This window comes from Canis lupus, chromosome 14 (genome assembly GCF_011100685.1).
Source record: "Canis lupus familiaris isolate Mischka breed German Shepherd chromosome 14, alternate assembly UU_Cfam_GSD_1.0, whole genome shotgun sequence".
Taxonomy (NCBI): Eukaryota; Metazoa; Chordata; class Mammalia; order Carnivora; family Canidae; genus Canis; species Canis lupus.
The window spans coordinates 40,767,560-40,911,738 of NC_049235.1; the positions used below are offsets into that span (position 1 = coordinate 40,767,560).

Here is a 144,179-nt window from a genome sequence, read left to right on the forward strand (position 1 = left end):
TCTCTCTCACCCTATCAGTTAGTGGATCTATCTCTTATGTTCAAATCTGAAATTTCTTGCTTTGTCCATCATTAACATTCTGGTCCCAGCCCCCACTGGGGGCTCATTTTGTTCTGTTCATCACCATAGCGCCAGCACTTATAATAGTGCCTGGGATTTTTTTTTAATCTTTTTTTTTTTTTTTCAAGACTTTATCTATTTATTCATGAGAGACACAGAGGGAGAGAGAGAGGCAGAGACACAGGCAGAGGGAGAAGCAGGCTCCGTGCAGGGAGTCCATGTGGGACTCAATCCCAGGTCTCCAGTATCAGGCCCCAGGCTGAAGGCGGTGTTAAACTGCTGAGCCACCAGGGCTGCCCTGGGATTTTTTTTTTTTTTTTTTTTTTTTTATCACCAGGAATATGATGGAAATAGTAGTACTTCTGCCAAATTTGGTGTCTAGGTCTATCATCAGGAATATTCCTAAATGCTGTGGTAGGGAAAGTGGCAAATGCACTCAACACTGGGGGATAATCCATTTAATGCAGGCTGAATTCCCATGCACCCACAATTTAGAAAATATTCAAATGAATACCCATTAAGGATTCAAACAGAGCCCAGCAGGATGCTGGCTTGCCACTGCCCAAAGGAGACTCCAGACTCTGTTCTTTTGACCTCCCCTCCCTTCCTTCCTTTTCTTCCACCTTTCCCCATCAGTCTGTAACACTAGCTTGTCAGACCACTTAGTTGTTCACCAAATGACTGGGAAGACACAAAAACTCCAAGAAAGTATTATCAGCATAGAAATTTATTTGAATTCAAAATAATACGGTTATATTTAGAATAACATAATAATTATCTAAAGCAAATATCATCATTGGCTCTGAAACAGTTCTAAAGATGTCATTCTTTTGAAGTCAAAAAATATGTAGTAAGAATGTATAAGGAAGCAAAAATATAAAAAACAAGTTTGCTGAGTATTGGGAGTTGTAACAAGGACACACTAAGATAATGTAACAGAGTCCAAATTATAATACATGCAGCAAAGAGTTCTCTGGCTTTATCAACTTCCTGGAAAATCAGTAACCTCAGTACTGCAAGAATACCACCACTTGGTTAACCAGACTAACTTCCTGAGGGACACAGGTAGTAATTCATTATACTTCCCCTTTTTCTACCTCTTTCCCTGACACCAATTTCTTTTCTTTCAGATAGGTTTCATCCTGCTGAAAAAATACTTGGCTTTATCTGTAAAGTGGAGTAAATAATATCCTGATTGAAGTATGCTACGATTTAGTTGAAGGTGCTCAGGGATCAAACTTCTGAAAAAGGTTAATCAGCTAGTTAGCAGAGACCATCAGTGGCTTACAGGAAAAAAAAAAATTCAGATAACACGTTTGCTAAATAGATGAAAAGAATAAGCAGTTAAAAATGGGTGAAAAATCCTAGGGTTTACTGGGACCTAGACAATCAAAAGCAGACAGGTGACCTTTGATTAAACCCATTTACTTGTGGAGTGAGCTATACAGAGGCTCCAGAAAGTTTAGTTTCCAACAGTGTCCACGGCCAAAGGGCAAACTCAGAAGGTCTCTTCCTCTCGTAGAAACTGGAAGACTGACGAGAAGTCTTTCTTTGAGTAACCCTTTGCACACATCATCCTGTAGATCTGATGGGCTTGACTACCCAGAAGGATTGGGCTCTTCGTGCTGGTGGCAGAGTCTTGTGCTAACCCCAGATCCTAAATTGGTCAAGGGCAGGAGGGAACATAATGAGATCAATAGTTAAGGCTCACTTTGGAACTGTGGCTCCTAATACTTTGGTTTCAAAGAAGGAGAAATGGAGTCTGAAAAAACAAGATACTTAGGAACACTGTGGTAAGTTATATATATTTTTATATATAAAATATATATTTTTTATATATAAGTTATATATATTTTCATATAGCTGCAAAACTGCTCCAGACAGAAACCTTAATTTCCGAGTGCCCTCTCCACTCTTCAACCCAGACCTGTTTTGTTTTGTTTTGACTTTGGACAGGGGTTACTATACAGATGAGATCATACAGGGAAATGCTTTTTCCAATCTGCAAAAGTCTGTAAGCCTAAGACAAACCCCATCATGGAATTACTGATTATCCATTCAATCTTTTATTCAACAAATATTTAACAACTGCTGTATGCTGGGCACTGTTCCAAGTGCTGGTGATACCGGCATGATGAGACTAAGTCACTGTTCTCACGAAGCTTGGGGAAGATGGACAACAGAACAAATACTCAAACTTCAGACAATGACTAGCACTATGAAGAAAGATAAAGCAGGGGTTGGTAAGTGGTGGACAAGGGTCGGGTAGAAGGAAGCGAGTTCTGCTAGACGAAATGTTTAGGGAAGACCACTCTGAGGTGAAGACACTTGACCTAACAATCTGAATGTTAGGGAGTAGTGAGTTCTTTGGAGAGTAGAGGAAGGAGAGTTTCAGGTAGATGGGACAGCAAGATAAAGGCCGTGTGGGGGGACATGGCTTGAATATTCAAGAAATAGCAAGCAGGCCAATGCAGCTGAATGAGAGTGAACCAAGGGGGCTGGAGAGGGAAATGAGTCTAAGATGGATATAGGTAAAACACAGCAGATACATTAGGTAAGGAGTTTGGGATTTTAAATGCAACGAGACATCTACCTTCATGACAACCCTTTAATATCTTACCAAGCTAATGCTTCATTCTGAGAGTTTCAGAAAACTTATGGCTATTTAAAAATAGATAAAAGTTAACATTATAAATCTTTTATAGTTAAGCTGTAGCTAATGAATATCCACTACCATAAAAATGGAATCTTGTCCAAACCTGAAATATCTGGGGTTGATGGAAGACAATGAAAGCTTGGATAATTGAAATATTCCCCACATTTCCTTTTATTTGTGATTTTATAAGAGCTGCAAACTAGTGGCAAAACCAACTAGATCTTCCTCTTACCCTTAAATCATCACTCCCCCAACCAATGGAAAAGTCAGCCAACAACAAAAAGGGAAAGCAACATGCCAGACGAGAAATATTTCTACTCTCTGAGGAATATTGTTGATAATGGAGCAGTTATTGATACCATCCACTAAAGGAAAAAATTACTCAAAGAAAAAATAAGTCTCTTGAATATGTATGATGGTATAGGTGCAAACATTATTTTGTGCTTATTTGTATAATTTTCACATGTAGACAACAGAGTTGAAAAAACTGCTTAACCTTAAATTCTTTTACAGATTCCTAGAAATAAAAAAAGGGAGTTTAGTTGTTACCCACACGGTTAACAAATATGCAGCTGCACTACTGCTTATACCCAGACAGACCTTTCTTGTTGACATCATTCTGCAGCGTATCTGCAAGATGCGCTTATTTTCAAATGATAGGGAAGAAACACGTACATAGACTGCATTCAACTTTTAACTTAGTTAACTAGAACAGAAGAACTCACAGTTAAACATAACATACTGAAGAGAACACAATCCTATCGGGAAGAAAAGTCTAGAGGTTTTTCAAATGCTCAAGTATATATCCCAGATAAAATCTAACAAAACCAAATACAGGAACAGTAAAATAGCTTTGGTGCCTGCTACCTTAAAGGATGGCCATTCGAAAAAGAGAAAAGTGATTAGTCAGTCTCTAAAAGTCTGGGAGAACATATAATGTTTGTCCTTCTCCGACTGATTTACTTCACTCAGCATAATACCCTCCAGTTCCATCCACGTTGAAGCAAATGGTGGGTATTTGAGGCATGTCTATCTTGAAATGTTAGAAAAAGAAGGCATCCTTTGAAGCTTATAATATATAATTTAAAATAAACAGATTTTCCACTTCACTAATCAAATATTTATGAATTCATGAGCTAAGTGGGTAGTTCAGGAAAAAATATAACAATTGCAGTAAGTTTTCAACAAGTTAATGGAAGACCAAGTTGTTATGTTTTACAAGGAAATGGGTATATTGGGGGAATACCAAGAGTCATTGTGATTTTTCCATATGTTGTCCTGTAGTGGTCTGTCACAGACAGACATCTAGCTTGGAGAGTTCAGCAGAATGATCTAGTTTTCATACTGACTGTTCTGATTATACATACATAACATGCTAGAATTTTACGATGTTAAGACCTAGAAATAAATGTACAAGCCTCTACTTCAATGACACACTAACATCATATCCCCTAGCACAATAAAACTCAATGGCAGTTGAGCAAAATGTCTCTTAAAAAGCAAAGCCTTGATCTTCCCGACCAGATATGGCTGCTTTAATCAATGTAGCATCGATGGGGATTTCTTTAACCTCCGTCAATTTCTCTATGCCAATCTAATTAGCTATGGTTTCTGTTAACAGCAATCTAAAGTAACAAAAGATTTTTTTTTAAGTTCCTAAGTACTCTCATTCCAAACGAAATTAATAAGTCTTCCTCTTTATAAGGGAAATCACAACTGCATTTCATAGAGGAAATGGGGGTAAAGGAGAATAGAAATATCCATATGTTTTACTCCTGCCTTGCCTCGTGCTGTTAGTAGAAAACGCTACCATTTATTATCAAGAAAGTTATTTTAAAGGAAGCACTTTAACGGTGGTGGATTCTTGGTGGGCAGGGACACTTAAGCAAATGGCAAAAGTGCAGGTGTGCCACAGAGTGGAGGACAGCTAGGGCAGAGTCCCCAGACAAAGACAGTACTGCAGAAGACCAGGAGGCCAGACAAATTCATCTGACCCTTTTGATTAGAAGCCTCCTATTTTTATTTCACTCTACTTGTTGGCTGTTTGCTCTGTTGGAACCATTAGCAGTATTACAGAAACGGAATAACCCAATGGCTCACAACCCACTTCATATGGATACAGAATAGAAACTGAGCATACACTTCATATGGATACAGAATAGAAACTGAGCATAAATGTGATTTTTTCCATTCTTCCATGTGCCCTAATAAATCACCTGCAGTTTCGATGAAAACAATACACTTAAGGAACTACTTCCTGTTTCTAACAACAGGCTACACAACACAATTACAAAAGTCTGTATGGAGGATATGCAAACAGAAATACAGGATACAGATTGGCATAAAAGTATTTTCTTAAATGAAACATGAGGAGAAATCAAACTGCAAAATAACAAACATAGTTTCAAACACTGCCCTAGCCAATAAATAAAGTGTGCTGATGACACGCCAGGAAATGCAACAGAAGCTGGGACAGAGGAGGCAAGGAAACACGGTGCAAGCAGAGGAACAGTCAGCCTGGAGGTTTGCAAGTGAGAGACAACAGGCAAAAATGAGTTCAGTATGGCTGAAGCCAAGACAGGAGCTGGGAGGGCAGAAACAAGATCGTAGGACAAGCAAAGGCTAAATGGAGGGCTTTGTAGGACAACTTGCAGAGATGGACTTTAATCAACAAGGGATTGGAAACCATGAAAGAGACTTAGAAGGAGAAAAGGCCCACTCGGGTTTTTACATCTCAGGGAGCCTGCTCTTTCCCAAGATGTAGAAAATGAACCGGAGAGGAATATGAAAGGCAAGGAGACCAGTAAGGGGCTGATGTGGCATACCTAAAGGAGGCTTAGCCAAGGTACTCGCAGTGGCAGAGGAGGCGACTGCATGAATTCAAGGCACATTTAGAAATAGAATGGACAGAATGTGATGGAGAATGAAGAAAAGTAAACTAAATATGGTGTCCAGGCATGTGCTTTATTACTTTTGTAAAGGGGCGGGGGTGGGGGGTGGTGTCAATTATGGGAGCAGGGTGGGGTGGGAAATAGCTTTATGCAGAAATCTGAAAGTCTATTCCTTTAAAATGTATTTTCTAAAGTGGAGATCACAAATAGGAGGAGGCCAACAATTTGCTTTTCAGATGACTTTACACATTCCTAATACACACATTTCTAAAGCAGGAAGATGTATTTAGAAATCTAGTATCCTGAAAAAGATCCTCTCTTCTATTGTGATGGGTGTATCTAACGTCAATGTATTGTCAGAAAATTCTTACTGTGTCCATTCTAAGGATTTGGTGAATCAATGAAAATTTCTGATGAATCACAAAATTTTGCCATCTCCTATTACAAACAAACCCGAGCACAAAATAAAACTCCCAGCTATTCTTCTCATCTAAAAGGGCAGGAATCTAAATGAACAAGATAAGGATTTTTATCCAAGCTAAGTTTTAACTCATTTCGAGTGAGTAAGTGAATCATTATTTTAGTAATCTTGCCTTCTAGGATAGACCTATGCTTTGTTAGAACGGGGGGGGGTGGTTGGACCATTAAACATTTTTTTCCCTCTCTCGGGTAGTGTCAGCATTTACTATACCTTAGCCATGAGCGTTGCTCCAAATCCACCCTGATAGTTATTAGCTGATGGAACTCCATCCATCACCCCAGGTACGGGATTGTAAGTGTCACTGGACCAACACCGTCCTGAGCTCATATTTAGGATTTTCGCCAACAGTTTTGGGTCAAGCCCTAACCTGTCAAAGGTCAAAGAAGGAAGTGTCAAATGTCAAAATGTACAAGTCATGCGTGACTTACTTACATATGAGGATGCTCCATCTTCTTTCTCCATTTATTATGTGTCTTCAAAAATCAAAGCAGATTGATGAGAGCAAAGAACCCAATCTTAAATTACATCGCATTAAAAGCTAATGATTAAACATTTTGGAACCAGCAAGTTCCATGCTGAGAGAAAACCTTCTGTACTATCCTACTTTTAACAAATACCACACAATTGCCAAAGTGTTGATTTATCTCACACATGGGTTTTCTAGTCTTTCGGATATTATTGCATTTATGTGTCACATAAGAACCTTAAACCAATATGATAATCTAAATTCTACATTCTTTGTTCACAAATGATATATTTCAGAAAGAAACACTGACACATGAACTATGCATCATGGGCGTCCATGTGCCTGCATTTATATGTATGTTTATTCGTTTAGCTTTTATGAGAATGAATGCAAGAGATGAGCCATGAGCAGTAAAATGAGCTTAAGAGAAGTTATCATTATAAAAGAAGACATTTCTTGCTGCAAACTTTTCCTTATTTATTAAATCTTCATTAGATGATCTTGCTTATGAAGCAAGTCTGCACAGAGCTGTGACATATGCTATCTATTCAGAGACATGCATTATAGTTCTGGGTCAACTGCTGATAAGGTTACTGATCCTGATAAAACAAAGCTTGCCCAAGCGGAAACATCATTTGTTCTATCACTGAGCTGATGGCATCAACGGCTGTTCAATATGGACTCCGAAAAAAAGGAGAATCAAAATGCTGTGATACTTTGATTCTGAGTATCTTAATGCAGTTTGGGAAGCACCGTTTTGCTAAGTATCACTGTATCAAGTTTCAAATAAAACTTTCTACCCAGCAATTTATTGGTTTCTTTCATACAAAGAGCCATTATCAAACAATTGTCATAAAAGCTTTCTGCTTTCTCTTAGAACCAATCTCTTTCAGAATTAAAAAAAAAAAAAAGATGGAAAAGAGACACATGTAAATGTGTAACAAATTGTGCATTTTGGCATGCCTAAGTTCTTGTTTACCTCCTGTGTTTGAAACCTAGGTCTGTTTATTTCCCAATGTGAGTATCATGACCAGTACAACATTTTTCCAATGCTAGAACAAGGGGCAGGTAGGGCCGACAGCCAGGATATGTTTGGACTTAGCACATAATACAACTGTTTTATAATCAGGCTTCGAGAAGTAGCTGTGGTTCAAAGGATATATATGGCGTGCCATATATGTGAATTCGTATGGTAGAGACCATGTTATAACGGGGTTTTCTTAAGGATTATAACAGAAGATTCACTCTAAATCAGCTGTCACACATTCCATTCAATGGTGGACTGCCAGAAAGAACCCAACAGTTCATTCATTCCTTTATAAAAATCCAAGTTTATTACAGGTATAGTTTGCTATTGATGCTTTCCCTTTTTAAATAAAATGAAGCTATCAGTATGCTGTTATAGTAGATGACTTGGGAAAAGATAAAGCCAATGTGCATAGGGAATAATATGAAAAGTAAAATCACAAATAAATTAACAAGTAGTCTGCTGTAACTGCATATATATTCTCTAAGCACAACTGTTCAAGAATGTCTATGTCTAATGTGTTCCATGAGTAGGGAATATTTTTAAGACCCCAAAACATGGCTCTTCCCTTTTTTTTTTTTAAAGATTATGTTTATTTATTCATGATAGACGTAGAGAGAGAGAGGCAGAGACACCGGCAGAGGGAGAAGCAGGCTCCATGCCGGGAGCCTGACGTGGGACTCGATCCTGGGACTCCAGGATAGCACCCTAGGCCAAAGGCAGGTGCTAAACTGCAAGCTACCAGGGATCCCAAGCCACCCAGGGATCCCGGCTCTTCCCTTTCATTTGAAATATAATTAAGGTGTTTCTGAATTTAGGTTTTCTTTTAAAATGGCCCATCACATTTAAAACAGCAGAGATACTCCTCTCTTCATAATCTACCTGGTTATACTCAACAGTACTCACAATAGTCTTTACTGCTAAAGCAATTCATACTCTGTCTCTAGTACTCACCAAAATGGTGAGCAAAGCTCATTATCCTTTGTAAAACCCTACATTTCATTTCTCTTGAGTGTTCGAGGAAAAATACTGGCACTGATTTATGGAACCCTGTTTGGTGAACATATTACTATTTAGAAGCATCCCGAGGGGCACGCAAAAAAGCCAGGTGGCAGTTGTTACATGCTCACTTTCAAATCTGATGCTTCCCCACTGTGCTGACTCCCCTTTAGGAGATGGCTACTCCCTCTCCGCTTTTTCTCCCCTGACTCCCCACCCTACAGCAAAGTGTATCATTAAAAAGAGCAAGTTAGAAGTGTTTTGCATTTCATCTTTCTGAGGATTCTTTCACTGGCACATATATAACTGACAGTTAAAATTAGACATAATATTAAAATCAGTTACTGAAGTCTTCTGTCTTCCACTGTGCCTAAGGCTTGTAATGGTCTGAAACCAGCTAGAATACACAGTAATTGTCATTCAGAGAGTCTATCCTAGAACGTCATGCTTCACTGGAGAAGACTGAGTTTCCATTTGAAATCAACAAATTAATCCAAGACAGGTATCTGAAAGGGCAAGTTTAATAGGAAGCAGCTACTGGGCTCTCAACCATGATAAAATGTTATTGCTGTTTCCCTGTAAATTGGCTGGGAACATATGATACTTTCTGCATAAGAGCCCCATTGCTGTTCAGGAGATATACAGCTCAAGCCATCAAAAGGATGACAGTCTGTCAGTCCCCATAATAACTTGCCACTGGATGTGGTTCGAGAGTGTGCGCGTGCATGCATGTGGCTTTACAATTGCTGGAATGTTCTCTGATATAAACAGAGAATGAATTCATTGCTCTGACCGCATATATAATGCAACTCAAATAAACATCACTGTGTCAAATCTACTCACCTTTAAATCACAATAATTTTAAATGAACTTTTGAGAGAAGTAAAAATGATGCATATACTGTAAAAAAAAATTAAAAGAGAATCCAAATGTTTGCCTTCACTGTAACCAAGGCTTTTAAGGACCAAAAAGGTCTGTTCACCTTATATTCTCTAGAAGATTCTATATTGTCTAGTTTTATGTAAGAACAAAGCAAATTATGTCACTAAACTGAAATGTTTATATCACAGAAACAGATCTGGAAATGAAACACTTAAGACTATGTCAGTTTTAATCAATCATTCACTTATTCATCAATGTTTACACAGATCTGCCATGTGCAGGTGCTGTGCTTGGAGCCAAGGAGACATATGTAAGGAAGCTAAGAAGAGGCTGTGTCTGGCCTCCAGGAATGGGCCAGTTAAGACACATACACACAGGTAAGTTTTACCTGAGTCAGGAGAAGTGCCTCCCTCCCCCTTTCCCCTTACAAATCTTCACTGAGTACCTACTCCATGCTAGGTATGTTCTTAAGATACATCAATGAGGAGATAAAGCCAACCGCTTTCATGGAGCTTGCATTCTAGGCGGGGGAGACAGGCAATAAACAAACACATAAATAGACATGCCAGCTGGTGAGAAGTGTTATGAAGAAACTATTTAAAAGTACAGCTCAGGAGCACCTTGGTGGCTCAGTCAGTTAAGCGTCTGCCTTTGGCTCAGGTAATGATCCCAGGATCCTGGGATAGGGTCCTAGGATGGAGCCCCACATCAGGCTCCCTGCTCAGTGGGGAGCCTGCTTCTCCCTCTCCCTCGGCCTGATGCTCCGCCTGTTTGTGCTCTGTTAAATAAATAAATACAATCTTAAAAAAAAAAAAAAAAAAAGGAGAACTCAATTCAAATACTAACCACAGGCACCGTCAATCACATCAATAACTACCATGTTGAGCACCTACAATGTGCCAGAACTGGTTTAAAAGATTCACATGTTTTAGCTCATTTAATTTTAGCAACAGTCCTGTAAATAGATATTATTCTTTTTGTCATTTTATAGATGAGAAAAGCTTAAGTCTGTGGCAGAGCTAGGATATAGGCATTGACAGACACCCAAAATCCCACCTCCTGAATCTCATTGGGTCATGTGGGTAGTGAACTTAACAGTCAATAATCCAATATGATGGTGTCTTATCAGTTTACTAAAAAAATTTGATCAAACTTTTATTATAAACCGTTTGCCACTTGTTAATTATTGTATATGTATTAAGGTATACAGCTAAGAGGCTTCAGGTCATCACAAAATGAAAATATAACACTGTCCTAAGGGCAGTAGCCAAGAAACTAAAATTATGCTTATGGGAAAGTTCTCATCTTGAACAGCCTTCCAGAACTTCAACAGTTTTAAGTTTCTTTTAAGGTGGAAGACATGGTTGTTGCTACAAGGGCCTGGGACCAGGCTGGTAATGCAAGTGACAGGTTATACCACCAATATTGAGAAAAAAAAAAAAGGGAAAAAAGTCAATTCCTGGCAGAGCAAAAATAAAAACAACACAACAAAACTTCCATGATCAACATTGTTCCTTTGTGATGTACAGGAATAAAACTTCTCTAACCTAAGCAGGGTACCTTCGGTGCCATAAAACTATGTTCTAAGTCCTAATTAGAACCCAATTAGAAGGTAAAAGATATAATAAAAAAGAATCTCAAAATATGTTGTATACCCATATTTTTTATGCTTTACTTTTCTTACAGCATTTTAAAATTTCACTAACACCCATAAAAATTTACTGTAAAAGATCGTAGGGTCACTAAGGGTTTTAAACTGTAAGGTTTTATTCTATTTTTTTTTAATATGGGAAACAGTTTTCTAGAAAAAATACTGACTTATGAGGATGAAATTAATCAGAAATGATCACTTCATAGGACTAGGTGACTCAATTTGTAAATGTTGACACTAATGCTCTAAAAAAATTTCACTTCAGAGTGAACAGAATATAAATGTGGCTGAGCCACTTTGATGCCGTACTACTTTGTGGGAATTTACTACTTGGGAATTTATGCTTGCTGATGCCAATTTTCTCTTTCACCTTGCAAAGCTCAATAAATCGTGGCCACTCTCTATACTCTATTAGAGAACAATCCTGTCATTTTAAACCATGTCTGTAAACCATGGAGAAAAGACAATAGCAAAAGCAATCATTTTTAGGACTTTCAAACCACTGAGAATCTTTGTAAGATAAACTGATAAAATCCTAATGTTATGAAAATAAGCAATTCATTAGTATAATCCAAGGCACCAGAAACTTATAAGTTAATATAACAGTTAAGTAAAACTAGGGAGTTCCTAATTTGTGTCCATTCTTTATATATAATACATGTGAATATTAGATAGATATAGTAATATACATATATATGTATTGGTAACCAATGTATGTACAGTTTCAGAAAAATTAAACATTTAAAGTTTCATCTTTCTAAGCCCTGTTTTTATCATATTGGATCAAAACCAATAATAAAGGAAACCTATCTGTTGCTTTTGCTTTTAACATCTCTATTTGAAATTTTATCTTAGTCTCGGGGTCCAAGTCCCTGCTCCGCAGTGTCGGGTATACTTGGACCCAAGCTCGAGCTTGTAAATAAACCCTCGTGTGTTTGCAAAAAAAAAAAAAAAAGAAATTTGATCACTTTTCATCTTCTCTTTGATAATAAACTCACTGTAGTTGCCAATGTATATATTTCATTTTATATACAATTTATTTGATTCAAATGACTTTCATGCTATTCTTGATTAGCTGGTGTTTGGAGTTAGACTTCTATAAGCACTAACCATACAAAAAGTTCATTTTAGGATAGCAAGTGATTATCTAATAAGAGTTTTGATAAGGAAATTATCTGAGCAAGGCCAGAGAATGCATCACTATTCCTAAAGAAGACCCTGACCCAGTGATGCTCGAGTAAGAAGCAAGAATAAAAAACAAACTGACAAAGATAAAGAAGGAAATTTCAGTAGAGCATAGCCCAGGTTATCTACACTTTGGCTTTTTTATTAGATAATTCATTTATATCCAAAAGAATGAAACTAAAATTCTAAGGATGCATATGCATAGTAATACTCCAATCCTATTGTCAACACCAATTAATTTTGGTTCCAGAAATTTACATCTTCCTCTTCCATGAAATTAGTCTGGAGGATGGACATGAAAACGAGTTACTAGTAACAAGTTTTTCATTTGAGTAAGTGACCCATAGCCTAAAACTGGCTACAATACAGACATACCACTCTGAACAACTTCCTGTATCCTACCAGTTTTATTAAGGCTTTGTACAGATATGCCTTACCATCTTACAGACATTCAATTTTAAAATGTAAATGGTACAGGATATTGATAAACCAATTAGCACTGATGCAAAGCAAATTCCTCTTTTATCTCAATTACAACATGACAACTTAATAGGTCAAGATAGTTTAACATCTGAGACAAGGGCAATTCAATAAACAACAGCATCTTGATATGGTAATTAAGAGGAAATGTGAATCCATTACTGTGTTTTAAAAAATATCTCAAGCACTTTGGCTCTTTTTTATTGCTTTTATCAAAAGCTGTGATATGAAACACTACTCTGACTTGTGAAATATCTGGTAAGCAGTTTGGGGAAGTGTGAAGAAAACACCTGAGTAAAGCATCTTGCTAATTAAGCATTTTCTAAAGTAAGAAATGTATATTTATTATTATGATATACAAAACATTCAAAAAATTAATTAGGTGATTAATCATATGTAACATTCCTAACCCAAAAGATTAAAGGCTAAAATTAAGACATTAACCTTAAGCATTCTAAAGGATGATGATCATCATAGGAGAAACAAAATTCCTGCATCATTTTAAGCAAAGTATGAATGCCATTTTATTTTAATGGAAAGATATATCCTTAATGTAAAGTAACAAAAACGTAAGCAAGTTAAAATAAAAGAATTACGCGCGTGAGTTGCAGCTTTATGAATGCCATTCAGTTTATCCCAAGACTAAACAACCAAGAGCCCTTTTAGTGTAGATTTTGGAGACTATATTTAAAGTAGATACATAAAACCGGTCATGTGGTAGCATAATACCTGAATTCACCATACATTAAAACAGTGTTTTATACAAATTTGTCCTACACTGCTGAAGTACGTTTAAATTTTTATAGTAAAAGTGTTTCTTGCATTTCAATACAAGAAAAGCAATGGTGCTCCCATAAAAAAGGGATAATGTAACTTCGAATATATAGCACAAATACATTTTATGGCTATGGCAAAGACTACCATGCTCTCTGGAGTCCTATTGGTCATCAAATAAGCAAAATCTATTACAGTTCAATAATGAAGTACTTTCAAAATGTTCCTGGATAACTCATTTATCTCTCATGAACATTTTTTTTGACATCAGAAAATCAAATAGGAAAGCTCATAAAAATTGTTAGTACATGAAAAATATATATTCAACAAACCTGATTCCAAGATTCATAGCTTCAGCAGTTCCAATCATACTAATGGCTAACAGCATGTTGTTGCAGATCTTTGCAGCCTGAAAATAAATGGAGTACATATTAAATATCTTTATTTTCAAGTTGTAGCTCACAGGAAGTTGTTTTTTACTCAACCCCACAAGTTTTTTTTTTTTCCTAAAAGTAAGAGCATTTAGCTGTTGATTCTCTCAAATGGGGAAAGGAACATGGTGCCACATGCCTCCTTCCGAGCCTACCAGGCTATCTGGGAGCAGACTCCTCCACTGGGTAAGAATCTCATAGTGGTGACTAAGCTCTTCCTGTGGGCTCAGTCTAGAAGAAATACTGGTCTATGTGGTATGACTGCCTTTTTTTTTTTTTTTTCCAGTTTCATTCAAATAGAGTTGACATACAGCACTGTATACATTTAGGTTGTACAGCATAATGATTTGACTTACACATAGCATGCAATGGTTACCATAAGTTAACATCCACCATCTCATACAGATATAAAAACTACATGTACATATATATTTTTTTCCTTGTGATGAAACCTCTTAGGATTTACTCTCTTGATACGTTCCATATATATCATGCGGCAGTGTTAGCTCTAGTCATCATGTTGTACTAAATCCCCTAGCACAACTGCTCTTTATGGAATGAGGCTTACATCCTAATTTGGGCAATGGAGTAATACACTGAAGATAAAGGCAACAAACAAACAAAATTTGGAAAATTGTATGGCTATAAGATCACTGAGGGCAGGAGCAGAGAGGAAATAGAATCTGAAACCCATTTCTTAGAAGGCCTGGCAGGAATTTAAATAAGCAAGAGAGAGAAAGGAAGAGAAGAAAGAAAAAGGTAAATATATAAGAGGGATTAAATATATCAGAACATGGGATGTTCCCGAGAACAGTAAGAAAACTGACTCATGTACATATGTTTTAAGGAATGGTGAGAAATTTGATAGTTAAGACTGAGAGCTATGAAAGCTAGCTAGAGTGGAGAGTTAAAATTTGACATGAAAATAGGCATCTACTCAGTTTCAGAATGGGGATGTCTATGATGATATAAACATCTTAATGGAGTTGGCTTTGGTTACAGTTTTTGGTAGAGTGGTAAAGTTGGCATCCAGGGCTTCTGAGCAGTGCACAAAATATGAGATAATGAGAGATTGGACCAGGTTATGTGAGGAATGGAGAAAACTGTCAACAATGAGAGACACTGAAGCAAAAATCAATAGAACCTGGAGACTGGACAAGAGAATGGAGACAATAGGTGTATCTGAGATAATTCCAAAGTCTTGAATAAGATAAAGAGGGTGGCAGCAACCAGGACTGAGGATTGAGAGGGGATTGAGAGGGGAGATCTAGTGAGAGTACGTGTGTTGGTGGGAACGGGACAACTAGTTTGATTTCACAGTTCACTGCTGTCATTCACCTCTATCTGATTAGAGAATTGATATATTTCTAAATGAAAATTATTTGCTTTTCAAGAAAAAGATTACAGTATATAGGTCACTTCTTCCTGACTATATTACAAACAGTTATAGCTAGTAATTAGATAGAGGATAACAGCCACCCAGACACCATGAGCACTTCACATGGAAGCAATTTTAAGAATGGTTTCAATGGGGGGATCCCTGGGTGGCGCAGCGGTTTGGCGCCTGCCTTTGGCCCAGGGCGCGATCCTGGAGACCCGGGATCGAATCCCACGTCGGGCTCCCGGTGCATGGAGCCTGCTTCTCCTTCTGCCTGTGTCTCTGCCTCTCTCTCTCTCTGTGACTATCATAAATAAATAAAAATTAAAAAAAAAAAAAAAAAAAGAATGGTTTCAATGGGGACTAGGATGATATATTAGAATCTGAATGATGGAACTTTTAATATCTTTTAAAGTAAGTTAATTGGCTGATGTCTGCTTAATTACAATAGGAATAATAGAAGACTAATTTATTCCAAATTAATTTAAGAAAATCTGAGCAAACAAAGGAGCACCTGGGTGGCTCAGTCGGTTAAGCATCTGACTCTTGATTTTAGTTCAAGTCATGGTCTCAAGGTTGTGGGACTGGGCCCTGTGATGGGCCCTGTGTTGGGCTCTACACTGGGCATGGGGCCTGCTTGGGCTTCTTTTTCTCCATCTCCCTCTGCCTCTGTCTGCTGCCCCTGGGTTCTCTCTTTCTCTCTCAAGAAAACAAAACAAAACAAACTCCAAGCAAACAAAGAATCCATAGATAGAACAGAGTAGGGAGAAATAAGAAATAAGAATGTGGTCAGGAAAGAGAAATGAACATTAGCCAATTTTATATCATCAAGTCAGGTCATTAATGTGAAAATGTTACCTGCCCGGTCCCAACAGCTCCACAATACACCACATTGGAGCCCATGCACCCCAGCAACTCCTGGGCAGCAGCAAATTCATCTTCGACTCCTCCCACCATAAATGTGAGGTTCCCAGACCGAGCAGCTCCCACACCTGAATGGTTTTGGGTAAAGGGATAGAACAAAAGGATACATTTCTTCAAGTGTTTAAGTAGATAGTAAAATTAGAGAAAATCCCCCAAACAAATGAAAAACATCTTGCCTCCAAACTATATTTATGTTAGGAATGTATAAGATACTCTACATCTCTTCTGGAATGTGTGTGTGTGTGTGTGTGTGTGTGTGTGTGCTTGTGTGTATTTCTTTAAGTAAGTTTTATGCTCAACATGGGGATTGATCTCATGACCCCAAGATCAAGAGTCACATGCTTACAGACTGAGCCACCCAGGTGCCCCTCTCCTAGAATATTTTAAAAATCAAGTATTGTGGAACTTAATCATAAACCAAAAAACATACAGATTCAAATTCTTATTCTCAATTCTTTTCAAATATCTGACACAATCATGGCATGAGAGGTACAGGAATCTGAAATGTGTATTTTATGATTCATGTGCATCCATTATTCTAAGAAACCTATTCAGTAATAGAAAGTATATGCAAAGGTAACTTGTGGCCCTGACCAGTATGAGAACAGCCAAGGAGAGGGATCTGCTGCCTGAGTTTGGATTTGTGGGTCTGTGGCCCTTTTGCTTGCTCTCCACATACTATCTGCAGATGAGATCTACAAAGAGGAAGACCTGGCTCTCTTTCCCACAGACAAGTATATGCAAATGGTATTTCAGATGGTAAGAGTCTTTTCTAAGGTAAAGAAAATAGTTGCTTAAGTAGACTGATTATTCTGATGTACACTTTCCAATATTATTTTATTTTTATTTTCCCTCCTGCTATATACTTTTTGGGCAATTCATTCTTAGTGATGTATGAGCAGGAAGAAGAAATGAGCTTTGGTTTGGCTACTCGTTCATAGCTCTTAACAAAGGTCTGATGCATATTCATTGACTGAAATGGTTATCACACAAAATATGTCCTAGACTTGTCCTAAAAAAGGAAGGGAAGCTTCATTCATCTAAAACCAAGAGCATTATTGCTGCTCTTAATATTAGAGAAATTTTAATTCATAATTTTCAAGTTAGGTTTTGTTGATCAAAACTAGGAAAGTATGTGGAAGAGCTATATTAGGACAATTTTGCCCTTATACTTTATAGTACAGCTAGGAATAAAGAAATCGTAATTGTCTATACTATGTATCAAACCTGGCCATTAGAACAGACAACTGCAAGTAATGGCCTACTTTTTAATTTAATTTATTCAATGAAATACACGTAGTTTATACATATAAAAAGCACAGGTAAAGAGATCTCTATTTCACTGAAATAGTGAATATTTTGCTATTGCCAAATCAAGTAGCCTTTTCCATTTTACAGTTCATGCTATTTTAAACTAATTATTAAAAGCAAAAGAGATCAGCATTATGTTAGCCAAATAATTGTGGAAGAGGGAGTGCCCATGTGTTATGAAAGCCTCAGATGCTCACACATAAGGTTAAATTACATTATTTCACAATGTTTTCAGATACACTTTGGAAATGATCATATACAAAAACCCAATTATAATAAATGCTTTTAATTAGCTGGTCTGAAAACAAAAAACAAAAAGAAAATTAACTGGTCTGTGTCCTTTGAACGGTCTGATAATGTTGAACTTTAAGTGACTGTCACTTTGTTAGTTTCTAATTTACTTCACCAAGATGGTAGACCATTATTGTTTTACAATTATTTTGCTCAATTTCTATAACCATTTTTATTCAAACCACATAACCATCTTTATTCCTAATCCTGTTGATCTGACCTAGGAAAATTAAGTAGACGATTTAAGTCAAAGCTTACAAACAAATCCAGCACTATCCATCATAGGTCAATAGCTTTGTATCTAGATTACAGATTGCTAAATAGCTTTAGAGAGTCATTTATTAAAGGAAAATTAATGCTGACAATGGTTCTCAGCTGGTTAATCTTTTGACAGGTGTACTTTCTCACTTGTTCAAACACATTATTTCAAAAAGAAGAAATAAGTTACTTAAGCAAGAGAAGATCACAAAAGAAAGAATAAGTCATCTTTTAATTCAGAGGTCTGTGGTATTTCCACTCTCCTCTCAATGTGGTGGCTTTTTTCATAACCCACACTCCAGTGTAAAGGTCTGGCTACATTGGGTAATTCTAAAGATTTGGCATTCCTTGGGACCAAATCCTGTCTTTCCATATATATTCCTCTAAGTATGTGACACTATGAAGCTTAGTCTCATTCCAAAAGCAAAATTAAGACCTGAGTAATCCTAAAATAAATGTAACCATTTTGAGCTTAGGAAATAATATCCAAGAAGGAGGAACTCTAAAGTTGTATAAGACATTCCATGGATTTCAGCAGACACTACAGAGACTTTGATGTCTATCAATAATAAACAATAAATTTATTATATTGCCACGTCTTTTTTTAAAGGTTTTTTTAAGATTTATTTATTTATTTATTTATTTATTTATTTATTTATTTATTCAGAGAGAGAGAGAGAGAGAGGCAGAGACACAGGCAGAGGGAGAAGCAGGCTCCATGCAGGGAGCCTGACGTGGGACTCAATCCTGGGACCCCAGGATCACACCCCGGGCTGCAGGCGGTGCTAAACCGCTGCACCACCGGGGATGCCCTGCCATGTCTTTTTAATTCAAGTCCACTTCCCAAAACAGGAAAACAGACTGCACACTCGTGCAGTTGCTAGAATATTGGGAGAAGTATTTATTTTAACCTTACATCTTAGTAATTGTACATATATAAAATCAAAATATATCCTGTACTTCATTCTATTACAGCATTTACAACACCTTATTAAAATATTTGATTTTCTTATCCTGGTTGCTCCATTATACTATAAGCTCCTACAACATTAGCACTGAGGTCTTGTTTATATCAGCATTCCCATTATCTAATGCAGTGTATGATATATTCAATAGATGGTCATTTGATAAATAAATTCATAAACATGGTAGAAAGTAAAAAATCTGGAGATGGAATATCTGGTTTGGGGGATGTGCCATTTGCTGGCTGTGTGGTTCTCTGTATAAAACAGGAAAAGCATTAAAAACTTCTTAATAGAATGGCTGTGAATATATGAACTTATATATGCTGTAAAATATGACATGCTCTTTAAATGTCAGGTCTACTACTTTACACCTTGAGTTTGTAAAGTAGGAGTCTTATTTTTACCTACATAATGCCTCATGTCCTTTCTTTTTCTAAAGATTTTATTTATTTATTCATGATAGACACAGAGAGAGAGGCAGAGACACAAGCAGAGGGAGAAGCAGGCTCCATGCAGGGAGAGCCCGATGTGGCACTCAATCCCGGGTCTCCAGGATCATGCCCTGGGCTGAAGGCAGGAGCTAAACCGCCAAGCCACCCAGGGATCCCCCTCATGTCCTTTCTTATCTGGTTATCTAAGCCATTGTCTTCTCTAGGCTTTTTACCCTCTCTGGCTGAACATTAGGTGGTTTGAGCGGAACCTATAAACAGTAGAAAGAAGCAGGCTCAAGTGAGGAAGTACTAAAGTGGTACATGGACAGTGGTGTTAAATTACAGTGAAAACCTCTTGTAAAACCTTTCAGTGGCAGCAAAGTATATGGGAAAGTGACAAGAATGCTGCATTTATTTTAGTCATTCAACAAAATTAACTGGGAACCTACTGAATCAGGCCCTGTGATAAGTCCTGGAGTTTAGGATGAATAACATATGACCCCACTCCTACGCTGTTACACACTTGTGATCCAGCCACTTCTCTCCTTACCCACCGATTCCACCACCCTAGACTGAGCCATCACTGACTCTCATCTGCACTACAGCAACACCCTCCTATTTGCTCTCCCTCTGGCTCTTCCTTCCATAGACTGTCCCTCATATGGCAGCCAGAGGGACCCTTTTAAAACAGAAATCTAGGGCACCTAGGTGGCTCAGTCAGTTAAGCATCTGCCTTTGGCTCAGGTCATGATCTCAGGATCCTAGGATCCAGTCTCGCATTAGGCTCCCTGCTCAGTGGTGAGTCTGCTTCTCCTTCTCTCTCCCTCTGACTCTCCTGCTCCTGCTCTTTCTCTAGTAAAAAATAAAATATTTAAATAAATAAATAAAACAGATCTAGTTCATGTTTTCTCCTTACTCTGAAGCCTCCAAAAGCTTCCCATTACTCTCAGTATAAAATCCAAAGTCCTACAAAGCCCCACAAAGACCTCAACGATGGCAGTCCTTGGTTACCTCTCCCATCACATCGCATCCCATTCTCTTCTTTGTTCAGTGCTTTCCCACCATCCTGGACTCCTACTGTTTCTGAAACAGGTCAAATATGTTCCCATCTCGGGCAGCCCAGGTGGCTCAGCGGTTTGGCACCTGCCTTTGGCCCAGGGTGTGATCCTGGAGACCTGGGATCGAGTCCCACATCAGGCTCCCTGCATGGAGCCTGCTTCTCCCTCTGCTGTGTCTCTGCCTCTCTCTCTCTCTGTGTGTTTCTCATGAATGAATAAATAAATAAAATCTTAAAACAAACAAACAAACAAACAAAAAAAAACCAAATATGTTCCCATCTCAAGGCCTTGCACTTGCTGTCCTTTTGCCTAAAATGTTCTTCCCCTAGATATTCATGACTTATTTCCTCTACTTTATTCAGGTTTCTTCTCAAATTTACCTCTTCCCTGACCATTTAGTCTGACCATCAGAAAACACCCCACCACTCTCTAGCCCCTTTTCTGCTTTAAGTTTCTTCACAGTATTTATTACCATCTGTTTATTTTGACACCTCTATCTAGTTTTGGTCCTTTTCCCCATATGAACATTGGCTCCATGAGGGCAGTAGCTCTACTAGCTCACTCACACCATGTGCATAGTGTCTGGTACATAAGAAGCTCAGTAAAACAGAATTTTCTTCTAAAAAGAGTGATACAGAAGGAGGCAATCATGGAGGGAAGAGCAAGGACATAGGTGACTGCAGTCCTGGGTGGTAACTGTTTTCATAGAGACACACAGAGATGCTAAGGGTTACAGATAAAGCATTTGCCATTCTAGGCAGGTAAATGCTGTAAATGCTCCTTGCCCTAAGTCTTTTCATCTACAAAGTGAGATGAGATAAAATTATTACCAAACTGCTTTTAAAATTCCATAATTTGAACTTTTCAAGTTCACATACATCTACTTCCCACCACATTTATCATATTAATACATAAAATCAAGGCATGTTTTATTTTATGTTTCATTTCATAAGACATATGAATAGCTCCAAATTAGAGAAAAGAGTTAGAAAATGAATTTTCTCAAGTAACTACATTAATTAAATCTAACAAGCCTAAATACTTGTGGTTGCCTTTAATGCTTTATCTAACACTTTCCTGTGATGATGCCTCTAGTGCTTCTCTCCCATGACCGCAGAACCAGACAAACTAAACTCATTTGTACAAATGAAAAGGCAAATGCCCACACCATTCAAAATAGGCAGTTGGACTATCCTGTTTTAAAGGGATGGCCACCTACCACTTCTCTTGGAGTCTGCTTCAATTTCAATCAAACTTAGAGGGGAGAAACACTTTAAATCTAATCCAAGTCTCAAAATCAGCCTTTTTCTCTCTCTCAATGGTATCACAGGAAGCCTCCATTACTTCTTTTTTTTTTTTTCCTTCCATTCCTACTTATGGTAGACGTAAAAAATTTGACCACTGGAGATCCATTTGTCAGGGTTTCTTAACCCTGGGAAGGAAGAAGAAATAGTCCTTGTCCTCAAGGAGTTTGAAACCTAGTGTTTGTAGTGGTGGAGTATGTACATGTATATGGAGATGGGAGAAGACAGAAGGCAAACAGACAATTACAAATAGTAAAAGATGCATACTATAGGAGAGGGCTGCATATAGTCATGTGGAAGTTCCAAGAAGAAAAATATCATCAGCAATTATCTATTCAGAACTTCCACAATTTGCTCCATCCTTGTGCTTAGGAGAATATTTGAAATACAACTATTCCAGAAAGTCCAAAATGTAAGGTCACAGTAGGTATAAAACATAGTCTTTGCCCTCAAAGGTATAAAATATAATTAGGGAAAAGAGACATATACTCAGAAGTAAATGCCAAAAGGTAGGATAATATACCAAGTGTCATGGAGGAGGCCAATCACCACCAAATCCTGATTCCCTCTTTTCTTCCATTTTTTGACCTCCGTCATTGAAAGAATAATGAGTTCTCAGAAAGAGAAAGGGTGAAAAAGGAAACAAATTGTTCTCAAAGAGAAATAGTCTTGCCATCAGCTGTGAGTAGGCTTTGAAAACTTTGTTAAGAATATAGGTATTCTGAATCTATTTGCATATCATGTTCAGAACAGTTTAAAAACATCATGAACTGAGCAAATAATTTTGTATGTTTTAAATATGGACACTGAGTTCTGCCTGTTATGTAAATACACATAAAACCCCATTTCTCTTCACAACAGATTTGAATTTGCTTATTAAGAAAAACAACTAGAAAACTGAGAATCAGAATGAAGAACAAATAAAAAATGAAACCACAAGATTTCGCAATGAATTTCAAATACAAGTCTGAGTATCTTAGATGTCCTGGCAAACACTATTTAGAAGAATAAAGCAGCCTCATGGAAAATGGAGTTCTTTCTTGCATTGAGTTACATGGTGTAAAAAATTCTCATTTGGAACTTGGTGCAGAAGATGGTAAATAATAAACAATGTTCATCATATTTTTATATCAAAAGCAATAATTTTTCAAAGTAATTCAATTCTTGTTCTATATCTCTAATCTTGGCCCACCACAATAGAGTCAATATTGACAATAATCATCTCAGTCTAATACTTTATGTTTGTTTATCTGTGTACCAATCTTTGACAGTTTTGTTAAAAGAATCAGAACAGGCTTAAGTCTCAAATTAGGCGTCAACATGAACGTAACCAGCAGTTGAAGACATTATTCACTATAACTCAGCATTTCTATATAGTATTTCATTATTGTTTGCTTTTTCATATTTACTTTTTTTTTTTTTTTTTTGAGAAGGAGAGAGTGTGCATGCACATGAGGAGGAAGGGAGAGAATCCCAAACAGGCTCCACGTCCACAGGGAGCTCGACGCAGAGCTCAATCCCATGACCCTGAGATCATGACCTGAGCCAAGATCAAGAGTCAGATGCTTAACCTACTGAGCCACTTAGGTACCCCACACTATTTTCTATTAAGTAAAAAAGTTATTCTTTCTGAAGTACTTGCATGTTTATGTTCACCAAAAAGAACTACGTAACTCACTGTATCTTCCCATTTGTCTTGAGTCATAGGAAACAATGAACTTTCTCTTTTTTCTCCTAAAATGGTTTCTGATTTTTAAGCTTTACTTTTCTTGTCAATGGGCTCTACCCACTTCTCTGGTTTACTCACCTACTCCCTGCAACAGAAACCACCATGCTAGGCATACCGAACTATTTACAGTAGCTGGAATGTGCAATGATTTTTTTTATGTATCTATGCCTTTCCCAGGTGATTCTCTTATATGAAATCCCCTTGCCTTTCTTTGCCTGCTAACTCCTGCTTATCTATCAGCTCAACTCACGTCAACTCTAAGAATCAAATCATGGGCATAATCCCCTTTCTCTGTTTTTATAACATTTGCAGTATCTGCAATAAAGCACTTATACTACTCTAATCAATGATTTTTCTGGTGTATCTTGTAAAGGATCCTTATGGGCAAGAGCTATTTGAATCTTAGCACCTAGCATATAACATGTGTGTGATAAATGTTCATAGTCTTTTTATGAGGTGGGCAGAAAAGAAATCAATGGTTACTAAAATAACCAAAAATTAATTAAGACTAAGTAAGGCAATGTTTTTTAGCTTATCAAAAAAGCTCAACTTTGGAGGAGTCTTCTCCATATGTGGTAATGGCATACTCACTGCTGCACAAACATGCATAAGTGTAAGTTCACATGTATGGAGATGTTATTATGAAGAAGCAAAATCTGAAGAACACATAATCTGAGTTAAGAGACCTGGAGCGAGGTCACAATTACAGTTCAACACACTGGACAAGTTATAACACCTCTTAATTTTGGTTCCTCTGAAGATGGTGATAAAAAAAAAAATCACTTGCCATACTTACTCTGAAGCTCAAATGAAAGAATTCTTTGTAAAGGTATTTTCCATGGTTATCAAACACGTGTTATAAAAAAAAATAAATGTAACATGTAAACCTACTCAGCTTAAATATGTCAAGGTCTATGGACTAAGAGCAGCAAAGAACTGAACTTTGGAATTTAGTCCTACTGAGAAGCTGAAACAAGGGTTATGACAGAAAATCCATTATACAAGTACTGATAACTTAGAACAACCATTTACAAGTCACAAATAAGGAGATGATTTTCAATTCTAGGATTATCAGAAAGAGGCCTTCAAATCCAGAGAGGGAAGAGACTGAAATCTAAAGAGTACAATAAAATTATCTTTGTTTTTGATACTGTAAAAAATCTTGCCACCAAAGCACTCTCATTGATATATAGCAAAAACGTAGTAAATCACTTAATTTACTCAAAAGAACTTAAATGTTTTAACCAGTCTGCCATCAAAAGAGATCAAGAAGAGGACCAATGGGACTTGGGCTGCAATGTGAGCCGTCTTTATTTTTTTTTTTTTTTTTTTTTTTTTTTCTTCTTTTCGTGAGCCGTCTTTAAAATGCAATTGTTCTAATCATTTTCTACAGATGCAGCCTCACAAGGGGCTGCTGTCACAGGGACCATTTACGACTTGTTATGGTGTCTCTATTGTTTACCAGCGACATTCGCTGAAGAAGGCGACAGCTGGGACAGAAAGCTGCTACTCAACGAACAATATAATCCCGTGAAAGTAATCAACAAATTTAAGGGTGTTAATTAACTTTACACTTTATCATGTTCAATTAGTTGTCCTTTCTAGAAAAGATTGCCGTGCACAATCAGTTTAGAGCGTGCCATGTTTGATTTGTAAGTGATCACTGTTTCTGTTTCAGAGTCCATGTCAGATGTTCTCTTGGGTTTTGGTGACACAGATGAATGGCTCTGCACATGTTAGAGGGTGATCTGGTTTAACATAAGCCAGCATAACATAACCCCTTGTTAACACTATTTCTGGCATTATCCATGCTGGAAACAGAAAAGCAAAAACACTCTCAACACTATTCTAGAGTCAGATAAACAAAGTTTAGTTAGTTTTTCCTGAAATAAACACAGACACAAATACATGGGAGAAATAAGCAATTTTTCATCATTATTTTTCAAAGTAAGACTTGTCTTTCAGGGGCATGTTTGGGATCATTTCCTCCCAGCAAGATCTCGAAGCTCTGCTGCATTATGCACAAAGCACCACTGTACCCTCATGCTTTACATAATGCAGATAGCCTTTTCCGTGGCAGGTGAACAAATGCTAGGGATGTGTTGTTAAGTACTGGCTGGTGTTAAATTCTAGAATGTGACTTTTAAATCCAGAAGTTATATTTTCTAAGTGTGGAAAATCTGCAGGAAAGTATATTAATCTATGAATACAATATGCCTTTTCTCTTACCTTTAATGCACCTGTCCCTACTTGCTAATAGGACGAGGAAAAGCTCATGATGGAGTGACAGTGTATTCAGTATTGCATTTTAGTGAAAGTCACTGAAGTTTCTCTGCATTGATAGAGATTTTGCATCAAAATATTTCAAGTTACTGATGAGGTGAACAAAACCTGAAACTAATGTTTGGCAGCAGGTGTCTATCTTTAAGAAAACAAAAGCAAGGGACATGCATCTATCTCTTAAAAAACAAAAACAAAACATCTACACAAGATTTTGAAACATCTTCATAAAGCTATACCTTGTTATTCTAAGACTAGCTGCTTTCTGCATAATATAAATGAAACACATAAACTACAGCTGGTTAGCTAGTTATAGCATACATAAGGACAAAGCTGAACTTCTTCAAAATAGAAAAGTTGTTAACTCTGAAAGCTAATAATGTCCTAAGTTAAATATTAAAGAAGGAAATTATAGGCTATATCTGAAACAGCTGAAACCACAATACACAGCAGCAGAAAACATTAGTTTTCTGTAGAAGATCTGCAGGGAGAAGGGAAGCGGTCGATAGATCCTTAAATTGGAAGCAATAGCCGTTCTTCTATCCCAAGTTGGCAGCTGCTACATTTGCAGACCTGGTTCATTATTTACCCATAATGACCATCAAGCTGCAGTCAAAGTCAGATCACAACAACTGTCAGCAGCTCTTTTAATTAGCCTTGTTTGAATTCAGATAAATATCACAATAGACCTGCTTATGCTGAAAGAGCAACAGAACGTTTCACATGGAGCTGGGCTGGCTCGAGAAGGACCAGTGAGTGCAGTACAGAAGCCATCATACAGAAACAGAGTAGGGTTTTTTGTTTTTTTTTAAAGGATGGGGTAAACCAGAAAACAAAATGGCTTGCTTTCATTTTGAAAATCACTTTGAAAACCAATTCCCTCACATTCATGCCAGATGAAGATGGTGCATAGTGTTGGACTGCAATGAAAGTCTAGGCCTCTGAAAGCTTAATCTCTGGAGTCTAAGGAAAAAGTTAACTTAATGTCTTTGGAGATTGTGATTTTAAAAACTCCATCTTGCAGACAACGTATCTTTTAGCTTTAAAAATAATTCCCAAAAGCCAAGTAAAAAAAAATCTTTCATTAAATAGTATGCAACTTTGATGTCCTTCTATTTTACTTTCTTTAGGAGCTTTATAATTTGCAACATTTTTCTGTGATAGGTATCTGATATCTTCTATACATTCCTTGCATTCAGCATTAACAATCACAAAGTAGGGACGCCTGGGTGGCTCAGTGGTTGAGCGTCTGCCTTCCGCTCAGAGCGTGATCCTGGGATCCGGGATCGAGTCCTATGTCAGGCTCCTTGCAGGAAGCCTACTTCTCCCTCTGCCTGTGTCTCTGCACCTCTCTCTCTCTCTCATGAATAAATAAATAAAATCTTAAAAAATATATATTAAACAATCACAAAGTAAAACAAGGCCAAAAACCAAACTTTGAGTAATCCAATCACTGCCAAATTCCACACTGCTCTAGGGTTTTCCCCGCCTCCAGTCTGCTTGAGAAGAAAATCCAGTGTGATGATCACCTGCCATCTATTTTACAGAGAATTGATTGCTCATGTATAGTCTGTTACAACTTTGGGTGTAAGTAAAAAAGAAGTGATGGCTGACAGAGAAATGATAGAGTAAGAAGAAGAAAAGTCAAGATGATAACCTCATAGCTAACTGGGGTAAACTAAGGACAGTAAGAAACTAAAAAGAAGGCTGTGTTTTAACTTTTTAAAGCTATACTCAGCTAAGGAGGAATTATCATCCCTGGAAACCACTCAGAAATCCCTTTGAGAATCTGGACTCTTGAAATTTTGAGTGGGCACAATTGAAGAAGTGGTGCTTTTTTTTTTTTTTTTTTTTTTTAAGATTTACTCATTCATGAGAGACACACAGAGAGGCAAAGACACAGGCAGAGGAAGAAGCAAACTCTATGCAGGGAGCCCGATGCAGGACTTTATCCCTGGACTCCAGGATCACGCCCTGGGCCGAAGGCAGGCGCTAAGCTGTTGAGCCACCCAGAGATCCCCAGAAGTGGTGCTTCTAAATGTAAGCTGGACTCAGTCCACTCTTGTTCTTTCTAGGCCCTCAGGTATTACATATTGTTCTGCAGCCATTTTTGATGTTGCACAACATAACATTAAGAAAGAATAAATAACCAGATTTGCATGAGGATCAAGGATAGGCTGTTTACACAGGGTTTGGATCTATTTCCTTATTGAGTAGAAAACACTCCTATAGGAAGTAATAAAAAATCATTATATTTGTGGTCGACTTCAAGTACTAAAACCCGTGTAATAAAACTTTTACAAAGTGTTGTGAGACCAAATATGTGATAAAGGCAACACCTGAATGTTGACAATAGAAGTGGAGAGAATTCTTTATCTGGTTTCATGAGAATGAATCATAGCAAAAAGGAGTATTTCTTGCCCCTTTTTTGAAAATAAAGAATAAAACACATACATCACCATCTCATAGATAGCCTTCCCTTCTTACCCTTTAATACACTGTACTTCCTGACTACATGCATAGCTAATAGTTGTAACTTGTACAGTATGTCAAGTACAAAGACAACAGTCAACTTGTTCCAAGTCTAGATCCCAGCTCAATATATCTGAGTCAGAATTTATTCTGTAAATACCAAACAAAACCTCATACCTATTAGGATGGCTACTATAAGGCAAAACAGATACAACTAGTGGCAAGAATGTGAGAATTAGAATGTTTATGCACTGTTGGTAGGAATATAAAATGATGCAGCTACTATGGAAAACAGTATGGTAGTTCCTCAAAAATAAAAGTAGAATCACCATATGATCTAGCAATTCCATTTCTGGATATATGTCCTAAAGAACTGAAAGCAGGGTCTTGAAGAGATATTTGTACACCAATTTTCATAGTGGCATTATTCATAATAGCCAAAAGGTGGAAACAACTCAAATGTTCATCAATGGATGAATGATTAAACAATATGTGATACATACACACAATAGAACATTATTCAGTCTTGAAAGAAATTCTGACACATGCTAAACATGGATGAACCTGGAGGACATCATGCTAAGTCATACAGGCCAGTCATAAAATGACAAATACATGATCGTGATTACACTTACATGAGGTACCCAGATAGTCAAATTCACATGAAGACAGAAAGCAAAATGGTGACTCACCCCAGGGGCTGGGGGAAGAGGGGAATAAAGGGTTACTGTTTAAGGAGCATATCATTTCGATTTTGCAAGATAAAAAGAGTCCTGGAGACAAATGGTGATGATGGTTGAACAAAACTGTGAATGTAGATAGTACTACTGAACTGAACCATATACTGGTTAAGATGATAACTTTTACACTATGTGTATTTTACCATAATTAAAAATTAATTTTAAAAGAAAACCAAAACATTTTTTCTTTTTTTTTTCTTTTTTTTTTTACATTTTTTCTTTTTAATGGTGGTATTCTGATTCTCACACACTAAAAAACCAGAGTATTTCAGTGAGATGCTGTTATATTGATGTTTAATACAATGACTTTTATGAACCCTTAATGTAGTTATCTAGAGAAAATAGAGGAAAGCCATACTAGTCTTATAAACTTCATTTAAAAAATAACAATTAATAGAAAATAAGCAAATGTACACAGTTGAGGCAAACAGGTAAAACTAAGATCCTCTAATTCCCAGTAGTATCCTAACTTTACTAGGTCAGGTGGCTTCCCCAAAGACCATATGCACAAGTTCAGCTGAGAGGTCATCTAGGAGTTAATAAGTTGAAAAAAGCAAAAGACTGACCAAAGCACAAGATTCACAATCAAGAATTGGTTAAATCAAAAGCTTGGGCTAACAAAGGAAGCAAATGATTATAAATCCATAGGAACTGGTATTTAAAGTTAAGCCAAACATGGTAGTAGGGGGGAAATATTCCAACGTGTTGTACGTGCCACAGATATAGACATGCCAACATTCATAAAAATGAGATGCCACCTAGAGTCTTGGCATGGTTGGGCTAAAGGGTGGTGATAACAAATAGGAGAGGATGTAAAGCGAAGTGAGATGGCTCCAAGATTTAAGAGAAGGCAATAATTCCAAGATAATAATTGGGAGCAAAGTGAGGGCTGCTGCTCGGCCTAATTACAAAGCCAGATTCAGGCCAAGAAGCTACGGTTATTTAATTTCCCTTCTCCCCACAGGCATGAGAAATCATTGTGCCTTTGTATGAATTGTAGAATGTTACAATTCAAGGTGGACCAATCCTAAGAAGGCAGTCCCTGTGCAGAAGCAAATCAGAAAACGTCTTTACCCTAAGCAATTAGAAGGTAAGAAAACCAAGTCTGCATGTGGAGAGTAAGCTGAATTTCATCCTTAATTCAGGTTTCTTCAGTGAGGCACAGCCTGCACAGAACACAGCAGCGTAGTGGAGGCACGGCAGACCTGGCTCAAACCCCAGCTCTGACACTAACAGTATTATTTTGTGCAAATGAACCACTTGGAGCCTCAGCGCCCTCACCTACAAAACATATCTCCTCTCCAATTCTCCTAATTTGTGAGATTGATCAATTTATTGCAGCTAATTCATATACCTATTCAACTTTACTGAACTCCTACTACAGTACAGAGCACTGTGCCAGGTAGCTTCAAGGCAGGACGGTATTTTAATAGTCTCTAGACTCAAAAATCTTCTAATCTAAAACAAAACAAAATATTTCCACTCTAATTAGCTCCACATGTTCAAGCAACTTTTGTCTTTCCATTCTCTCCTCGTGCAGACCCCAAACAGGTTCCTCCTCCTGCATGTCCTTTCTCAGTCAAGACATTACTGTGATTCGCAAACACTAGAACTCCCATGGCAGCATTTCTCAAGGTCAGTTTCCTAGAACATACTGCCACAAGATATTAATGGTATTTACAGTGATGTGGTAGCCATGTTTTGTTTGTTTCCAGCCAATAAGCTTTCCCATCCTCCTGTTAACAAATCCTGCCCCTCTGGCCATAGGGCTATAGTCATGGACCATAAAGGCATCCCATCCTTTGGACAACCAGTAGCTAGCCCAGGGGGCCAAGCAAATCCAACAAAGCTGAGAGTTCTGCCCTGGGTTGCTAAGCTATGGCTGCTGAGGGCTCACGTGAAAAGTGTATGCAGTAAGATAATGAGGTTGACATGCAAAGCATAACAGAAAGAAGCAAATAATAAAGACAGAAAATAGGGGGGATAGTGTTTTTAGCACCACCAAGCGCTCGATTCTTGGTTCCTGAAGTTCTTCTGTTCATTTGAGAGCTTTCCTAGTCATTTCCAAACTCCACTGAAGTCCCTCAAATTGATTACAGATTTTGTGGTAAAACACACACCTGGCTAAACAAAGTTAAACAAATGTCTACGAATGTAAGGGCTTATTTAAATAAGCAAATATGCACCATGAATATGTCCAAGAAGGGGATAGGAAAATGCACCATTTCTCAAATTTACTTGATCACAAAATTCCTTTTTTTTTTTTCAAGGAACATCCTCAGAATTAGTTTTCTCTGGGACTGTGTTTCAGGAAATGCTACCTTAGAATTCTTTGACTTCTTCCTATCTTTCTACATCCAGCTACTAATTTCTGTTGATTCTGTTCTGAAATTTCTCTTTCAGTTAATACTTTCTCACTGCATTTTCTTTCCCTTTTGGTATAGTTTTTCCTTTTTAAAGATGTTTGAGCATGTCTCATGGAGAGTACATAGGTGGATTTTTAAGCTTAATTTCATGAAAAGTGAATTTAATTTGCTTACATTTATTTGATTAGACATATTTCTAACACATATTTTATATTTACCTTCATTTTTCCTTTGTTTCCCTCCTAAATTTATTGTATTGATAAAAGTCTTATAAGTTCCTTTTTACTTTCCTGTGGGCCTTGCAAGCTATCAATCACTTTTCTATTCTTCTAAATGATAATCCCTAAAAACTTTAAACATATAACTATAATTTTTCTATTAACATCCTGAAGTTTTTCAGGATTTCTATTTTCTCTCGCACAATGTGAACCTTAGTACACATTAAAACAGGGGACATCACTCTACCCCCCCACACACAGTAAGTCTTATTGTCCAGAGTTTTTTATCTTTTTTTAAACACACAAAAATAGGTTTTTAAAATAGCCAATACTTAGTTAATAATTTGACTTCAAGTATCATTTTATGCTCATGATTGTTCCTTATATTCTCTGCCTCTCTACTTAGATTGAATTTTTCTTCTTGCTAAAGTGTATCATTTAATAATTCCTGAGATATGATTATTTTGTTGGCTAACTTCTTTTTTAAGTATGTAGGATTTCAGTTTGCAGGCTTGTGGAATGAAATGGAAAACGTTTTGCTTACTCTCTACCCTACCCATGCCCTGGCCATCTGTACTCACTTCTCCCTGTATATGATTTTACAGTTGTCTATTTTGGCTTCCCGGGCCCCAATTTAGGATGGGTTCTTAAACTGGCTGGGGGTCGGGGTTCCTGCTCTTTAGGGATATTAGGGAAATCACAGATCAGATCCACAGAGCCAACAGATGGCTTGGTTCAGTGCCTGGTCTTACCACTGTAATGTCTTTCCATGTCCTAGGTTCAAAGCCTGTTAAGAACTATAGCCCGAGGCAATGGTCAGCAGGGGATTTGAGCTTCACAGTCGGCCAGCTGTGTGCCTGGGACCAGTCTTCATTCTTCACATGGAGCACTTTCTACCCAGGAACAGAACTCCCAGCAACTACTGCCCAGTTTTAGACTCAGAGCTTAGCTAGCCAATGGCTTTAGCATTGGCTTAATACACTGTATTTCCACTGTTTCTGGTTCATGGAGACATGTATCTTACCTGGAAGCACAACCACATCCTACTTCTTTTCTTGTATATTCTACTACTATATTCTATGATTTTCATGCACTTTGAACAGAACACATACATTGAAACACGAATTTACTGTACCATCTTAACAAACCATATTTTATTTTTCTCCTATTTTTTTCTTTCCATTTCCTGTTACTGGCTCTAGTTGTGGCTCGTTCATCTTTCACCTAAAATATTGCAACACCTTAGTTGGTCTTCCACTGCCTGCATACTCTCCCCTGAACCCACTGTCACCAATGCCATGAGAACTATGCATCTTATTCATCTCCTTGCAATCTTTCAACATCTCTAACTTACCTCAAGATTACAAGTTTTTCAGGATGGCATGCAAGGTTTTTCCAAATTTGATTTCACCTCACCTTTCTAGATTAATTTCTCAGCCCCTAACACCCAACAAATGGTATTCCAGTCAAACAAGATGATTCCTTCTTTTCTCCATGTACAAAAGATGAACTTCAGGACCGCCTGGGTGGCTCAGTGGTTAAGCGTCTGCCTTCAGCCCAGGGTGTGATCCTGGAGTCCCAGGACCGAGTCCCACATTGGGCCTCCTGCATGGAGCCTGCTTCTCTCTCTGCCTGTGTCTCTGCCTCTCTCTCTGTCTCTCATGAATAAAGATAATTTATTTATTCATGAATAAAGATTTTATTTATTCATGAGAGACAGAGAGAGAGAGAGAGAGGCAGAGACACAGGCAGAGGGAGAAGCAGGCTCCATGCAGGGAGCCTGATGTGGGACTCGATCCCGGGTCTCCAGGATCACACCCCAGGCTGCAGGCGGCGCCAAACCGCTGTGCCACCAGGGCTGCCTGAACTTCATCTTTCTTGTCTCCCTACACTCATGCTGTCTTTTCCTGGTATACTGTACCCACACTCACTCTCAACTCTAGCACTCATCTCAGGCTCTGCTTAGCTAGCAAAAATCCACTTATTCTTCAAAAGTTGAGCTCGAGTGTTTTCTTTTTAAAGATTTATTTATTTATTCATGAGGGACACAGAGAGAGCAACAGAGACATAGGCAGAGGGAGATGCAGGTTCCCTACAGGGAGCCCGATGTGGGACTCAATCCCAGGACCCCAGGATCATACCCTGAGCCCAAGGCAGACGCTCAACCACTGAGCCACCCAGGCGTCCCTTAAGTGTTATTTCTAACTCCCATCCTAGAAGTACTCAGTAAGCCTGTCCGTGCATCCTCCACACACATTTTATTTGATCACATCACTATTATAGTTGTTCACCTATTTGTTTCCCCTAGGTCCTAAGCTCTTTGCATAATAACCATATAATAAATTGATAGTAGGAAATTTTCAGCAACAAGAGAAGTGGAGGAAGTCTTATAATGTAGAAAATAACAAATAGCATTTTACTTAAATTTTCTAAAATTTTACTAGAAGTTTTTTTCTTTATTTGTTAATGGAAACAGAAGGTGAGGAATATCATAGAAACCTGTACAAGTTAGAAAATACTATATCCGGAACATGTAAAGAACTTATACAACTCAACACCAAAAAACTGAATACTCCAATTTAAAAACATAGGACCTGAATAACATTTTTCCAAAGATAACATACAGACAGCCAACAGAAATATAAAAAGATGCTCAACATCACTAACCACCAGGGAAAAGCAAATCAGAACTACAATGAGAGATCACCTTACACTTGTTAAAATGGCTAAAATAAAAAAGGTAAGAAGTGTTGGTGAGGATGTAGAGAAAAAAGAACTCTCACAAACTGTTGATGGGAATATAAATTGGTACAGCCACTGTGGAAAACATATGAAGATTCCTCAAAAAATTTAAGAAAGAAATATCATATGATCCAATAATTCTACTACTGGGTATTTACCTGAAGAAAATGAACACACTCATTCGAAAAGATACAGACACCCCTACATTTACTGCAGCATTATTTACAATAGCCAAGACAGAGAGGCAATCTAAGTGTCCACTGACAGATAAACAGATAAGAAAGATGTGGTTAGTATGTAGTATGTGTATGTGTGTATATGTGTGTGTGTATATATATATATATATGGAATATTATGGCACTATAAAAAGGTTCAGATCTTGCCTTTTGCAACAACATGGTTGAACCTAAAGAGTATTATGCTAAGGGTGCCTGGGTGGCTCAGTCCATTAAGCATTGGCCTTCACCTCAGGTCCTGATCCCAGGGTCCTGCTCAGTGGGGAGCCTGCTTCTTCCCCTTCCTTTGCCCTTCCCAGCCCCCCACTGGTGCAATCTCCCTTGCATGCTCTCTCTCAAATGGATAAAATCTTTTTTAAAAAGGGGGGTATTATGCTAAGTGAAATGTATCAGAGAAAGACAAATACCTTATGGTTTCACTCATATGTGGAAACAAAAAACAGAAATAAACAAAAAACAGAATGATACCTATAAATACAGAGATTAGACTGATGACTGACAGAGGAAAGGGAGTGGGGAGAAGAAATCATTCAGTATTTGTCCTTTTATGTCTATCTTATTTCACTTAGCCTAACAGCTTCAAGGTTCATCCGTATTATAGCATGTATTAGAATTTCATTCTATTTTAAGGCTGAATAACATTTTATTGCATGCACATACCACATTTGTTTATCCATTCATCCATCAATGGACACTTGAATTGTTTCTACTTTCTGGCCACTGTAAAAATTGCCACTGTTAACACTGGTTAAACACTTTCCAAGTTCCTGTTTTCAATTATTTCAGGTATATACCCAGAAGTAAAATTACTAGATCATATAGTCATACTCTGTTTAATTTTTTGATGAACCACCATACCATTTTCCATAGAAGGTGTACCATTTTACTTCCCACAAACAATGCACCAGGGTTCCAATTTCTCCACATCTCCACTAATACTTGCTGTTTCATAAAAGCCTGGATTTTAATGAGTGTGAAGTGGTATCTCACTGTGGTTTTGATTTGCACTTCTATAATGACTAATAATGTTGAGCATGTGGGCAGCCTGGGTGGCTCAGTGGTTTAGCGCCGCCTTCAGCCCAGGGCATGATCCTGGAGACCCAGGATTGAGTCCCGCGTCAGGCTTCCTGCATGGAGATTGTTTCTCCCTATGCCTGGGTCTCTGCCTCTGTGGGTGTGTGTGTGTCTCTCATGAATAAATAAAATCTTTAAAATATAATAATGTTGAGCATGTTTTGTTTTGTTTTAAGATTTTATTTATTTGAGAGAGAAAGAGAGTGCACACACACACAGCAGGGGTGGTGCAGATGGAGAGGGAGAAACAGATTCCACTGAGCCTGGAGCCCAACATGGGGCTTAATCCCAGAACCCTGAGATTATGACTTGAGCTGAAATCAGACGCTTAAACCAACTAAGCCACCCAGGTGCTCCATTTCTTCAATATTTTATTGGCTATTTGTATACCTTTCTTGGAGAAGTGTCTACTCAAGTCCTTCGCCCATTTTTAAATTGGGTTGTTTGGTTTTTGATGCTGTTGAGTTCATTTTATCCTTCAATATATACTTTATTTTTATTTAGGAATTTTTTTTTAATTTCTAGAAGCTTTTTCTTATACTCAGCTTGCTTCCTTATACTTTCAAATTCCATTCAAAAGTTGGATTTACTTTTTCCTAAAAGTCCTTGTTAGCTGCATCCCCACTTTATAGTTTTAAATATTATATAACTTCTTTGACTAAAGAATATGAATTCTTTAGAAAAGTGATTTAAATTTCAAATGTATAGAAATGTTTTATTTATTTATTTTGCTATTGATATCTAATTAAATTGCACTGTGGCTAGAGAATGCAATCTATAAGATATAGATGCTTCAGTATTGAAGACTTGCTTTGTGGTCTACTGTGTGGTTAATTTTTAATAATTTTTCCAAGGGGAAAAAAAAAATAATTTTTCCAAGGTTTTTTTTTTTTTTTTTTTTTTTTTTTTTTTGTAATCTCTAGGGGCTCAAACTCCCAAGATCAAAAGTCAGATGCTCTTCCAAATGAGCCAGCCAGGTGCCCCTAACTTTTCCAAGTCTTGAGGAATACATTTCTTATTCAATTTCTAAGTAACAGGTTCTATATACGTTCTCCTGACCAACTTCATTGTGTGTGCTATTCAAATCTATCTCCTGATCAATTTTTATTGTTGTTTGATGATCAATTGCTTAAGAGAGGGATACTGACCTGCTCCACCATGATGGTGTCCCTTATTTGTCAATTTCTCCTTGTGAGTCTATACTTTTTTTGCATTTTACATTTTAAGGCTATTCTATTAGGTGCAGTACTTAATGTTTTTAGAATACGTCTTTAGGAGATCAATTCTTAGTTTTTCCTTTAGCTGAGAGTTTCCCTATTTGACCTTCATTCTTGAAGGACATTTTGCCAAATACAGAATTCTGATTTCAGCACTGCAAAGTGTTATTCCACTGCCTTTGGGACTCATGGTTTCTCTGAAGTCTTCCCAATCATTGTTGCCCTATAATGCACCAGTTTTCTCTGACTGCTTTCCAGATTTTTTTTCTTTTGCTCTGGTTTTCAGAAGTTTGATTTCACTCGAGCTGGGCATGAGTTTCTTTGAGTCTATACTTTTTCAGGCTGAGTTGGTTGGATTTATAAGTTTGTCTTTTGTCAAATATGGTGGGCTTTCAGTCATTTTTTTTCAAGTATTTTTTCTGTACTACACTCTCTCATCTCTTTTAGAATTCCAATGTCATGAATGTTAGACCTTTTGATATTACCTCAAGGATCATGAAGCTCTGTTTATTTTCCTAAGCCTTTTTTCTCTGTTGCTCAGAATGAATAATTTCTATTTAAGTCATTTCTGTCTCCAAATTCACGGACTCCTTCCTTTGTCATATCCACTCTGCTTTTAAATACATCCAGTGTTTTTTTTCCTTTCATATTTTTAGTTACTGTATTTTTCAGTTATAAAATGTTAATTTGGTTTTAATTGCTTCTATTTCTTTATATCTTAGAACACAGTTATAATAGCTGTTTTAAAGTCACTGCCTTGTAATTTCAGGATTGACATCTTAACTATCTTTTTTTTTTATTTTTTATTTATTTATGATAGTCACAGAGAGAGAGAGAGAGGCAGAGACACAGGCAGAGGGAGAAGCAGGCTCCATGCACCGGGAACCCGATGTGGGATTCGATCCCGGGTCTCCAGGATCGCGCCCTGGGCCAAAGGCAGGCGCCAAACCGCTGCGCCACCCAGGGATCCCTTGACTATCTTTTCACTTGAGAATATATCAGACTTCCTGGCTCTTCCTATGTCAAGTAATTTTTCATATCATAGACATCTGGAATATTATATGAGACTCTAGGTCTTATTCAAATTTTATGAAGAATATTATGTTTGGGGTTTTGCCTCTTTGTTTACCAGGCAACCAACCAGGTTAGGGTCAAACCAAACTGCAATGTGCCTTTTGTGGGCTTTGGTCCCAATGTGAGTTCAGTTTTCAAAGTCTTTGCAGTACTATTTTAATCTGTTCTACATGTGCATTAGCCAGGAGCCAGTCTGACACTTGGCCATAAAGTTCTTACATGCTTTGGTATGCTATTTAGGATGAGATCCATGCTGTATGACTCTGGAGGATCACAACAATTTATACAACATATGGGATCCTTTTCTTGAATTCCCTCCTATGAACTACTTCCCAACTGACGTTCCAGTACTCTCACTTCCAATCCTCCCTTTTTGGTCCTCTGCCTATAATGTCCTACAATTCATGAAAAAGAGTATGTATCTGGGACCAAGGAGAAGAAGAATAAAGAAAGTAAAAAGCAACAGGGATTCCTCCCTACTCTTTGGACCATAGTTCCTCTGGTAAGAGAGAAGGATTTCCCTGCTCAAATTTTTAAGTGTCTGCATGGCAGCCACTGCTACCACAGAATTCCAGTTTCCGGAGTAAGGACTGTCAGTGTGGCAGTGCTAGGAGGAAAAAAAAGTTATTTTTTCCCATTTCTTTTTGTCTCATAGGGCCCCTGTTCCTGCTTCTTAAGACTAGAAAGTTCCTTTGTTGTTTATACCCATGCACAGTTCCAGAATTCACACTCTCTTTGAATCCAGGCTGAGAGACACAAAGGTAGGGGAAGGGCTTCAGAGAGTTTGCTGGCAGAGCTTTTGTACTTCAGATTCTGTTTCCCTTCTCCAATCTACCTGCTACCTACTATTTACTTTCCTGAGTTCTCAAATAGCTGCTCCATGCAGTCTGTCCAAGGTTTTCAGTTCTATTTAGTAGGAGAAAAAAGGCAGTGTTTTTTCACTCCATCTTACCCAGAACTAGAATATCTCCATCATTCTTTAGGAATAGTTTTGCTGGATGTAAATTCTAAGTTGACAAGTTATCTGTCAACTTTGACTGATCCCCCCTGCCTTCTGGCTTCCATTGTTGTTCTTAAGAAGTCTGCTACTCACACAAAAGATTACATATTGTATGAATCCCACAGGCATAGTTGCATGATATTGTTACATATTCTAGGATAGACAAAACTATAGTAACAAAAAGCCATCAGTGATTATCTAGAACTGGGCGGGAGGGAGTGACTACAAAGGGGCATGAGGGAGGGGTACCTAGCTGGCTCAGTTGGTAGAGCATGTGACTCTTGATCTTGGGTTGTAAATTTGAGCTCCATGTTAGGTGTAGAGATTACTTAAAATAAAATCTTTCAGGGACACCTGGGTGGCTCAGTGGTTGAGCAGAATCTGCCTTTGGCTCAAGTCATGATCCTGGGGTCCTGGGCTTGAGTTCCACATCAAGCTCCCTTCAGAGAGCCTGCTTCTCCTTCTGCCTATGTCTCTGCCTCTGTGTGTCCCTCATGTATAAATAAATAAAATATTTAAGAATATATATATACAAAATCTTTCAAAAGCAGGGTGCATGAGGGAATTTTCTAGGGTGATGGAAATATTCTATATTTAATTGTGACGATTACATAATTATATTTAATTGTCCAAACTCATCAATCTCTAAAACTTAAAATGGATGAATTTCATTATACCAGATTATACCTCAATAATGCTGGTAGAAAGTTGGGTATCAAACTCTTGTTCTTTTGTAGGTGATTTATCTTTCTATTTTAAATCTTTTTTGTCTTTTATTGTTGGTATTTTGCAGTTTTACAACCATGTACTTAGTAAAATTTCTTTTTTTTAATTCCTATTTAGTGTATCTTGTGCTTCCTGTTTCTGAGGATTTATATCAATTCTGGAATATTTTCAGACATTATCATGTTGACCATTTGCCCCCATTCCATCTGGAACTCTATTCAAATGCATGTTTGACTTTTTCTTCCTAGCAATCCATGTCTCTTAACATTTCTTTCATGTTTTCCATCTCCAAATCTTTCGGTATTACATTTGGATTATTTCTTTAGATCTCTCTTCCTAGGGGCACCTGGGTGGCTCAGTGGTTGAGCATCTGCCTTCAGCTCAGGCTGTGATCCCAGGGTCTTGAGATCAAGTTCTACATCAGGCTCCCCACAGGAAGCCTGCTTCTCCCTCTGCCTGTCTCAGCCTCTTTCTCTGTCTCTCTTATGAATAAATAAATAAAATATTTTTTAAAAATCTTCCTATTCACTAATTTTCTCTTCAGCTCCTATGTGTCATTTATCTATTGATTTTTTAAATTTCAATTTTTTTCCAAACTTGATTACTCTTTTCTGATATTCTCTTCTTCCCTGCCCATCTATTTTTAATTCCATATTTTATTTCTTTAAACATTTTATATATAGTCACTTTATATTCTATTTGGGGAACTTCAGTATCTGTAGTTAATAGATATTAAATTGTTTGTTCCTGTTGACTCTTGCTCTGGTGACTTATCCTCCTATGAGTCTGGGTTTTCTTTTTCTTTCTTTGGTCAGCTCATATCTACTGTGCTTAATATTTGAGAATCCTGGATTAAGATTATTTTCTCCAGAAAGAATTTTTATTCTTTTTATAGATGACAGGCCCTGCCAGCCTTACCAACTCAAAATCTGGGGTGCCTAGGTGGGTCAGTAGGTTGAGTATCTGACTCTTGATCTCAGCTCAGGTCTTGACCTCAGAGTTGTGGGTTCGAGGCTACTTTAAAAAAAAAAAAGCCCTTAAATATATTGGTTGAGTGTTTTCCCAATTGGGTGCACTGTTTAAATCTAAACTCTACACCCATAAGAATCAAAATTACAAAATTACAAAAAATCAGGGGAGACTGATAGATTTTATTTTCTATGACCTATAATCAGCATAGACAGATTTACCAGTTAATCCCCTTTATCAGCAGACCACCCCTTTCCCTGAGGGAATAGCCTCTGGGTATTTTGGCTTGTGGAGGTGAGGAGAGGGATGCAGGGATCAGCTTTCTTATTTTGTGTGAGCACAAGGCCTAGTTTCCCATTAAACTCATATGATTCTTGGCCCATGAATATTAACAACTTCAACCCCTGGTTCTTGGAATCAACATTGTCCCTGGAGCTTCTCAGTTCCTCACTCTGATTTCAAGTTACTATTCAGTTATTTAGTCATTGAGGATTTCCCTTATTTTTCGAGGAATCTGAAATGCATTTAAAGTATGCTTGTTGTAATTTATCCAGCACCTGGGTGCTTTATGACAGGAGGACATTTTAACATACCTAATCCACTATACTGCCTGAAGCGGTAGATGGTTATGTAAAGAAACAAAATGGGTCCTTAAATGTCAAAGGAAAGATTGATTTCCATCTTATTTTTTATGCCAGGATATCTTTAACTCTTTTCTGATAATAAAACAGGTTTCATCTTTACCATTAGTACCTGTATTACACTAAAAATTTACAATAGAATGTTGCTTTTATGGCATCTACTTTTACAAGTAAAATCAAGAAATTCCGTCTAACTAGATATAGTAGTTAATCAAGTTTATGACTACTTTCCGTGAAAGTAATCTAAAAGGAAACATTAAGTACTGGGAATCTCTAGATCTCTTTAATTTTATGCTTTACTTAGTTTTGCTTATTTGAAACATCTCATAAAAAATATTTACTATACACAAATCAAGTATTTACTGAATATCTTCTATATATATCTTCAACCCATTCTTGGCTCTTTGGATATAAAAAATAATTAAGACAGGATTCCTGTTCAAATTGTTTTGTGATCCAAACAAGAGTTATTTCACTAGAAAAATTAACTTTAATACTAAGAAAATTAACTGCCATAAAAAGTATTCAAAATTCAAAGGAGGAAAACCTTACAAGCATTTGTGGACTGAAACTAGGAAAAATGAGTAGGCAAAACTTTACTAAAAAGATCAGATCAATATGGGCCATTAAAGATGATTAAGATCATGATATACTGGGGTAGGGAATGACTTGGGGCAGAGAAAGAAATTCCAGGTGAAGTGAACTGTGAAAGCAAATACATAAAAGCATAAAAGTATGGGATTTATTTAGAAAACAGTAAACAGGGGTGCCTAGGTGGCCCATTGGCTTAGGTGTCAGACTCTTGATTTTTGCTCAGGTCATGATCCAGGGTTGTGGGATCAAGCCCCGAAACAAGCTCTGCACTGGGTGTGGAGCCTGCTTGAGATCCTCTCTTTTCCTCTGTACCTACCCTCCATTCAGAAAGAAAGGAAAAGAAAGAAAAGAAAGAAAAGAAAGAAAAGAAAAGAAAGAAAAGAAAAGAAAAGAAAAGAAAAGAAAAGAAAAGAAAAGAAAAGAAAAGAAAAAATAGCTGAATTTGGAACAATTAAAACTCCAGATATACTGACTCTAAATTGATCTTCAAATATGCCATGCTCTTTTCCAATTCCAATCCTCAAAAATGATCTCTTTTTCTTAGAACGTCCTTACTTAACTCCATAATGCATGGTAAATACCTACCAGGCTCTTCAGGAAAGCAACTGGCCTAGAAGTCAATCCAATAAATATAAATAACTCAAACTATAACATCAATTTATCATGGCACTCATTTATACCTCTCTTACAGCAATTATCAATATGCACTGTAATACAGTGTCTTTTTCCATGTCCACCTCACTTACTAGAGTGTCAATTCCTAAAAGGACTATGACCTACTGTAACCCAGCAATTTATATTATATGTATGTATATATATACAATCCTCACAATAGGAATAGAAGGATGGAAGAAAGGAAAGGAGGACAAACCTGTAAATTTCCATGCAAGCACTGAAGAACTTTGACAATGAAGATCCACAACATGCACTGGCTGATGAGAAATATACATAACAACAATCTAAAGGCTGTGTAGTATCCAGGATAGTTGCTATTAGCCACATGTGACTGTTGAGAATTTGAAATACACTTAGTTCAAAATGACATGTGCTTTAGGTATAAAATACACACCAGATTTCAAAGACTTATTATGAAAAATTGGGTGTAAAATATCTCAATAATTTTTATATTGATTACACAAGGAAATTATACAATTGTATTTATATTACATCACACAAAATATATTATTATAATGATGATGTGGTGCCTGGCTGGCACAGTTGGTGAAGCATGCAAATCTTGATCTCGTGATTGAGTTTGAGCCCCAAACTAGGTGGAGCGAATACTTAAAAATAAAGTCTTTAATTACATAATTACAGAAAAAAGAATAACAAAATGGCGTTCAACTGTGTTTCTTATTACATTTCAATGCTGCTACTAGTAATTTAAAATTACCCATGTGGCTTGTGTTATATTTCTCTTCAACAAAAGAGAACAGTGCTATTCTCAGAGTCTGAACCTAAAAGATCAGAAAATCTGAAACTGTGGTATGTTATAATAAGAGAATCAAGAGAAGAACTAGTTTTATAGAAAAGATGAGTTTGACTTAGAGAATGAGTTTGACTTAAGGGATTCAAGAAATAAAAATGCATCTCTACAAAGTAGAAAAGTCTATGATAGAAATACAGAATTAGGAAAACTCTACTGGGATGACACAGTTGAAATTTTGGAAGATATGAGTTCCCACAGGAAATTTTACATCCTTCAGCTTAGAAGGAAGAAGAGGGGGAAGTAGTGAGGTTTTCTGAAGGGGCAAGAAGGACTAGGATCCCAAGATGGATCTCTAAATCATTACCTGCAGCAACGTGATATTAATAGCATCATAATTCCAGAATACTCTGGACTGAATATATTTGGGGTTGAAAATAGGGACCTAAATATATTAGATGTTGTTGCAAAGGAAAAGCACATTCAAATTCGAACTGATGACTCTCCACATTTGATTTATAAACAAACAAAACCCCTGTAAATCAGTTTCTATTATAATAAAGTACATACATAGGTTTAGGCATGTGAAACTTTTTACTTATTAAGCCTCCAGGATATGCTCTAAAAATACGGAATTTATATACTACATTCACTGGAAATAATCATTGAAAAAAACAGCTCAAGTTTAGAATCCACATATCTTCCACATTTCTTATTTTTATAGAAACGCAAGGAATTTGTACCATTTATAAGCAAAAAGTTATTTTTAACTAAACTCTCAATTTCTTCAAGATAGAACTATGCCAATGTAAGGAACATCCCTTCAAAGTATAAAATACATTTTTCTCCCAGGAGATTTAATAAAGAACTCTTGTAGTCTCAGTGGTATTACAATGTAGGTAATCAGGAAAAGCAAGTTGACTCTTAGTTTGTAGGTGTTCAGACAGAACTCATTTTAATGGACAAAGGTCTATATTTTGTGAAAAAAATTTCCAATAAAGGATAACCCACAACTCACAAACCTTAGCATTATAAAATTATTTTCAATTTTCCCAGCATAGGGATCCCTGGGTGCTTCAGCGGTTTAGTGCCTGCCTCTGGCCCAGGGCATGATCCTGGAGTCCTGGGATTGAGTTCCACATCAGGCTCCCTGCATGGAGCCTGCTTCTCCCTCTGCCTGTGTCTCTGCCCCTCTCTCTCTGTCTCATGAATAAATAAATAAATCTTTTAAAAATAAATAAATAAATAAGTTTTCCCAGCGTAAAATTATAAATCTTGACGCCCTACAAAAGGGTCTTTTGGTTGGGAATTTTAGTATTTTTAATTTATTTGCCAAGAATCCCTGGACTTAATAGATATACAGTATGATGAGGAGAGATCACACATATATATGTCATTATAACACAAGGCAGGATGGTTAAGTGCTTTACATTTAATAGCAGTTCACAGGAAGGATCACTTCTCCCCAAAGAGGAAATTATAGGAGGTAGCATCCATTTGGGCCGAGTTTGCAAGATAAAAAAATTAGATTAAAATCCTAGTAGAGGAAAAAAAAGAAAAAAAATCCTAGTAGAGGGATGCCTGGGTAGCTCCGCAGTTGAGCATTTGCCTTCAGCCCAGGGCGTGATCTTGGAGACCCGGGATCGAGTCCCACATCAGGCTCCCTGCATGGAGCCTGCTTCTCCCTCTACCTATGTCTCTGCTTCTCTCTGTCTTTCATGAATAAATAAATAATATCTTTAAAAAAACCCTAGTAGAGGGGCAGCTGGGTAGCTCAGTTGGTTAAGCATCTGACTCTTGATTTCGGCTCAGGTCATGATCTCAGGGGGTAGGATGGAGCCCTGTACCAGGCCCTGCACTCAGCACGGAGCCTGCTTGGGACTCTTTCTCCCTCTACCTGAGTGGCCCAGCCCTACTCTCACTCTCTCTCAAATAAATAAGTAAAATCTTAAAAAAAAAAAAAAAAAAAAAAAAAAAAATTTAAATGAATAAGTAAAATCCTAGAAGAAAAGGCCTGTGGAGAAAAGTAGTAAAAAAAAAAAAGAATAGAAAATTCAGTCAGATCCAGACTGTGGAGGGTGTGAAAGGGCAGGCTGAAAAGACTGAGCAGGCTTGGGGGAACAATGTATCAGCTACATGCCTGATGCAGAGAGAAGCAAATCCCAGAATGGTGGATGTAAGCACACTGGCCACAGGGTTCGTGAAGGCAATAAGAAGCAGAGGAAGCCTGAACAGCAACATGCTGATGTACCTGCTCTCTGAGCAGAATGTGGTATTGCCTGCAAGGAGAGGAAACACATGTGCACGTGTCCAAATTTTCCAATTTTTTATGTTTCGGAGGCCTCCTCTTGGGCAACCAGCCTAGCCTTTAAGGAAGAAAACAAATTGTTATCACATGAGTAGGGAAATGTGCCTTTTCCTGAATGGATTCCACACTGGACAGGCTGAGGAGAGCCATCTGCTCACAGCGGCGGTGGCGGCAGCCCGAATAAGGGTAGCACACTTGCTTGCATGCATCCGATCTTCCCTTTTACTGCCTGGCTCGGTCCAAGTCGTCTGCTCTGGGACTCCTTTAAGATACCCAGTAAGAGGCACATTCTACTGCTAGCTGAATCAAGGCTGGAAAGCTTGCAAAGAAACATTAGGTTACTGAGGAAACAAAGTAGCTGACTCACACTGAAGTGGAAAAGGGACCCAAAGGAGGAAGGAAAGAAACCAGGTGAAACAGAGTGAAGAGCAGGGATGGGAGCAAGAGAAACCAAGAACAAATATGAAGACTTCAGACCAGGGAGCAAGGGAGGAATGGACCAGAACCATTACATCTACGATCATGTAAATGTAATTTTCCTTTACAGTGAAACTTTATTTTTAAAACAACTTTTGGCCCATGAAAGGGGTGGAGGTGGTAACAAAGTTAATTATGTCTCATAATTAGTCATTAGGACTAGATAACAAAGCCTTCAGCAGTGTACCACTCTAATGATGGAGGACCAGCATCTGAGAAATATAATAGTTTATTAGCATAACCACATATGCAAAATACATAGAACCACTGTCACAGTTACCTTGTCATTGAATGATTAAATATGAATTCATAATTAGAAAAATCCACACTGTAATTTATTGGCTTTCCTGACTGTTCTGGTTCATTAAAAGTTGATTACTAAACAGTGACCTCTAGTGGCCCATAATTTTCTACTGCTACATTGTTTCTTTTAAAGAGTCAGCCAGGATACATTCCAAAAACCTATTTACTTAAATAAGGCTGTTACTCTGAAATGTTAATATTTTTTCCCTATAAAGGAAAATACTGCTTTCACTCATTCTCTTTTTAAAATGCATTCCGTGTGACAAATACAAAGTGGTAAAAAAAAAACACCTTTCTTGTTTCCACACATTCATTAACAAATGGTGACTGAACCCCTATGTGTAGGACTCTGACCTGGGTGTTTGGAGTATTTTATTAATACTTAGAAACTGTATTAGATAATAATAGAATGAACTTCATTCATTCTAATTAGAACCTAGGTCAAACTTAACATGACACTCATACTATTATCTATTCACTGCCTATATACACATGGGACATGCTGAAAACATGTTTTAATTTAAAATTCAAACATACTGGTAATTTCAGATCACTGAATACCAGACTATTGAGGTTTATGTTAAAAGGCAATTGACTAGTACTGTAAAAAAGTAAAAATTAAAAAAAAATCTAGCTTATTTCTTAAATTTTTCTCAGAGGCCTTTTAAAAAAAAAAAAAAAAAAACTAATAATGACACTTCTCAAGAGATCTACTTCTATAGCACAAAGCAAACTTTCCAAACATCATCTCTCCCTTAGGATGATTATATTTTTAAAGTATTTAAATGCCTATAGTAATGTTTTAAGTTAAACCCAACTTACAATTCTGTAAACATATCTGACTTTATTACTTGCTACCCAGGTATATTCATTATTAAAACAAAGTTTCAGAAAGGCTCACATTATGAAAAGATGACTTTGGGTATAGTATTGAAAGAATTACATGTATATATCTTCATCCCCCCAATTCAGTCATGGTATTGATCCTGGTTCTCTGAAGTAGTGGCAATGCTGCAGCTTCCTTAGATGATGTAATTAAGCCTCCAATAAATTTAAGATGTAAACAAAAGAAGCAAACTTCATGTACTATTTCTACAGAACACGGGGGTGTGGGGTGCCAGTTGTTTCCTGTGATGATTTAAGATAGTAGCTGGATAATGAGTTATACCTTCTGTAAGAACCGAATCACCATTTAATGCTATTATCAACAGTTCATGACCCACCAGCAAGAAATGTCAACCTGATTAATATAAACACTGCTGACCTCAAAAAAAAAAAAAAGAAAGAAAAGAAAAAAAACTTACTCCTTACTGTTACTAACATCTACTGTTCTTTAGTATGAAAATATAAAAGCCAAATCTTTAAGTTAAAATATTTTCCCTATGCAAATTTTGCTAAATGAGAGTTGGTAAGACTCTGAAAAGGTAGAACTGAAGACAATACTTAAATATATAGATTGGTTACAACTAAGGAAACATCTTTTTGGAAATACACGATTTTGTAAGTTCATTGTGTCATTTAAAATAGTTGCTTTATCTTTTTAAACAGACAGCATTAACTGGGGTTAGAATAAGATATAATTTTGGTTACAAAGCTCACTGTTAAATTTACTTCTGATATACAAGTTTCAAAAACAACCAGAGATAAGATCAGAAGGATCTAAAAACAGAGATTTTGAAATGTCATATTTCCTTCCATGAGCACAGGTATAAGAATGTTGGTATGAAAGATTCCTTTTTCTCAGTGTAATTGTAGTTCAGTCTGTTTCTGCTTTACACAATGAGCCATTTTTAACTGTAGGTAAACCTGAAAATGTGAAATTTCAGAAGAGGTTATTTAATGCTGTTATTTTCAGATTCCAAAAGGTAAGAGAAAAGCATATCCTATGATTGGGTTTCAGGAAAACACATTAGTAATTTTACACAATGGACAGCTGATCTTCACTAAAAATGGAACCAAATATTCCTCATTACAATAAGCTAGGTTTTCAGCATCTACAAAAAGTAAACCAACTTCTGCTTCTTTGTGCCTGGTTTAAAGGTTGGGCCTCTAAGAAAAGCATCTGACAACCGAACAAGTCAATATTCTCTATAAATGACTGCCAAGCTTGTAAAAATTTCATTTATATCAGGCTTTCTATGGTAACCAAGAGTTTACCCTGAGACCAATATTAAGGAAACAACCCAATAAATCCAGAATGAGGAAAATTTTAAGATAATTGATCTGGACTCCAAAACTGTCAACATCATGGAAGACTTTTTTTTTTTAATGGAGAGTATGGGAACTGCTCTAGATTAAAGAAGGCTGTAGACATATGACAATGAAACATAATGCTATTAGACACTGGATCAAAGAAAAGAAAAAAAGCCCACTTATTTGGAGGATAATTGAGAAAATATGAATATTGGCTCTTTATTAGATGATACTGAATCAATGTCAAATTTCTTGGATGTGATAATAGTCTTGGAGTTACATAGGAAGATGTCCCTGTTCTCAGGAGATTTATTAAAAGTACTTGGGTGTAGATGAATGCATTAGCCAAAAGAAAAAGTTTAGGAGGCTGGGGGGAGAGCCTATAAATTGAAATTAGAAACAGAACAATTAATTAGATAGCAAAGCACTGCTCCATCTATAAAACTCTTTAAACCAAAATTCTGGTGAGCTTTTACCCTATATGCTGATTATTTAGAAATGTTTCATGAATTCTGTTTTTACTGTCTTTAGGCAGGGGGTGAAGAAGGAAAAATTCTGACCTAGAGACCAATGTAGATAAATCCTTGTACTCTGATGAATAAAAGACACTTTATTAAAAACTTCTGAGTTAAATTTTTATAAACTGAATAATTCTTCATTAGTTTACATTATTATATTGCTGAGTTACCCTGTATCTCCATTTTAACAATCAGGTATAATATATATATGCTTTCTGTCCCTAGTAGCTCTAAGTTTTCCCTGGCAATAGCTTCCCAAGTAAATGAGTAACCACACTAATGGTATTTGTTCTAGGGTATCTACCAGGGCATTATGTATGGAAATTACCTAGCTGAGTTCCATCTGAGGGTTGTTTTACAAATAAAAACTCAACCACCAAAAAAAAGAGGCTAGGTATTTTTATCCTACTACTATCTGACTCACATTAGTAAAGAAACCTGGAAGTAAGGTTCACAGACTGTTTCTATGACACTTTCCAAGCTACTGAGTTACAGCTTATGTAAATCTATAATGTTTACTTCCATTCTAAAACGACACCACGAGTATATTGCACATGTAAACTTTCAAAATACACAGAAGTCTATTTGAATGATCATATATCTAGGGTTTGGTAAGAAGTGATAAAACCAAATTAGAATATATGTGGTTGTTTTTCCAATGACTTTACATGAAACAGAGGTGTCAAGAAAATAAATTCTTCCCCTGATTTTAATGAACGGAATGCAATCAATTATAGTAAGACCACAACAGATATAACTCACTCTAAGAATCATCATCCCTTGCCTCCTTAATAGATAAGAAAAAGTGAGAGAGCAGGTATTTACACCCAGGTCTTCTGAGCAGCACTGTTGGGTAAAAAGAACCTTGCGATTTGTACAGATCCACTCATTTATGAAACTGCCACCAATGAAAGCCATCTGAAAAGAAAAGCTTGAGCACTTAGAATCAGAAAGAATCTCAGCTCCTAGGAACTAAAAACTATCTAGATAACTAGAATGATCTGCCTAAAAATTCTAGGAAAAATTTTCAGATAAGCATATTTGTAGGGATTCCATAGAAAACCCTTTAAACCAAATTTCTGGTGAGCTTTTAGCCACTAAATTGGTAAAATGTATTTACCAAAATGTTTGGTAAAAATGATTGATTAGGTGTGTTTTGTGCTCTTCAGAGTTTATACTGTAATTTAGATCTTTTATTTTTAGAAAGATTCATGCATCCACTCACTCATCTCTCAATTCAACCCAAGTTTGGGTGTCTACTATGTTAGGTTCTGATGTAGGCACTGATATGGCAGTGAACAAAACAGAACAAATCTCTACTCTTGTGGCGCTTATATTCTAGTAGAGTCATTATCAACTCAAATTGCATATTAGAAACAATTCTTTGAGACTCTCATGTAGGTGGGGAGAAAGCAAGAGAGGTAGAAATCAGAATGGAAGTAAAGAGGTTAGCTTCAGATAAACCCCTGTTGGTTCATCCAGGAACAGAAAGGCAGAGTATATGTAGGTTAGTAGATGTGGTCATAGGATCCTATGGAAGTTCTTTCATAACTGTCTATCTTCTCTCCGAAAGTAATAAGGAAGATCATCAGCTGACATTGGGGAAGGTTACTAGCGGCTGAAAGAGAGAAGAGAAGGTATGAAATATTGTTTAGGTAATGGAAAGAGTGAATGGACTGTCAAGCAGTCTTAATGATCCACTTGAGATCAGTGATCATTAATTTACAAGAGCAACCAGGCCAACATGGTCATCCGTTTACTCCACCATGTTCAGCTACTCAAGGGCAGGTATAGGGCAAATGAATAGCTGGATTTGCTCAGGGATGGGTCTAATTCAATAGGAGGAAAGAGGAACAAAAGAGAGTTGTTTATGTATAATCATAGACCACGGAACATAAACTGATAGGAAAGGAAGTGGAGACATGAGGACAGGGATAAAAGAAGACACTGTTTTATTATTCTGCTTCAGTTCTCACTCCTTGGGCACGGTCATTAACTATACTGCTTATCCTTTTAACACCTGAAATTCCCTTCTTTTAAAATACTCAATTCTTTTTCTTACAAAAGGTAGCTTGATTACTTTTGTTCAGGAATGACCAAACATAGCCTAAAATCATAGTTTCTTTTATATTTCAGGGCAATTTAGTATTTGTGGGTCTTTCAGCATTTAAAGACGAAGACCTGAATATCATTTTTCTACTTTCATAAAAAAGAAAGGAGATTCTATTATAAATAGAAATCTGGAGACAGACCAATTCAAACAGATTTGGCCTTTCATGGTTTCCTTGATAAAGGCAAATCCTCTAGAAGAAATATAGTACTTGACTTTGTCTCCAACTTTATTTTTAGTGAAGTACATTTGAGAGATGAAAGGTACTTGTTTCCTCTCTTTGGATACAATTAGTATTTGAGATTAGGGGTCAAAAATACTTACTGCTAGGATTTAGGATTTAGAGGCAATCTCTTTCTCTCTTTTTTTAGAAAGAATGTTTAGGATTTTTTAAAAAGTTGACAGAGAGAGGGAATGCACATAAGCAGGGGGAGCAGCAGGCAGAGAGGGAGAAGCAGGCTTCCACACCAGGGAGCCCGATGGAGGGCTCATCTCCCAGGACCCTGGGATCCTGACCTGAGCTGAAGGCAGACACCTAACTGACTGAGCCACCCAGGTGCCCTCAGAGTCTCTTTTGAACAGAACTATCATTTGACTATCTGTTCCTCAAATGGTAGGTAATCCATGCTTCTTTATTCTCTTTGAAACATCACTGTATGCCTTATGAGTCCATAATCTGTTTCTTACAATTGATATATAAAAACCTCTAAAAGTAAAAGACATATTCTTCACTCATTTTACAGCAAAATCTCACCTGAACTGAGGTGAGGTTATTTACAGTCTCCCTTTATTCTGCTTAGTTTGAATATTCAATTATTTCACTGCAGAAATAATTAATGTGTCTGATTACAAGGGGCTGTCCTGGATTCTACTAGGGATGTTACATAATATATATGGTAAATATAAGGTTAGTATCTTTCTAAAAATCAAAAACAAAACTCACATGGCTCCAGGAGTTTCTGGCTTGGTCACAGAGTTAATAGTAATTCACTTCCACTTCCTGAATGATTATGATGTACCAGGCACTGTTTTATAAACGTTATTTTTTTTAAAGATTTTATTTACTTATTTGGGACACCTGGGTGTCTCAGTGGTTGAGCGTCTGCCTTCAGCTCAGGGCATGATCCTGGGGGCCTGGGATGGAGTTCCACTTGGGCTCCCTGCAGGGGGCCTGCTTCTCCCTCTGCCTATGTCTCTGCCTCTCTCTGTGTATGTTTCATAAATAAATAAAATCTTTTTCTTAAAAAAAGATTTTATTTACTTATTTGACAGAGAGAGAGAAAGAGCACAAGCAGGAATAGAGGCAGAGGGAGAGGGAAAAAAAAGCAGGATCCCTACTGAGCAGGGAGCCCAATGCAGGGCTCGATCCCAGGACCCCAAGATCATAACCTGAGCTGAAGGCAGCTGCTTAACCGATTGAACCACACAGGTACCCCTATATACGTTATTTTAATTTAACTGAACACTGAGGAATGAGTCTTTAAATCCCAGGGATGTTAGAATTTATGAACTTTAATCCAGTCTTTTCCCTACCTCAGAATCCATCCAGCTGCTCTGCCACAGTGAGGAGCTAAGCTAGCCACTCCCTGTGCTCATCTGGTAGTTTTCATTTCTCTTTAATCGGACACAGTATATTACATGTGTAAAACGCACAAACTTTAAGAGTCAGCCAGGCTTCGGTTTGAATTTGCTCTACCTCCACAAATAGCTAAGACATGTTCCTTAACGTCTTTGTTCAATCTCTTCTACATAAACAAAATAAGGGGGGTTAGGGGAAATACTACTTACACCACAGGATTATAAGTGAGAATCAAATGAGATAATGTCTGTAAAGCATTCAGCTACTTTGTAACAGTACCTGGCTGGGGACTTATTATGTAATTGTAGTTCATGAAAAAATAACTCTCCTTTACCTATCTCTACCAAAGGCAGGTGTATGATGCTGTTCACTTTCTAAATTACAGACGTTATTCCATAAAACTCTTTTTCACCGAAATAAAATGATATTCACATGATAAATGCTCTTGTTTTCAAAGGACCTTTATTTTGATTTCAAGAGCAGCTTTATTAGCCACTGAATGTCACAGATACATGGCTGGCATACAGAATCTTAGAGCTAAGACAGATGTTAGAAGAAGCATAAATACTGATCAACTATTATATCCCAGGAATATGACAACTCAATTCTTTCAACAAGCCTAACAGGTGGCTATTATTGTCCCAATTTTTAAAATAAAGGAGAAAATTTTCAATTTAAATAACTTAGACAACATCACAAAACTAGTGAAGAACAAGATGTCTTTGGAGCACTTGGCTGGCTCCGTCAGTAGAACATGCAACTCGATCTCAGGGCTGTAAGTTCAAGCCCCATGATAGGTATAGAGATCACTCAAAAATAAAATCTTAGAAAAAAAAGATGCCTTTATCAAGAGCCAGGAGGAAACAGTATCCATGATGCAGCCCTAACACTCTTAGAATAACATTTTTAAAACTTTTTCTATCTTCTCTCCCCAGAGAAAACTACTTAATACCTTAGTGTCAGAGAATACATTTGTAATAAACACAGTTTATATTTTTTTTACAAAAATTGAATCATATTGTGTTATTGTCTCACAACCTCCTTTTCCTAACAAAACACCATAAAACTTTTTCATGTCAAATATTTATCATTTTGATTCATATTATGTGATTTAAATCCTGATTATTAATTCCCTCCTCCTGGGCATCAGGTTTTTCCAAGTCATCATTATTTTACATCAATGGTTCTTAAACTTTTTGGTCTTACATATTATTGAGGACCCCAAAGATTTTGCTTATGTGGATTACATCTGTCAGTATTTATTATATTAGAAATTAAAACTAAGAAAATTTTAAAATATTCCTTAATTTACTCAAAAATAATAAACTCACTATATGTTACATGCTTTCATGAAAAATAAGCTTTCCCCCCCAAAAAAAGAATATTTACTGAGAAGAGTATCCTTGTCTGACAATTTTGCAAATCTCTTTAATTCTGGCTTAATAGAAAACCGCTAGATTTTTATACCAGCTTGAATACAAAGGCAGATTTACGTTGTTTTGGTTGAAATATATAAAGGAAAAGCTGATTTCATATGGGTATATAGTTGGCAAATGGAAGATTATTTTATATCATCCTTGCACAGGGGCCATGCTAATCTTCTCTGTATCGTTCCAATTTTAGTATATGTGCCAAAGCAAGCAATGGAAGATTGTTTTAATAACGTTTTCAGACAATTGTGATTACCTTTGATATTAAACCCAAACTTGACACGTGGTGGTTTAATAAAGACCAATTGCACATGTGTAATCTAAAATTGTTTTCAACGAACTTTTTTCAGTCTGTCACATTAAGATCTGTCTATTTTGCACTTTGAATGCATCTTTTACTCAGGTGTAATTCTGCAACATCATACAATGGTCTTTTGGAAAACAGTGGTTCGGTGAGTTATGCAGATCTTCCAAATTCCTAATATCACATACTAGGAATTCTTTATATAGCACATTCCTTAATAGTACAACAAATGTCATCGTAAGTCTTTGCCATTAGGAAGCTGTCAGGCTCATAGCATCAGATACAAATTTTCAAAAATTCTAATTTTTGCTAAAAGATTCAATTTTATCATGGCAACAAATACTTTTATCAGTTGCTTTCCTTGAAGTAACAGGATCTTTGTTCTTTTTCTATAAAATGTCTTGTCATAAATAAAAATGGTGTTCCACAAAAAAGTAGATACTTCAGCAGGGAAGTCAATCACAAAAGCACTTTTCCTCAAGACAACCAGAGTACCTACTGTGGCAGAAGTGTTATATGCATACTTTCCATTTCATCACACAAAATATTAAAAAAACACATGTATGCAAAAGTCAAGATTTAATAAAATTAGTACATTTTATTGCTTCATCAAAGACCTTCTTAAGCGAAACTACATGTGTGTCACAATGAAGAACACACAATGTCTTGATTCATGCTAAGGGCTTATAGTTTTACTCACCATTCCATTTGCACTGTAATATTAGCATTATTATGAAAATAATGTTGACCTCATGGCCTCCCTGGAGGTCCATGGGAACACATGAGAGCCAGAGAACACATGAGGTTCGTGAGAGCATACTGACAACCAGTGTTCTCAACAATGCTAAAAGAACATTCAGATAGCTAAATCTTTATACACATTCTTAAATTTGTGGGGATAAAGTCTAGAAAGTGGAATTACTAGAGGAGTTAATTATTTATATACATGTTTCAAAGCTTTTGATGCATATAGCCAGACTGTTCTCTGAACTGGCTGAAATAATTTACATCCCCAATAGCAGTCTATGCAGCTACATATTTCCCCTACCTTTATTAAAAACAGACTTTTGTATCTTCGCCAATTTGAAGGTTAAAAATGGTAACTCTTCTAGACTGTTCTTAATGTCATAAAGTGCAAGTTGCTCTAGTATGAACTACTTTGTTTCACCAGAATTTGGTTGCACTAAACATAAGCTTTGGGCTTGTAACAGCAAGTTTCTCAATTTACTAGAAAATGCTTCTAAGTAGTTTTCCTATCCTTAAAAAGCTGTATTGTCTAGTTACATGATTTTTTAGAGTAGGAATGTTATAAGACAGCAAAATTCTCAATTTAAGAACACAGATGTAAACTTTTTAATAGCAAGCATAAAGCTGGCCTTCTTCCCGTTTATTCTCATCTGAGATGAGTGGTTATATAATTCCTCCACATAAATGCAGTCCACCTCGACACACTGACTTCATACCAGTTCACTTACTTTCTTTGTAGTTAATTCTTTAAACAGGTCATTTTTGCTTATGAGCAATAAATCCAAGATAAATTATTAAATTATCACTGATTTCCTAGAAAACAAGTATGCCCTTATGACAAATATGAAAGAGGGAAAACATGCAAAGTAATATTGTTTTTCATCTTAACTAATGGTCAACATGAACCCTCAGGAAGGTGGCCAACCCAGTTTCAAGGTTTTAAGAATGCAACATAATCCAGACTGCAGTCTAGAGCAAATGTGTTTAAAAAAAAAAAAAAAAAAAAAAAGCCTACAGTCTTTGAAAAGGAAGGGCATCACTCTGGGAAGTGTTAGCTTTGTGGATGTAACAGTGACCACCTCTACTTTCCTGGGACAGATTTCTTTAGCTTAACAACCCTCGCTGGTGACTTGTGACATTCTCCTGCCAGTCCCTGCAGGTCCAGTACCCTGACAGGCCATTATGAAAAGGCTCTCTAACAGGGCCACTGGCTGTCAGAAGCCACCAGCTGGCCTGCCACAGCCCTGCAGTCGCCAGGGTCCAGCTGCCAGTCTGGGCGGTGCTGTCCATGCTGAGCAACGTGCCACCCAGCTGCTGCATGGTCACGTCCATCTGGAGCTCTCTAGCTAGACAAATCTCTATGCCTGTCAGATCTCTTCAGCAGGCCTTGTTATGCAAATTCAATTACTCAAGTGTGCCCTATTACTGCTGGCTAACTGCTCCTAGAACCAATCTCACACTGACAGTTCACATTTTTTGCTCACCAAAAAGTACCTCATTTATTCTTGCTTTGCTATTCCCTTGTATCATTAAGCTGAACAGCCAAAGTCCACGGTATTCTAACCTCTCTGCAGTGGGCTACTGTTCTCCACAAAGAGCGCAGGGGAAAATTAATTACAAAAGAAAACCTTCTTATCAGACATGAAGTGGTATTAAAGCTGCAGCCTCCCTGCACTTGACAGAGATGATTTTACTACCAGAAATAGGAAATTTAAATCTTAATGACGGAAAGGAATACCTGGTATAACAAGTTATACTGGACCAAAAAAAAATGAATTATTAGGAGAAAAATGCCATAGTAGTACTTTTACTAATACTCACTTTTAAATAAAAAGGGAAGTGACAAGAAATTTCAGGTAAAGTTCATGCTGATGGCTCCCTGCCTTGTCTACAATTCCCACTCCCATGTGCCCCTCCCGAGCCATGCACTCCCTGCCTGTTCCTCCCTCCTCCCCACGTGTCCTCTTCACCGCCTCCTTCAATTAAATTTCTTTCTCTTTTAATAACTCATCTGAGCCAACAAATAATTTGGAGATTATATGGGATATAAGTACTCAAGGCAATTAACCATTTCTAAATTCAGCTTAGGAGGAAAAGAATCCAGCTAAATGTTTGCTTATGAATCATGCAATGATACAAACACCAACACAAATTTAGCAAAAACAGGTACTACAGGGTAAAGAATGATATTTGGACTCCATTCCCCAAGGAATGTTTCTAGCACAGGAATGTTTAGAATCTTTATTCTGAAAATAGTAATTCACTGCAGATTGCAAAAGTGAAAGAATGAAGACAGCTGGCCAGGCAAAAGCTAAATTTGAAATCTATTTCAGGTTTAAAGTCCATAATACAAGGAAGGGAAGATTACTGGTTTTAGCTGGTTTGTTTTTTTTTTTTTTTTTGGTTTGCTTAATTTCCTAAATGAACCTGGAAATAAATAAGGGAAGGAGGTCCTCCAAGGCAAGAAATGTTGTTTAAAAATAATAACAATAAAAATTTTATATATATATATATAGTACTGTATATATATATATATATGCGCAGTATTTTTGCATTAGCATACATACATAGTATTTTTTAAAGTTATTTATTTTGAGAGAGAGTGCACAAGTAGGAGGCAGGGCAAAGGGAACGGGAGAAAAGGAATCCTTAAGCAGACTCCCTGCTGAGGGCGGAGCCCAACATGGGTTTCAAGAACAAGGACCCCTAGACCCCAGCCAAAATTAAGAACCGGCCACTTAACCAACTGAGCCACCCATGCGCCCCCATGGTATTTTAAATACATATAAATATATAGTATAGTCAAATATACCACAAAATCATCTTATTATCTGATAATTTACTAATTTATATTTCCTTAATTTTGCTTATAGAAATCACTAACAGTTCTTCAATTATATCCAAGGAATCAACACTCTAAAAGTATATTTTGTTATATTCTCTACTTATTTTTTCTTTTTTATCCTGTTCTTGATCAAACAGGAAAAAGTGTGGTATCTTTATGCTTGCCCTTCCTTACACTCCTAAAATCAATAGTTTTTAAAAATTGCTTATCAGGGCACCTGGGCGTCTCAGCTAGTTAAATGTCTGTCTGCAGCTCAGGTCATGATCCCAGGGTCCTGGGATCAAGTCCTGCATTGGGCTCCCCACTTTTCAAGAAGCCTGCTTCTCCCTCTCCCTCAGTCTGCCACTCCCCCCTGCTTGTGCTCTCTGTCAAATAAATAAGTAAAATCTTAAAAAAAAAACAAAAACAAATTAGGAACCATTCATATTTGTAAGAAATAATACCTATCTCACAGTAAGACTTTTTTTAATGTAGGAATGGCAATATTAGGAAATAAGGCAATACTGAAAATGTGTTTTTATCTAATGAAATGTTTTTATCTGCATTTATATTTCTACTTATAAATGCAAATTAACAAAAAAAGTGTAAGTCAAGCATATGTCTATTACATTTAGACATCACTAAAAAGCTTATACTTTAATTAGGAGAAACCTAAAATTTATTTTAATTGTTTAATTTTTATGGTGGTGACAGGGTTCAAAACACACTGTCCTAAAATATGGCGCCTTGCCATATGATGAAATTTGAGAAACTGCAGATGCAGAAACAACTCTCTGACCTTCCCTTTCTCCCTTGAAGTAGATCATAAGACCCTCAAGTAAGAGGTACCCTCCCTATACCTAGAGGAAAGGAACATCCTTATCTCCAAAGACAGAGGGACTCAGGGGGATCCCAATGAACAGGCCCTGCAAAGCTTCCCCCAGTTTACTATCCTCACCTGATACCCTTTGTCCTATCTATTTTCCCACTTTCTACTACTCTTCATCAACCTTGGTCCAAAAACAGCTTTAACCACTGGCAGAGGTGGATGTCTTCCTCCTTATGAAGACTCCCTATTACATAAAACTTATATTAAGTAAACTTGTATGCTTTTCTCTTGTTAATCTGTCCTTTGTCAGTCTAATTTACTGACAAAAGAATCAGGGGAATAGAAGGAAAAAGATATTTTTTCCTCCCCTTCGGTGAATAAACATTTTTTTCCAAATCTTTATATAAAAAGTAGAAAATCAGTAACCAGGACTCATCCTTGAACTACTCTGTTAGAGTCTCAAATTTTTATCAACTGAGAACTTCATTTTTTTACCTTAATAATTCCAACAGTGATCTTAATAATAGGACTAATTAACACCACTGAGTACATACAATGGATCAAATACCTTTCTCTAAAGGTAAACCTATGAAGTAGGTATTACTAATAATGTCCATTTTACAAATGAAGAAACTGAGGAACAGAGATGTTAAATAACTTCTCAAGATCATATGGCCAGTTTGCATCAGGGAAACTAGCTCTGAACTCCACTGCCTCCAATTTATTACAGAAACTAAGAGAAAACTGGAACTCAACCATGTAATGTGTAAGACAATTACCGTATTGTAAATATAGTCTTGGGAAATATGCTCCTGAATATAAATTAAACTGAAGACAGTTATGACAGCAGTTTTCTCTATGGTTCATTTCTGGAAATGAATGAACTTGCCCAAGTCTATACAACTAGTAAGCAACTCAAACTTGAGTTTTGAATCCAAATCCCATGATCCTTCATCACATCACACAGACTCTTCTCAAAGCTCTAAAAGTCCTGTTTTGCGAATCAGAGTTCTGATATGGTTTCAAGATTCCCAAATAGTAATGTATATTTTTCCCCTCTGATTATGTTAGAACATTCTGGCAAAGTCAACCCTGAAGGTTTTTTGGTGAGAAAAAAAAAAAGGAAAGATAGAAATTCTACTATGTGATTTTCACAAAAAGCAAAAGCCTTAAAAAATGGCATTACAGTAAGGACTATGCTCACACAGGAGATTCAATGGCCATCTTTTTACAGATCAGTGGCAGTTTTTGTCTTACATATTATTTAAGCCTCAAAATAATCGACACATAGTATCAGTACTAAGATTCTAACCACTTGTAGTTATGCCTAAAAAAGTCAGAGAAATCAAATAATTTACCCAAAGCCACATAACAGATAGTGGGAACAATGAACTCAAATCTGTCTTCAGACTCCTAATATAAGTGCTCTTTTTACTATACCCAATTTGCTTTCATACTGTAATTATATACTTTGCTGCCCCAATAGTTAATCAGAATTTCCTTCCTATGTAATTCTGTCCACCCTTCAAAGCAAAAAATACTGGTCTCCAAATTTCTAAATCATCTGAATAGTTTCTTCTTGATTCTTTCAGAAGCATAAAGTGCAAATATAAAGGTTTCCCACAGAACGAAGTCAGCCAAAAACACACACAGTACTTCACAGACATCTGACTGATAGATTTTAAAAGGAACATCTGCTATTACTTAGCCACTACCCATCTGATCCCTTTAGAGCCCTATCTCTATCTACACCTCAGCTGTATAGTGTTCTGAAGGTATCTGTTAATTCCTTCAGAGTCCTAGATAAGGATCTCACTTAATTCTATAAACTAGAAATATCACTTTCTTCAAAGTCTGGTCATAATATTAGCACCTGGAATTAGAAAAGCACTTTCTTATCACATTGAGAGCATACTACCAGGAATGGCTAAGTAAAATTATATTTCCAGCTTTCAGTGAGGTAGCCTGGTGGTTTCAATCCCTAAATACCTCCCTCAAGGAACAGAGAAATGGTTAGTGGGGCAGAAGACATCTCAGGAAAGATTTTAATACTGCAAGAGAACCACATTAGTTTTTTTTTTTTAAGGGGCTTAAATGATAACACCATCATATTTTGGTATCAGATGGTCTCATCTAAGACTTCAATATTTTTTTTAAGACTTCAATATTTAATGTTAAGCTTAGCTTTCAGCTTTTTTAAACAGACACGCAATATAAATTCTATTAACTGAGTACAAGTAGCAATTTTCATTTAAAAACTTTTCAACAAATCTCAAGTCTCTCCCTGGAAGTAAATTTTAAGTTAGTGAGGACGTGAGCCCTCATAGCTGAGTCCACTGCAAGTTCTGTCTCCAGTGAACAACACAGGTGATTTCATCATTTAGTTTTTATTATCTGCAAGCATTTGCCCAGGACACAATGTAAGGCATTTACAAAGATAGTATTTTTCTAAAAAGTACAACTAAATTTGCCTTCTGAAATTTAGGCTAACAACTGTCTTGTTAGCCTAGAAAAAGGGACGTTTTCTTTCTTTTTTTTTTTTTAAGGTTTTATTTATTCATGAGAGACACAGAGAGAGAGACAGAGGCATAGGCAGAGGGAGAAGCAGGAGCCCCACAATGAGCCCGATGCAGGACTCGAACCCAGGACCTTGGGATCACGCCCCAAGCTGAAGGCAGATGCTCAACCACTGAGCCACCCAGGAGTCCTGAAAAAGGGACATTTTCTAAATGGAGTCATGGGCTTCCCAAAACGAAATATACTGCTACCATAATTTCTCATGCTATCCTTTCCTACCCGCCCCTGCTCCAATCTACATAAATGCTTTTCTGAATACAGTGATTCTGAAAGAGACTTCCTGTGTCTTGCCAATCTGGCTTATCTCATTTCTTGCTACTTCTCCCTTCCTTTACAACCAGAAACTTCAAAATCCAGAAATATCCAACTGCCAGAGTTCAGTAAAAACATTGTGCTGCTTCAGGTTTCTGCATCCCTGCATATGCTGTATTCCTGTGGCCTGAAAATAGGCCTCCTCTTCTCCCCTTGGCAAATTTCTATTTATCTTTTAAAATGTAATTTAGACCTCACCTATTCAAAAAAGTCAATCATGAGATGCCCTAAATAGATCAATAACTTCATTTTGAACATTGTGTATGTTACATTTAGTACCATGTGTTGCTTTATGAATATGCATCTGCCTCATCTAATACATGATGATGACCTTGAGGGCCCATTCATCTCTTTCCCAGCACTCAGCAGAGTACAGGAAACACAGGAGTTGCTCAATGAATGTTTGCTGGATGAAAGGATGTTGAAGAATAAAGAACAGAATATGATGAAAAGGGACTGGATGTTTAGTCAGGAAACAAAAAGAGAAAAGAGAAGAAGAAATGGAGGACAAGGATAAAAACAATTTAAAAACCTACTGGGACCAACTTGGATATTTCTTATCCCAAAAGCTGTACCTCTACTTGGTTCCATCCAAGGCAGGAGTTATTCTTAGTGAATATCACGGTTGACTTTTAGTTCCTAAATCTAAAGTACTTTGAGGAAAACAACTGAACACACTATCATGTTACCACATTTCCTAAAGCCATGACTCTAGCTCAAGGTACCATCCTCACATGGTTGGCCTATTCCAACAGACTCCCAGTTAGTCTCCCAGCTTTTACCCTTTTACCCTCTTTTTTTTTTTTTTAATTTTTATTTATTTATGATAGTCACAGAGAGAGAGAGGCGCAGAGACACAGGCAGAGGGAGAAGCATGCTCCATGCACCGGGAGCCCGACGTGGGATTCGATCCCGGGTCTCCAGGATCGCGCCCTGGGCCAAAGGCAGGCGCCAAACCGCTGCACCACCCAGGGATCCCGACCCTTTTACCCTCTTATAGAAAATCCAGATGTGATTATCCTGCCTCCCTGCTTAAAATATTCAATCAAGGCTTCCCACTGTTCTTAGTATAAAGAACAAAATGAGTAGCATGACTAAAAGGAGCTTGATAGGCCAGCCCAACTCTTTAGCCTCATCCAAACCACACTTCCCTTCAAATGTACCACCCTCTGTTTGGAACATTCTTCTCCTGTGCCTAGTTAGTTCATTCCCTCTTGAAGGTCACAAATCAATGGTTACTTTGTCCAATAAGACCTTCCTGACCTCTAGGAAAAATCTCCCCATCTACAGAATCCTTTAGCCCATCTTATCCCACTGCATCATAGTAACAAAAATACTGTATAGCTTTTTGTGGTAAAATTAGTATCTGTCTCCCCTCAATTAGATTATGAATTTCATTAGGGCAGGGATGGTTTCTATTCTGATTACTCACTTTCTAGTGCCAATGGAGTATCAGATCCATACCAAAAACATCTTAAATATTTGTTGAGGAACCGAATGAAAACACACATTAAAATTAAGAATCATGGGATATTTCCTTAACCTCCTTTAAACCAAAAGCTACCATTGTGTTTATGATCAAATTCATTAAAGCATTCTCATTAGTAACAGGAACATGACAGGCACACTTATTATTACTACTATTATTCAAAATTATTCTGGTAGTATCACCCAATGTAAGTAGTAAAGCAAGAAATAAGAGATCTAAATTTAGAAAACCTGAGGCAAAATGATCATTTTTAGAACTGGAAAACCCAAGACAGCCAACTGAAAAACTACTAAAAACATAAGAAAATTCAAAAAGGAAGTTGAGTTCAAATTAATATGTAGAAATCAATACTTTTCATATTTATGAACAAGAATAGTTGGAATGCTAAAAAAGAAAAAGAAAGGCCTCCATGTATACCAACAACAGTAAAGATAAAAGGACTTTGGAATAAACTGTACAAGGAATGCTTAGGATATACAAGAAGAAAACTTGAAAATCCTAGTAAGAGATATAAAAGATACAAAAATTGAGTAAATCTTACTCTTAGACTTGGTCTTGTAAATATACCAATTTTCTATAAATTAATCCATGAACCCAGTATAATCTCAATCAAGATATTAATAGAATGTTTTGCGAGAAACATGATAAAATGACTCTCGTGTCTATTTAGAACAATAAAAAAGCAAAAGTAAACTGGAAAATTCTGAGAGGGGAAAAAAGACCAATGAAAGACTACCTACCTTTCCCAGGTAGGATAGACAGGAAAATAAAGCAACAGAAAGTAAAAATGTCCTACTTAAGGAAAAATCAACAAGGAGATATCAATAGAAGAGTATGGAGAGCTCAGAGTAGACCCAAATACACATGGCAATTGAGTGTATGAAATTAAAAGAGTCCCGGGTCCCCAGGATCATCCCCTGCACCAAAGGAGGCTCTAAACTGCTGAGCCACCAGGGCTGCCCACTAGATTGATTTAAAGAAAAAGTAATCTAGATCTTTACCCTCCTTCCCTCCACCATAATAAATCCTAAATGAATCAAAAATTTAATTTTAAAAAATGAAATCATTAAGCAAAATAAAAATGTGTAAATCTTTTTTTAAATTTTATAATCTTGGAGAGACAAACAGGACATAAAAGTCAGAAGTCATAAAAAGTAAGACTGACAAATTCAGTGATCGAAGAATTCAAAATTTCTATTTTTCAAAAAGTACTATAAACAAAATGAATAAAGAAGAAATGACAAACTGGCCACAAATATTTGCAAGATATATATTTCCCCATACATACTCACACTCTGTAAAATATAAGAGCAGGAGTATAAATGTGGGTATGGGTATATGAGGGAGTATGTTTTCTCTCTGATTTATTCCCAGGCCTAGACTAGTACTTAGTACATAGTAGATAGTCAATAAATATTTGTTGAATAAATGAATAAGCATTTGACACTAATACATATCAATTAGAAAAGATCAATGCCAAAAAAAAAAAAAAAAAAAGAAAAGATCAATGCCTAGCACAGTGCGCAGCAAATCCTAAGTACTCAACAAATATCCACCGAAGGAATGAATCCAATAAAAACATGTCCAAAGGATAGGAAGAAACAATTACTGGAACAAAAAAACAAAAACAAAAATAAATGGCCAGGAAACATTATTAAAATGCTCAAACTAAGGAGAACCTGGATGGCTCAATGGTTGAGGATTCACCTTTGGCTCAAATGGTAACCCCAGGATTCTGGGATCAAGTTCCGCATCACACTCTTCTCATGCAGCCTGCTTCTCCCTCTGCCTATGTCTCTGCCTCTCTCTCTCTCTCTCATGAATAAATAAATAAAATCTTTAATAATAATAATAATAAAATGCTCAAACTCATAACTTGGAATTTTTAAAAAATGAAAGAAAGAAAATTAAAACCCTTATGCCATTTTTTAACTATCAGACTAGGAAAAAAAATAAAGATAGTGTTGACAAGAGTATTAATAAATAGGTTCCTATACTGTTAATGGAAGATTTAACTTTGGTGAAAAACCTGGCAACATCAATCAAAATTTAAAATACACAAACTCTTTGACCCAGTAATTCCATTTCTTAGAATTTCTCTTAACACAAACTCTTTGACCCAGTAATTCCATTTCTTAGAATTTCTCTTACTGGGATGCCTGGGTGACTCAGCAGTGAGCATCTGCCTTTGGTGGGGGGGCGGCGGGGATTCCTGGAGTTCCAGGATCTAGTCCCACATCAGGCTCTCTCCAGGGAGCCTGCTTCTCCCTCTGCCTGTGTCTCTGCCTTTCTCTCTGTGTCTCTCATGAATAAAAATAAATCTTAAAAAAAAAAAAAAAAAAAGAATTCTCTTACTGATAAATTCATGTATACTACTGTACATACATGAAAAGATCTATGTCCCAGAATATTCAGGGTAGCCTTTCTATAATAGCAGAAGTCTGTCCAGTTAATGGAATGCTTTATAATAATTAAAAAGTATAAAATAAATCTTTTCTATATCAAGACACATAAAATTACATTAAGTGAAAAAATAAGTTGCAAAAACCAATCCCATTTTTGTTTTTAAAAGTGGCATATGCAAATACACATTTAAAACATTTAGACATGGTCTTACTAGGAAATACAAAAGTTAAGAAGAAAAGGCGGACAAGTGTATTCATTTCATTAAAAATTTTTGAAGGGAAAAAAAGCAAAGACAATGAAAATAAAGGAACGAGGAATAAAAGTTACATAGAAGATTTTTTTAAACAGAGAAGTGGTAAGAAAACCTGATGGCCCTAGGAATCCAGAGTTATGATTCGTATCTTTATTTCCAAAAAGGATTCTGTGATAGTTTATGATACAAACACATGAACTTGTAAGTGCTAAGAAGAAAGAGAGTGGGTCCTTCATGTTCACCATGTATTCCCAGTGCCTACTAGACAGTAATGACTAAGTAAGTATGTGACAAACTAAAACTACAAGTGAGAATGGAAACCATACAGAAACAGGGAAGGCTTGAAAAGGATGATGATTATTACTAGGTGCCAAAATCTAGCTCTGATTTCCTAGCAGCCTCAGTAAAAAGAAAAACTTGGTATCACAAGCCAATAATCTTCCAACAAGTACACAGGCTACCCCCCACTGTGGGAGGTGGTGCCAGAAGCGCCCCCCCCCCCCCCGCCCCCGCCCCAACCAGAGGTATTTACATACTCTCCACAGGTGCTATAACCCTGGTCAAAGACCTGGGTGCACTTCAGACACTACTGAGACCACCTAGTACTCCGATGATGGTTCACCACTTTTCTCCAACATTGGTGCAAGACTGTGAGCCTCCTAGTATCCTTCGCTAAGTTGCTTCTAACTATTAAAGCTAGGAATATATAAAAGCTAGAACATCAAAGATAAATGAGCTGGAAAAGGGAATTTCAGATTCAAAAACTAGTCAACTTTTAATTCCCTACATTAAGGAAGTATTAATGCAAATAACTGAAATTGAGGAGAATAATTATTTACAAATCACCCTACAAATTCAGTTTAGGCTACTACTTTATTCCCAGATTGCATCCAGTTGAGCTAGAATGGGAATCCCTGAAGAAAGAAAAAAAAAAAAAACAGTGTCTTCAGATGATGACATGTAGTTAGGTTAGACTCTCCTACCCATTTTTAGTGATGTTTATCAAAAGGATTTGATCAAACATTTGTTTCAATGCAATATCTAAGTGCTTGCTAGTACCTTTCAACCCCAGCGTAGGTAAACCACAGATTTGCATAAAAGCTACTAGAAGTAAAAGTTATACTAGTCAAATTAGAATTAAACTTAAAAAAAAGTATGGACAAAGAGGGACACGCCTCTTAGAATATTAGAAATATGTACAAAGAAATCTTTTTAGCAATACAACCAAGAATAACTATGCTATGTGAGAGAGACTTTAACACTGTGTCCCTTGAGTAATCTCTCTGTGAACACAAGAGAACTACATAACTTCTTTGCTTCCATTATTATTTTGCAAAATAGGAGCAATTCTTCATTATGTAGACATCTCTCCCTGTATGCTCAGAGAGAAAAGGTTTTGATTACTTCTACTATTTATATTATTTCAGACAAAAGTGATCATCATTTCTGGGTTTTGTTCCTAAACCTTTGTAGAAGAGACAAAAAAAAAAAAAATCACAAGCGTCAGTGAAAAGTACACATTATTATTACTGATCTCCTGATGGGCTTGTTTCCCCAACAGTTTGAATACTATGATTCCATTTTCTTCAGGAAACTGAAACAAACAGTAATCTTTCCAGATCAAACTTCCACCAAGCAGTTTTAGTACAACATTTATCATACCTAGCAAAACCACCAGAGGACAACTCCATCTGCTACAACAAAACAGAGAAAGATAAAGGTCTCCAAACACTTAATAGCACTTTCCAAAAAAAGGGCCATAAACCTAACACCACTGAAAGAGAAATGCAATCTGCACTTTGCAGACCTAGACAGGAATTGCTTCAATACTATCTTTTTCCCTCTTCCTCACCATAAAAACTACCCACCCCTAGTTGTGATGTACAGATCTACATCCCAAGAGTCTTAGGAGATTAGGAACCCACAAGTGCCAACAAAGACAGGAAACAAGGACTTCTTTCCCACACAAGCTTTATCGCCATTTCATTTCAATTAATTATGTATTGAGTGAACACTGAAAAGAAAAGCAAAAAGTATGCCCACTCAGAAGCACAACCAAGACAAAGTACAACTCAAACTAGACATATGATAACACAATCACCCCTATCAAACCAAGGTTAGATGTGGAACACCTTAAGAGAATATGAGAATGATCCCACCCATTTGTTTTAAATCATTACTAGGAAAGAATAATTAAAGGGCCCATCAAAAAGCAAACACCATATCAAAGACATGGGTTCACATAGGAACATACGGACTTAAAGAGTCTACCAAAGCTGTGGCTTGGGGTCCGAGGAAAAAAATTTACTAAATGCCTTCCTTGGGTCCAATTTAAAAAAGAATGGAAAGGAAGGAACTTACTTTAAGGAATTTCAGTGGGAAATGCAGGGGAAAAAACAAACAGAAGCAGTTGGATAAATTTTTCATCCTAAACTCTATTTCGAATCCTTTTACATTGATTTTTTTAGTTTTTAAGATTACAATTAAAAGTCAGCAGGAAAAAGTAAAATAATGCAAAGAAAATTAAATGTTGATGACTCAAAAGATGAGGGGGTTAGGAAAGGTATTTTTTTCTCCCTTCAAAAAGGTTTGCATGAAAAATTATAAATAGATGTTTGTTGGTCCTCTTTGTAATTACATTGCGATATCATATAAAAAAATTCAAGCACGTTTAAAATTCAGGGACATTTGGGTGGCTCAGTGGTTGAACATCTGCCTTTGCCTCAGGATGTGGTCCCAGGGTCCTGGGATGGAGTCCCACCGTTAGGCTCCTCGCTGGGAGCCTGCTTCTCCCTCTGCCTAAGTCTCTGCATCTCTTTCTCAGTGCCTCTCATGAATAAATAAATAAAAACCTTCATTTTTGTTGCCAATGGGAAAAAAAATTCAGTTTAAGTTACCATGAGGGGGTAGCCCAGTTGGCTCAGCAGTTTAGCACCTGCCTTCAGCCCAGGGTGTGATCCTGGGGACCCAGGATCAAGTCCCGTGTCAGGCTCCCTGCATGGAGCCTGCTTCTCCCTCTGCCTGTGTCTCTGCCTCTCTCTCTCTCTCTCTCTCTCTCTCTGTCTCTCATGAATAAATAAATAAAATCTTAAAAAAAAAAAAAAGTTACCATGGGATGTGGAGAAAATAACATTTCTTAGATGGTAAAATTTTGTCTTGGCAGAGCAGGGGAGAAGTGCCAGGTGAAGAGTCACATCCGCACAGATGCACATCTATGATTCTCGATAGAAAATAAGTGCGAAATAGTAAATGGTTAGAGCGTGAAACCACAAACAGCCCATTTCCACAGTACCTTTTCCCAAAACTCATGCCGCAGTTATGATCCTATCTACATGACACATACTACAAATTAAAATAAAAATCAGCAACTCCTTATTTTAGAATTTATTTACCGTTTATTTTGGTATTTAACTATATTGTAAACATATTTAATAAAAGGTGTTCAGCATGGACATCAAAATTATTATTTGGAAGTGCTACTTTCCCTATTATTTTTAACTCTACGTCCACATATAGTTGATAATACTTATAAATTCCCCAGTTATAAATTCTCCCTTAAACAAGAAAAACAAAATGGGTATTTTTCTTTTGAAGTCCTTATTTTCCTTCACCCTCATTACTACAGTTTTCCCATATCACCTTCCCTTCATGAAAACACTGCTGTATGTTCACATTAGCACACTTCCTGAAATATCACAGCTCATCCTTTTAAAATCACAACCTCAATCTTCAAAAAACACATCACGATTTAAATCTGATATAGAGATAAAGATCACAGATTGCTCTTTTTTTTTTTTTGATGAACAATTTCATTATTATAGGCCACTTTGGTTAGAAAGATACCATCACTGAAGTCAAGTACAACTAAACTTGACCTTCATCCTGTCATAATCAGATGACCCAACAAAGGTCTCTTCCAATACAACCAAAAACAGGAAAAGAACAAAAACACAAAAAAATAAATTTGGCTGAACTCCAGTTTTCATCACTATCTAGTTAGACGGTTTTTTGACCAGTAATAATCTTTATTCCCTTGGAATTTACCCTAGTAAGGGCCAGTGTTAGAATATCTTTCTTTTTTTTTTTCTTTATTGCCAGAAATTTCTTGCCAATATTCTCTGCTCTATCGTTTCCTTTCACAGCAATCTATATAGTAAGCATTTCTAGAAACAACATGGATATAACAGGCTGGGAATATTAAGAATGAAGACAACAAATTGAAATAAAAGAAGATTCACATATGACTACCAAAAAACCCTGGGAACTGGTATGAGGCCCTTTTTTAGTGTTCTAAGCTATAGCAACAAGAATGTTGATTTTTCCCTGTTGAACACAACAACATAAGGAAAAAGGTTTCCTCTTCATTCTTCTTTCCAAACTACTGCCAATCATGTTTGAAAAAAAAAAATCATGTTTGGAACTAGAAATCTAGAAGGATGAAACCAGATTATCAGACTACTTAAACAGATGAAAGTCTCAGGGTTGTTTTCCAAACATGCATTAGCATTTCAAACTTCAGCATACTTGAATTTTATAAAATTCAGAGAAAAACTGGCAAAGAAAAATGTCTTAACCATGAGATTTTCTTATAGCCTTCAATGAAATCTATGTTTTATATAGTTAGATGATGGTGAGTGTGGGTTTGTTCATTTCTTTTAAAAAACATAACCTGAATTAGGTACAGAAAGTATCTTTCAATGAATTCTCTTTAGGATAAAACTATTAAAACACACACACCATCCCATACACATATATACACATACACACACACCCATACTACTTTAAAGGCCTTTTGTTAAAAGCTGTTGAGACAGATTTCTTTAGTAATATGACTGAAGAATTGTATATGTTGAGAGGGGTTAAAAATATTGACAAGATAAAAATCATCAATTCCCAACACATTATGACTCAATAAAACACCAAACAATAGTTGTAATGTCAAATAGGACTAAAGAATACGCTTCATTATTATTATTGAGCAATAAGCTTTACACACTGTTAGTCTTCAGTCTTAATGTTGAATACTATACACATACCAAAAAGTATACATGCACACTGAAACTCTCATTGATCTTTTGTAAAGGCCAATTTTTGGTATTTAAAAAGTTGTGACTAAATAACTTATTTTGGAAAATAAAAAATTTAAATCACAAGTTAAAAGAGAAAACATATGTGAAAATGTCCTGTACACACATACTCTAAGTAAGATACACTTTGCCTCTTTTTAATACCCAACTTCTATAAGACCTTCCATGGAAGTTATTTTAGGTTTAAAACTTATGGTTTTCACTTCCAGTTCCACATTTTTTTGTCTCCTTTATTCCTGTAGTTGGTTAGATTCAAACATATAAGACCAAAAACAAAATTGCTTTAAATGACCTATGGTGGACTTTTTTAGTCGACTAATAATTCTTTCTATATTTTGATTTGGGGTGGAGTGTGTACTAAATGGTGATATCAACGGAGCATGAAAAAGGATTTCCACTGGTTTTGTTTTTAAATAAACAAATCAAAGCTTTTTCATTATTGTAATAATCTAAACAAATGCCAGACTTGAAGGTATTAGTCCTATATAATATTTTTAAGTCTTCTATCTAAAATGCTTTCTTTTTTGCTACATTACGCTAATTCTTATAATAATTACATGTTGTCATGTGGTCCCTTCCTAAATAAGCCTCAACTTCCTCACAAAAAATGATAATATGCATTTCATGAGGTTGCTGTAAGGATTAAATGGTTTAAAATGCATAAATACCCAGCATGATAGCCTGATACACCAAAGGTACTTAATAATAAATATTAGTTGCCTTCTAGAAAATTCTACATTATGAAACTTTTTAAAGTTGATTAAAGCAAAGCTATTTTGAATCCATTTATTGATAAGCCCATGTGAATTTTATGCTTTTCACTCTATTAAGATTGTCAGACTTTTTTTCCCCAAGGAAGCCTGGGGATGGGGTGGGGTGGGGTGGGGCGGGGAGAGGGGGCACAGCAGGCAAAAACTGAAAGAGAAAAACAACACAGATGGTGTTGCCCTTACTTTCGTTTTCTTAAAGTATTTTTTTAATAAGCTTGACTTTTTACCACCTTATTATCTATTTTTCCAAGAAATACATTTTTGCTTAATTTTGTTTTGTTTTGTTTTGTTTTAGGAAGTCTAAAACTAAACAGACATCCCATGCTGAAGTACACCTCAAAGCGGGTTATTTTGGTTGCTGAACGTTTTACAGCATAAGGCCAAGGTCTCTTTAAAAAAAAAAAAAAAAAAAACCCTCTTTAGATTACTGACAACGAAGCATTCTCTCACAGTTATGAATTATTTCACATCTCTTGAAGGTTTAACTTGGTCAATTTTATATGCAAAGACACTTTCTCATTCTTTACTTTCAATCCTGCTGTTTTCTATGCCGCAGAATGCTAAACTCACCGCAACCCAGCTCACTTCTCAACACCCCCTTTTCCACGCCAACACCCACCCCTCGCAAAGAGATGCCCCGCATTGTTTGTGCTGAGTTGGAAACAATACACTTCCACTGCGGTTAATTTACATCAGATGCTGCCTGGCCTGGGGAGCAGTACTGTCTTTTTCACTCTTTCTTCTCGCGCTCCCGCCTCCCGTTTTTTTAATTTAAATTACTCTTTTTATTTTAAAAACTTCCGGATGTTTTATTACCTTGGCAGCTTTACTCTTTCTCTGGACGGACTAAAAAGGTAAGTTTAAACAGTTTTTGCCAGGTTAATGTCTTTCCTTTTTTTACACGTGTATCTGACAACCAGAATCCATAGTGTTAACAGTACAATGGTGATGTTGCTTTTCTACCAGCTAACTCACGTTGGGCACAATTTCACTGTCCTTTGTAATCTAAATATACCAAAAACAAAAATGTTATTTTACATGCAGTTAGCTGGCTGTTCTCTAACCATCTTTATTAATAGCAACGCATGTGCTCCTGAAGGATACAAGAGGATTTGATGCTTGTTTTTGTTTTTATTTTTTTTCAGAAAACCATACATTATACATGCAAATACAGTAAGTCATTATTTCCTGGAGTAACATTTATTAAATATTAAAATTATTTAACTTTTGAAACCTAATATTAAAAATACTGTAAAGCCAGCTTTGCTTTGAAAGCCAAATGGCTCCAAAAAATAGTTTTCAAATTTTTTCCTGATATCTGAAAAAGAATTAAGTATAACTATCTTTAATAAAATTTATAATTAAAGCCATCCCAGAGACCAAAATGCTAACCTTCCAATCACATTTCACTGAATTAACTATTTTATCTAAAATCAAATAAGTTAAACATGTTTCATCAACAGTTTAAAAATAAGGTATGCAAAGACTTCCAGCATATGCAAATGACACAAATAATTAAGAATCACATTTCAAATTTAAAACACTTCCACCTATGAGATTCCAAAAGTATGAGTATATAGTTTTAACATTTACTCTCTGCACTACTTTCTCTTCTCCTCTCAAACTAGCTGCCTCTACACCCTGAACACACACATAAAATAGATCATTTAGGCCAGTGGTATTTTAGTACATCGCCCCTCCTCCTCCACTTAGACAGTCTTGCCTTTTACATCTAATGTGGAGGTTCCCATGGCAACACTCACTTACACCAATACTATTTCCAACTGAAATGAAAGAAGCCAAAATCTAAATGCTCCATTACCAAATTACACATACTCTGAAACGAGTAAGGATTTTTTTCTATTATTTTTTAATGAAAAAGTAAGTTTCTGGAATTTCTGCAAAAAACAGTTATTTAATATTACATAAGTAACTAAAAAAGCAGTCATTGTAGACAATTTTATATATGCATGTTATTACATGAGATTTGCATGAGCTTTTATTACATAAAACTGATATGCTGAACCAAGACGTTTACTTAATTATCATTATGAATAGTAAGTATAATTTTTACTAATCCAGTCTACTGTATCAAATGCTTGCTTTTTTTTTTTTTTTTTTTTTTTAATGTTAGCTACATGGCTCACAAAAACCCTGGTGAGAAATTCTAACAAAACAAGCCAAGAAGCAATTCATGGACAGCAGGAGGCAATTCCAGAACACAGGCACAATCTATAAAGAGAAACCACTACAGCTTTTTGATGTTAAATAAGTAGAAATATCAGCATACAACAAAGCTAAGAAACAGACTGTTGTATCAAGTTTAAAAGTAAAATATTGAGGGTCAAATATCTTGAGTACCTTTGTCTAGACTATTTTCAAAACTACTATTTTCAGATTTTTATAATTTTTAAAATAAAATTCTTTCTCTGAAATACTTTAGTTTGTATATAGTTTTAGTACAACACACATTCCAATCAAGTTATTCATAAATATAGAGGAAAGGGGTGGGGGGGTTATGAGTGTGTGTGTGTGTGTGTGTGTGTGTGTGTGTGTTTGTGTTTAAAAGCAAAAGCATCAAGGTGGGAGGTCAAACATTTACTTTGAAAACATATACATTTCTTAAACAGGTTGTGCACATTTCTAAGAAGCCTCACAAGAAGAGGCAAGAATATAAAGTGAGTAAAATTTCATAAAGCTTTTTGATAAATGATCAAAGGCTAAGCATTAAACATCTCTGCATGGTGAATACATTTTTAAAAGGATAAAAATCAATAGAGCGTATACTGAACCTTATTTATTCTGACAACATATCATAGCACCTGGATATGTTGTATTAAATAATTTGTTTCTGTACAGTTTATTAACATATGTGGGTTCATAAAAATAGAATAATTATTTTAGTTTAAAAATCATACTTCTATAAAATTTATAATGAGGATTTTTTTTTCTTGCTTTTACATTATCATCACTTTCTTAAAATGAGCTGAATCAAAAGACTATAAAGACTCCCTCAAAACCAGTACAGGAAACTCCAAGAATTTACTTTCCCAAAAGCAGCTTTTAAGACATGAGCATGAACTGCCTAATGAATCTCATAGTTAGGCTTGTGAAAAGGACCGACTTGCACCTTTCAGAGGTCTTTCTCTCTTCTTAAAAATTCTCATACAGTGAAACCTGCTGACATTCTTTTTTATAAGGGCTGGGGCGGGTGTGAGTGTGTGTGTGTTGGGGGAAGGGGTCATTTGCCATATTGGGGAGTTTCTGCAACATTTGTGAGGGTTTTTATAGACAGGATCCTCTCTCGAGTGTTTAGAAAGCAAAACAAAAATAACCAACTATTAAATGTTCATTTTACTTAAAAAAAAATAGCAATCTTCTGCAAATGTTTCAACATTTTACTTTCATTTCAATATTAACCACCCATTAAGCAAACATTTGCAGTGTTCAGAAATTTTTCCAGGTCTTTGAAGACATTTAATCAATGTTGGTATTAGATATATTTTTAAGCCAGCTTCAAAAGCAAAATCTAGAAAAAAGTACTATGACCTCTCTTGAACAAAAAAGAATTTAATTTAAAAACCGTCCTTTATCACAGGCAGGTTTGGATGCAATGCCACCTGGTGGCACAAAAAAACTCTTAACTAGGCTTCAGTTCTTAGAAACTGAGCTGTTGAAACTACAACCATCATCCCTTTGACTACCCTCTCCCGAACAAGTTATTCATCTCATAGTTTAACAATAAATGATAATTTTTATTTAAAAACTTTAAAATTTTTAAGTAACTAACTGCATGTGACAATTTCTTCAATGTTTAAATATCATAAGAGAAACAAAATATTTTTTCAAAAACGTAAATTAAAACCACAGCATTAATTTTTAAAAGATGAAATGCTTAAGAATGGGGGGGGAGCGATGGAGTAACCGAGCTGCTTTGTAAAATTACACTGTATAATTAATTCCATGGTAAGAATGTTTTTATGGTGTGTTTTGGTGACCTTTTATTACCATCAAGTTCACAATGCTGGTGGGCTGCCTTTTAATCCCTCCGCAGACAAAGGCCCTAAATAAACACAGATCCCTTCCTGGGAAAAAGTCCACTCTGGTTAAATGGTAAGGAAATGAGTAAATCATTAGTAATCTTTAAAGCCAAAGCTATAAACTCAAGTTACCTTAAGTTGAAATGAAAGTGTCCTGCAAGAGTTTCAAAGTTCTGTCACAGATAGAAATCTCCAGCTCTTGACTCCAGACTAGGCGCCAGCTGATAAACAAACAATTTAAGTCAAGAGCTGGAGAATTCCCAGCTTTTTCATTTAATGGCTTTGGCCAAGAGTATTTATTGCCTCCAGTTTTATTCTCACTTAGCTCTAAGAGGAAATTTAAACTCATCATTATCTTAAAGTCCCATATGGGTAGCAGTCAGCTCACCTGATAGAGCTCCTCTTACTCTGTACCAGTTTGAGGCTCTACCAGAAGTGATGTAATAATGTAAACTAATTAACTACAGTTTTAGGTTGACTTTTTAACAGGCTAAATAAATTTTGTTCAATATACTTTATATTCCCACTCGGGGTAATAACAATTCCAAAAAGTTTAACTTTACAGTTTTACTCCAAACTACCAGCTAAAATGGAAAAGGACAATGTAATCTCTCTCTTATTCTCCCACACGCTCCAGACCTGCCTCCCTCTCCCTTCTCTCTCTTGCCCTTGTCAACTAGCCCTTGAATATTATATAAAGTAACTTTTCTAAATCAAATATAGACTATTCCTATTAATTTTAAAATACCAATGTTGTTCCATTTATTTCCTAAGAGAAGTGTGCAAGATTTAAGACGTAAATGCTTTATCATGAAAAGCTACTGATTTTATACAAGTACTAATAAGAATTTAAAAATAGACCTCAATTAAAGATCATGAGAAACCATCAAATATTTCTTAAGGCTATTTTTAAAAGTTTGCTCTTAAAGATAACAGATCTCAAAGTTATCATTTATGCTGCTGCTCTTATTCCTTTCTCAAAATTATCATTTACCTTTAGAAAAAAAAATCTCATCTCTACTTAGGATTTTATGTTGAAATAATTCTTTTAACTACTGGAATGTTTGCAGATACTTGATAATTACAATAAATCAACTATTCTTCCTCTAGCTGCTTGTTTAATGAAAAAATACTGCAAGAAAATGTTTACAGCCTAAAAATAGGCTTTATGGGTAAAGGGTTAATAAAATATGGCATTAATGAAAAAGAAAAATTCTTTCCCTCCCACTTCTTAATTTTCAGAAAGTTTTATAAACCTACCTTGGCTGAAAAAGCCAATTAACCATTTCAGTGTCTGCCAAGACTATTTTTCTACTCTTTCAATATATGTACATAGTACATTAAAAATGTTGGCCACTTGAGAACAAGTATTACCCCTAACACATAAGAATTAGGGGAAATGAAATGTAATTAATGATAAAACTATTTGTATGCCCTGCCTCATATTATGTTTCATTTTAAAAAAACCTCCCTAAGAACAATGCTCTCTCAGAGACTGCAATGGATAAACATTTGGATGACCATAACTAACAGTCAATAACTCAAAAAAGATGTCAGGGACAAATCTTAAAATCCTTAATACCCTTCTAAAAAAGTCCACATCTCTCATATTGATAGAGGTAATCTGGCTAAATACAAAACACCACCAACAAAAACCCTCTACTTTCACATCAAGTTAAAATCACTTCAAGGAAGAAGAGGGTAGCTAAGTCTGCTGCCATACCTTAACTGGCCCTGATGGAAGGGTCCTAACTATGAAATGTGCCTGTGAATTTAAAATTTTCACAACTAAAACACCCAAAGCAACGCAAAACAAAATAGAATCATACAGCAAATATATAGAGAGAATTTATACTCAATATACTTTCATCTGCTAACATTACCAAACTTTAAGAAAATCAGACATCTAGAAAACCACAAATAAATTTGATAATGGTTTGATGATGATGACAAGGCACTTGTGAAATTCTTAATTCCATTTCCTCCTCCCACTTTACCCCCAGTGCTATCCAGGGATCACAAGTAAAACAAAATAAAGACATAATATGCTGGTATACTGGAACTAATTTCACACTGCTTAGGAATCAACAGATGTTAATAAAAAATAAATTACATATAAGTAATAGCTTCAGGGGATTTATTTGCTAAATATACTTTACTTTTATATAAACACCACTAGGCAGTTCTGAACTGTGACCAGACCCAATTGTGTCTGGTCTGACTTACATCCTGAATGGCAATTAAAGGACATTAAAAATACCCTAGGATTACTTCAGACAGGACCCCTGCCTTATCCGTGCACTTTCCAACATAACCAGGTAAAGAGAACACAGTATCCCTCCACCACAGGACAGAGCCTGGCAAGAACAACCCTGGTAATGGTTACTTGACTGGAAATTGCAATGCAATTAAAACCTGGCCTGCAGATTTGGAGGTGGGGGGGATTGCAAACTCCAAGAAAGTGAATTCTTAGAAATAAACTATGTTGTCATTAGCGATAATAATTATTACTAACAATAAACAGTAACAACAAACACTGAGTGAGGTGATCTAAGGGGATCTCTAACCCATTCTTCTACTATTTTCTTAGGAGACAAATTATTAAAGTTGCCTCAATTATGTTACATTGGGTGGTGAGTCAGCAGTCTTCTCTAAACATGCTAAGAACTCATTAACGCCTTATATAGGGACTCCTATAAGTTGTCTATGACAAGTCGTAGGGGAGACTTAGGCATGCCAAAGAATGTAAAGAGGGTTTTGGGGCACCTCTTAGGGACAAATTTCAAAGAAATTCTTGGAATTTATTTACCAAACATTTCTGAACTATTTGACAAACTGGAGAAAATCCTAGATAAAAAGGATACTTACTAGATACAAGGTGATAAGTAAAATTATGGGTATATCTAAATTGCTAACATAATTACCCCATTTCTGGTGTCTTAGTATTGATGAATCTTATGTCATTTTTAAGGAAAAGGATTTGTCCATCAAACAAAATTAAAGAAAATTTTCATTATTTGAGGTACTAAAGCTTTAAATAACACCAGAACAGACCAAAGAAAGGCTTACTTTAGCTAATATTTTTCAAGACAGAATAATTCAAGTCTCTCATACAAAAGTCAATGCCACAAAATGTCTTTCTTTTATTTTACTCTTTTTTTAAAAAAAAAAAAGTAATCTCTAGCCCCAACGTGGGGCTCGAACTCACTACCCCAAGATCAAAGGTCCCATGCTCTGTGGACTAAGCTAGCCAGCCACCCCTGCCACAAAATGCTTTTAAATTTTATAAAAGTTAATAATGTAAAAAGAACTAAAAACTATCTTCATAGTATAATTCTTTAAAGGGAAGAACCCATGAAAATGAATTATCTTAACCCTGTTAAACCAACTTATTTCAAAACATTAAAAAAAATAAAATCTTACTACAGCAAGACTAAAATATAAGAACAAATGCCACACATAATACTCCTTTGTAATCAAACAGCTTGTGAGAACATGAAAAAAGATGTATTGTGTGTGATAGCCCTTCCCTCTCCACACATTATCAACCAAAGCAAATTCAGTTGTATGAAATTTGGTAAAAGAATTTACTTTTGGACAGAAATAGCAATGTTTCAGCCCAAAGCCAAGTAAAATTGCCAAGTTATAAACTTCTCTAAGAAAACATTTTAGTGGAAATGCCAACAGACCCTTAACTATAATGGTGTTAGGTGCCAAAATAGAAATAATTTTTGTTTTTGTGGTCCCTTTACCATAAATTAGATACAGATCTAGTGAAAAAACAGTAGATACCCAGTTCAGTGAATAGTTAAGGCCAAGGCTACACACTTGATTTTAAAAACAATAATGGAGTCTATGTGAGACTTTCACTGAGGAATTTAGCAAGCAAGTCTAACGCTCTAAAAGAAACTCCTTACTAGATTTTGTGCTTACTACTCCGTATTCTAAGAATACCTCAAACAAATTACTAAAACTTAATTCCGCCAAATAGAGTATAAAATTCGGTTTCCTGGTAGGGAACTATTATACAAACACATATACACCAGTTCAATTATTTAATTTTGACATTAATCTCTAACTGGAGCAATACAGTTTAGCAAATCAATGAGGCTTGCCAGCCCGGGGAGCCTTGGGCTAACTCCAAGTGCCACTTCAGAGTCACTTCAACTTAAGGTCTACTGTGCAACTCTACAGACATATTAGGCAATTGGTGAGTTTATTCTTTAATTATCCAAGCACAGTTAAGTACTTTAATTATGCCCTTGGAGCAGACTCAACAGTATTTGGTCATTAGTCACAAACAATAGTTTTTAATTTACTTTATGTCCAGCATTCATTATATAAGAGAACTGATCAAATTGGAACTAACCCTGTGATAGCAGACCCTCTCCACACTAAAAAAAAAAAAAAAAAAAAAAAAAAGACACATATCCAAAATGGTGTGACTAAGCAACATGTGACTTTAAAGAAGGATTACAACTTTCATAAAGATGTGATTTACACAAAACAGGTAAACAGATTAGGACATCATATTTGAGGCCAGGGCCAGGGGCTAATTTATAGAAAGCCCAGTTAGCTTTACTTTGATAACCACAAACTGATCAACAATGGCATGGTGTCAGACATATGGGGAGTCAATTTAATAATTGAGCACAATTACCTGCTAAGTCCTGGTGATACAAAGATAAATGTTCCATACACATACCAAGCTTATTCATACCTCAGAGCCCACACAGGGCAGTCTGTTTCACTGAAAACTCTTCGTCTGGAGTTGTGCACTCAGATCTCTGCTTAACAGTCACCTCCCCAGAGAAGGCATCCTGTCCACTCTAGGTAAAACGACCTTCCCCTGAAGAGGGTTTCATTAACTGCTTACTCTCCCGTTTTGTCTTCATAGCACTTATCATTTCAATTATTTTTGTTATTCTCTTTATTCCTACTAAATCATAATCCATGAGGTAAAAGACTTTGAATATCTTCAAAGTGCTATCTTTGGTGCCTAGACCATACCTACCCCATAAAAGGACTCAATAAATGTTTGTTGCATGAAATGAAGAATGTAGCATAATAGAAAAATTAGAAAAGAGTGTATGACAAAACAATATATAGGGGGATCCCTGGGTGGCTCAGCGGTTTAGCGCCTGCCTTCAGCCCAGGGCGTGATCCTGGAGTCCCGGGATTGAGTTCTGCATCAGGCTCCCTGCGTGAAGCCTGCTTCTCCCTCTGCCTGTGTCTCTGCCTCTCTCTCTCTGTGTATCTCGTGAATAAATAAATAAAATCTTTTTTAAAAAGTATATAATCTTGTAAGAATTACATAAATATAGTCATTTTAAGTACATTTCATTGAAGAAAAAATGAAGACCTTCATTTGTAGAGTACTTTCTTTCCCTAAAAGTTCTAGGCTCTCCCTAATATCAAGTGAACTTCTTTGAAGTTTTTAACAGAAGTACAACAAAAAATGAAACTAAAGGTGTTAAGAGAATCATATGAGCTAACCAATTTCCTTTCTTCCTTGCTTAAAGAATATTTACTAAAGAACTGTCAAATCTAATTCCAAATTGCACTGGTTCTCCTTGGATGTAACTGGGAATCATCTATGAGGTTTCTAGTTAATCTTTAACATCAATTTTTCCATTTCCAGAACTAAAAATTCTTCTGTTGTCCCAGAATCAAGTGTGTAAGTCAAATCTGGTGTTACTCTCTCTAAATATCCATACAGGTAAGTACAAGGTAAGTCAAAGTAAGTATTAATAGCCACCCCAGAGAGGACAAAGGCAGTATTTCTCTACAAAGTGCAGCATGTTGCTATGAACAAACTGTTAATGAAGAGTTCCCTTTCTGGTTGCTAAGTACTGGGAAGACTGCTGTGCTACATATTTTATACTTTGTAACTATTTACAAATCATTTTATTAATACATATCACTAAATTCTAAACTTCTAATGTAAGAATTTCTTCTTTAAGTTGTTTTGAATGTTTTTCTTCTTCTTTTATCCTAACCCCACCCCTGTGATCATAATCACATTTCCCAATGGTATCTAATATTATAATATAACATTTCAAGTCCTTATACCTCAGAACAGATCCTATCCTAATCAAATTGAAACATGTGAGGGCTATGTCAAAATATTACTCTATCTTTTTTCTGACGTTTATTTGATTAAACAGCACCAGCCAGTGGATCCAAAACAGAAAAGACCCAAAAAGCCTCTGGTTCTATCCCAACTCACCAGCAGAACAAAAGAGTCCTGATAGCCAGTTCATAAACACTTCAGGATGGGGTCAACATAATAAGACTGATCTGATCTCTCCAGAATTCTATTTGAGAATAATGTCCTCTCACCCATTTCTTCTCAAGTGACTCTGGAACAGAAATGTTAGGCCCCTTCCAGATTAGAAGCCAACCTCTCAAGAGTTAGAAAAGGATGCAATTCTCCGCTCACTCCCCCACCAAAGGTTTCACTACATGGTAGTGCCATTTAGCTACCAAGAAAGAAGACAGAGGACTGGCAACTAGATAAAATTGTTAAGAAATGAAGTTAACAGTAGGCCACTGTTTTCAAAAACAGAAAAGCTACCTCAGGGTGAGACTAAAAGGAAGAAGGTCTGGTGGAGTGTGGGAAGAGCCTTAGACTAAGGTGGGAGAAAAGATTCTAGTTCTAGATTGGCTCTCAAGCTGGAGAACCCCAGGCAAGTCATTTAACTTCTTTGGACCTCAATTTCTCATCTATAAAATAACAAAGTCAAATTAAATTATTGCTAAAGTCCCTTCTAATAAAAAAACTTAATTCTAAGAACACAAAAGACACTCAAAAGCTAGATGTACTATTTAACCCCCAGCAGTCCATAAGAACACCAAAATGAGATTTACCAGAATTTTTACCAACTTATTTTTCCATATCCTACTAAATATGGGTATCTTGTGTCAGTTCACCAGGGTACTACTTAGGTAACAATTTAGGCAAACATTCTCCCTTGATACATTCTCTGGATCAGGAATACAGACATACAGGTCTGGGACCTGATTATAGCAAATGAAATGAAACTCTTTTCTGGACTGGCTTAATAAACTTCATTTTAGCAACTTAGCTTTGGCATTAAAGTTAGCTTTTATGCGAACCACAATACCATCATTCTCCTTCATTTTTTTTTTTTTTCTCCTTCAGAAAAAGTTTATAACACTTAGATTAAATAGGCACAGGTAGCACACTAATTGATACATCAAGTAACAAACACTGCTACATAATTATGGAAATATCAACTGTATTTGGCTCCATCAGTTATCTACTGCTATATTACTCCCTCAAACTTAGTGGGTTTATTTACTGACAATTCTCAGGGTGAGTAATTTAGACTATCCTAGCTGGGCAGTTCATTTGCTGGTTAGGCCTGAGGTCACTAATGCAGCTACACTTATCTGGAAACCTGACTCTAGCTAGATGGTCAATGGCCTCACTCACATGCTTGGTAGTTAGTCCGTGTCCCCAGGTGGCCAATCCAGGTTTCTATATGCGAGAGCAGCAGAGTCCCCATAAGCAAGATAGGACAAGACTCCATGTACAAAGTGCTTTTCAAGTTTATCCTTGTGTAACATTTACTAATATACCACTAGCCAAAGCAAGTCAGATGGCTCAACTCAGAGTCAAGGTAGCACATGAACACACAGAGCAGATTCAGAGATGTGAGTCATTAAAGGTCATTACTGTAACAATGTATCACACTAGCAATGGGCTATTTTTAGCACTGTACTGAAATGATGATTTTATAAATTAAAGGACAACCTCCCTTTAGCAGTCTTTATTTTCCTCTTAGAATAAATCAGAACTTTACAGAAAATAGTATTTCCTAATACAGTAGAATATGAAACAAATCTAGTTTTGGTCTTGAGCAAATGATTAGTTTTCTTCAGTCCAGCCTTTATAGAAAGTCTCCAACTAGAAACTAGTCTTCAACTACAAATTACATATGTATGTGTATACGTGTGTATGCGCACATGTGTGTGTACTATATTTGATTACACAATAATTTTGGAAACTTGCAAAATTATGGAAAATCATAACACCTATAATACTACCATTCCAAAATACCCAGACCACCTACTATTAATATCTGATATAATAATACGCTTTAAGAATTTTATTAGTGAGGGATGCCTGGGTGGCTCAGCAGTTAAGCGCATCTGCCTTCAGCTCAGGGCCAGATCCTGGAGTACCAGGATCAAGTCCCACATCAGGTTCCCTGCATGGAGCGTGCTTCTCCCTCTGCCTGTGTCTCTGCCTCTCTCTCTGAGTCTCTCATGAATAAATAAACAAAATCTTAAAAAAAAAAAAAAGTTATTAGTGAGAATCCTTGTCCTCTAACTGAGATGATCGTATGATTTTTAAGTATGTTAATGTGGGAAATAGATTTATAGATTTTCTAATATTAAGCCATTTTAGTACATATGAGATAAACCTGATTGTAGTGTTTGATCTCTTTTATACATGGTTGGATTTAGTTTGCTAATGTACTTTTTAAAACTTTTTACTTCTGTTTTCATGACTGAGACTTAAATTTTTCCTCTCTCACTCTCCCTTTCTGGTTAAAGTATCAGTTACATAGGTCTTATAGAATGAGTTGGGAAGTGTTTCCTCTTTTTCTATTGTCTGGAAAAGTTCATACAAAATTGAAATGATCTGCTCCTTGAAATTCTGGTAATATCCCACCTGTAAAAAATTATCTGAGCTTTAAGTTCCCCTTGTGAAATTATTTTTTTCTTTTTAAATACTTCCTCAACTTTTTAACAGTTAAAAGATGATTCAACCTAATTAATTACTTCTTGGATCTGTTCTGAAAAGTTAAATTTTCAACAAATTGCTCTTGCCTTACCCACAGCAATTTGGACCAAAAATTCATAATTCTTCAAAGTTGTGACATCCTTTTGTCTGAACTTAGAACAAGGAATGTATTTCGAGAGTACTAAATAATAAAAGTGAGGTTTTTTTTTGTTTCCAATGAAAAAATTGAGACTCCTATAAGGAGTCTAAAAATAACTGGATATATATTGGGTACCACGAAACTGTAATTACTATTTCTGACAAACAGAAATAGGTGTGCATAGATTTTAGCTGCCACTTACCACCAGAAACAGGGGCATCCATGAAAACTGCTCCCATTTTCTCGACTTCTTTGGCCAATTCTTTTGAAACTGCAGGATCAATAGTACTGGAGTCTATTAATAGTGAGCCTTTCTTCACTTTTCTAAGTAAATAAATAAAAATAATGTTTTTTTAAACTATAGGCTTACAGTTTTAAAAATATAGTTTACAAATCTGAATAAACATTTCATGCAACTACCTATAGAATTAGAATTTGCTAAAAGCTGCCAGATATCAAAGAGGTCTTCGCTTTAGTATTAAAAACATTATTAGAACTGATTCAAAATCTCAAATCCATTTTCAGATCAATTAAAGTTCAAAGTAAACCCACACTCTTTCAAACAAACCTAAATAATCTAATAAACTACATGATATAAATTCTGGTTTCAGGTGAAATACACAATACCATAATAATATAGGTAGGCAATTTAAAACACCCATTAACTTTAAAAGGCCTATTTGGTAGGATTTAAATTTTTGTTTGTAAAGTAGCTGGGGCTCTTTAAAAACTATTTTATTTGCCTTTAACAAGCCATATTGCAAATTTCACATATCCATGTCATTTCCACAAGGTAGAATAAACATAAACCATCGAAATTTAGCCATATGCTTCAGGGTGGCATATTCTTAATAACTACACTTTTTAAAGATAAAATAAAACATCAAAGAGACAGAAAGGAAAATAAAGGAAAGAACCTGGAAATCTCACAGGCAAAATTTTTTTGTCCTTTATAGTAAATGTACATACATACATTGGCAAAGTGGGAAAACAGCTTTTTCTTCTACCATATTTTATATCAATAGTAAATGGCATTCTTTTTTTTTTCTTTTTTAAGATTTTATTTACTTATTCATGAGAGACAGAGAGGCTTGAGAGAGGGAGGCAGTAGCAGGCTCCCCACAGAGGAGGGAGCCAGATGTGGGACTTGATACCTGGACCGTGGGATCTCAACCTGAGCCAAAGGCAGATGCTTAACCAACTGAGCCACCCAGGCGCTGGCATTCTTATAATAAGACACTTTTGTTTATAGTGTAAGTGCAGATTATATCTATCTACAGGGCTCCTAATCTATGCCTATCTTCGCTGGCTAGGAAATGAACCTAAGTTATAATTTATTTAAGGACTATGGCTTACCTTTAATTCAAACTTCCCAAAGTCCTTACTATAGATTAATTAACCCACGTGACATTTAATCATAATTGTGATTGGAAAATTAGAAATGAATAAAGATAAATATTGAAGAAGGAAATGGAAAATCATTGCTAAAAACTATTTAAAAAAAAAGAAAAATCTTTCTATAGAAAAATAGCATACAAAATGCTTGAAACAACAATTTTAAACATATTAATTGATCTGGTCCAAAGGCAATGATGGAGTATATTCCACAGAAAGGAAATATCATGCTCTATTATAGATCACCTCAATATGTGGAAGTTTCACTTTATGTAACCTGAAAAACAAGAATTACATTTACCAGTGTTCATCCACATTCTCTGAAAGCACTCCCTAGGCAAAACTGTTCTGCTAGTTGGCCACTATATTCCTTAGTAAAGAATATTAATAAACACAGGATTTTGTCGCCAACAAATTTTTAGTTACTTTTCCTTGAGAGGCAACCCAGGGCCATAATTGCAACAGACTAGATAATGACACAGAAGTTACCTCAAGACCACACACACCGTGGGCTTGAGGGCTCCATCCAAAATTAGTGTCTTTCAACCTTCCCTGAAATCTAAACATTTATCTTATCAGTTTTCTGCCTAATATCCAAATGTCTTTTGCTTCCAAGTTTGTTAGTTTTCTAAAGCAATTCAATTCCCTAAAACCTCATATTTCATGTATTACAGCTTCATGAAATTAAACCCTTTCTTTTAGCCCTATATATATACGTCTATAGGGTCTCCAGTTGTTCTAGCTCTTTGCTGAAATTCAACAAGAAAACAAGTTAGAAACAGTAACTGGTAAGACCAGAAAATCAAATTGGAAATTCAACCACTGTCATTCTAACACAACCACAAAGATTTGGCAAGAGGTAGAAACTAACCAAAAAGTTCTCAAAACCAGGAAAGTTAAGCACTGGCTAGAAAACTCTGACCTAAATTATATTTTATTTAAAGAGCTACTGCTAACCTTTAATTCCAACTTCTCAAAGTTCTTAGTACAGATGTACTAACCCAGAGGACATACAATAACTTTTTATAATATAATAAAATGTTAAATAATGGTGTTCTTTCCAATGTTTGGTTTTATTTTTCATAGAAACCTTTTCCTGAATTTCTATAAACCATAAGAAAATTATGCTTGTAACATTTGTACAGTTTAAAATGCAAGCTTTAAAAGTCTCTTAAACATGTTAGCCATGAAAGCGTAAGTTTAATGCAAGAGCTAAGGAAAGAAACAGAAGCAAAAAAAAAAAAAAATTATTCCCAAAAGTCATATACTTGCTTTCAGCGAAAAAATAAACCCTTTACATTGAGGGAGAAACCACAGTATTCATTTTTTTAAAAAATAAGAAAATTGTATAGAAAGGTTTAACAAACATAATTGTACTTCCTAAAGTGTTAATAAATGTGAAATTCATGAATTATCATAACAAGGAAAATTTCCACAGCTGAGAAATACATACTTTAGAATTCCATTTGCTCCAGAATAAGCTTCTATTGCATTGATACTGGTGGGCAACATTGTAATAATTCTGTCAGCTTTTTCAGCTACATCTGCTGGGGAAGACACTACCTTTAAAAAAAAAATTACAAAGGTATATTATTTAAATTAAAATGAAAGCAGTTTCTAGAGCACAAGCAGGATCCACTTTTTATGCATGGTGACAATGAATACAACTAATTCTTGTTTCCAAATGACAAAAAAAAAAAAAAAAATTACTGCCTAAAATAGAGAGTCCATTCCTCATGCACATAAAGATGAAGTTTCTATGGAATCAAATCTACTGTTTATTTTAAAAAGTGTAAAGTGAGTTGAGGGGGGAAAGGGCAAAACCCAACAGTCCTGGGAACAGACGTACTTCTCATGGATTCCTCCAACTTGGATTCTTAAACAGCATACTTCTTGGTAGATGCTTTGACTAAGAAAAACACTAGTGCAACAGGGATGGTAGCTGAACTACAGGACTCTCCAGTGATTGTATAGGCAGCAAAATCTCCTAGTAAATTCTCAAGCCCCAATTACTACCATCCTCCAGTCTCCATTTTCAAGGGGGAAAAAAAATTAAGCCTGTATGGAAAGAAAAGGTCAGGACAAGGATATGAGCATTTCCTGCATTAGCTAGCTATATAGCACTACCATTAAGGCTGAACGTGTGAACTCCCAGGATTCAAGTGGAAACTATAGATACAAGAAAGATATACAAATAGGCATCAAGGTATGCTCTCATGTCCACCCTGACTTCTGCCTTATGATGACCACAACATACGGTAAAGGAAAGTTACTGTCCATCCTCTATATGTATGCATGCATACATAAATGTACACACCCTCACTCGCATTCCCAAAACCCCTTCTCTCTCTCACACATGCACCTTGATACACCTATTCAGAAAGCTGGAAACCAAAGAGGCCAGAAGAGACTGGGAGCTCACTTTTGGTTCAAACTGTTCTTTCTTTAACAAAAAGAATCTATCACCCATTGTCACAAAAGCTCCTCGAAAGCGTTATCTCCCCTTAAAAAAAAGACAAAGGACTTTCAGGAGGATAAATGAAGATTTCTCTGTAGAATGATGTACATATTTATCAGAAATGGACATATTTTCTGCTAGGAAATGTGAACTGACATGTAAGCAACCTAGAAATGGGAAAGACTCTGCTTTCTGTGTGGTGGAATTACACCTAACATTTTCTTTTTGTCTTTGATACGCAGTTGATGAAAGTGGAAGAATGGAAAGACAAACAGCGTATATTCTAAATATTATGAGCTAGAGGTAATGATACTCAATTTTCCTTAGCAGACTATTAGCTTCTAAATCAAATTTGAGACAAAAACAGTTTTAACATAAAGTAATTTCCTAAGTCATACTTTAAAATTTTAGGCAATCAAGTATCCTAACACTTTGTGTATTAACATTAAATGCTAAAGTGAAATATCTCAGGCCCTAAAACAGAGATTCTCTTTCAATGTTTCATTCTAAAGGCAATATGGCATTTTAGAGTCTAAAGAAAACACATTCAACAGTACATTTTGATACATCATCAAGATTTACCCCAAAAATTCTGAAAAAAAAAATTTTTCTGTGAAATTACAAAGAAATACTTCAGTTTAGTAAAAACTCTCCTATGCCCAAATAAATGCTGGCAACTATTTGCTGGCAAACAGTTTACAATTACTCAAGAAAACAGAGCTGAATATGATGAGTACAAGTAAAGGAAAAGTTATAGAAGTTGTATTTCTCTACTTCTGGACTTTATCAAAAATGTGGGTTACACAGAGAGCCTCATCTATTCATCCCTCTTTGGGGATGAATACATACAATGCAAAACGATGGCATACCTTTCAATGGCTTCTCCTTTCATATCAGCTCCATCTCTCTTGCTCTTTCAGGGACTGCGGTAAGCCCTGAGGTCTAAGAGTCAATTTCAGACTTTCTCTTAGGAATTCAATGAGTCTCTTCCTTGAAGGAAATTCAATTACACCTAGATAACTCCTTGAAGAGGTGCCCTCAGAGGCACCAACAATTAGTTCACAGATCTAAGAGTAGACTTCACACCTAAGCTCCTCATACCCATGAACTGGCAGTGCCAATTCATGCAACTGCCAAGTGCATGGAGTGCCCAATCAACCCCCTGCATCCCTAGCATCTGCTTCTTGGGATGCCTGGGTTGCCAGAGTACTGCTAACCCCTCAATTATATAGGAAAGTAGTGTCAAAGCTCACAGGTCCGGAAAAAACACACAATGATAGTGATAGCTGGAATGTCACCACTGTACTGGCCACAACTGCTCCATATCTAATGACTATATACATTTGGTACATTATAATAACATTCTCTAATTTGCACTACAGAAGGCATGTTTATTAGACAGATACACAGACATGTGTGTCCAACTATTCAAATCATCTTGACTTCCATGGGATGACTTCAAGACTCTGAAATAATTGACTGACAAAATTTGGCCACGACTCAAAAGCTGGGGGAAAAAAACAAACCTTGTTGCCGGTCTGACATTAACCACAAAAGCCTTTAGGAGCCAAACTAATTAGAGTCCCTTCAATTACATTTACTAATTGAATGGATAAGCAAAGACAGCATGGATCAGTGAAAGGAACACTAATTTGGGAAGCCAGAGACCCAGGTTTAGTTGCAGCCCAGCCACTAAGGTCATGTGTGATTTTGTGAAAATCACTTAACCTCTCTGGCTTCAGTTTCTGAATCTACAAAATAAGAATAGTCACTTGGGTTATCTTTAAGGGTTTCTATCTCCAAAATGGAAAGGATACCTAGGTAAAGAAATTTTTCACATTTAGTAAACTTAAGTTCTAGGAAAGTTTAGCCTTTGTGAAAAAGGATTCATGGGATATGATCAATACAAAGGTAGAGCATTAACAAGACTCTTCTGCACCTCCCTATCTGTGGACAGTCACTGACCTGGCTGACTCTGGGCCACGGCTCTGCTCTGTCATGATCATCCAGAAAGATCTTGCTAATTCCATCTGCTTCATTCTTAAATTATTATGAATTAAGATGACTCTACTTTTCCATTATCTCAATTTTAACTACAGGAGATTGGTTTCCTTGTGTATCACAATATCTTCAGTCTTTAAGAATTTTTGTAGCCAATTTCTCTGGATTTAGACTCATCTGTATGCTAATACCTATCTATGGCAGGTATGCAATACAAGGCGTAAAAGACTGGACTAATTAAAGACAAAATCTGCTTTGCTGGGTTGGGGGGCAAGGATGGGGGCATCAAGGCCAGAGTAATCTGAAGGAATTCCACTGCTTTTTTACATATCCATCGGAAGGAGACAACTATTAACTAGTAACTTTACACAAAGAAAAACCTCACTGACTTCCAAACAAAACAGTCACAAAAGTTAAGATCAGCATTGCTTCCAAGAAAGCCAAATGGGTAAGAGAAACTTGCTAAGAAGCAAAATGAACATGACCTTGGTTAAACCTGCCACTCTGTTTTTTAATCTTTCCAAGTAGAAAAGCACACTGTTACTTCAAAATTAGACTACACTTGAAAAACGGACAAAAACAGTTTGTGCCTACATCTTGAAACATTTGGTCAACAATGACAGAGCCCACTGAGCAAGAGGCTTTTAAAGTTCTCATTTAATGAGACCTGTGTGGATGCCAGCTTAGATCCCGAGGGAATTACTTAACCAAACATGCTCAGCCTTACAACCCAAGAACCAGATAATTTCCAAGTTTTCAAAGAAAAAAAAACAAAAGAAAAGACAATCTAATTAGGCCTCGTTCAACCAGAAAACACACAGAAATGGTGTAAAAGTCCCAAGACTTTTGGCACAGATCAGCAGCATCTCCAAGGAAATTCCTAGACAATGAAAATAAAAATGAAGCAAAAGTCATATGCCCTTGACGCTAATGCTTAAAAAGAGAAATTGGTATTTTCCACAAAACAAAAGTGGGATGGAAGGGACAGTGCAGAATATATTCTTAAATGGGGATGCTATCAAATCACTTTATCTTCTAGTTGGGTTTTAATTTTTATCATCAGTCTTTCATTTAAAAATATGTCGACAGTTGTCTTCAAAGCACTCTGGACTCCATTACTCAGCCAAGATAGTGGTATGGTATGTTCCCATGGGTGGTGTTGGGGAATGAAGATTTGGGAGAGATGACAGAGACACAATAACAACCCTGTAACAAGAGTAGTAAGAATAGTAATAGCAGTAATAGCATTCTCTATATGCCAGGTTCTCCAGGACTAAAAAGGTACTATTAAAAATCCCAATTTTATAAAATGAGGAAATTCAAGTAGGGAAAGGTTAAATAATCTGTCCAAAGTCACACAGCCAGCAAATGGTAGAGCTGAGATTTAAACCCAGGCAGTCTGGTTCCAGGGTTTATGTTTTTTTTCTTTCTTTTTTTTTTTCAGGGTTTATGTTTTTATACTGCATTCACAATTTATCAATTCATGATTTCTAATATACAAAATCTTGATGATTACCTTTGTAATGTAGGTTACATTCTTAGAAAAGATTCTAAAAGTTGAAATGATACATCATTGTAGGTTAAACCTGAGTTTCCAACAGAAATAAGGCTATAAGAAAGGGAACTGAAAGAAGAATGCCCACATTTTTTGTGGAAATGACCAAAATTAACATATTTAACCAAGTATAAATACCTTATTAGCATAGTTTAACTTTTTTTTTTTTTAATTGGCTCCATGCCCTCTCATGGAGCCCAATGTAGGGCTTAAACTCATAACCCTGAGATCAAGACCTGAGCTCAGATCAAGAGTTGGATGTTCAACCACCTGGTGCCCCAAGATAACATTTTTTTTAAAGTAAACTCTATGTCCAACATGGAGCTTGAACTCATGACCCTGAGATCAAGAGTCAAATGCTCTACCAACTGAGCCAGCCAGGTACACCTACAATCTAAGGTTAACATCAGAAGACATAAATAAATTGATTAAATACCATCAAGCTTGTCAAAGTTTTTATTTCCTTCATAACACATGTAATATGTTCTACTACTAGATTAGGCTTGAAGAAAACGTGCAGGGTTAGAACATTCTAAAGCATTTCTTCACCTGAAACTGCAGGTGGCTATCATGCACCTTGATGGCAGAGAAGCCTCTGAGCAAAGCATAGACAAGAGGCAGACAGAAAGGAATCTGATAACATCTGTGCCCAAAATTCAGCTGTGCCTTGGGTCAGACCATTCCCTAACAATAAATCCCCACTTCTGCTTTAAAAAAAAAAAAAAGGCACTTCAAGAAAATGCCCAAAGTTCTTTAGAACCGGGTATCTCTATTTTGGTACTTTCTCTCCCTGTAAATTTCTCACTGAAAGCACAATCAACATTAGAAACCAAGTAGCCAGGGGATCCTGGGTGTCTCAGTTGGTTAAGCATCTGCCATCGGCTCAGGTTGTGATTCCAGAGTCCTGGGATCGAGCCCAGCATCGAACTCCTGGCTCAGTGGAGAGCCTTCCTCTCCCTCTCCCCCTGATCATGCTTTCTCTCTCTCAATGTCTCTCTCTCTCACTATCTCTCTATCAAATAAATAAACAAAATTAAAAAAAAAAAAACTAGCCAGTCTATGCAATTGTTGGGGGAAAAAATCCATTTTCTTCAGCTGCCATTTTATCAGCTTCACCTGACATAGTAATATTGGGAGATGGGGAGTGGGGTGGGGGGGACACACGGACAACTCCTATCCTTAAAATGGAAGTGTCAACACAAATAGACTCTTAACTGTCGAACCCCTAAACTTTTCACTGCACTATTGTGCACAACGGCAAGAGGTTTTAAGGTTTTCACCTATATTTTTCCATCCCATTCCAAGTCTGGTCTTTGTCTTTTAGTAGTAGAATGAAACTCATTTTTTCTCTTATCCAACATTTTTGAAAACTAAATATAGCTATGAAATAATAATGGTGACACTTTAATATATCAGTACTTATTCATCCAAATTGTTACCTTTTAAAGTAGCCCTCAGGAAATTACACTTGTTCAAATGACATTGCCACTATTCAAAACATTTTTTAGGCTGCCATCATAAATCATTTAACAAATGTTTTCATTTTATATGGTATGATACTTACCCTTAGGCCCAAAGCTTTCTTACCTTTATCCTTCTTCTTTCATTCATCCAAGTTTCACTTTCTCCTACCCTCTACTGCTGTTATAATCAATACTCAGAAGACCTCATACAGTCAAGGTCATAAGGGAACCAGGGATGTGAGAGAGAAAAGATGTGGGAAAAGAGGATTCTCTCTTCTAGGCTGTTGCCTCAGTGTGAACCATCCACAAAACTTTTCCCACTATGTGTTGGGGACACGGGTGGGAACTATAGACAAGAAGCTCAGACACATCTTCACTCTTCACCAATCTGGGAGGAGTAGCTACCCAGAATCCATCTTCTTCCCTTCCTCATATCTACTTATATATCTCAAGAAAAAGGGAAAAAAGGGGAAATCCAGTAACTGACTCTGTGTCCTAGAATCTTCTCATTTCTATTTAGGAATCTGAGAGATACTGTCTCTATGACTTTCATTTCAGACTATACCATTTCTGTCTGGAGATGAGCAAAGATTTTACACAATATTTTTATAGTTCCTCTGAGAAATGACTCTTTAACATTTATTTTTTTCCTCCTTAAAAACCACTTCAGTACTTTATTATAGTCAAAGTGCAAAATTTTTTAAAGATTTTATTTATTCATTCATTAGAGACAGAGAGGCAGAAGGAGAAGCAGGCTCCCCTTGGGGAGCCTGATGCAGGACTCAATTCTAGGACCCCAGGATCACGTCCTGAGCCGAAGGCAGATGCTCAACCAACTGAGCCATCCAGGAGTCCCAAATGCAATTTTAATAGAAACTTTCTCGTAATATTATTTAGTCTTGTCACCCAAGATACACCTAACGCGCTGTCATATCCAATTCAACTTGTTTTATTCTCCACAGTACTATGTGGACTGCTAGACATACAGCAGGTATTCAGAAATTCTACCCTAGAGATGCCTGGGTGGCTCAGTGGTTGAGCGTCTGCCTTCAGCTCAGAGCGTGATCCCAGTCCAGGGATTGAGTCCAGCATCGGGCTCCCTGCATGGAGCCTGCTTCTCCCTCTGTCTGTGTCTCTGCCTCTCTGTGTCTCTCATGAATAAATAAATAAGATAAAAAAAAAAAAAGAAAGAAGAAAGAAAGAAAGAAAGAAAGAAAGAAAGAAAGAAAGAAAGAAAAGAAAAGAAAAGAAAAGAAAAGAAAAGAAAAGAAAAGAAAAGAAAAGAAAAGAAAATTCTACCCAAAGTAGAATTCTACCCTAGAGTAGAAATCTCTAGAAACTTAAACCTGATCTTTACATAGGCATTACATTTCTTAGTATTTACTTCAGGTCTATCATCCAGAAGTGGGCTGTTTAATTTTTTCTTTCACTTTTTTCTATATTCCTCAGGAAATTTTTAGTATTCTCCTAATTCTAGGATTACATTCAGCTCTTACTTACCAATCTACAATTTGCACAAGAATTTCCTTCATACCTCAAAAAAACAAAACTCTAAAATCGGTTACATGATTTTACATGATCTCCTGTCATATGAGTTATTGATAAAGTTTAACAAATCCAAAGAGGAACTGACCAGTAGTTACTATCATCTAACAGGATATAATACTCTAGTCCAAAAATTCCTGATATAAGAATGATAGACTAAAAACCAAACACTAGAGATCTGTCATAACTTAGCTCTGTACTTCATTATGACACACAGTGTTTCTAAGTTGTCTTCTGGTTTATGGCCAATAACATATTTATTCACGAAGTGCTGCCATACAATATTTATGAAGTACATTCACATACATTCTCTTGTTTAAGCCTCATAATCTAAAGACGTAGGCTGTCATGATTCCCATTTCACAGTTGCAAAAATCAGCGGAGGTGAAATAATTTGCCCCCCAGTAAGAAAGCAGGTAAGTATTTAAGCTGGGATTCAAACTAAGCTATCCCTAAGCCTATTCTGGTCCTAGGACAATTGTGCCTCTCAATAACATGGAAAGCTACTTCCACCAAACTACCTGCTTTTACAGGACAATCAGTAAAGTTATGGTCTCAGAAAACTGATATATAGCCAAAGCAATCGCCTTTGACTCAACCTAGGAAATGTTCCCAATCATCTGCCAAAGAATAAATTGCCTCAATTCTCTGTTGCACAGATGTTTGATGAAAGTTAACAGGGCAGCCAGGTGGCTCACCGGTTTAGCACCACCATCAGCCCAGGGCCTGATCCTGGAGACCAGGGTCACGTCCCGCATCGGGCTCCTTGCATGGAGCGCATGGAGCCTGCTTCTCCCTCTGTCTGTGTGTTTGCCTCTCTCTCTCTCTCTGTCTCTCATGAATAAATAAATAAAATCTTTTAAAAAAATAAATAAAAGTTAACAATAACAACTATATATATTATATACACACACACACACACACTTGTATTTATATATACAAAAAAACAACAAATACATAACATGCATAAAATTAACAATGAAATAGGTTTATAATTCCAATGGGTATACTCCTAAATTGTCATATTGATTTTTAAACATCAAAATCTAGAACACATCTAAAGAAAAGGCCTTACCTGTTCACCTGCATCTTGAAACTCTTTACATGCATCAGGGAACACATCATAAATAATGAGTGGATAGCCATGTTTCATGAGGTTTTTTGCCATTGGATTCCCCATGTTGCCCAGTCCAATGAATCCAACTGGAGTCTTAGAAGCCATTGACCTAGAACATACTGATTTCAATAAATTACTTTTAGTAGGAGCGGTGACATTTCTTATTGTAAACATTCATTCGGTATTAGGTCAGTTGTTACTGAGATGTTCTCTATTTTTAAAAAAGCTTTAAGGGATGTCTGGGTGGTTCAGCGGTTTGGTGCCTGCCTTTGGCCCAGGGCGTGATCCTGGAGACCAGGGATAGAGTCCCGCGTTGGGCTCCCTGCATGGAACCTGCTTCTCCCTCTGCCTATGTCTCTGCCTCTCTCTCTCTGTGTCTCTCATGAATAAATAAATAAAATCTTTAAAAAAAAAAAACTTTATAATGCTAGATTTAAATCATCTAATCATATTTAAAGACATCAACCATGTACAAGTAGATTAACATCTAATTATTTCATTCTATAGGAAACAGCTATACAATTTTAAGCAATCTGGTTTCTACCTCTATATAATATCCCTTTACCATTTTTAACAATAAATTTTAAAACGTTATCACTTCTAAAATATGTACTTTATAATGTGAAGTACTCTAGATTCCTCATATCTATTTTATATCCTTTAATAATATGTATGACAAACTAAAAATATTCAATAAAACATGTATCTTGGACAAGGTCCAAGAATGGAAAAGTTTTTTACCTTCTCACCCCCACGTTTTAGAAATCATCCCCTCCAATGGTATAAACAACATCTTAAGAAAATGTTAAACCAACTAAGTCACCAGTTTATAAGGTGGGCTCTAGGGAAGAAGACAGGGATGGGCTTTAAAAGGCAAGGGTAATCGTTAAGGTGCCTTGGGCTAACAACTCCATGCACTTTCAAAGAAGCAGCATTTCCATTTGCAGGAAAAGAATTGTTCTTAAAAAGCTGTATGCTGGTTCTATTTGATTTTCTTCTTTTTCACAAGAGGCCTTTTGAAATCATACTGGGGCATAGAATAAAAAGTAATGCTTTTTGCAAGAGAGAGCAAAAGGACTTTGCATTGCCATGAAAATAACCTTAAATACCATTTTTCCATTTCTAGATTTAGAACTCCACTCAACACGTATTTACTACACGAAGTACTATGACAGAGCCCGAGATAGACATAAGCAAGATATACAGTCCTTACCCTTGAAGAGCTCCCACTCTTCTGAAAGAATAACTCCACTTGCCCTTTTCCTTGCCAATTCAAAGCTTTTTTTTTTTTTCTTTGTCTTTCAAGGACTCCAGTTATAAAACTGTGTAGTATACCAACTAATCACAGATACCCTTTTAAGTTTCAGGTCCATCAACTGATGGGTCCCTGCTCTTCCTTGAATTTAATTTAAATGTAATGAGCTTTCCTAAAAGCAAATTATTTGAAGCCCTAAAGCTTAAGAAATAGAGGTCTTCTGGAGCACCTGGCTGGTGGAGCATGCAGTTCTTGATCTGGAGGTTATGAGTTTGAGCCCCACGTTGGGTGCAGAAATTACTTAAAATCTAAGAAGAAAGAAAGAGAAAGAAAGAAAGAAAAGAAAGAAAAGAAAGAAGGAAGGAAGGAAGGAAGGAAGGAAGGAAGGAAGGAAAGAAAGAAAGAAAGAAAGAAAGAAAGAAAGAAAGAAAGAAAGAAAGAAAGAGGAGAAGAAAAGAAAAGAAAAGAAGAAAAGAAAAAAGAAGAGAGAAAAGAAAAGAAAAAAGAAAAAAGAAAAGAAAAGAAAGAAAAGAAAAGAAAAGAAAGAAAGAAAAGAAAAGAAAAGAAAAGAAAAGAAAAGAAAAGAAAAGAAAAGAAAAAAAGAGGTCATCCTGGGTTAGGAGCATATTTATTTCCTTTCAACTTGATGATTGACTCTAACATTTCCATTAACTATGGGTGTCATTCTTGTGCAACATCATCTTACCAGTTTAAGTTTAACACAGTGGGTATAATAGGAGTCCTGTGTCTGACTTCCTGGCCCACAAGGGGTTCAATGACAGAGAAATGACACCTAATAGAAATGTTATGATATTAAACAGAATGAGAAGCATACTTTGTAAAAGAACTCAAGCATTAATAACTAATAGTGCTAATAGCTACTACTACCAGAGTATATTAAGCTTGGGAAAGTATAATTTAACTAAAGACATTAAAAATTAGAAAGACTGTGATTTAAAAATAGTTAATTTAACAGGCAATTACTGAAGTCTAAACAGTAAGTATGGCAAGGTAGAACCACAATTCATTCACATATTCAACAAATATGAAGCAACTATTATATACCGCACCACAGAAGACACAATGACATATATAGTCCTTGCTGTCAAAAGCCTAAAATCTAAAAGGAAATACACCATGCACACAAATACAAGAAAGCTGAAGATGAAATATAAAAAACAATGCTGACATAAAGAATTCATCTGGTTTAAGCACTTAAAGAAGGTAGCATGTGACCTGAGTATTCTATGATTTCAAATGGAAAGGAGAATAAGAAGGAAGGAAACTCTATATAAAAAAGGAACATGATGGGACACCTGGGTAGCTCAGTGGTTAAGCATCTGCCTTTGGCTCAAGTTGTGGTCTTGGGGTCCTAGGATCAATCCCGCATCAGGCTCCCAGGAGGAAGCCTGCTTCTCCCTCTGCCAACGTCTCTGCCTCTCTCTCTCTGTGTCTCTCACAAATAAACAAATAAAATCTTTTTTTCTTTTTTTTTTTTAAGATTTTGCTTATTTATTCGTGAGAGAGACACAGAGAGACAAGACACAGGCAGAGGGAGAAGCAAGGAGCCCAATGTGGGACTCAGTCCTGGGACTCCAGGATCACACCCTGAGCCAAAGGCAGACGATCAACTGCTGAGCCACTCAGGCATCCCAACAAATAAAAATCTTAAAAAAAAAAAAAAAAAAAAGGAATATGAATATATGCAAGGAAATAGGAAAGCCAAGACAGAAAAATAAGAGTAAAAGTTAATATTCTTGACAATTTTACTACATGCCAGATACTTACTAAGCATTTTATAAATAGCACTGTCATCATATTCTATCATTAAGCTTCCTTTCAACTGAGCTCTGACACTTAAAAAATTTAAATAAAATGCCCAACTATACTAAACTGCAAGGCCAAGATTCAAATCCAGCCAATCTGACTCTAGATGCTTCACTTTTAACCACTGTATGATATTGCCCTTTATTTTTCCTAGAGGATGCACAAAGAAATAAATAAGAAATAAGATTGAAAGAAACAGTGCAGGGCGCCTAGGTGGCTCAGTTGATTAAGCATCCAACTCTTTATTTCAACTCAGGTCATGTCAGGGCCATGGGTTTGGGATTGAGCCTGCCACTGGCTCTTCACTCAGCAGAAAGTCTACTTGAAATTCTCTCTCTCCATCTCCCTCTGCCCCTCTCTGCTACATGCACTCTCTTTAACATGGATGGATGGATGGATGGATGGATGGAAAGAAAGAAAGAAAGAAAGAAAGAAAGAAAGAAAGAAAGAAAGAAAGAAAGAAAGAGAGAGAGAGAGAAAGGAAAGAAGAAGCAATGTAACCATAATGTGGAAGATTGGGAAGCATGTTAAACAATTTGACTATATATTTTTTTTTGACTATATTTTATAAGGAAGAGGTATTGGGACAGGCAGCAATCTCTGTGACATCATCAGCCTGAGCAATATTTTCTAGATATGTCTTCTCAGGCAAGACTAACAATAAAAATAAATCATTGAGACTAATAATAAAGACTAATGTAACAGTAACACTACTGTAGGTCTCTATTCATCCATTTAAGCTGCTATAACAAATATACCATAGTCTCAGTGGCTTGAACAACAAACATTTATTTCTCACAATTCTGGAAGCTGGGAAATCCAAGATTAAGGTGGCAACAGATCCAGTATCTGGTAAGAGCCCACTTCCTGACTTTGTATATGGCCATCTTCTTATATCCTTTACACGGCAGAGAGCAGAGAACAAGAGAACAAGCTCTCCTGTCTCTTTTTATAAGGATACTAATCCCATTAATAAGGGCTCCACTCTCATAACCTAATTACTTCCCAGAGGCCCCACCTTCTAATACCATCACAGTGGGGATTAGGATTTTGACATATAAAAGGGGGGGGGGGGAGTGGGCAAACACTCAGTTTATAAATAAGGTCAGAGTTAATAAAAGGTGGTGGCCTTAGAAAAGACAAATATGAAAAAAATTTCAAAGGCAGAAGTAAAAGGACATAGCAAAAGACTGGATTATGGGCTAAAATAAGGGAAAGATCAAAGATGACAGCAAGAAAATAGTGCTTTCAATAACCTAAGTGGAGAAATCAAGAGGGATATCTCCCTTTTAAATAAAGTAACTGTGAACTGTCATGTCAATGAGCTGAAAGATATCCCACAGGCTTAGAAATATTATAACCAATTACCATCATGTCAGAGATAGGATGAAAAAAAAGGTATGTATAAGGTAACAATCTGCTTTAAGGTGCAAACAGAAATTGTGGCAGTTGATACAATTGCCAAATGAGAGTAAAAAAGATTGAAAAGCAAAGCCCAAGGGAATGTCAACATTTAGAAGTCAAAAAGAATAAGAAACCAATTCTGAACCCACAAAATGTTAAAATTACGGGACAAGGATATTCAAAGTTATAATAACTGTAGTCTGTATTTTCCAAAAATAGAGATATGGAAGATACAAGAGAGACCCAAAATTGAATTTCATAAGATGAAAACGACCATGTATAAGATGAAAATCACACTGGATTAAAAGCAGAATAGATACTGCAGAATAAAGGATTAGTGTTCTTAAAGACACAGCAATAGAAACTATCCAAAACAGCATGCAGAGAGAGAAGAAACAACCTAAAAAAGAGAACATTCGTGAACTGTGAGACAACTTCAACCACCCAAATACACAAGTAACTAGTTATCAAATGAGAGAAAAGTAGAGACAGAAAAAATATATAAAGAAATAACACCCAAAAATGTCCAAATCTGATGAAAACTATAAACCCCCACCATACACATCCAAGAAGCTCAGTGAACCCCAACACAAGAAACATAAACACAACTATACCACAATACATCATAATCAAAATGCTCAAAAGCAGCCAGAGGAAAAGACACTGTATACAGAGTAGCAAAGATAAGGCAAATTTCTTGTCAGACACAAAGCAAGTGAGAATGTAGCCGACCATCATCTTAAAAGTACTGAAACAACAACTGTCAAGGTAGGAATCTATATTCAGTAAAAATATATTATTACAAATATTTGTGTATGCAAAGGGACAGGAAGAAATTTGGAGGCATGTCGGGTATGGTCACAATCTTGATTATGGTGATAGTTGCACAGGTATATACATATGTCAAAACTCATCAGATTATATGCCTTAAATATGTACATTTATTATAAGTCAACTATAATACAATAAAGCTATTTTTTAAAAACGTTTACAAAACAAACAAGAGAAGACAGTTCTCAAATAAAAGATACTAAAATGATATATTAATCAAATGCAATGTATGAAGTTTGAATGGAAACTGACTTGGAAAAAATTTAAAAACTATAAAAGATTTTTTTTTAGATTTATTTATTTATTTGAAAGAGAGAGAGACTGAGAGAGAGAACAAGTAGAAGGGAAGGGCAGAGGGAGAAGCAGAATCCCTGTGGGGTAGGGAGTCTAATGCAGGACTTGATCCCAGAATCCTGGGATCATGACCTGAGCCAAAGGCAGACGCTTAACCAACTGAACCACCCAAGTGCCCTATAAAAGGATATTTTAAGAAAATTTTGGAACTGAAAATATAAACTGGTTATTAAGTGATGTTATAGAATTGCTAATTGTCTTAGGTAATGATAGTTTGGTTATATAGGAGACCATTCTTATTCTTAGGAGATTCACTCTGCATTACTTAAGGTTGAAGGGTCATGATAGCTGCATTTACTTTCAAATTATACAGGTAGGATATGAATATATTTGGAAAGAAATAAAGCAAATATGTCAAAATGTTAACAGCTGTTGACTCTAAACAAAGATTTCACAGATATTCAATGCATTATTCTTTCAATATTTTTGCTTGAAATTTTTAACAATAAAATAAAAAGAAAAAAAAGCATATCTAACATGGAAAAAAAAATCACAAACATGACAAAATACAAATAACCAGGAAAAACACTTGCAACACACAAGAGAAACAGCACTACTTTGTTTAAAATCTAGAAGAAACATGAATAACTCATTTTTTAAGCAAGTAAAAATCACAAAATAATAGTAAACCGAAAATATGTAAATGACAAAACCTTTAAAAATATACTCAATTCTGTCATAATTGGAGTAATACAAAACAAAGCAATGTAGTAGCATTTTTCACTTATCAGATGAACAAATTCGTTTCTCTGATAAAAGTACTGGCAAGGAAGGACTGATGAAAACATGTACCCTCATACTGCAGAATCACATTTTAGGTCAGCCTTTTGGATGACTTTTTTTTTTTTTTTCTTTTAATGAGAGTCACACAGAGAGAGAGAGAGAGGCAGAGACATAGGCAGAGGGAGAAGCGGGCTCCATGCACCGGGAGCCCGACGTGGGATTCGATCCCGGGTCTCCAGGATCACGTCCTGGGCCAAAGGCAGGCGCCAAACCGCTGCGCCACCCAGGGATCCCCTTGGATGGCTATTTGAAAAAAAATTATCTACATTTGAATTTTATTATGAAATTCAAATTTAAAATGTACATACTCTTTGACACAGTAATTCCATATCTAGGAATTTATGCTATACTGGGGTGTCAGCACAGTTTTTCTTAAAGGGTCAGGTAGGAAACATTTTCAGCTTTCCAGGCCACGAGGCCTCTGTCACAGCTATTCAACTCTAATTTTAAAGCAGCCATAAACAATCTATAGACAAATGACCATGCTCGTGTTTCAATACAATTTTATTTACAAAAAAACAGGGGCCCAGCTATAGGCCACAGTTTGTTGACTCCTACTAGGAGGTTATTAAGTGAAAAAAAAAGCAAGATAAAGAGCATTATATATAATAAAGTACCATGGGTAAGGACACATGCATTAACTTTTACTGAATTTCTGTAAGAATATGTAAGAAACAGTAGTTACATCTAGAGAGTTGTTGGACTGATGGGTCAGAGTTAGAGAAAAGACTATTTTTTATAATCTTTTGAGTTTTTACCATGTGCATACAACTTTTTAAACTACTTTCATAATAAAATAAAATTAATGAATTGGCACACAGTGAGAGTTTACTAATGTTATATGAGTGAATGACAACTAGACAGAGCTTTCATCAAGTGGACATACGGGGATAAAGTCAGTTCTGAAGCAATCACAGAATAAAGACGGTGATAAAACGGATTCAGCAAAGTGGATCCGCAACCATTAAACACTGCAGGTTGACTCTCCATTATCCCTTCCTCCCAGATCCAGAGGCAAGTTCTAAATAATTAAACCAATTACGGTAATGCCATCTCTCTACAACTGGTTAGGTTCCAGAGATTGGCAGCCCTAGGTAAACCATTTGGAAATGCTGTGGGTAATCTGAATATGTAACAAGGAATGAACCAGAGATTAACAAAAGGATTGTATCTAATCAGCAAATTTCTGTGACTATCAGTAGTAACATTACTTAAGTGACATCCAGGAGGAACACAGATCACAGACAAGAGAAGTTACCCAGAAAAAGAGCAGGAGGTAGAGAAAAAATAATACTAAAATGCTATCAAAGGCATCACTGAAATTCCTAATTACAAGTAAATCTGAAGTCTAAGCTGGATACAGACAAACTTAGAAAGGGACTTAATGAAATGAGGGAGCAGAAAAGGACATCTATGTATGAGGGAACAGAAAAGTACATCTATGAAATGAGGGAGCAGAAAAGTACATCTATGTATATAGATGTGGGATGGAAATTGGGGGTCAAAGGACTAAGTGTAATAACAATGACATATATAGCACACTGATTAACAGAAAGGGGTTGGGAGGTGGTGTAATACTAACCAGAAGGCCAGTTCAGTTTTTGAATATTGGAAGTATAGCAATACCTAGCAATGAAAATTTGGAAGAGCTGAAGTAGAGTGCTGATGTTAGTTGTTAAAGCCGAGACCCAGCTTTGGATGGGCCAATATGAAAATCGATGAAGATAAAGTCTTTAATGATGGGCTCAGTAGTTCATCTCATTTTTGCTTATGGCAAAGATAGAGAAAGGGTAGTATAATTAGATGACAACGTCAAAAGAGAAGAGAGTTCTTACTGATGGTGATTATATTTAAGAACTCTGAATTCAGAAGACCTACATTCCTATCCAAGCAAGGTCACTTTTTAGATGTATGCCCTTGAATAAGTTCCTTGGTTTCCCTAGACATTAAGTTTTATCAACAAGAGTCACTACTTCAGGTTAAAAATACTTAAGGACGCCTTGAGATAATACATGTAAAGTGTCAAACAGCACCTGGTACCATAGGTCATTAAATATTTGCTACTTCCAGTAGTCAAGAGACAGCACTGGGGTACAAGTCCTATGCCGAATGCCCATTTTGCCTAGTAGGTAAGAAGAGCCAGAGTGTTAGAAAAAGGGATAGAGAATATTTTAGAGGATGCTCCCTATCCAAGAAATAGAGCTCTTATTTAAGGTAAAGCATCAGGAGTGCTTGGACAATACAGAACACCCTCCCAAAGATGCAGAAATTCAAATAAGTAAAAGAGAATTCTCACCCTAAAAGCTTTCAAACTTAAATAATACATTTTCCCTTAAGTAAGTTACACACATTAATACATAGAAATACAGCTGGATAGCTAAAATCAAGCTGGCAGAAAATCAGTCAACACAATACAAAGGTGACACTGGTTGACTGGTAAAGAAACTAGCTAGAAATTTTGGCAAAACTAGTTTCTAAATCCACAAATGTAAATTTATAGGTTATGTCCTTTTTCTCCAATGAGACAGGGGCAAAGGTATCCATATCTTGGTAACATGCAGTGGTACCAAAAAACCAGACTATTCTAAATATGAAAATACAAAAATTGTAGAAAACTGGAAAATATGAAAAAGTATCATAAGGGAAAAAGATAATCTCATTACACAAAAATAATCACTATTAGCATTTTACAGGGCCCATCCAGTTTTTTAAGTGCATTTTTTCATTATATTGAGATTATATAGTACACACAACTTTCATACTACTTTATCACATAATATTATGTCAAAAGTATTCTATCTACTTTATTTTTTTTTTAAAGATTTTATATATTTATTAATTCATGAGAGACACACAGAGAGAGAGAGAGAGAGAGGCAGAGACACAGGCAGAGGAGAAGCAGGCTCCATGCAGGGAGTCCGATGTGGGACTCGATCCCGGGTCTCCAGGATCAGGCCCTGGCCAAAGGCAGACCTAAACTGCTGAGCCACCCAGGCTGCCCTCTATATACTTTAATACTAAGAGTTACCAAACTAAGGGTAGTGACTTGCTCTATCTACAAAGGCCTTTATTTGAGTCATTACTTTAGAAATAATTATTTTCCTTATGTAATCTCACAAGTCTAAGGTCAACTTTTGGTTGGAGGATCTTAATCAGCTTTTCAAAGTTTCATGTGCAACCTTAGAGGCTAATGCTAAGGAAAAATATGCTATACATTTTATTTATACTATGCATTGCTTTGGAAGTAGATTTCATATACACAAAAAGGGCCATAGTAAAAAAGTTCCCATTTCTGTACATGATGCTGGTTAATTTTCCAATTCCACCTTTGATCAGTGGTCATTTTAAGGTAATCTGATACAAATTATTTTTCCATGTACATGTTGATGAGTCACAAAAAGCACAGAGCTCTTATAATTGTAGATTTTTTTCTTGTCCAATTAAAGAAGTCTAAACTAAATCTAGTTACTTTTTAAAATACAGAACTTTTTAATAAATGATGAAATAGTAATATATGAGTACTTTACTATTTATTTTTCCTTTTTGAGGCTTTTAATATTTTAAAATTAAGATATGCTTTTAGCCAGCAACCTTTAGGTCTCTCTTTTTAAGTAAATACGTCGTATGGATCTTTATAATAGTATCATCCATATGATAAGAACACCCCAAACATACAACAGCAACAAATATCCCACAGAATTCAGAACATTAAATAATGTTACTATTTGAACATTGTTCTTTCTGTCCCTAAACTCTAGATTTGCATGTATTTTTTAAGTTTTTAAGACTCCAATGCCAAAAAAGTTAACGAAAAAGTATATTTAGTAAACTAAAATTAACAAAAACATTTTTTTAATTCTAAAGTTTATTTATTTATTTGAGAGAGAGAGAGAGAGAGAGAGAGCGTGCGCGCCGCGAGTACAAGCACAGAAGGAAGGAGGGCAGGGAAAGGGGAAAGCAGGCTCCCCACGGAGAGCAGAGAGGGACTCCAGGACTCTGAGATCATGACCTGAGCTGAAGGCAGATGCTTAACCAACTGAGCCACCGAGGCACCCAAAATTAACAGAAACATTTAAAACAATTCCACCAAGTAAAAACAATTGTAGTTTTAAGCAATCACACAAAACTAAATATTTAAAATTTATCATAAATCTATATCCATACATCTTTGGGTCAAATAGCCCAAAGAACAAGTTGTATTGCCAAAGTAGTCTAACTAGCATTGGGAGGTAAGTTCATCCAATTGAGAGGCAACGAGGATAGTCTTAGGCCTCAGGTCCTTCCAGCATGAATTTAAAGAACTTTCATAACTCTGAAATGTGCATCATTAAAATATCATTAGAACAGCTTGTAAAGCCACCAAATAACACATTCGTCTTCCCCTGGCTAATCAAAACTGAAACAACAGCACATTCATGTGAAAACTAGTACAACATTTAGTAATGGAAAAGTGACTAATAGATTCAAGTATCTTCAAAGTGGGAGGTGTTTATATATATATATATATAGCTCAATACATACATGTAGCTCAAATAGTGGTTACACTCAAGTTTAGCAGATTCCATGAGTTTGTATCTTGTTACTGTGATTCTGTATCAGACATCTGTTCTCTTGCATCACATGAAGCCTGCCTGTCTCAAGCCAGAGAGGAAATTCACTGTTCTGCTTTAGTATTACTGAAGGGGAGGAAGGGAAGCTATTAAGCACTAAATTCCCAGCCTGGTATTTTGTTACGTGATCAGAAAATATTAATGCCAAAGCTATTTTAAAAATCCTAAGTATGAAACTGCTCAACAGTGCATTGTTACAGCTCTCAAAGTTTTACAGAAAGACCATGGCAATGTCCCCACAAATCAACCAACTTTTCCAATTAAAGTAGAAACTGCAGGAATGAGGAAGCATCAAGAACTACTTTCTAGATCCTGCTGGGATGCCCCAATTCACTTATGCAAGGGGCTTCAAGTTCTTCGTTGGAAAAATGATTAGATTAGATCCCTGTGGATCTAAAAACTGCCTCTTCCTAAGTCGATGGTTGGCTTCCATGACTTATAATGATATGCAGGGAGGAAGAGGATAGGTTCAGACCACAATTTTGAGGACACTCAAAGTGTCTTGGTTCATAATTTGCCAGAAGTGCCAGCATCTTCGGGTAGCACAGTTACAAAGAAAGGGGGGGTTTCGGAGGAGGCACCCCTTGGTGGTCAAGGGTGACTTAAAACTTGGCTGGAATGACTGGTCACCTGGTTTGTACAGATAACGGTTTGTGTGAGATCATCCTTCGCGATTAAGGTGGTTGACAAAATTCAAGCCCCGCTGCCCGATGGCACTCCCACCGGGGCGCATCCCTGGGGGCGCTGGAAGGTCGGCCAGCGCCGCAAGCCCAGAGTCCGCAGGGGGGTGGGTGCCGGGTCGCCCCCGGGGTTGGGCCCTCCGGCCGTCCTCGGAGCCCGAACTCCAAAGAAGCACGCCCCGGAGCCAAATACTCCTCCCTTGCCCCCAAGCTCTTCCCACCCCTTCCTAAGAGCCGAAGAAGCCGCGGAAAGCCATTCATCTGGATCCCGGGCGGGAGGGGGCGGGGAAAGAACCAGCTAGCTGTGCGACAGGCAGCGGCAGGAGCGGCCAGGCCTTGGGACCAGCCAAAATTGAGGAATTTTAAGCCCCGACCCAACCGCAGCGCCTCCCGTGAAAGCCCTTCTCCGGCCGTCAGGGCGCGAGGAGCGGCAGCCGGAGGAGGGACGGGGGGACAAGGCGCGAGGTCCTTACCCGCTGCAAGGCTGGCCGCGGCCGGGCGCTGGCCGCGGCTCCAATACCGGAGGCCGGAGGCGGCTGCACGGAGCCGTAAGGAGGCTGCCATGCTGCCCCCGCCCCGCCTCCCCGCGGTGACCTCCGCGGCTCCGGGCTCACCCACTGACTGCGAGTGTGCGCCGCGGAGCGGGCGGGATGCGCCGCGGCGTGGGGCCGCGCGCGCACGCGCTCTGCAGCTCAGGGCGAGCTCCCACCGACGAGGCGCGGCCCGGCGAGACCCGGGTCGTCAGTGCCCTGACGGATGGGCGACGCGACCAATCAGGATGCTCGTGTCCGCTAACCGCCAATGGGAAGCCTTTCCGAGCCCCACCCCCATGCAGCGCTCTGGCCCCGCCCCCGAGCTCCGCCCCCGTCCACCGACTGCTGGCGGGAGTCCGCTTGTTTATCAAAACGCAGTGGGTGTGCGGGAGGCGGTGGCCGCAGCTCGCGTCCGACTCCAGAGAGCCCTCGACCGTCCCCCCGCCCCTAAGGACCGCCCCCTGCGTGGCTGCAACTGCCTGTGTTGCCTCTACGCGGACAAGGACAAAACTTGCATTTGCCTGCGGCTGCTGCGATTTTCAGGCAAAAGCAGAAATTCTTCGTCTAAGTATGGGAACCCATTTTTAACTTCAATACGTAATTCTAAAAAATAAAAAATACGGGATCCCTGAGTGGCTCAGCGGTTTAGCACCTGCCTTTGGCCCAGAGCGCGGTCCTGGAGTCCCGGGATCAAGCCCCACGTCGGGCTCCCTGCATGGAGCCTGCTTCTCCCTCTCCCTCTGCCTGTGCCTCTGCCTCTCTCTCTCTATGTCTATCATGAATGAATGAATGAATGAATGAATGAATGAATGAATGAATAAATAAATAAATAAATAAATAAATAAATAAATCGTGGATCTCCTAATGTTAGCATTTGTATTTTTAGCGTCCTTTCATTGAGAAACAACAGAAACCTGCCATAAATGTAATGACTTCATTTTATCTAACCCAACAGTTTCTCCGGAAATTCGAAAGATAGTAGGAAAATAACGTTGCTGACCTTGTTCTCTTTGAAGGGTAGAATTATTAGCAACTCTGTTCCCACGTACATTTTTCTGATCTTTGAAAACTCTGCATTTTGTAAGCAAAAGCTAAGGATAAATGAAAATCCAGAAACTATGTGCGTGTCAGAGAGAGATTGGTTCATTCTTGTCTGTGCTTAGGGTACATATTTGAATCTCTGAACCTTTTGGCCGTAATGGCAGGGCCTCTCGTCTCCACTGACCCCATCAAAGGGTTGTGAGCCCTGCCCACTCCAAAGCAAGACTTGCAACCTTTGGAGAGAGGTAGCATAGGAGGAAAAACAATGAGGAGTGGCTAGGGCAATAGAAAGCTCAAGATGTCCACCACCCCCACTAAATTAATTCTACTTATTCATTTGCCTAGATTGTGCTCACCCAACCTTTTAATCTGAGTAGCAGAATCAACAGATTTGACTTTGACCTTATTTTCTACTTCTGCCCAGTCAGTCACTCATGAGTTGGAAGTGCCTAAAGGAAAAGGAGAGGAATTGGATAGCTTGCAAGCGGGTGCTTTCATGTTTCTGATTACGCTGGCAGTGTTCCCAGGAACTAGTACAGAGTGCAAGGTTCACATTGTGACTGGTACAAAAGCAATTCCCTTCTTTGGCTGTACACTGCAACCCCTTATTCCACACCAACCAAAAAGAAGGAAGAAAGGGCGGGAGGAAGGGAGGGAGGAAAAGAGGAGAGAGGGAAGGGAAGAAAGAAGGGGGGGAAATTATTTCAGCTATTGAGACAGTCTCCTAGATTTGGGTTCCCACCCAAATATATTTATTGGTTTCTTGAGAATGTCCCACCCAATCTTCTCTCCCCAGTTTATTTAGGTTTCAGCTGGAATAGACCTCCTGCAACCAATAAATGTAGCCCTACGGATTTCTATAATTAACTGCTGAAATGTGCTCTGCCTTTCAACTATGTCAACCTACATAGCAGAGCTATTTACAACACAGGACAACATATCAATTGATCTCCCAGCTCCTAAACTTTATATCCCAGTCCTCTTGAGGTTTTATATCCAATCAGATTGTTTTTGTCATTTTTATTGTGAGCTACTGTTTTTTGTTTCTCCAGGTTGTTTATAGAGATCTTTTCTTGAAAATGAGTATTTCTTTACAAACAATTGCCTCTATGAGCGGTGTTTTCCTAGGACTGGAGAGGGGAGAAGGGGCTCAGAAAGAAGGGCAAGCAGAACTAAAGCTGGCCTTGAGATCTTTTTTAATATGTACCTCTTTTCTTAAAAAAAAAAAAAAAAAAACACTAAACTAATGTAATGGCTTTGAAAAGGGATCGAGTATATTGAAAATTTGACTCTTTTTTCCCCAACCAGGACCGAGGGATAAATCACAATTTCTCCATATCCCTACCTCATATAGTTTAATACCTCCTCCCAGAAGTCCTTTGCTGCTTCATAAATTACGACTCTGAGATTTTTATAGAAGTTTATAATAAGCATTATAATTTTTAAATAATTACTATTTGGAGGTGCTTGTAGATATTACTGTGTTTACAAAGGCTGTTACTGCCTATGGCTGGCTTTGCTTGATTGCCTTCCCCATATCTTTGAAGGACATTGTAACTTTCCCCCAGATCTCTGCCATGTAGTTCTGTTTGAAATTGTGTTTCAACACATTAAAGCCTCTTCACTTCTGCTTCTGGGAATATGGAGTGAGTATATTTTTCTCTGTCTCTTCCAATAACTACAACTAAAAACTCTGGGTGTTGTATATAAAACAAATTTAAGAAACTCTGAAAGGTGGAGGAAAAAGTGTCATACTAGCTAGGGACCTCAGGACCAAAGACAAACACAGAGGCAAACTCTTGGGTTTTTGTTTAGCCTTATATTCTCCTACTGGGTACTAGAGAATCTCCAAACTAGACACCTGAAAATGCCAAAAGGCACAGACACAACTGCCCCAGTAAAAGGCTACTCTCTTTAGCCCAAGGATGAGAAAGGGGCAGCCTACCAAGACATAACTTTCAGGAAATAACTAGTCTGCTATAGACAAACACCACACCATAAAAACCTATAGCCCTGCCCCTGCCAGCAAAAGCCAAGTGAGGAGCCTAGACTTGCACAGTCTATAGGCTGTCATGAAACACCCAAACGTCCTAATACCCCAATCCCTCTACACTTCAATCCTGCTGATGTGTCAAAGAAATCCAAGTAGAGAGAGAGGACTTATATCCCATTGCTGAGATGTAACAAATACCCCTTTATGCATATGCCCCATCCCTCTCCTCACAGTGCCATTGGAGACTACATGAGAAGCCTGGACTTCCACCCCTAGGATCAGAGGAAGGGCCTTCACCACTGTCTGGTGTAAGGACGCCAAGCAACCCCAGAATGGTGCCAGTAGAGGCTGCATGGGGAACAGTAATGAGGTTCTCCTATGCCTCCCAGCTAGGGAAGTATCAGTGGAAGCCTAGTGGGAAGTTGAACTCCTACCCAAGCCCACCAGTAATGAGGAGCCCCACCCCTACCATATCACTGTCAATATGGGCAGAATGGGGAAACTCAACTTCTACCCTTACCTGCCATTAACATAGACAATGCCCCTCCTCTGTTCTTTTGCCAGGGCACTTTCAAGAAAAAGTGCTTTATATAAGATACAGAGGGGGTAGCCCGGGTGGCTCAGCGGTTTAGCGCTGCCTTCAGCCCAGGGCGTGATCCTGAAGACCCAGGAAGGACTCCAACGTTGGGCTCCCTTCATGGAGCCTGCTTCTCCCTCTGCCTGTGTCTCTGCCTCTCTCTTTCTCTCTGTGTCTCTCATGAATAAATAAATAAAATCTTTTTTAAAAAACCTTACAAAAATAAATAAATAAATAAATAAATAAATAAATAAATAAGATATGGGGGGAAAAATAACAAGATCCAGAGTATAACAATACCCAAACATTTTCAACTTAACCATACCAAGAACCAGGAATATCTTAAACTGAATGGGGGAAAAAAAGTGTCAATATCGCATATATCAATTATGATAAAAATAATAGAGATGTTTGGCTTTGTTTGTTTTTGCTTAAAGATATAATTACCAGAGGCCCATGATATGATCTTGGTAGCCTTCAATCACTCTGATATTTCCTGGTCAGATTATTATTATTTCTACATCTGGCCCAATTCATCTGTAAAGAGTATAAAGCAGTGGTTTGCAATTCCAAATGCATATTAAGCCATTTTCAAAATACCAAAGCTCAGTCCTCATCCACAAGTAGTTTCTTTTTTTTTTTTTTTTTTTTTTTTTTTTTTTTTTTACGGACAAGAAGTTGACTTTATTGGTGTTCACGGAACATACTGGACGGCCGCGCAGCCGCCCCCTGGCCGCCCGCCGACCTCCGACACCCCAGCCACCCACTGGGGGCCACAAGTAGTTTCTAGGGTAAGTCATAGAGCACTTGAATTTGTTTTCAATTTCTTCAAATGATTCTGCTGCACAGTGAATATTGAGAGCCACAGCCTTAGAAGGTAAAACTATCTAAGGCATAAGAGATGCTCAGGAACTAATCATGCTGGCAGTGACCATGGGCATACAGAAAAAGAGACAAGTATAAAAGATATCCGGGAGGCAAAATTGATATCACCAGTTATTTCTGAAGTTGGAGGAGACTTGAAAGAGAAGTAATCTAGGTAGAGCCCCGGTTTTTTTGGCTTGAGTGACTGAATAGATCAAAGTGCTATTTCCCAATATGAGGAATTGGATTATGTTGTGTTTGAAGTGGATGTGTCCAGGGGCAGTTGACGAGATGGAGAATCTAAGTTAGAGATACATATTTGAAGTCGTGGGCCAATAGATGGTAATGTAAGTCATGGGTGTAGATGGGATCATTATAAACATTATAAAAGAACATGGTTGGGGCACCTGGCTGGTTCAGTCAGTAGAGCATGCAACTCTTGATTTTAGGGTCATGAGTTCAAGCCCCACATTGGGATTTTTTAATATTTAAAGAAAATTAAAAATAAAGGAACATGGTTGATGATAAAACTCCAGAGAACATCCTAGGAGTGGCTGGAAGATTTAGAGCTTATGAAGACTGAAAGGGAGGGTCCAGAGGAGGAGAGAAACAAGGAGAAATATCTGAGAAGTAAAAGCAGGATAAAAGTTCAAAGAGGGAATATTTCACAGTGCCAGTTATTGTCAACTAAGTGGTAAGATAAGCGCAAAAAGGTAAGTCTTTGTGGGCTTTTGCAACTAAGAGTTAGTGTTGGCTTTAGTCAGAACGAGCAGATGTAGTGAAACACTGGGGCCAGATCATGTTAGATGGAGGAGAGAATGACCAATGGCAAAATGGAGACATTGAGTCAGTGAATACTGTCTGCTTTCTCAAGAAACCTGGCCTGTGAATGAAATGAGAATTTAGAGAGAAGTAATTGCCAAGGGAAGCCTTTATTTGTTTTCATTTTAAAGAGGAAAGACGTTTGAGTATGCTAAGGGGTAAAGGTAAAGAGTTGAAGGAGGTGATAGTTTGGGGGTTATTACCGAATAATCCTTGGGATTCTTCCTCCTTGATTAAAAAAAAATCCCTATTTAGTTTCTACATAAGACCTATAGTAAGAAAGAAAGTATATATATATATATATATATATATATATATATATATATAGGCACCTGGGTGGCTCAGTGGTTGAGCATCTGCCTGCCTTTGGCTCAGGGCATGATCTTGGGGTTCTGGAATCAAGTCCCACATCAGGCTCCCTGCAGGAAGCCTGCTTCTCCCTCTGCCCGTGTCTCTGCCTTTCTTTCTGTGTCTCTCATGAATAAACAAAATCTTAAAAAAGAAAAGAAAGCATATAGAGAGCCTCAGTTAGTAAAGCTATGGATTTTCTTTCCAGCAACAACACAAACTTAGAACAATCCTACAAACACAAGCATAGTGAGGCATAATAATTTTTTAAAATGTAGATCGGGATGCCCAGGCGGCTCAGTCAGTTAAGCGTCTGACTCATGACATCAGTTCAGGTCATGATCCCAAAGTTGTGAAATCGAACCACATGCCAGGCTCCAAGCTCAGCACAAGGGGTATGCTTGAGATCCTCTCCCTTTGCCCCTCTCTCTGCTGTGTACTCTCTCTCTAAAATAAATAAAGAAAATAAATCTAAAAAAATACAGATCAAGTCAGGAACATGCATGCATTTAAGGTGATTTCTTGGCAGTAAGAATTTTAGAGAAAGAAAAGTTCCTGCCACTTCTCTTGTTAAGTCAGACTCTCTCCATAGATGGGTATAAGGTTCACTTACAATTCTAATGAAAGGGACAAATTAGTTGCCAATTCTTGTTAGCTTATGGTTCCCATTTTCTATTGCCAGACAACATGAAAATGACCAGCGGGTTGAGCTAAAGCCCCAGTCTAATCAACGACTTTCTCCTCTAAGTACTCATTCCTTAGGGAAATGGATCTTGAAATACAGTAACATTCTGGTTGCTCTCATGCCTGTTGTTCATCCAGTCCTCTGTATAACTTTTGATCAAGCATATATTGAGAATACATTTATCCACTGCTCCAATTTTTTTTTGAGAAGCACTTAAAAAACATCATCATTGATCCATAGGTTGTAAGCCTAGAAATCTATCCAAAAGAAACAATCATAGAGGGATATGTTAATAGGAGTGCTTTTCTAAAAGGAGGGGACAATAAAACCATACAAAAAGAGAAGTCTAGACTAAATATATTCTGTTCCATATATACTGTAGAACACTGTCCCCCAAGATCTGTTCTTCCCTTCATCCGGATAATAGAATTTCTAGCTGAAGACATGGCTAGTAGCATCAAAACTAAATTTCCCAACTTCTGTTGCAAGTAGGTATGGCAATATAACTAATCTCTGGCCATTGGGACATAAGCATAGTAGAAACAATCTGAGGAAGCAGTTGATATATAAAATTGTCCCTTCTTCCTTCATCCTATTGATTGGGATGTAGATGTGATAGTTGGCAAGCTATTTTAGACCATGAGCACAAGGGCTATGTCTGAGAAGTGACAGGGCAGAGATAAAAGTAGTGTCCAAATCTACCTTAGTATAGCATGGAGCAGAGCTGTCACACCAGCCTTGATTGTCCATACTTACATGGGAGAGAGAATTTAACTTTGGTCTTGTTTAACTCACTGTTATTTTGCAGTTTGGGTCACTCACAGACGAGCCTAATTCTAATTTATATATACATGGACATTTATGGAAACATTCAAAATATTGTTTCCTAATAATTTTTAGTAGTATAGGAAAATTCCCATAATGTTAAGTGAAAAAAAAATCAAGATACAAAACTATTCTTGCAATATTTTGCAATTTGTATTTTATTAAGCATATACATACATAGGAAGACAAAAAGTAGGATTAAAGATTTTTCTTTAAAAAAAAAGATTTATTTATTTATTTATTTATTTGAGAGAGAGAGAGAGAGAGAGAGAGGGAAGGAAGGGCAAAGGGAGAGAGAGACAAGCAGACTCCCTGCTGAACATGAGCCCTGATGCAGGACTGAATCCCGCCACCCGAGAACATCACCTGACCTGAAATCAAGAGTCAGACGCTCAACCGACTGAGTCATCCAGGCACCCCTAAAGATGTTTTTTCTTATCTCTGCTTTTCTTCACCTTTCCTACTTCACCATACAAAAATTAATTCCAGATGAACAAAAGACTTATGTATGGAAGACAAAATTTTAAAGCTATTAGAAGAAAATGTGGAAGAGTATCTTTGGAGTAAGAAAGAATTTTTTTAACAAGTCACAAAATACAAACAATAAAGTATTAATACATTCAACAGCAATGTAATTAAGAACATGTGTTCATCAAAATATAACAAATAGAAAGTAAAGAAACAAGCCACTGGGAAAAGATGTTTGCACACACAAAAGCATCAAAGGATCAGTATCCACTACATGTATATAGATAGATAGATTTTATTTATTTATTCATGAGAGACACACAGAGAGAGGCAGAGACATAGGCAGAGAGAGAAGCAGGCTCCCTGTAGGGAGCCTGATGTGGGACTTGATCCCAGGACCCTGGGATCATGACCTGAGCCAAAGGCAGATGCTCAACCACTGAGCTACCCAGGTGCCCCAATTTAAAAGAGTTTTTAAAAAGGACCAATTTGGAACTAATTTTTAAAACTAAGCACATACCAGTAGGGTGCCTGAGAATGTAAATTTGTTAAGGTTAGGACACACTTCGTGGGGATCATTTACAGGTTCAGGCAATATTCAGGGAGTGATGGAAAGAACCTAGGTCTCTAATGGAACCTGGGCCTCTGCTAGTATGGACCAGAATAAAAGACACCTCTGACTCTTTTACTGAAACCATTTTAAGTCCCTGTATCCTGGAATTTTTTTTTTCCAGCAGCAATGTGTCCCTTGACTAATGAAGCCATTGTCCTTCTTTATGTGTTCCTTGTAAATATCAGCAGAGTAGATAAGGCATGATTCTGACAACAGCACAGTGTTTCTATGATATTGTCTGGGAAAAGATCAGCTGCTTCCACACCTTAGAAATTTCATTTTCTACTTCCTAGGACTTTCAGGCCTTGACACACTGGGACAAGATGGCTAAAAATTACGAGACCAAAGTTGACACCAGAATTCGAACTGATTCATTTACCAGGAGATTTAAAACAGTGGGGCTCCTGGGTGGCTCAGTGGTTGAGTGTCTGCCTTTGATTCAGATTGTGATCTCGGGATCCTGAAATCGAGTCCCGCATCAGGCTCTCCTAAGGAGCCTGCTTCTCCCTCTGCCTATGCCTCTGCCTCTCTCTGTGTCTCTTGTGAATAAGTAAATAAAATCTTTTTAAAAATGAAAAAACAGCAACACCCTTGCAGACATAATTAACATATTCTATTCCCTTGATAATAAAGCTACATAGGAAGCTAATTCATCAGAGGCTGTTTCAGTGACTTGCCAGAAAATTTTAAAGTTCATGTGGTAAATTCACTCTCCCCCAATAGGGAGACCTGCATGGAACTTAGAAGGTTGCTTCATGATCATAAAATCAAAATAAGGGAAAACATGAGTTAAATGTATAGTGATTATCCTCTTACTTTTGTAACCATAGTGACAGAATCAAAATCAAAAGCTAAAATTTCCTATCTTTATCTTCACATCTGAAATGTCATTACAGCTGAGAGCAAAAATAGGTCAATGGCAGAAGGTAAGCCTTACTTTTCCTGACCCCAACCCCAACCCTAACCCTTCCTTTTCCATGAACAACAGACATTTCCAATGTTTGCCTGTGACTCTTCTTTTTTATCCCGAGGGCTGGTCCAAGAGTGTGTTGCTTTAATGAGATTTTCGCCTGTTTTGGGAGAAAAGAAAAAAATAATCTCCCTAGATAGTAGACTTTCTGGGAATGACTGCCTTTGTTCTGAGAATATGCTCTTTCTTATTTTTTGTGGTGGTAAAACATCTTTTCTCATATGACATGATGATGGGAGTAGTTGATAGATTTTTTTCGTGTCACTCTGGTAAATTGAAAAGTTGGCAGCACTTCATCAGGTCCTCCAATTTTTTTTAAAGAGTCATAATCCTAAAAGCCTATTGTTTTACCCTCCTGTAGATGAACAACCACTTTTTCGATTGACATTCCTAAGATATGATATTTCAAACTGGTTACTCTGAAGTTTTCTGAGACTTCAGGCTATCCTTCAGGTGATCCATTTTGGTTTGTTTTATAGCTAAACTCCTAGATGTTTTATTTTATCTCCTTTACAAGTTATCAGGGCATATCATGATAGCCCCAAAGTATTTAGAACATCCAATGAATCCACTATCTAAGAGCACAGTAATCATGTCTTATAAAAGTAATAATAACATCTACAATCTCTTGAGCGTGTGCCATATGCCAGGCACTATAAATTCTTTACATGGATTAATTCAGGCTGTCCTTTCAACAACCCTAGGAAGTTAATATTATTATTATTTGCATTTTAAGATGAGATGATTGGAGCGTAAAGAGATTATTAATTTGTCTAAGATCACATGGCTGATAACTGGACCTGAAACTCAAAACTAGGCAATCTGATTCCAAAGTCCATGCTCATTTTATGTCTCAAAAAAAATAATAAATAAATAAATCAGATCGCCTTCTCATTGACAAATAAAACCCTACTTTTCCATGAGACAGCAATCTGACGAGGCCTAGTAGGGCTTTGTGTAGTATTCAAAATATTTTTTTTGAATACTTGATACTTAAAAAATATTCGACGCTAAATCTAATCATCCTATCCATAGAAATACATGAACAACTTGGATTTTCTAGGATAGAAAAATGAAAATACTCCTCAATAACTCCCTCCATCTTTTTTTACTTTCTCTTTGTGACCATTTTGTTCCTAAAATAATTCATGACTGCAGCTTTATCAAGAATGGTATTTCAAAAAAAAAAAAAAAAAAAGAATGGTATTTCTTGGGATGTCTGGGTGGCTTAGTTGGTTAAGTATCTGTGTTTGGCTCAGGTCATGATCCCAGGGTCCTGGGATGGAGCCCCACATTGGGTTCCCTGCTGAGTAGCAGGGAGCCTGCTTCTCCCTCTCCTGCTCTCCCTGCTTGTGCTCTCTCTCACTGTAAAATAAATACAATCTTTAAAAAAAAAAAAAAAAAGAATGGTATTTTTTAAGAATTTTCCCTTGCATTAACACTAGTTTTCTTTTTAAGATTTATTTATTTATTCATGAGAGACACAGACTGAGAGAGAAAGGCAGAGACACAGGCAGTGGGAGAAGCAGGCTCCTCACAGGGAGCCTGATGCGGGACTAGATCCCGAATCCCACGATCACAACCTGAGCCGAAGGCAGGCACCCAACCGCTGAGCCACCCAGGCATCCCAGACTTTTCAGGTTTTAACCTACTCTGTCATTACAACGGAGATAAGACTTTGTCTCTCTATTTCCTTTTCTGGGAACGTGGTCTTGAATTCTGTTTAAGGAGGATCTTGCTTCTTATCTGTGTGTTTTTCTCCCATACTGAATCCTCCAAACCTTCCTTGGCCTTCCCCACACTGACCTCTCTTGAGTGTACTCTGTAACCTTTCCTAACAGGTGTCTTTTGAGAAAGCCACATCATCTACCAATTTTCCATATATGTTAGTTTCAGCTTTAGTGCTTTAGGTCTCCTAACCATATTGTGTAATGTCAGGTCTAGCCAGGGTTTCCAACTCCTAACTCTTTAAGAAAGACAATCAAACTAAAAATCATTCACATTCAAGTCTTCCTTTAATGGATTCTGTATGTTACCTAATGTGTCAAGAGTCCCCAAGACCACCCCTAGGTTTAAGGGTTCATTAGAAGGACTCAAGACTCAGCATATAGTCATACTCATGACTATGACTCATTACAGCAAAAAGATACAAAGCAAAAGTAGCAAAGGTAAAAGGTACAGGGGGCAAAATCCAGAGGAAGCCACATGTAAGCTAAGAATCCTCTCTCAATGGAGTCACCTAGAACATACTTAATTCCCCAGTTCTGATATGTAGAATGTCTATCAGGGAAACTCATTAGAGACTCAGTGCCCAAAGCTGTTGTTGTTGTTGTTGTTGTTGTTGTTGTTGTTGTTGTTGTTGTTTTTAAAGATTTTATTTATTTGCGAGAGAGTGCACGAGGGAGGGGAAGGGGAGCCAGGGCGAGAGAGTGAGGGAGGCGGTGTGGGGCTTGATCCCAGAACCTGAGCCAAAGGCAGATGCTTAACAGACTGATCCACTCAGGCACCCCTCAGTGCCCAAAGTTTTTACTGGGAGCTGATCACACAGGTACCCTCTGCCTAGCACGGAATTCCAGACACCAGAAGGAAAGCAGGTGTTGGGCATTAACTGCATCATTGGTACAAGCAGTTTAGGAGCAGTGAGCCATTCTTACTAGTTTAGGGTGATGAGAACCCCTCCCAAATCCAAGTTCCCAGACCCTAGCCAAGGGCTAACCTTGTCAGGAGACCTTTCAAAGGATAGCATTTGGTCTACCCAGGTAACTCTTTTTTGAATACCTGAGGAACTACAAGTAAAGGAGTTCTAGCAGAACAAGTCTAAGGCAAAGTCCTTGAGGGAGAGCCAAGAGTCTGAATCTGGAGCTCCCAGACATATTGTCAAGCCCCAAAATTTGCAGCCAGACAGTGAATGAGAAAGAAAAGCGAAAATGGGAAAGCAAAGCAGGAACTTGATTGAATTAAAGCTCACTGAGGGTTTTATTCAGAGATGACTGATTCCAAATACTGCTGGGTGCCTAGGGTACTGCTCCTGGTGCGCAGCTGAATCAACTGCTTGAAACTATAGAGTCAGGCCTGGCAAATGCTCTCCGGATACCCCCACACATGGGAAAGACACCTGAGGGAAGCAAGCCTGAGACTGCTCATTGAGGGGAGTTTTGGTCTTAGAAAGCCAGGGCCATGCCAGCTTTCTGGGCCTTGCCTTTGGTACCAGCAAATGTCTAATGTCTCTAAATCTAATGTCTCTATGGTGTCTGACATATACCTAAGCAACCTTTCAGAGTGTCACAGAGGCTGACTTCTGTGGAAAGTATTCCCACAATATATAGCCAACTGTTCCTACATCTGTCCATGCTTGGCAGAGCTCTGGAAAACTCTGACAGTAGTGTGATCTGGGAGAAAGGAAGCCCTCCCATGCAACTATAGCCAGTTATATGTCCCAGCAGACAAAGTTGGATCCAGGCCTTTCTGCTGTGCCAGGATGCAAACTGAGAGGGCCACTGGGACCCTTTCAAGAGAACTAATTTGACTCATTAGGGAATCTAATAGTCCCATATGCAACATAACTTTTTTCATTAGTCAGACAAATAAAGGATACTCTTGGCCAAAAGATAAGTCAGTGATTCCCAAGGAGCTCTTATTCCTTTTCCTGTCCCCTAAGCCTGCTGGCGGATAGTGTCGTACAGTTTAATCATAAACCATCTTTTTTTTCCTCTGGGTCTATCTAAGGCGTGATGGGGCTACTGATAAAGATAGTTTATGTGTCATCTGTTCCTGCTCACACTTGGCGCCGAACACTCAACCATGCACCTGCAAAATCATCTGCAACCATGTACCTGCAAATGTGCTGGAAGACTACAAACTACCAAATGGTTTCCTTTCCTACAGAACCTTTACAAGGCCCCATACTTGTAGCCCATACCTGTAAGGCATTTTAAATCCAAGTCCAAGTCTACTTCCCCTCACCTGTAAATTCATGGCCAAGAATCTATGAATTTAGTGCTAGAATATTTCAGATTCAGGCCATCTTCTTAATAGGACAGTTGCCCTTAGTAGAGCAACCTTAACACTATGGAATTTTTCTATGAGTCCATTCAGCCAGCATTTAAAATATCCATTACAATTATGGGTTTCACTCCACATAATTCTCCGTTACTCACTTCAGTCACCACCCCAGCAACCTACATAGAAGAATTCCATGTAGTCCAGGAGAAACTTGAGGCTTTTTGAGACCTAAATGATTAGACTCTGAAGTCTGAAATATAGTCAAACAATAATTGTCTTGTAGGCAGCACACATGGAACTTTCAGCTTTGTTTGTATTATGTGGTCCTTCAGGAATATCATCTCTTGGGGCACCTGGGTGGCTCAGTGGTTGAGTGTCTGCCTTCGGCTCAGATTGTGATCCTCAGGTCCTGGGATCCAGTCCCACATCAGGCACCCGCAGGGAGCCAGCTTCTCCCTCTGCCTATGTCTCTGTGTCTCTCATGAATAAATGGATAAAATCTTTTTTAAAAAATAGGAGTATCATCTCTTGCTGGGCATACTGTGAAAAACAGATAAGTCAAAGAGTTCAGAGTTGCTCTTCCTTCCCTTGAGAGTACCAATACTTACTCTAAATAGGACTAGATTTAGAAGAGACAGAATGTCCATAGTAATTTTAACTTGATCCTGTTACTAGCAAGGAAATATTCTGTTGTTTATTTGCCAGGCTTTTTGTGGGCTTCTTTCTATAATTTTTACATTGTGTCTTTGTAGCCAGTCACTAATGAGAAGAAGTTAGGTGTAATAAACTAATTCCACCTTGAAGTTTGTAAAGTATTGTCATTAATCATAATGATCATTATTCTACAGTCTCTCCAAGCCTGATACTCTTGAAGGATATAGTTCTATTCCTCCCATGGTTGTATTCTAGGTGATAGGATGATCTAACAAATGACCTATTCTATATCAAATGAGAGGGCTTCCTAGAAGTCATATCTCTTTGACACATATCCTGATTATCATTGTCAGGCTTTATTTACTCTGTTGCTGCAGAAGAGAAATTAATTGGTTTTCTTTAACAATAGTTTGATGAACTAAGATGACTTTGTGCAGGCAACAGTGAAAAGTCTTTCATAACAGCAGTCTTCTTGAAGAAGACTAGGGTGGGGAAAATGGTCGTTGTTGGTTGATACCCACATCCATCTCCACTTTTGGCAGGTAACCAGTATGACTCTTCAGATGTGTGTCAGGGGAAACTATCACACCCAGCTCCAGAGCAAGACTGTTTTGAACTAAGGGTAATGCCATCTCCCTCAGTACATTGACTGGTGCTAGAAACCAGACCTAAGCTGATCTGCCTATGGTGTTCCTCTGGTCCCATGGACTGGTTTAGAAACAGCATATAAACCAGTTTGGGCCAATAAGAAATGGGAAGAGACATGAATGAGAGTTGTCCGTGTTCCTACAAGAGAATCACAGAAAGAAATACTCTCTTTCTCTGGACAATAGGGAGAGCAGATTTGAAGGCAGCATTTTACCATGAGAAAAGTCAGTGGGAGGGTGAATTCAGACAACAAGTGAATAACAGTCGTGGCAGGCTCGACTAAGTTGATCCTGAAACCTGCCCTCGTTTAGATTTCCATTATGTGGACCAATGAATTCCCAGTTACATGAGCCAATAGAAACTAGGTGAAGTCTGGTTTTGTTATTCTCAGGCAAAAGTATCCTAATTGAAAAGGTGAGTTTGTTTTAATTTTATTTCACTTTTAAAGTATTTTTTCTTTTTCTTTTTTAAAATAGTCTCTACACTCAATGTGGAACTCAAACTCATGACTCCAAGATGGAGAGTCATGTTTTTCTTCCAAATGAGCCATCCAGGCACCCCTACTTTTAAAATATTTTAAAACTTCATAAAATTTTTTACAAGCATATGGTGAAATTCAATCAGTGTAAAAGGACAATCAAAGTAAGTGTCCATCTTGTTTCGGATATTATCTACCTCTCTAGAGTCAACCACAGAATAACTTGGCATATATGTATATGTCCATGTTTCTATTCAAATAGAAGCACAATATACTCATTGTTCTAACATCTTTCTTTTGTATTTTGTGAATCTTGGAAATCATTTCGAATCATACATATAGATTTATCTCATTCTTTTTATTTTTTAAGATTTTATTTATTTATTTATTTATTTTTTTTGATTTTTTTTTTTTTTTTTTTTTTTAGATTTTATTTATTTATTTAGAAAGGAGGGAGTCTGCTTCTCCCTCTCCCTCATGCTTTCTCAAATAAATAAATACAATTTTTAAAAAATAAAAATAAAGGGAATCCCTGGGTGGCTCAGCGGTTTAGTGTCTGCCATCAGCCCAGGGCCTGATCCTGGAGACCTGGGATGGAGTCCCACATTGGGCTCCCTGCATGGAGCCTGCTTCTTCCTCTGCCTGTGTCTCTGCCTCTCTCTCTCCTCTGTGTCTTTCATGAATAAATAAATAAAATCTTTAAAAATAAATAAATAAAAATAAAAAATAAAGGACACATAGGGGTGCTGGGTGGCTCAGCTGGCTGAGTGTCTGGCTCTTGATTTCAGCTCAGGTCCTGATCTTGGGGTAAAGGGATTGAGCCCCATGTCTGGCTCTGCCCTCAGCTCCCTGCTGGAGATTCCCTCTCTCCCTCTCCCTTTTCTCCTCCCCTCACCCGTGTGCCCTCTCTCTCTCTCTCTCTAAAATAAACAAATAAATCTTTAAAAAAATAAAATAAAAGATGCATACACTTTTTTTGGACATGGCAAAATATTTAATGTCAGATGTGCCTCATCCTCCCATTCCTGTTTTGATTTAACAGTCTCCCCAAACTGGCAGCACCAGAGAAAACATGGGCACTTTTTCTCAGCAAGTTTTGTTTGTTTGTTTTTTCTTTTTTTTAAAGATTTTGTTTATTTATTCATGAGAGACACACAGAGAGAGGCAGAGACACAGGCAGAGGGAGAAGCAGGCTCCATGCAGGGAGCCCGATGTGGGACTCAATCCCGGGTCCCCAGGATCACACTCCGGGCTGAAGGTGGCGCTAAACTGCTAAGCCACCCAGGCTGCCCTCTTAACAGGATTTGAAAACGATTAAGCCTAGTTCTCTCGGCTTGGAAATGATTGCAGGCGAGATCATCCCACAGCATGCCTTAGGCCTCTCTGCTCTAGGGAAATAGCCTCCTGTTCTACAGGACCCTGAGGTACAGGGTCTCAGGACCCTGTTCTTCTGCAGCTTGGTGCTGGGAGCTGCACAGATGAAAATATGCAGAGATAATCCCCATACACAGTGAGGAGCATCATGGAGGCAGACAAGGGCTTGAGCCAATGTTAGCTAGTTGCTTAGTGGTGGACAACTGCTTCTAGGACTCAGCTCCCCATGTGAGAAAGGGCACCACATGACCAACACAACACAAATCCTCCCACTGAGCCAGATGCAGACACTTTTTTACATCGTAGTCAAATAGATTGTTTTTCCTTATACTATTCCAATTGCTCAAAATTATACTGTATTTTAGACTGATTAATATTTGGACTGCAGCTTTGAGTTTTATTTGTTTTCCTGGAGTTTCTAATTGTCTTTCTTTTCTTTCTGTTTCTGTTTTTTTCCTTTGAGAAATGGAACATGCCTTCTTTACCACATCCAAATACCTTCCAACAACTTATTTATTCTATGTGTAGCACAGAATTTATTTACTTATTTGCTTATTTTTAGTTTCCACTAAATACTTGCTCTAATTTGAAATGGCTTATTTCTAGACGTTTGGCATTAGCAATCATTTGGGATTTCTATTGATTGAAGACATGTTAGTTTCATGTTTTCTGTATTCCAGGTCATTTTCTCTCTGCTTTCTCTCCTTGTTTTTTCTCAAGTACAACAAATAACTTCCCACAAAAGGGAGCTCTGAGTCCTTGAATATCTTTATCTTGTTCCTTTGCTTACCTGACAGTTTGACTTCAAGTTTTCAATTCCAGAACATCTCTGAGGTTTCTACTTGGACAGACTTACTCCTACTGCCACTGATTGTATCTGGGTTGTGGCTTCTTTCCCTCTGTTTAATCCATCACAATTTCTTCTCTTTTCTGACTTCCATAAATTAAAAAAACAAAACCAAAAACCAAAAAACCTTTCATCTGTTGGTAATTCTTATCCTATCCAGTCTTATGATTTTGCTTCCCTTTTTTGATTTTTTCCCTTACTATCATATTAATTTAATTTAATTAATTTATTTGACAGAGAGAGAGAGCATAAGTAGGCAGAGTGGTAGGCAGAAGGAGAGGAAAAGCAGGCTCCCCGCTGAGCAGAGATGATATGGAGCTCTCTATCCTAGGACCCTGAGGTCAAGTCCTGAGCCCAAGACAGCAGCTTAACCAACTGAGGCACCTCTTTACTACCATATTGTGTTCAGATCAAACAGCGCAGTTTGACATTCAAATGGAAAGCCTTTCTCTAATTTTTCTGATTTTCTAGTCTCAAAATAATTGCGTTGGTTGTCATCATGGATAAGGATTCACCTACTTGCTTTTTTTTTTTTTTTTAAGATTTATTTATTTATTTTAGAAAGAGAGAGAACACAAATGGGAGGGGCTGAAGGAGAGGAAGAGAGAATCTCAAGCAGGCTCTGTGCTGAGCATGGAGCCAGATGTGGGGCTCAGTCTCATGATCCTGAGATCACCATCTGAGCCAAAACCAAGAGTTAGATGGTTAACTGACTGTGCCACCCAGGTGCCCCTCACCTGTCTAATTTTTCCATGGAAAAGTATCTCATGGTGAGATCTAACCACTTATGTAGTTATATAAAGTAGAACTATATGGATGAGAATAAAATGTCTTCTTCCAGAAATATTAGGCCCTTAGCATTTCAGAATGGTTTTAAAGTATTATCATAGATGTCATATGAATTCACTTACATGTTTACTATCACAACATTTAAGGAAATAACTGAATGGTTATTCCCTTTTTTAAAAAAGACTTTATTTATTCATGAGAGATACAGAGAAAGGCAGAGACATAGGCAGAGGGAGAAGCAGGCTCCTTAAGGGGAGCCCAATGTGGGACTCAGTCCTGGGATTGACTATGCCCTAAGCCAGAGGCAGACCCTCAACCACTGAGCCACCCAGGTACTCCTGAATGGGTATTGCTACTAAGCGTTGATAACAGCCTGAACTTTTTGTAGCATTGATAGAGTATGACTTGGGATGAAGTCATATTAGTCTGGAACTAAGTGGATGAGTAGCGTGAAGTTATTTAAATTATTTCTATTTTGTTATTATAAACAATCCATTATAAACATATAACTATAAGCAGTGGTGTGCTAGTAAATATTTAACAGCTAACTCTTCAGGAAAAAATGTGTATAAATATATGTTTATTATAAATTTGTATAATATGAAGGATGTGTAGCATACAATTTACAAATAATGATAAAATAATAAATGACAAAAACTTGTAACTTGCATATAGCCAATGGATTCTTAAAGAATGCTTATGTTGACTTTTGCTGAATTTTTGTGTCTGTCGCCAACATATGGTTGCAATTGGACTATGATTTGACAATGGAGTTGCATCTCAGTCTCTTTTCCTTTTTTAAAAAAATATTTTATTTGTTTATTCGTGAGAAACAAAGAGAGAGATAGTGAGAGGCAGAGGGAGAAGCAGGCTCCATGCAGGGAGCCCGACGTGGAACTCGATCCCAAGTCTCCAGGATCACGCCCTGAACTGAAGGCAGTACCAAACCACTGCCCCACCCAGGCTGCCCTCAGTCTCTTTTCCTAATAAATCCATTGTCATTATATCTGACTTATGCAGTCAATTTTCATGACAGCTTTGCTTAATAACTAACTTTCAAGATTACTGAAAATATCTTTCTGCTCTGTAACCATTCCCCATCTCTTACCATGAGCAATCCATACCTCAGGGACTGGGTGGTTAGCCCTACTTAGGGCTACTTTTCAGAAAAAAAAAAAAAACTAGAAATTCAGCTGGTCCATCAAGGTATATTGGGCTAGGGCTAGGCTGTTGCTGGTATCACAGCCACATGGTGGCACTATTGAAACACAGGTATCATGGCTGCCTCAGTACCCCTCCTCATACTGATCCCATCCCCCAGCTTGCTCGGAGCCTTACAAACCCTAACAGTGAACCAATCTACATCTCTTCTAAAAACCTGGTAACCTTCTCCCCTTGCATACACAGTTTCTTTCAGCACAGGAAATTCCATCAATGCAAACAAGCCCATGGGCATGCTACTTGCCTAAAAGTGATATAACAGGACTTTCCTGTTTCATTTGTCCCAGCTAATTGACTTCTTGACCACTGGTTTTTAGACTTCATCATTTATATGTCACTGGGAGCCTCTCTGTCTCAGATTTACCTGTGATAAAAGTAAATACTTGAATACCAGTCCAAGGCCTGAAGAAGCTCAAGCCCTTTAAATAATTTATGTGCCTTTCTATCTTTTCCTGTCTACCGTATCCATGTGGCCTGCTAGATTTTGGTCTATATTAGATTTCAGTGAAAAAAATGCCTTTTTTTATCACCTTCCATAAGAAATCAACAAACTCAGCACTTTTGTGTTTGGGCAACATCACTAAAGTGGTCCCAATTTCATGTAAATGTCCCAGAGAAGGACTCTGATTGGCCCAGCTTGGGCATGTGCCAACCATGAGTCATGTATGGTCAGGCGGATGGGATAGGATAACTGACTAGACATGCATATTTCTATGACGGGGGGAGCATAAGTGGCAGCCCAGAACTCTGTGGAGTGAGGGAAGTATGATGTGGGAAACAAAGGCAGAAGAGAAATTATTAAATTTCCTTACTACCTACAGCCTATTGACAAATCCTTGAAACAGGCGGAGTGACATTCCTCTAGAGACTCAGCTGCCACAATGTTAATACTTTGCTAAGGGCAAAAGGCAATCTTAGGACCAACCCTCCAGGATTCTGTAGGTCTACTTTAACATATAAAAATTCCTTTGGAAACTTTCTTTATCTCTACTCCCCAAGCATATGACCCATCAATATACACCTGAAGGGTCTCGTGACTCAGGGTTTATTAGACAGTAATAAATGATCTCTCCCAATAATAGCTAGTCCTGGAAACCTTGCTTCCAAATTCCTTAGAGTCTTACACTATCCCTGACCCCCTCCCAACTTGAAAGTCTATATTAGGCCACTCCTCCTGACCCTGGTGCAGCTCTTTATGCCCATAGGTCCTGTCCTCGTGTTTTAATAAAACCACCATTTTGCACCAGAAATGTCTCAAGAATTCTCTCTTCGCCAGTGGCTTGGAATCCTAACATCTTCCCTACATCAAATGGAATATGCCAGAGGAAATGGGCAAAAAAGCAACAATCATCTGCTACCAGTCGAGATCTGGCCCTTCCTGCCCTTCCTCAGGACAAGCTCTTTCTTTTTGGCGTTTTTTATCGTACCTGGAGAATAATAGGGAAAGTAATGCTTTGTGAAAAAGAATTGTAAGTGAACACATATTTAACATAAAGTAATGCCAAAGGATGTCCTTTGGAGTATTCCTTTAACATAATTGCTTGTCTATTATGAAGCTTAGATTTTTATGTAACTGGTATTTTCAAAGTGGGGCACAATTTTTGTGCACATTCAACCTCTCTGACATGTAGTGTTACCTTAAGTTTTTACTTAATGTCCATATGTTAATTAATTGAATTCAAAGAAAATGAAATTTTAAAAAAAGAAATCAACAACTGTGATGTAGAGTTATGTTAAAGAATTAAGGCCTGTGAATCATTTATGATCTAAAACCTGCCTCTACTGCTTGCTAATTGTGGAACCATGGGCCAATCACTTAAGCTCTCTGACCTCCCTAACAAGCTTATGTGTAGAATTAATATGATAACATATACTTCATATATTTGTTGTGATTATGAAGATTAAATGTAAGAAAGCATGTAAAGCATGGGGGGGGGGGGTTGTTTTCACTTAATATGATAGAATAATTTAGTACCTTCAGTGGAAACATCAAATCAGAAGATGCCTTATGCTACTTAAGCTGAGAAGGCAAAAATTTTTAATAATTAAATAATCTCATTGCTGTTCCCTCACTCCCACTATTCCAGTTTTATAATGTTGTGTCTTATAGGCTTCTTCATCTCTAGAAATTCTGTATCAAAATATGAGACATGGGCCATGGAATGTGAACTATTCTGATAATGGGAAGCATTAAAGTAGTTCCCTTTGTCCTACTGAGTTTCTGGAATGCCCTCTGCTGTTTGAGTGTCTCATTGCTGGAAGGCTATCTTGTAGCTTTTATCTTTGTAGCATACACACTTCTCTTCCAGGAAGGGTTTAACGCAACAGACTGCAAACTGGGTACTCATACTCCTGGCCTACACGAAGATTCTCCTTTAAAAACACACAGTGGGACGCCTGGGTGACTCAGCAATTGAACGTCTGCCTTTGGCTCAGGGCGTGATCCTGGGGTCCTGGATCAGGTCCTGCATTGGGCTTCCTGCGTGGAGCCTGCTTCTGCTGCCTATGTCTCTGCCTCTCTCAATCTCTCTCTCTCTCTCTCTATCTCTCTATCTCTATCTATCTCTATCTCTATCTCTATCTCTATCTCTATCTCTATCTCTATCTCTATCTGTTCACATCTCTTTCTTCAACAGCTGTCCAGAGGACTGCCAGACCTTTCCATGTTCACCCTTTTCCCGCCTCACAGAAGACGTATTTCTTTCTCAACCTGAGTCTTCTTTTGGTGCATTGCTCCAGGCTGTAAAAATCTAGGAGGAACCTCCTAAGTGGATAATGAAACATGTACTGCCTCTGAGGGGCCATCCTCCCCTTCCCCACCCCAAAATAAGCGAAGAAAGCCTCAGGAAAAAGCACTGAAGTCTTCTTTTACCTAGGCAACAAGCTCTTGGCAAGTTTCCATGCCTTCTCTATGTCTCCTCTGTCTCTGTTATGTGGAATTAAGATTCGAAATGATGTGGTCCTAATCATTTAAGTTTTAAAATGATAGATAGTAAGTCTGATTTAGCTGATTGCTTTGCCAATGAAGACTGGGTTCAAAAGTGAGATCGATACATATGTATATGTTTATATATATATGACTTATTCTGTAAACCAAATGAACTAAACCTACAGCTCCAAGGACTTGATAAAAAGTGAAAATATATATTCAAATTAAAATACATTCTTGGGGATCCCTGGGTGGCGCAGCGGTTTGGTGCCTGCCTTTGGCCCAGGGCGCGATCCTGGAGACCCTGGATCGAATCCCATGTCGGGCTCCCGGTGCATGGAGCCTGCTTCTCCCTCTGCCTGTGTCTCTGCCTCTCTCTCTCTGTGACTATCATAAATTAATAAAAATTTAAAAAATTAAAAATTAAAAAAAAATACATTCTTTACAATAATTTAAACTTAAGGTGAAACATTTTTAGATATCAACGTAAAATATTAAAAGGACTCTATTTTTCAAAATTCTTTCAGGATTACATATGCAAAGAATTTTGAAGATCCCTGGTCTAAAGAACGGAAACTACCTCAGCAATTTAAACTCTTCATTAGGAAAATAGAACCATATAACTTACAGCTATAATTAACTATGAAAAATGTCCCGTTTAAAAGAAGGATGTAAAAGAATATAACATCTTAGTAAAAATTCATACTTAACGAAGCTAACATTTTTCTTATGTTGACTTAATTTTTTTTACCCTTGAGTCTAATCAAATGTGGGTTTCACCCTGTTAAATATAGAATTTGGCCAGAGGACATACTAAAGCTTTCCATCCCACCATCTTTCAGCCTGTTTGTTTATGCTAGGTGGGAAGTGACTGGTGCTTAAACTCTATTTTCCTGATATTTAAGCCTATGAAGCCTATATTTGAACCCCCACAAGACCAAAACTTTCCGATTACAGTTCTCCTGATGGTGGTCCTCCCCACACGCTAACTATCAAAGAAGAAAATAGCAATTTTTCCAGACTCTGGTAGATCCCACGACTTTTTTGACCCTACGGAAAAGAAAATGGCAAAGCACTACTAACTTTCACCTTCCCTCTTCTATCTCTGCTGCTTAGATATCCTTAGGGTCATTTAACACAATACGATGCAAATTAATAACCGAGGTTTGATTCTATTAAATTGCCAGATGGGTTTACTGACCTAGAGCCAAACTGGTTTTTCTACTAACTCGAATTTTCCTTTCTGTTTCTAATAACTGAAAAACTCTGAAACTTATAAAGACATTGTAAATCCTTGGCAGGCCAGTTTTCTCCACAAATGTATGTACCCGCTTATCCATTAATTAGCTGCCAACTGAGAGCAAAATTTAGCCAGGGACAGAAAGACCCTGAAAGCTAGAGAGAGGGAGGAGGGGAGGTGACTACAGGGGCAAGGGAACTGTTTGGAGAGAGGGTGAGTGTTCCAGGGACACACTTCCTATTGCACAAGCTTGCCTCTGGCCAGGCCAGTCCTAGAGGGCAAGGCTTTCTTTAGTTACCACATTTAGCCTGGCATAACCTTGGTTTGGGAAGAAGTAGTCATTTCTTGATATGCATTTGGAGCAGAGGATTCACTCTAATTTTATTTGCTTAATTTTTATCTTCTATCTGCATTATGGGGAAAGCCCTTAAAGTAACAAATTGGCCCAACCTGATCTTTGGGTACCAAAATCTAGCTTTCAGGAAGATACCCTGGCTATAGGATTTGAGGACTTTCTCTTACTTCCTCTTGTTTTCACAATACATTCAATGTTATGGCTGTTCCACCTACATTTTGCATTTGTAACCTGTAAATATTATCCCGTCCACTTATTTGGGGAAGAAAAACTCTATCAATTTTTTTTCAAGGGGTACCTGGATGGCTCAGTGGTTGAGGGTCTGCCTTTGGCTTAGGTAGTGATCTTGGGGTCCCTGGACAGAGTCTGGCATCAGGGAGGCTGCTATCCTCTCTATGTCTCCAGCTCTCCCTCTCTCTCCCTGTGTCTCTCATGAATATAAAAATGAAATCTTCGGGATCCCTGGGTGGCGCAGCGGTTTGACGCCTGCCTTTGGCCCAGGGCGCGATCCTGGAGACTCAGGATCGAATCCCACATCGGGCTCCCGGTGCATGGAGCCTGCTTCTCCCTCTGCCTGTGTCTCTGCCTCTCTCTCTCTCTCTCTCCCTGTGTGACTATCATGAATAAATAAATTTAAAAAGAAAAAAATTTAAAAAAAAATGAAATCTTCAAAAAAATTTTTTTTCAAGAAAATAATCCCCAAAGGGTACTTATATGTTTCCTGGGGGTGATAGAAACAGTTTCTAGTCTCATCAGCAGAGACTGCTGAGCACAGTCAGTGCACAGTGAATAATTGGTAATGATGACACAGCCATAAATAAGCAACATTAAGAAGGTGTGGATTCATTATCAGTCGATGATGAAATGGTGAACTTGTTACGGAGAAGAAACAACTTAATTATTCAGGTAATATATTTTAAAATGATAAGAGAACTATCGGTTTGTAGAGCAACTCTTTGCCGGCTCAGATTAAATGAAGATTTAAGTGCAGTTAAGTGCATGCACATGCACTTGAGAATAGACAATTTTTTAACCATCTCATACTAATAAGAACATTGAGGTCACTGAGAACTCACTGAGACTGCCTACACAAAGCCTCAAATTGGTCAGTTTTGAGACAATGACTTAGAAATCTGTTTGTGGTATCATGTAGGCATAACCTTAATTTTTAAATATCAACATGGTCTATTTTGTAATGCTTCTGCAGCCCTAAGAAGATTCCCTCAATCCCTCCTCAGGTACAACTATTGGTACTGCAGGTATATTATTGAAAGCTGTGTTTTCCCTAGCCTTTTGAGGTTAAACTAATAAACATCAAGTTATATTCTTGCTTACTTCTTCAAGGAACAAAATCTAGTTTCCCTTTAAAAAGGGAGAGGATAATGCATTGAAAAGCAAATTGCAACCCAGAGCACTGACTGAACATTTTAGTATGATACAAGATGAAATATGGAATAAGAAAGTAGAGGGCAAGAGAAAACAGATGGCTGGGGGAATAGATCTGTTTGGAAATACAAATTTCAAGCAGCCCCTTTGATGAACTTCAAAATCAAGATTGGCAGAGTGAGTTCACCAGTAGAACATCCCACTGGTACATACCACGTCCTGCCCTCCACAACATAACAGAACATTTAGTAAATTTTATTTAAAGGATACCTCCAAGCTCCAAAATGAGATGGGTATAGTGGAATACAAAATATAAAATGATGTGTCTCTATGCACGTGTAGAGAAATAAGAAAAAATGATAAAGTTAAATTTATATCTTTTGGCTTGTAGAGAAGTTCATAATATATTAAGTAAAAATAGTAAGTTGCGGAGCAGTGTGTATAATAGGATTATATTTCACAGAAGACAGGTAAACCTAAAAATCATTCAATTTTTCCCTTTTTCTGTGTGTGTGTGTGTGTTGTGATGAAGGAATTATATAGGTTTGATTATACTACATAATTTGTGAAAAGATATGTATTAATTTTCTAATCTGTTTACCTTAGATAGCAGGTATAGAATAGAGAGATGAAATTGATTTTTTCTTTATATAACTTTGTATTATCTCAATTGTTACAACCAGACTGTACCATTTTTATAATTCGAAAAACCTCAAATTAAGGAAACTATAGAAAATTACATGAGGCTCAGTTTTATATAGTTTCTAGTTCAGGAGTCATTTGTAAATTTTCTAAATTTTATCTAATTAAAAAAGTAATCAATATTCATTTTAGGAAGACTGGAAAATATAGAAAATCATGCACATGCACACACACACAGAATAAATATAATTAATAATCCCAAATCCTAAACATAAACTCTACAAACACTTTTCATATAGTTATTTCTGGTCTTTTTTTTTCTTTCTATTTGTGTGTCTATGTATTTGTGTGTTTTAAGTTACATACTGTGCATAACTCACCTTTTATCTTTTTAAAGACTTTATTTATTTATTTGACAGAGAGAAAGAAAGAGAGCACAAGCAGGGGAACAGGAGAGGGAGAAGCAGACTCTCCACTGAGCAAGAAGCCCTAGCCTGGGGCTCTTGATCTCAGGACCCCAGAATCATGACCTGAGCCAAATGCAGATGCTTAACCTACTGAGCCACCCATACACACCCTGCACAACCCACTTATTAAAAACTTAACAAAAGCAAGTTTTCCAACAATCAAATATCCTTCTTTAGCAGTGATTTAGTGGCCACATAGTATTCTACAAGTGTCACTTAGCATTAGATTTGACTATAATAAAATAACAGTGATTTAAATGCAAAAGTAGAGGGATATGTATTTTACATATACTATATAAATACTTGTATTAATAAATATAAACATACGTTACATTAACCTTATGTTCCCCAAAAATTATAACTGATTCCCAGTATTGCTCAGGACAGTGTTGTGAAGATTAATAAGATAATTCATAAAACTATTTCAGCTGTTTAGAATACTAAAGCTAAAAATTAAGCAGTAAGCTTTTAGTGATCAAAAACACCTAAATGCATAAAAGCCATCTGCTATTTGTAATGGAGAATTAATTATTATTTTATAATCTAAAGGCCTGCATGTGGTCATAAAATACTTATTCAACAGTAGAGAAATAATAAATGAAAATATCACTTCTTTCTCTGTTTTCCATAGAAAACTCTAGTGTGCCTGTGTAAATGGGTCATCATTACATGTATAATTTTATACTTTTAATAGGAAAATCACATTCATGCTCAATAATTTTTTTAAATTTTTTTTTAATTTTTTATTTATTTTTTATTTATGATAGTCACACAGAGAGAGAGAGAGAGGCAGAGACACAGGCAGAGGGAGAAGCAGGCTCCATGCACCGGGAGCCCGACGTGGGACTCGATCCGGGGTCTCCAGGATCACGCCCTGGGCCAAAGGCAGGCGCCAAACTGCTGCGCCACCCAGGGATCCCCATGCTCAATAATTTTAATTTAGAGCCAACTTAAAGTTTTTCCAACCAAACACTGAGAATACAGTTCTAAAATGTGTGATGAAAAAGTATCAAGGAATGATGAATTGATGCATTCACAGTTGGAAAGTAGTGAGCATTTGTGGTTGTAGACTGTATTTGCTAATAAATTGTTTTAAAATCTGCAAAAAAACTTTTAGAAATGCAATTAATATGCACATTAATGAGCATTCCAGGAAATCACCAGCTCAATACTGAAAAGTATATGAATAAAACATATAGTCAATATAATACTTTACTTATATAGCCCCTACCTTATGTGTGAAGGCATTGTCTGTCCTAAACAAGGCTGGAATAGGCAAGTTGCATTTATACCCAGATAAAATTTCATTCCTGGGTGTCTGGGTGGCTTAGTTAGGTAAGCATCTGTCTTCAGCTCAGGTCATGGTCCCAGGGTCCTGGGATAGAGCCCCACATCAGGCTCCCTGCTCAGTAGGGAGTCTGCTTCTCTCTCTCACTCCTTCTGCCCCTCCCCTCACTTGTTCTCTCTCAAATAAAGAAAATTTTAAAAAAGAAAAAGAAACTTGCATCTCTTCATTTATAAATGAATGAATGAATGAATAAATAAATAAATAAATATAAAAGTTCATTCTTTCCCCACTTAACCATCCTATCAGAGGTTTATTGTAATCAATATTCTTGCTATTGAGTCACTATCCTGTGATATCAAATACAGTAATGTTTTAATGATATATCTCAAGAGGGGTGATTTTTACTAATGGTGAAATTAGACTGGAAGAGACTACAGAGAAGTTCATAGTTTTTTTGTAAAAGAATGTGTTGGGACACCTGGGTGGCTCAGTGGTTAAACACCTGCCTTCAGCCCACAGGGCGTGATCCTGGAGTCCCAGGATCGAGTCCCACGTCGGGCTCCCTGCATGGAGCCTGCTTCTCTCTGCCTGTGTCTCTGCCTCTCTCTCTCTCTTAGTCTCTCATGAATAAATAAATAAAATATTAAAAAAAAAAGAATGTGTTAATCAGCCTTCTCCAGAAAAACAGAAACAATAGGGTGTGTATACACACACATACACACACACACATATACACACACACACATATATGACATATATATGTACAATATATATATACACAATATTTATGTATGACATATATATATGACAGAGAGAGAAAGAAATTTATTTTAAGGAATTATCTCAAGCACTTATGGAGACTGGCAAATTCAAAATCTGCAGTTCAAGTCCAAAGATCACCAGGCTGATTGTCCAGAAAAGAGCCAATGTTGCAGTTCAAATCCAAAGGCCATCTCTTGCCAGAATTCCCTCTTGCGTAGAGGTCGGTCTTTTGTTCTATGAAGGCATTCAACCGATTGAATGAGGCCCACCCGCATAATGGAAAGCAGTCTCTTTATGCAAAATCCACCAATTTAAATGTTAATCTCATCCAGAAACACCCTCACAGAAACATCCAGAACAATGTTTGATTACATGTCTGAGCACTATGGCCTAGACAAGTTGACATAAAATGAACTATCATAGAGAATGTGACCACTATGGCAGAAAAAGCTCTGGAGCCTCCCAGAAAGAAGCAAGAGCACCTGGTGCTTACTAGTCAACAGTGCATTGGATGTAATTTTGAGATCCATGGAACCAATTAGCTTTTGCTCTCGACATGAAGTCTACTGGTCCTGAGAAGCTCATCTAAGTAGAGTTCCAGCCCTGGACTTGTCTTTTTAAAATAATTTTCCAGCAGCTATATTATAAAAAAGCCCCACTTATTATCTCATTTAATCTTTTTTTTTTTAATTTTATTTATTTATGATAGTCACACAGAGAGAAAGAGAGAGAGGCAGAGACACAGGCAGAGGGAGAAGCAGGCTCCATGCAGGGAGCCCGACGTGGGATTCAATCCTGGGTCTCCAGGATCGCGCCCTGGGCCAAAGGCAGGCACTAAACCGCTGCGCCACTCAGGGATCCCTATCTCATTTAATCTTTACAGTAATCTTGCCAAGCACATTTTAGTCTTCTCATTTATTCAAGAGAAAATTAGGTCTCAGACAACAGTTTGCCTGAGGCCATGTAGCTAATAAGTAGCAGAGGTAATACCAAATACAGGTTTCAGATAAACTACAAATGTGATGCTCTTGCTCCCTAGAGGAGAAAGTTTCCTTGCTTCAACTCTATTTTTATTGTCATGGGGATTTTTTACTCTTGGGATGTATTTTATAAGAGATAATAGACCATTAATATAAGAGATAATAGACAAGCCACTAGAATCTCTGCTGCCAACAGCTGAGTCTAATCCTTAGTGATATAAGCTCATAGACTGCTTGAGGTTAACTCAAATTTTCCAAGCTCACAGGAGATTCAAGTGCTGTGAAAAATATTTACTCCAGAGTGTCTGGGTAGCTCATTCAGGAGAGCATGTGACTCTTGATCTTGGGATTGTGAGTTCCAGCCACATGTTGGGGGTAGCGTTTACTTAAAAAATAATAATAATATTGACTCTGTATTAAAGAACAGGCTTTGATAGGAGAGACTACAAAATGAGTGATTTAGGGGTGCCTGGGTGGCATAGTGATTAAACGTTTGCCTTCAGCTCAGGTCATGATTCCAGAGTCCTGGCATGGAGTCCTGCATCAGGTTCCCTGCAGGAAACCTACTTCTCCTTCTGCCTATGTCTCTGACTTTCTCTGTGTCTCTCATGAATAAATAAATAAAGTCTTTAAAAAACACACACAAGGGATTTAATCAAGATTTTATATTTGAGGGATCCCTGGGTGGCTCAGTGGTTGAGCGTCTGCCTTCAGCCCAGGGCCTGATCCTGGAGACCTGGGATTGAGTCCCATGTTGGGCTCCTGCATGGAGCTTGCTTCTCTCTCTGCCTGTGTCTCTGCCTCTCTCTCTGTGTGTGTCTCTCATGAATAAATAAATAACAATTTTTAAAACAAAACAAAAAAAAGATTTTATATTTGAACTCCAAATTACTTCAGTGATAACCTCAGGATAGATAGCTCTGACTCTGAAGCAAATTTGCAAACACATTTAAAATCTTTTCCATATTTTATTCTTCTGAATAAACAAATAATCGTGATGCTTATAGGGGACAGTAAGTTTTTGCCAAGTTTTCTAGCTGAGAATAGTTGTGAAAGATTTATTTTGCTAATGTTCCTAAGATGAACACAAACTCCAGGTTTAAATACTTGCATTTTTTACCTATAGTTTGTGGTTATATGAGAATGAGTTGCATGAACAAAATATGGAATCAATTGTTTTTCTTTTTGAATTTTTATCACTGCTTTTAGCTCTTAATAGCTATGATCCTCATCTTTTACATTTTACATTCCACAAACCATTTTATCCATGATAAATTATATATATATATCTTTTCTGAGAAATATTTTTATGTCCACAGGCATTCTGCCTTATGTTTACAGAAGTATTAAAGACAAAAATTGAAATAGTGTTGGGGTGGGTGAATTTTGATATGAAGGATAAGCAATTATTCCACAAACTGTTTTTCTGCTCAGATTTTACTTAAATCTCAATAAATGGCAGGGCACCAGGGTGGCTCAGTTGGTTAAACACCTGCCTTTGGCTCAGGTCATGATTCCAGGGTCCTGGGATCCAGCCCCAAAGCAGGCACATTGCTCAGTAAGGAGCCTGCTTCTCCCTCTCCCTCTGCTACTCCTCCTGCTTGTGCTCCCTCCCTCTTTCTTTGTCAAATAAATAAAATCTTAAAAAAAAATAAATAAATGGCATGTATGCCTTTTCTATAACATCAAAGTAACCTGATTAATACTATGAACTGTCTGAAAGGCAGCTCAAACCACCATAGAATGTCTGTTCATGTTGGCAAACTATATTGATATTAAGAATAAATATTAGGGGACACCTGGGTGGCTCAGTGGTTGAGCACCTGCCTTTGGCTCAGGACCTAATCCCAGGATCCTGGATAGAGTCCCACATCGGGTTCCTCTCAGAAACCTTTTAAAAAAATACACACCTCGAGGGGGTCACTTTTGGGGAGTCTCAACTTAAAAAAAAGATTTATTTATCCATTTTATTTTATTTTTTTAAAGATTTTTTTTTTTATTAATTAGAGCGCATGCATGAGCACGGGTAAGGGCAGAGGGAGAAGGAGCATCAGACTCCCCGCTGAGCAGAGAGCCTAATGTGGGGCTCAGGATCCTGAGATCATGACCTGAGCCAAAGGCAGGTGCTTAACCAACTGAGCCACCCAGGCACCTCTATTTATCCATTTTAGAGAGAAAGAACAAGAGGTGGGTAGCCTGCTTCTCCCTCTGCCTGTGTCTATCCCTCTCTCTGTGTGTGTCTCTCATGAATAAATATATAAATCTTAAAAAAAAAAAGAATAAATATTGGGAGTACCTGGCTGGCTCAGTCAGTGGAGCCTGCGACTCTTGATCTAGAGGTTGTGATTTCAAGCCCCATGTTGGGTGTAAAGTTTCCTTTAAAATAAAATAAATTTTTTAAAAAGAGCAAATATTAGTAATGCTTTTGGGTGGAAGTAAAACAAAAAATAAAAATCAAAGTGACCATAAGAATAGCTTATTTAAAAAAAAAAAAAAAGAATAGCTTATTTTTATCACACAATGGAAGTCCAGAGAGCTTTAAGCTGGCTTTTCTGAAATTTCTTGATCATTGTCACAAGATGGCCTCCTGGACTCTAAGCATCATCCCTTCTGTCCAGTCATATCAAAACCAAAAGGCTAGGGTGGGATGTATAGGGAAACTTTTCTTTCTTTTCTTTCCCAGAAATTCCCAGCAGAATTGGCCTTATATCACAGGCCAGGACTAAGGCCAGAAGAGAGGCTGAGAATGCATATACTTGGCATTGTCTGCCTCTACTGTGGGAGGCAGCCCTGCCAAAGAGGAAGATAGAAGAGGAGGTTTTGCCTTGGGAAGGCAGCCAACAGTGTCTGCCACAGGGGCTTGTAGCTACGGTTATTGCATGTGATTTTCTGATTTCTTATGGCCAATGGGCTAAAATATGAAGTGTGTGCTGTCACATGGAGTAGGAGTAAGATTAGAGAGTGGAAAACAAGTAGCTGGTATAGAAAAGCAGTCTGATGAATCAGGAACCTGCAAGAGTCAGAAAAGCTGTAAACTATGCCTAATCTGCAAAGCTATTCAAGTTGGCTAGACAAAGCTGCCAGGTTAGTCAGCTGAATACTGAATACCAAACACTCAGAGCTCCTCAGAAATCCTCTCTGGATCTTTTTCCCACTATGAAGCCTCACACATATGGAAAGTGATCTTTCTGGTGGGGTTTCCCCTCTTCATGATTTGACTGGAAGTTGACTTTGTATTTGTTTGTTTGTGTTGTTATTCAAGAGTCCTGTCACATTGCCCTAGCATCAGCATCAGTAGGCAGTTAGGAATTCACAGTTAGAAATCCAAAAGCCAAAAAAAAAAAAAAAAAAAAAGAAAGAAAGAAAGAAAGAAAAGAAATCCAGAAGCCAATGGGCAGAGCATTGTTGACTCTGCTTATTAAAGATAATATGATTTCTCTTTTGCATTTATTAATGAGGACACCCTCCCTTACAGAATGCAAAGAATGATGCCATGCCAGATTTTTTTGTTTCATTCAGTAGAATCCCCATCGTCCCAGCCACCAAGAAAGAGCTATTCTCATTAGAGCTATTTTCATTAGAGCAAAATAGTTAATGCATAGCAAAACAAGGGGCGGGGGTGTTGACTGGTCATTGTATATTGTAAAGTGTGGACAAACATCTTTTGTTTGTTGCTGTTGTTGTTAATAAAAACATGATAATAAACATCCTGATCAAATTTAAAAGGCAGGCATTTGAATATTTTTAATTAGAAGGACTAGTGCATAGTGCCACAGTTATGGTCAAATCTAGAGTTCAGATTTCAGACTTAGATCATAAATGTGGGCATTATTGCCTTTTACAATACACCATTGATAGAACACCAACTTTAAAGCCAATTAAAGGTTGGCAATCTTCCTACCATTGGCAAAGTAACACTTGTTAACAGTTCCCCTTGTGACACGTTTCAGCGTAATCACTGATTTCTGGAAACCTTATTTAGCACTTACGGATATTTTGAAATCTCTAATGAATTTCTTTTTATAGACATTTTTACGTTTTACTTTAATTTTTTAAAGGTGTTCGGGTAGTTTAATTTTATACACTCAGATGGTGCATGTACCCAGATATTTATATGTGAAGGACAAAATGTTAGAGTATGTAGAACTATACTCTATAAATAATAGTTTGCTCATAATCCTCAGATTTTAATGGCTCGAATTGAAATCGAATTGCATCAAAATTCATTCAGAAAAACTTCACACATTAGAATCTGAATATGTAGATACCATTCTGTTTAATAAATTACAAATTCTTGTCATTTAAGAATTGGTTAAAAATAGTTAGGATAAGTACATTCTTTCATAGTTATTTACTTCAAATAAAAGTGTTTTGGAGGCTAATAAAATCTCTTTTTCATTTCATATGGAAATAATTTGATAAGCTTGGCAAAGATGTGACAAAACAAATGAGCTAAGAACATTTAAGCTATTTTAGTCTTGAGTTACTAGCACGGAGCAGAGAATGAGTTCACCAATGAAAGAACAGCCTGATTAAATGCTATGCAAATGCTAATGTAGAAATGAGCAATGACTCCTTCTCACTTAGGTTTGGTATTCTGCTGTGCTTCAACTAGATAACATTAATTTAAGATGACACATCCAGGTACTCAATATTGGAAATTAGATAACATTAGCATAAGATTATGGAAAGCATCCTGATACTCAATATTAGAAATAGAATCAGCATAAGATGATCCAAAGGATCCTGATATTGACAGGAGATTGATTCAGGTAGAAGTAAGTTGTCTTCAAAAAAAATCAGCAACTTTCAGGACTTGCTTGTATCATCTTTGCTTTTTGTCATCTAGTCATGGATAAATTACCAGTACTATACAGGAGTAGAGGATCATAAAAGCCACATAATTAAAAAAAAAAAAAGTCACATAATTTAACATGTCTTTTAAAAAATATTTTATTTATTTGAGAGAGAGAGAGAGAGAGAGAAAGCAGGACCAAGGGGATGGGCAAAGGAAGAAACAGGCTCTCCACTCAGCAGGGAGCCCCACTGGGGCTCAATCCCAGGACCTTGGGATCATGACCCGAGCCAAAGGCAGACACACTTGACCAACTGAGCCACCCAGGCATCCCAATTTAACATGTCTTTATCTTTAGCTAGCTATACCTTGCCTCATGCAGTGTTTATGCCAGGACTAAACATCAATACAAGCATTTAATTGTTTTTTTTTTGTTGTTGTTGTTTAAAAAAACAAACTTCTTTTTAACTGTTACTGTTGCAAATTTAAGTAAGTACATGTTGTTTAGTTTGATTTAATAAATGGAAAGATTCTTCCAAAGACATGCTAGTTGTTTGCTTTTTTAAAAGATTTATTTATTTATTCATTCAGAGAGAGCGAGAGAGAGGCAGAGACACAGGCAGAGAGAGAAGCAGGCACCACGCAGGAAGCCCAGTGTGGGACTTGATCCCGAGTCTCCAGGACCACACCCCAGGCTGCAGGCGGCACTAAACCACTGCGCCACCAGGGCGGCCTGGAAAGATGTGCTAGTTGTTTAGGAATAAGTTTTTAAAAATTTAGAGTAATATACAATTTAAACGTTTATAGATGATGTTGGTAATGGTGAAAAATCAAAAACAACCCCCATAATAAAAATGAAGGCTTGATGAAATAAATTACATCTTCATGTTGGCGTGGTGGGACAATTACTTGCCTATCCATATCAATTAACCTTTACTTCTTAGTAACACCGTGATTTCATTCAGGGTGGCAGTGTATCCAACAAAAAGACTCCATTTTCCAGCAGCCCTTAGAGTTAGCAAAGCCCTAGACTAAGCTCTAGGCTAATAAGATGCAAGCAGAGCTGGGCTTCTGAGAAGGCCCCTTAAGGGCATTCAGCCTGGAGAATGGCTTTTTGCACTTCTCTCCTTCGTCTTTCTGCTGATCTTGAACTCCAGCAGCCTACTTAGATCATGAACTAACCTTGAGGGTGGAAGCCCCACACGGAGTGTAAAGGAGCGAAAAGATAAAAGGAATCTGTGTCCTTGAAGACTTGGTGGAACATGCCAGCTTCATAGGCATGCAAGCTGTGCAGTCATAGCAGGACCCCTGCTTAGGAGGCCTTCAGCCTGGCCTAATGCTCTATTATCACTATCTTGAAATTCTTGATCATTTTGTCTTTGAAGCTGTGTTTTGTAAACAAAGTCTGATAGAGCAACAGAGCATGT

At 37.2% G+C, this 144,179-nt stretch overlaps 1 protein-coding gene and 1 non-coding gene across 2 annotated transcripts; both read right to left on the reverse strand.

Moving 5' to 3' along the window:
* Window positions 1-769: 769 nt before the first annotated feature.
* On the reverse strand, window positions 770-108,858 carry HIBADH (3-hydroxyisobutyrate dehydrogenase). The gene is made up of 8 exons (XM_038557189.1): window positions 108,630-108,858; window positions 96,371-96,531; window positions 87,727-87,836; window positions 85,081-85,202; window positions 16,220-16,353; window positions 13,885-13,961; window positions 6,299-6,455; window positions 770-1,717 (listed from the first exon to the last, which is right to left on the reverse strand). The coding sequence occupies exons 1-8, from the start codon at window positions 108,718-108,720 to the stop codon at window positions 1,559-1,561; spliced, it is 1,011 nt and encodes a 336-aa protein (XP_038413117.1). The 5' UTR covers window positions 108,721-108,858; the 3' UTR covers window positions 770-1,558.
* LOC119867691 lies at window positions 54,436-54,539 on the reverse strand. The gene has a single exon (XR_005369855.1). It is a non-coding gene; the product is annotated as a U6 spliceosomal RNA (small nuclear RNA).
* Window positions 108,859-144,179: the final 35,321 nt, after the last annotated feature.

Coding starts and splice junctions, on each gene's coding strand:
- HIBADH (XM_038557189.1), bottom strand. CDS start 108,720: ATGGCAGCCTCCTTACGGCTCCGTGCAGCCGCCTCCGGCCTCCGGTAT. Junction 16,354..85,080: donor GGATGCCCCTGTTTCTGGTG/GTAAGTGGCAGC, acceptor AAAACCATTCAG/GTGTGGGAGCTGCTCGGTCT. Junction 1,718..6,298: donor GAGCAACGCTCATGGCTAAG/GTATAGTAAATG, acceptor TGACCAATTTAG/GATCTGGGGTTAGCACAAGA.